The sequence below is a fragment of the Balaenoptera ricei genome, chromosome 15, assembly GCF_028023285.1.
Source record: "Balaenoptera ricei isolate mBalRic1 chromosome 15, mBalRic1.hap2, whole genome shotgun sequence".
NCBI classification, from domain to species: Eukaryota; Metazoa; Chordata; class Mammalia; order Artiodactyla; family Balaenopteridae; genus Balaenoptera; species Balaenoptera ricei.
In genome coordinates, this window is record NC_082653.1 from 4,281,790 (window position 1) to 4,423,442 (window position 141,653).

Sequence of the window (141,653 nt, forward strand, 5' to 3'; positions counted from 1 at the left end):
TTTTGGTTTGTTTTCTGGTCTTATTGCATTGTCTAGAAATTCCAGTACAAGGTTGAAAAGCAGTGGTAAGAGAAGACATCCTTCCCCTGTACCTGATCTTTGAGTTTCTCACTATTAAGTGTGGGGTTTTTAAGATATTCTTTATAAGGTTGAGGAAATTTCCCTCTATTCCTAGCTTACTAAGTTTTTTATCATGAATGGGTATTGGATTTTGACAAATGCTTTTTCTGCATCTGATCATGTGATTTTTCTTTTTTAGCCTGTTGATGTGGTGGATCACACTAGTTGATTTTTGAATGATGAGTCGGCCTTCCTTGCATAACTATGGTAAATCCCACTGGGTCATGGTGTATAATTTTTTTTATACGTCATTGGATTTGATGTGCTAATATTTTATTACGCACAGAGTCCTAACCACTGGACCGCCAGGGAATTCCAGTGTTGAAGATTTTTGTATCTATGTTCATGAGAGATACTGGTCTGTAGTTTTCTCAGAATATCTTCATCTGGTTTCGGTATTAGGGTAATGCTGGCCTCATAGAATGAGTTAGGAAGATTCCCCCTGCTTCTATCCTCTGAAGAGATTGTAGAGAATCAGTATAATTTCTTCCTTAGAGGTTTAGTACAATTTATCAGTGAACCCCTCTCAGGCTCTTGTTTTCTGTTTTGGAAGGTTATTAATTATTGATTCAATTTCTTTAATATAGATAGGCTCATTCAGATCATCTATTCTTGTGTGAGTTTTAGTAGATTGTATCTTTCAAGGAATTGGTCCATTTCATCGTTATCAAATAGCTAATACTATTCCTTTATTATCATTTTAATGTCTATAGAATCTCTAGTGAAGTCCTTGTCGACTTAATGGATCTTTTCATAGAACCAGCATTGGTGTCATGATTTTCTCTATTGATTTCCTGTTTTCAATTTCATTTATTTCTGCTCAAATTCTTAATTATTTTCTTCTGCTCACTTTAATTTCCTTTTCTTTTTCTATTTTCCTAATGTGGAAACTAAGATGATTGATTTTAGATCTTTCCTCTTTTCTAATATATGCATTCAATGCTGCAAACTTCCCTCTGAGCTCTGTTTTGTTACATCCCACAAACATTGACAAATTGTGTTTTCATTTTCACGTATTTAAAAATATTTCAAATTTTCTATTGAGATTTCTTCTTAGTCCCATGTGTTATTTAGAAGTGTGTTGTTTAATCACTGAGATTTTCCAGTTGGCTTTCTGTTATTGATTTCTAGTTTAATTTCATTAGGTTCTGAATGTCTTATTGTATGATTTCTATTCTCTTCAATTTGTGAAGGTGTTTTTTATGGCCCAGAATGTGGTCTATATTAGTGAATGTTCCATGTGAATTTGAGAAGAATCTACTGTTGTTGGATGCTGTAGTCTATGGATGTCAATTATATCCAGTTGATTGATGGTGTTGTTAAGTTTAACTGTGTCCTTTCTGATTTTCTGCTGGCTGGATCTGTCTATTTCTGATAAAGGGGTATTGAAGTCTCTTACTACGATAGTGGATTTATCTGTTTCTCTTTGCAATTCTATTAGTTTTTTCCTCACATTGTTTGATGTTCTGTTGTTAGGTGCATGTATTGATACATTGAGGAAGTTATGTCTTCTCGGAGAATTGGCCCCTTTATCATTATGTAATGCCCTTTATCCCTGGTAGCCTTCCTTACTTTAAGTCTGCTCTGTCTGAAATTAATATAGCTACTCCTGCTTTCTTTTGATTAGTGTTAGCATGGTATATTTTCCTCCATCCATTTATAGTTGACCCTTGAACAACTTGGGGGTAGGGAGCTGACCCTCTGTGCAGTCAAAATCCATGTACAACTTTATAGCTGGCTCTCCATATCCATGAATTCAACCAGCCCTGGATCATGTAGTACTGTAGTACATACTTAGTGAAAGAAATCTGCATATAAGTGGACCCATGCAGATCAAACCCATGTTGTTCAAGGGTCAACTGTACTTTTAATCTATATGTGTCTTTATATTTAAAGAGGGTCTCTTGTAGACAACATATACCTTGGTCTTTTTTCTTTTTTTTAATCCACTCTGACAATCTCTGTTTTTTAATTGATGCATTTAGACTATTGATATTCAAAGTGATTATTGATATAGTTGGATTAATACCTACTATATTCCTTAATGTATTCTATTTGTTACCCTTGTTCTTTTTTCCTATTTTTGTCTCTCTTTCTGTCCTTTGTTAATTCAATCAAGTATTTAAATAATTCCATTTTCTCTTTTTTCTTAGCATATCAATTGTACTTTTTTTTTCACTATTTTTGGTAGTTGTCCTAGAGTTTGCAATATACAGTTACAACCAGTCCAAATTCATTTTCAAATAACATACCATTTCACAGGTAGTGTGAATACCTTATAATAAGAAACTATTCATAATATCTTCCTCCTATCCCTTGTATTACTGCTATCATTCATTTCATTTATACATAATCACACATAAGCATATTTATATACATATACATTAGCATACATAATCAAATATATTGTTGCTATTATTATTTTGAACAAAGTATTATCTGTTAGATATATTAAGAACATGAAAAATAGAAGGTTTTATTTTCTCTTCACTATTTCTACTTCAGTGCTCTTCCTTACTTTAATCTGTTTCTGACCTACTTTATTTTCCTTCTCTCTAAAGAACTTCTTTTAACATTTCTTGCAAGGCTGGTCTACAGGCAACAAATTTCCTTACTTTTTGTTTTTCTGAGAAGATCTTTATTTCTCCTTAATTTTTGAAGGATAACTTCCCAGGATAAAGAATTGTTGGTTGGTGGGGTTTTTTTTCTCTTAACACTTTAAATATTTCATTTCACTCTCTTCTTGCTTGCGTGCTTTCTGAGGAGAAGTCGAGTATAATTCTTACCATTGTTCCTCTATAAGTAAGGTGGGGCTTTTTCTCCTTCTGGCTTTTTTCAGGATTTTTTTATTCATCTTTGATTTTCTGTAGTTTGAAAATGATATACCTTGGTGTAGGGGTTTTTTTTTTTGTCGGGGGTTGCGGGGAGGGTGGTTGGCATTCATCCTAATTGGTGTTCTGATCTTCCTGGATGAGTGGTTTGCATCTGACATTAATTGGGGAATTTCTTGAAATTATTGTTTCAAATATTTCTCTGTTCTTTTCTATCTTCTCCTCACGGTCTTCCCATTACATATGTTACACCTTTTGTAGTTGTCCCACAATCCTTGGATATTCTGGATTGTTTGTTTGTTTTTTAGTCTCTGTCCTCTTTGCTTTTCAGTTTTTAAGGATTCTATTGGTATATTCCACAGCTCAGAGATTCTTTCCTCAACCATGTCCAGTCTTCCAAGAAGTCCATCATCAAAGGCATTGTCCATTTCTGTTACAGCTTTTTTTTTTTTCTTTCCTGCAATCTCTAGCCTTTCTTTTCGGTTCTTAGTATTTCCATCTTTCTGCTTACATTGCCCATCTGTTCTTGCATGCCATCAACTTTATCCATTAGCACTCTGAGTGTATTTTCTTGGTTTTTTCTTTTTCTTAATTGTTTTACATTCCTGGTCTGATAATTCCAACATCCCTGCCATGTCTGGTTCTGACCCTTGCTCTGTCTCTTCCGATTGTTGTTTTTGCCGTTTGGTGTGCCTCGTAGTTTTTTTCTTGATAGGCAGACATGGTGTACTGGGTAAAAAGAACGGCTGTAAATAGCCCTTTGGTAACGTGGTGGTGAGGAGTGTGGGGAGGGTCGGGTCCTATAGCCTGTGATCAAGTCTCCATCTTTCGTGAGCCTGTGTCTCTAGACCGAGAACTTCATCAGTGTTTCTCCGTTTTTCTTCTCCACGCTTAGGTGAGACAGAATGGCTGAATGGGCTACAGTTGGGTGTTTCCCTTCCCCATGTGTTGGTTACTTCTTTTCCCTGAGAGCAGGCCTTGCTAAGGAGAACGGATTGCCCTGAGTATTTAAAATGGTTCCAGTGGTTCCTTTCCCCCTCTCCTTCCTGGAAGCCTGAGGGGACTTTTCTCAGATATTTACTAGGGGAACCTGGCTGAGCACCTGCTGGTAAATCTCACGATATTTGGGGCCCCTCTTGTCCACACCGAGCCTCCAGCAGTCTGTCAATTACACTTCAGGTTTTCCTACCTGGCGCTGGTCCCCAAGGGGCTGGTAAGTAATGAGTCCCTGCATCTGCTGGTTGGTCCCTCCAGTCTTGAGGCAGCGGTTTGCCCTGTGTCCTCCTCCGTCTTAGGGGTCCAAGAAGAGTTGTTGATTTTTTTTCAATCTGTTCAGCTTTTTACTGGTTAGGATGGAGCGATTACTTCTAAGTTCCTTACATAGGGACTCAGAAACCGGAAGAGGTCTGCACAATGCCCTCTTTCACGTAAATTCTTAGAAGTGGAGATGCTGAGTCAAAATGTATGCCTCAGTTGCCCCAACCCACCATGATTTCCCTCCTTCTCTAGCTTAACTTTCATGCTCCATCACGCTTAATCATTCTTTTGCTAAAGCCCTGATTCCTTTGCCCTGTTATCTTTTTATCATGTGTGCTTTCAGAACCCCAATCCTGGGTGAATCTAACTCTGTATCATGCCTACACCTGGGTAGCTAAGTCCTGCAGAGAAAAAAAGCACACGACAGGGTAACCCAATTCCCTCGAAATTCCTAATCACCGGCATCAACCGAACCATCTGTCCTCACGTCCTACTGCTTCCTCTGGGTCATCACATTCTCCCCCTTTCTGCCAAGATGTTTCAGACTTTCTGTTCTCTCCCCAAACCTCTGACTTCACCCCTCCCCACTCACCTCCCCCTACAGAGAAATAGAGTGGCTGTCACACAAGTGTCCCACCACGTTCCCACCACTAAGGGTATATCCTTGTGAGCACCTGGTCCTCTCCCCTAAGCATCCCCTTCCTACGCCTGATAACAAAGAAGTGGTCCCTCCTCACAGGTGGGCTAACCCTCCACCTGTGCTTAGAACCCTCTCTCCTCTGCAGCATCAGGAGCCTTACCCTACGGACCTGTCCGTTTTTTTTTTTTTTTTTAACATCTTTATTGGAGTATAATTGCTTTACAATGGTGTGTTAGTTTCTGCTGTATAACAAAGTGAATCAGCTATACATATACATATATCCCCATATCCCCTCCCTCTTGCGTCTCCCTCCCACCCTCCCTATCCCACCCCTCTGGGTGGTTACAAAGCACGGAGCTGATCTCCCTGTGCTATGCGGCTGCTTCCCACTAGCTATCTATTTTACATTTGGTAGTGTGTATATGTCCATGCCACTCTCTCACTTCGTCCCAGCTTACCCTTCCCCCTCCCCGTGTCCTCAAGTCCATTCTCTACGTCTGCGTCTTTATTCCTGTCCTGCCCCTAGGTTCTTCAGAACCTTTTTGTCTTTTTTAGATTCCATATATATGTGTTAGCATATGGTATTTGTTTTTCTCTTTCTGACTGACTTCACTCTGTATGACAGTCTCTACAGACCTGTCCTCTTTCATCTGAATATTCAAGTCTCCTTCTCACATGGATATTTCTTTCCCCTCAATGCTTAAACACACTCAGATTGCTTCCATCTTAAAGAAGCAAAACAAAGACCAACTTCCCTTGACCTACCTTCCTTGGGTCACCCCCCGCCCCCCAATTTCCTTCTCTCCTTCGCAGACAAACACTTTGTAAGGATTACCAAGTGTCCCAGTTACTATGGCTACATAACAAATGACCCCCAAACTTAGTGACATTTATTATTGGTTTCTTTGGGTCAGGACTTCAGATAGAGCACAGTGGGGATAGCTTGGTTCTGTTCCACAATGTCTGAGCTTTGGCTGGTTATCCCAAAACCTGGGGCTGGCGTCACGTGAAGGCTTGTTTACTCACGTGAGGAGGTGGGCAATTGCTATCAGCTGGGATCAAAGTGGTCTCTTCATGGACTACTTTGGGCTTCTTCCCAGCGTGGCAGCTGGATTCCAAGGATGAATGTATTGAACAGAACCAGAGGTTGTTAAATTCACAGAGACAGAAAGTAGAATGGTGGTTGCCAGGGGCTAGGGAGGGGGGACAGTCGGGGGTTAGTGTTTAATGTGGACAGAGTTTCAGTTTTGCAAGTTGAAAACAGTTCTGGAGATGAGTTGCACCATGATGTGAATGGACTTAACCCTACCGAACTGTACATTTTAAAACGCTTTAACTGGTACATTTTATGTTACACAGCTGGAGAGAGAGAGAGAGAAAGAGAGAGAATAAACGTGAACCAGGGAAGCTGTATCCTTCCGTATCCTTTTTATGATGCAGCCTCACAAACTGCATGCCATCAAACCCCCTGTTCTCTGTTGGTGAAAGAAGTCACAGGTGCCCCCAGATTCCCGGGTTTGGGGATAGAGTCCACATCTGGATGTGCAGAGGCAAGGTTCTAGAAGAGCATGTGAAGCCAGCATCACTCCTGTGGGCGTTTGTGGGAAGCTCCGCCCTCCATGTTAACCATCACAGCCTCCACGGCCTCAGCGCGCACAAATCCCTCTTCTCTCTCGTCTGGCTTCTGCTTTTTATCTACTCTTGTGAAAGTCACCAGTGACTTCCATGTCAATACATCAAATAGGTTTTTTGCTTTATTTTCTTGTGAGGTATGAAAATGTTCAAATATATTCAAAAGTAGGGAGAAGAGTATCATGAACCGCCATCCTCCAACTTCAATTATCAGTATTTACGAATCAGTCATTTGGTAGAAAATCTCATCTCACTATCCCTCCCCCGCAGCAGCGCTGGACAGAGGTGACGTCTCCCTTCCCTTGAGACATTGGCTCCCTTGGCTTCTTGGCACAAACACCTCCTGGTGCCCCTTCCCTTTCCAGACCTTTCTTCCTCAGTCTATTTCTTGATTATCGTCCTCTCTGAAACTCCAAAGGTGAGGGCACGCCAGCACCTACTCTTGGCTTTCTTCTCCATCACCTGGTCTCACTCATGCCCTTAGCGTCAATCACCACCCACGTGCAGGTGACTCCTGGGGCAGAGACCACCAGTTGACACCAACGTCCATCCTCTCTTTCTTAGGAGCCCTGGCTTCTAGCTGGACGCCAGGCTGCCAAGCTAAAGCCACATATCTCCCAGCCTCTCTCTCTACTTTTAATTTTTTTTAAATTTTATTGAAGTATAGTTGATTTTCAATGTTGTGTTAAATTCTGCTGTACAGAAAAGTGATTTAGTTATACATATATATTCTTTTTCTTTTTTTAAAATAAATTTATTTATTTTTGGCTGCGTTGGGTCTTCGTTGCTGCGCGTGGGCTTTCTCTAGTTGCGGCGAGCGGGGGCTACTCTTCGTTGCAGTGGGTGGGCTTCTCCTTGCAGTGGTTTCTCTTGTTGCGGAGCACGGGCTTTAGGTGCACGGGCTTCAGTAGTTCTGGCTCGCGGGCTCTAGAGCGCAGGCTCAGCAGTTGTGGCGCACGGGCTCAGTTGCTCCGCGGCATGTGGGATCTTCCCAGACTACGGCTCGAACCTGTGTCCCCTGCATTGGCAGGCGGATTCTTAGCCACTGCGCCACCAGGGAAGTCCCAACTTAAGTTTTTATCTAATAAAATCCTGCACTTGTTACACTTATTCTTAGGTATTTTACAATTTTTCTTGCTGTTGTGACTGGTGTCTTTTTTCCAGTTTTCCTTTGCAAGAGGTTATTGTTAGTATATATGCTGTAGTCTCTGAGTGTATTTATTCTGTACCGAGTCTATCAAGTGGTTTTAGGGTGGGTCTAATTGTTGCAAGAAATGGAGACTCCCTCAAAGTAATCAAAGTGTGGGGTGTGTGTGTGTGTGTGTGTGTGTGTGTGTGTGTGTGTGTCGGGCGTCGGGGAAATTGAGTGGTGGCCGAGGGGAATCCAGGTAGGGAGACGAGGCCGACCGCAGAGGCAGGGGACCTGGGAGGCGGGTGAGAACCCAGAAGCTGCTCGCTCGCCCTTTCTGCTGGAGGTCCTCTGCTCTCTCCTCACGGCTCCTGTGCTTACCCACTTATCAGCTCCGTTCTCCCAGCTCGGACATCTGGCTCCTCCAACGTGCTCCTGGTTACGATTTCGGCTCCAAAGTGGTCCAGCTGCCCCTACCTGGGTCCCCTGTAGTGCTTCCTCTGCAGCACCCATCACCCGGTGGCTGCTTCAGTGTGGTTCTTTCCTCACATCCCTGAGGGAGGAAATCTGATGGCATCACCTCCCCTTTCTGTGCCCTGCAGGTGCCCTGCGTCTCCACGTGTTCCTCCCTCCTTCAGTCCCCTGTAGCTGGGAGAATGGGGCCATTTGGAATTTTAAAATCACACACAGACACACACGGACACGCTCATGGAGCTTCTGGCCGTCAGCAGAACCATTTCTGTTTCTTTCAAGGCGCGGAGGGGGCAGAGCAGGCAAAGCTTCCCACAGCCAATGGAGAGCTCAGCCGGTTCCAGAGAGGGTGGAGAGGCAAGGTTAAGAGCAGGGATTCTGGGGACCTCCCTGGCGGTCCAGTGGTTAGGACTGGGAGCTTCCTCTGCAGGGGGCACGGGTTCGATCCCTGGTCGGGGAACTAAGATCCTGCACGCCGTGCAGAGGGGCCAGAAATAAAAGAGCAGGGATTCTGGAACCAGAGTGGGATGGGAGCTCCAGGAGCCTCATAACCTCAGCCAAGCGACACCTCCCTGTGCCTGTTTCATTCTCCATAGATGGTGGGATTAAAACATAATGTAATCTAGTATAATGTAATTTAGTTGCATGTAATTTAATCTGTGATATTATACCCCATTATACACGTGTAATTATGATATAAAATATATAGATATGTAGTAATGTAACATATCAATACATATTAATCTATATCATAAAATATAGTGTGGTATAATAAATTATATATAACATAATATATCACCTTATACATGTGTAATTATAATGTGAAAAGTTATATCAGTATGTAGTAATACAAAAATATAACCATTACTAATAATCTGTAATAAAATAAAATTTATGGTATACAATATAAATTATAATTTAATATATAATAATATATAATATGTAAAATTCACCTATAGGTGTGATTATAATGTAAACTATATTATATAAATATATCTAGTAATATATTGTTAATAATCTAAGTATCTTATGACACAAATAGGATTTAAAGCCTCTTACAATTGTTAAAAGTATTGAAGTATTTTGACAAGGCCTAGCCCATAATCAGCACTCGGTAAGTATAAAATTTTATGGTTATAGTTGTATAGTTTATGAGTAGCAAAGTACTAAACAGTGCCTGGCCCATGGTGACTACTCCATTGATGCTAGCTTTTACTGGTATATAGTAGGTGAGTATTAAATCAGTGCCGAGTGCTTGTGTTAATTTTATATTATACTACACTTAGTAAGTTTTCTTTGAGATTTTCTTAAGCTGTACAATCATGTCATCCACACATAATGACAATATTACCTTCTACTTTCTTGTGTTTTTAATTCCATTTATTATTATTATTTTGTCTAATTGTACTAGAAGTGCAACCTTTCAGAGCAAAATTAAATAACAGTGATGAGAGTAGATTGTTTTGTTGTTCCTGGCTTCACGAATGTTAAGAGTAGGGCTTCCCTGGTGGCGCAGTGGTTGAGAATCTGCCTGCCAATGCAGGGGACACGGGTTCGAGCCCTGGTCTGGGAAGATCCCACATGCCGCGGAGCAACTAGGCCCGTGAGCCACAACTGCTGAGCCTGCGCGTCTGGAGCCTGTGCTCCGCAACAAGAGAGGCCACGATAGTGAGAGGCCCGCACACCGCGATGAAGAGTGGCCCCCGCTCACCGCAACTAGAGAAAGCCCTCGCACAGAAACGAAGACCCAACACAGCCAAAAATAAATAAATAAATAAATAAATAAAATTAAGAACCAATTGCCTAAAGGCTTAAAAAAAAAAAAAGAATGTTAAGAGTATTGCCAGCTGTTGGATCCATTCTCACAAACAATGATATTAAGGAAGTGTCCTTTTATTACTAGTCTGCCAAAGCCTTAAAAAACAAACAAACAAACAAAAAAAGCAACCAGGAAGGGACCCAATGCTCTCAAATGCCTTTTCAGTCCCCAACGAGCTACTGAAGGTGTCTTCTCTTTTGACCTGTTAAATGGGAATCATATTGACGGATTTTGTTATACTCATCTTTGCATTCTGTCCCTAAACCCATCTTGCTATGGTCTGAATCCTGTTTGCTATGATTCAATTCATCTCTCACTTTGTAAAGTACATCAAGCATCAGGATCAGGAGGCAAAGGATCAGTATCATTTTGGAGAAGAACCAAACGAGCCAGAACCAAGTCCAACATGACAACATTCCTCTAAATCCTATCAACCGGTGGATCCAGCTTTGACAAACCCAAAGCAAAATCTGTCGTAATTGCTTATTTTGAGGACAAGGGCAGAGACTAACTCTCAAGACTCATTTGAATTTAAACTCTTACAGTGAAGGTTAGAGTTTCAGAAGACACACTAAATTGTACCTGGAAAAGCTCTTGATCAGATGTGAGTATGAGTTAATTCTATGTCCGAATTTAAAACTCCTAATTGGAAAAAAAAAAAGTGACATCAGTTAAATTTTTATTTGCGGTACATAGGTGTAAAACAAATCCTTTTTTATAGAGAAAGAAATAGAAGACTGTTTTACTTTGTTTCGGTGTTTTTGTTTGTTTAATTTTATTGGAGTATAGTTGATTTACAATGTTGTGTTAGTTTCAAGTGTACAGCAAAGTGATTCAGTTATACATAGATATATATTCATTCTTTTTCAGATTCTTTACCCATTTAGGTTATTGCAGAATATTGAGTAGAGTTCCCTGTGCTATACAGTAGGTCCTTGTTGGTTATCTATTTTATATATAATAGTGTGTGTATGTTAATCCCAAGCTCCTAATTTATGTCTCCCCACCCGCCGCCCACGTTTCCCCTTTGGTAAGCACAGGTAAGACAGTTTTACTTTGAGCACACTACAGGTTTCATTGAGGGTTGAACCTTCATTGATTGAACTTGTTGCAGGCATACAGCAGGGACCTCATGGTGTCTCAGCTACTATTACTACTTAATAAAAGTAAAAGCCTTAAGACAAATGATAAGCTACTATTATGACTTCAATTAATCGCTGAAACTGTTATAAGAATATTTGAACCTCTATATGAAGATAATGGAAATGTTTATAGTTGTGGATAGAAGCAATTACGGAATTCTTTATGGGGTAATTTGTCAACTGATTGTACGATGAGCTATAATTTTATGGGTAAAGGTTTAATGCTTTGTTATCATGTGCTGTCGCTTTGAATTTAACCTGGATTACCTGCTGATTTTTAGATTTTCCAGTTAGTAATTAAGGAAAGGCCTCTTCACTTTTGTGAAATGTATTCATTTCTTCACTGGATTCTGGTTCCTAGAGACGAATAAGAATTATTCTAGCTGTTTCCGTGACAATAATTCTCTTTTTCTGAGAAGGCGAGAAAATTTGAATTTTTCCTTAAAACCAGTCTGATTTCTCCCTCACCTTTTTACCGTTTTTTCTTTAGGAGCCCCTATTTTTCTGATCTACAGCTTTTTAGTGGCCAATCTATTTGCAATCTGATACTAAAAAAGGTTTTGGTTTGAAATTAAGAGAAAAAATGTAGAATCAAATCACATGAATGAAACTACATAAAGGGTTCATCAAACCTAAGGAATCTAAGACATTACAATCTGGAGAGCCATCAGAAAAATTTTGTCTTTGTGGACTCTGCCACCAAAGGCTACTTGATAATTGGGAAAGAAAGAAAGCGGGAGAAATATTGAATAACTAAAGATTTACTAAATGCAATGGGATTTATAATGGGTCTTGAGATGTTTGCTAAGCACTAATAAATCATAAAACCCCAAGAACATAATTTAGAATGCCCCCACTGATCAGTTACTACGATATCCCCAGTTTGCCAGTCTATAAAATTCTAAAGCAAATGCCAGATGATCAGGGAATAAATGGTGAGCATACACAAAAGCATTCTTAACCTTTGCTTCGGGGGCTGTTCGGTAATCCCAACCCTGTGTGTGGTTTTCCATTCCTCAAAGACCTTGTTCCCTGAAACCCAACTCAATAGAGACTGTCTTTCCTTCGAGGTACCCCGACCTTGGGGAACAAGGTCACAGTACATTTTTTCTTTAGCTATTTCTCTCCTCTTGGAAAAAGAGCAGAACCAATTCTTGTTACTGGTCCATGGATCCTCATTTCTAGCAGCTGATCTCACTTATTCTCAGACTTGAACTTCATCTCTGAAGCAGCAAAGGGGAGGAACGGTATTGGTAGGTGGGGTCAGGGAGGTCCTACACTCACCTTCCTATTATTGGAGGAGCCATATTGATGAGCTCGTCAATTTCAAGAGAAAATTGACGCAAACGCCCTCCTGTCTCTCCAGGTGTTTCATCCTCAAACTCATGACTTTGTGCCAGGTGCTCTTCTGGGCTCTGTGGTGGAGGCCATTGACTCCAGATTCTGATATGTGAGTCTTTCCATCTTTCACTCTCTTCCTAGCCCCACCCCCAAGTCCGACCTCCTCTCGGCCAGAATCTCAGCTCTTCGTGTGTATTTCTGTAGAACCTCACTTAGGAAAGGAAGGAATCTGGGATGCAAGGCCATAGACCACCTACATAGTAAGTCCCCAAAGACCCTCATTACAAAAGCACATTTGTGTCTCAAAATGTGTGCTTGAAAGACATGGAGGGCACTCAGCCTTCCTTGGGGTTGTGCCCAGTGGCTCGAGCTCCTTCCTCAGACCCTCATACTCTTCTTACCCTTCAGGTCTCGGTTCCAGTGTCACCTCCTCCAAGAAGCCTTCCCTGACCACATCTTTCTAAGCAACTCCACCACCGCATCACATCATGTCACTTTACATAGACCTTGTGACCCTCTGACTCACCTCGATTATTTATTAGGTTACCATTACTGTCTCAGTCTCTAGAATGACAGAGCTTTCCCACTCTGTTCACTGCTGTCATTCTGGTGCCTAGCACAGCGTTTGGGGGATAGTAAGTGTTCAGTAAATATCTGCTGAGTGGATAAAATAGTCTGTGCTGTGACAAAGAGAGAAAATTACTCTCAACAGATTTATGCAGAGAAACTACCAGAACACCATGGCGATAAAAAACGAACCCAGAAATTTATATTAACAATCCTCCTGCCCCGGTCCCATTGAGCCCCATGTCAACGAAATCCCCATTTTGGAAATGCACTTTGCCTCTCGGTAGAGAAGTACTCCATGGGAACAGGGGCCAAGCTGCCTGGTCGCCATCAGCAGGTCCAGCACTGGTCTACTGGAGGCATTGGGTGAATCAGTGATGGGGAAAGGGTTTCCTAGATGGCGGATTGGCTATCATTCAGCAACATCACTGAGTTTATTTCCAGTCCAACAATTTTGGGTGTTTTTTTGAATCAAGAGTCTTGGGTCAGAGTTTAAAATCACAGGCTCTAGAGTCCCATTATCTGGATTTGAATCCCAGCTCTGCCACTTATGGCTGTGTGATTGTAGACCAAGGAAATTGTTCAGCTTTCTACTCCTTGAGTTCCTGTAAAGCACAGATAATAGTAGCCCATCGAGTTATTCCTTGTAAAGCACTAAACCGGGTCAAGCAGGTAGTAGGCACTCAACATTGTAGCTCTTCCTTTTGTCATTAATTTACTTTGGCATGTCTCTCGTGGACCACTGATGTGATTACATCTAATTCTTTTTTTTTAAAAATTATTTATTTATATATTTGGCTGTATCGGGTTTTAGTTGTGGCATACGATCTTTCATTGTGGCGTGGGCTTAATTGTCCCACGGGCGTGTGGGATCTTAGTTCCCGGACCAGGGATTGAACCTGCATCCCCTGCATTGGAAGGCAGATTCTTAACCACTGGACCACCAGGGAAGCCCCTACATGTAATTCTTGTTCATCATTATTTGCAATGGCCACTCATAACACTAGAAGTTTTTAAAAATTTAATCTTGAGATTTAGGATTTTTTTTTCCTTGTTTTAAAATTTTTCTTACAAAATTAGCATATTCAAAATTAGATGGGTATCATGTACAGCGTGGTGACTATAGTTAATAAGACAGTATTGTCTATTTGAAAGTTGCTAAGAGAGCAGATCTTAAAAGTTCTCATCGCAAGAAAAAAAAATTGTAACTGTGTGGCAATGGATGTTAACTTATTGTGGTAATCATTTTGTAATATATACATGAATCAAATCATTATGTTGTACACCTAAAGCGAATACAATGTTATATGTCAATTACATCTCCATTTAAAAAATTAGGGTAGTATAATGAACCCCCATGGACCCATCCTCCGGGTTCAACCAGTATCAACTCACAGCCAATCTTGTTTCACCTCTGCCCCCTATCAATGATGTCCTGGATCTGGCTTGCTCTGCCTGCCAAGACCTGATTTTCTTCCCAATTCCATGTTCAGTGACACACTGCTGGGAGTTTGCAACCAACTGTGATGGGGGTATTTACATCATGGAAATTGGCAAATACTACAAATCAAGCCTTCTTTCTCTCTCCCACCTCCGGGCTGGAGAGCCTGTTGTTAAGGAATTACCAGACTACCCACTGCTCCCACTCCTACCCCACTGGATTCTTTTGGAACATCATATTATTTTGTTTCAGTGGGTACACCTAAAATATTAGAATTCCTTAAAAATTATCACTATAATTCCCCTGTCACATACTAAAAAATTAACACCAATTTTAAAAATATTGTCAAATACCCATTGTTCAGATTTTCCTGATAATTTCATTTTTTTATTTTTTATTTTTTTCATAATTTTAAAAAGTAGTTGGGCTTCCCTGGTGGCGCAGTGGTTGAGAGTCTGCCTGCCAATGCAGGGGACACGGGTTCGAGCCCTGGTCTGGGAGGATCCCACATGCCGCGGAGCGGCTGGGCCCGTGAGCCACAACTACTGAGCCTGCGCGTCTGGAGCCTGTGCTCCGCAACAAGAGAGGCCGCGATAGTGAGAGGCCCGCGCACCGCGATGAGGAGTGGCCCCCGCTTGCCGCAACTAGAGAAAGCCCTCGCACAGAAACGAAGACCCAACACAGCCATAAATTAATTAATTAATTAATTAAAAAAATAATCTGTTAAAAAAAAAAAGTAGTTGGTTTGTTCAAATAAGAATTCCAAATAGGTCTATACTATGGGATGCAATCAGCAAAATCTAAACTATGGAAAACTGTAGAGGACAATAACCCTTTTCCTTCAACAACTAAATTGTAATAAGTGTTGTAAAAGAAAAAAAAAATGGAAGAGAGGGAGAAACCTACAAATTAAACAAGATTTAAGAGTCATATAGGGACTTCCCTGGTGGCGCAGTGGTTAAGAATCCGCCTGCCAATGCAGGGGACACGGGTTTGAGCCCTGGTCCGGGAAGATCCCACATGCCGCAGAGCAACTAAGCCTGTATGCCACAACTACTGAAGCCTGTGCGCCTGGAGCCCGTGCTTCGCAACAGGAGAGGCCACCGCAATGAGAATCCCGCGCACCGCAACAAAGAGTAGCCCCCGCTCACCACAACTAAAGAAAGCCCACACGCAGCAATGAAGACCCAGTGCAGCCAAAAATAAATAAATAAATATTTAAAAAAAAAAAAAAGAGTCATATAAACCAAATACAAGGGACTTCCCTGGTGGTCCAGTGGCTAGGATTCTGTGCTCCCAGTGCAGGGGGCCCAGGTTCGATCCTTGGTCAGGGAACTAGATCCCACATGCCGCAACTAAGACCCAGTGCAGCCAAATTTAATTAATTAATTAATTAATTAAAACACAAACAAACAACACAAATACAACATGTGGGCCATATCCAAGCAGTAGTTTTCTATGCTTTCTCCTAAAAACTTTGTTTTACCTTTCACATGCTAACTGATTTTCCCCCATCTTTATTGAGGTATAATTGACAATGGAAAATGTATATATTTAAGTTGTACAGCTTGATGTTTTGATATATCACCACATTACGCTCATTAACACATCCATCACTTCACATAGATAGCATTTTCTTTTTCTTTTTTTTTTCTTTGTAGTGAGAACACTTAAGATCTACTCTCCTAGCAAATTTCAAGCATACAATACAGTATTAACAAAAGTCACATTGTGTACATCAGATCCCCAGGACTTATTCATTTGCGTAACTGAAACTTTACCTCCTGAACAACAACAGTCCAGCCCCCTCACCACCCCCTGCCCCCCCCATCACCCCAGCCCCTGGTAACCACCATCCTAACTCTCTGCTTCTATGAGTTTGACTCTGTTAGATTCCACATATAAGGGACATCACACAATACTTGTCTTTCTGTGTCTGGCTTATTTCACTTAGCATAATGTCATCCATGTTCATTCATATTATTGTAAATGACAGGATTTACTTCATTTTTAAGGCTGAATAATATTCCATTGTATATACAGTATTTTCTTTATGTATTTGTCCATAGACAGATTTAGGCAGTTTGCATATCTTGGCAATTGTGACTAATGCTGCAATAAACAGGAGAGGAGGGATACTCAAGATACTGATTGCATTTCCTTTGGCAGATACCCAGAAGTAGGATTGCCAGATCATATGGTATCTCTATATTTAATTTTTTGAAGAACCTCCAGACTGTTTTCCATAACAGCTGCACTGACTTACATCCCACCAATAATGGACAAGGGTTCCCTATTCTCCACATCCTCACCAACACTTATATTTTGCCTTTTTGATAATAGCCATTATAACAGGTGTGAGGCAATATCTCATTGTAGTTTTGATTTGCATTGCCCTGATGATTAATGATAGAGTGCCTTTTTATATACCTGTTGGCCATTTGTATGTCTTCTTTTGAGAAATATCTATTCATGTCCTTTGCCTGTTTTATAATCAGGTTTTTTACATTTTTTGCTCTTGAGTTGTGTGAGTTCCTTACATATTTTGGATATTAACCCCTTATCAGATATATGGTTTGCACATATATTCTCCTATTCCGTACATTGCCTTTTCACTCTGTTGATTGTTTCCGTTGCTGTGCTGAAGCTTTTTGGTTTAATGCAATCCTACTTGTCTATTTTTACTTTTGTTGCCTGTGCTTTCAGTGTCATATCCAAAAAATCATCACCCAGACCAATGTCAAAAAGCTTTTTTCCTATGTTTTCTTATTTTAGCTTTATGACTTCAGGTCTTTATTTAATCCATTTTGAGTTGATATTTTTTCTTTTTTTTTTTAACCATTCTTTAAAAATTGAAGTATAGGGGCTTCCCTGGTGGCACAGTGGTTAAGAATCTGCCTGCCAATGCAGGAGACACGGGTTCAAACCCTGGTCCGGGAAGATCCCACATGCCGCAGAGCAACTAAGCCTGTGCACCACAACTACTGAGCCTGTGCTCTAGAGCCCGTGAGCCACAACTACTGAGCCCACGTGCCACAACTCCTGGAGCCCGTGAACTGCAACGAAGAGTAGCCCCTGCTCCCGCAACTAGAGAAAGCCCACGTGCAGCAAGGAGGACCCAACGCAACCAAAAATAAATAAATAAATAAATTTATTTAAAAAAAAATTGAAGTATAGGGGGCTTCCCTGGTGACTCAGTGGTTAAGAATCCGCCTGCCAGGGGCTTCCCTGGTGGCGCAGTGGTTGAGAATCTGCCTGCCAATGCAGGGGACACGGGTTCGAGCCCTGGTCTGGGAAGATCCCACATGCCGCGGAGCAACTAGGCCCGTGAGCCACAATTACTGAGCCTGCGCGTCTGGAGCCTGTGCTCCACAACAAGAGAGGCCACAATAATGAAAGGCCCGTGCACCGTGATGAAGAGTGGCCCCCACTTGCCGCAACTAGAGAAAGCCCTCGCACAGAAACGAAGACCCAACATGGCCATAAATAAATAAATAAATAAATAAAAATTGTATAACTTTAAAAAAAAAAAAAAAAGAATCCGCCTGTCATTGCAGGGGACACGGGTTCGAGCCCTGGTCCGGGAAGATCCCACATGCTGTGGAGCAACTAAGCCCATGCACCACAACTACTGAGCCTGTGCTCTAGAGCCCACGAGCCACAACTACTGGAGCCTGTGTGCGTAGAGCCGGTGCTCTGCAGCAAGAGAAGCCACCACAATGAGAAGCCCACACACTGTGACGAAGAGTAGCCCCCGCTCGCTGCAACTAGAGAAAGCCTGCGCACAGCAACGGAGACCCAACGCAGCCAAAAATAAATAAATAAAATTAATTTATTAAAAAAAAATTTAAGTATAGTTAATTTGCAATGTGTTAGTTTCAGGTGTACGGCGAAGTGATTCATTCTTCTGCTTGTGGATATCCAGTTTTCCGTATACCATTTAATCAAGAGACTATCCTTTCCTCATTGGTAATCTTGTCAAAAGTCAGTTGACCATAGATGTGTGGATTTATTTCTGGGCTCTCTATTCTGTTCCATTTTTCCTTATGTCCATTTTTATGCCAGTACCATACTGTTTTGATTACTCTAGCTTTGTAATGTACTTTTAAATAAGGAAGTGTGTTGCCCCCAGCTTTGTTGTTCTTGTTCAAGATTGTTTTGGCTATTTGGGATCTTTTGTTGTTCCTCGCTAATTTTAGGAATTTTTTTCTATTTCTGTAAGCAGTGCCTTTGGGATTTTGATAGAGATTGCATGGAATCTATCGATCATTTTGGGTAGAATAGACATTTTAACAATATTCTTCCAATCCATGAACATAGGATGTCTTTCCATTCACCTATGTTTTCTTTAATTTCTTTCATCAGTGTTTTATCATTTTTAGTGCACCAGTCTTTCACCTCTTTGGTTAAGTTTATTTCTAAGTATTTTATTCTTTTTCTTGCTTTTGTGATGGAACTGTTTTCTCAACTTCCTTTTAGGATAATTTGTTTTTTGTATAGAATTGTGACTCATTTTTGTAAGTTGATTTTTTTTATCCTGCAACTTTACTGAATTCATTTACTAGTTCTAACAGTATTTTTGGTTGTTGTTGAGCCTTGAGAGTTTTCTACATATATGATCATGTCGTCTGCAAAGAGAACTAATTTTACTTCTTCCTTTCCAATTTAGATGCCTTTTATTTCTTTTTCTTGTCTAATTGCTCTAGCTACAACTTCTAGTACTATGCTGAACAAAACAGATGAGAGTGGGCATGTTTGCTTTGTACTGAATCTTAGAGGAAAAGCTTTCAGTTTTTCCCCATTGATTATTGTGTTAGAAGTAGGCTTTTCATATGTGGCCTTATTGTGTTAAGTTTCTTCTACACTGATTTTGTTGAGATTTTTTATCATGAATGGATGTTAAACTTTGTCAAATGTTTTTCTGCATTGATTGAGATGATCATGTGATTTTAACCTTTCATTCTGTTAATATGGTGTATCACATTGATTGATTTGCACATGTATAACTATCTTTGCATCCCAGGGATAAATCCCACTGGTTCATGGTATATGAACTTTTTAATGTGTTATTAAATTTGGTTTGTTAGTATTTTATTGAGGATTTTTGCATCTATGTTCATCAGGGATATTGGCCTGTAGCTTTCTTTTCTTATCTTTGTCTGGCTTTGGTATTAGGGTGATGCCTACCTCATAAAATGAGTTTGGAAGTGCTCCCTCTTCTATTATTTTGGAAGAGTTTAATAAGAATTGGTATAAATTCTTCTATGAATGTTTGGTAGAATTCACCCAAGAAGCCATCTGGTCCTGGGCTTTTCTTTGTTGGGAAGGATTTGCTTACTAATTCAATCTCCTTATTTGTTATTAGTCTGTTCAGGATTTCTGTTTCTTCTTAAGTTTTGGCAGGTTGTATGTTTCTAGGATTTATCTATTTTATCTAGGTTATCCAGTTTGTTGGCATATAATTGTTCATAATAATCCCTTATGATCTTTTTTTATTTCTGAGGCATCTGTCATAATGGCTCCTCTTTCATTTCTGATTTGTAAAATTTGAGTCTTCTCTCTTTTTTTCTGCCAGTCCAGCTAAGGGTTTGTTGGTTTTGTTTATATTTTCATAAAACCAACTCCTGGTTTTTTTCCTATTGTTTTTCTATTCTCTATTTGATTTACTTCTGCTCTAATCTTTATTATCACCTTCCTTTCACTAGCTTTCGGCTTAGTTCTTCTTTTTCTAGTTTTTTGAGATGTAAAGTTATGTTGTTTATTTGAGGTCTTTCCTCTTTTTTAATGTAGGAGTTTATCACTGTAAACATCCCTCTTAGTGCTGCTTTTGCTGCATCCCATAAGTTTTGGCATGTTATAGTTTCAATTTTGTTTATCTCAAAATACTTTTTTAAAATAAATTTATTTATTTATTTATGTATTTATTTTTGTCTGAGTTGGGTCTTTGTTGCTGCGTGCGGGCTTTCTCTAGTTGCAGCAAGTGGGGGCTACTCTTCGTTGTGATGTGCGGGTTTCTCATTGCGGTGGCTTCTCTTGTTGCGGAGCACGGACTCTAGGCATATGGGCTTCAGTAGTTGTGGCTCGTGGGCTCTAGAGCGCAGGCTCAGTAGTTGTGGCGCACAGGCTTAGTTGCTCTGCGGCATGTGGGATCTTCCCGGACCAGGGCTCAAACCCGTGTCCCCTGCATTGGCAGGCGGATTCTTAACCACTGTGCCACCAGGGAAGCCCTCAAAATACTTTTAAAATTTCCTTTTTTAAAAATTTCCTCTTTGACCTAATAATCGTTCAAGAATGTGTTATTTACTTGCCACATTTGTGAATTTTCTCATTTTCTTAGTGTTTTGATTTCTAGTTTCATTCCATGTTAGATGGGAAAGATACTTGGCATGATTTTGATCTTCTTAAATTTGTTAAGATTTGTTTTGTGACCTAACACATGATTTATCCTAGAGAATATTTCATGTGCATTTGAGAATAAGGTTTATTCAGTAGTATATATCTGTTAGGTCTTTGTGTCTATGTGGTCTATTGTGTTGTTCAAGTCAGCTGTTGGATAGAACATCCAGAAAGAAAATCAGTTATTAAAAGGCTATGGATTTTTGTATGTTGATCTTATAAACCTATTTCTTACTAAATTCTCATTTTTTAGTAATTGTTTTTCTGTGAATTTTTTTGGGGGGGGACTTATGGTATTTAATTATATCATTTGCAATAAAGAATAGTTTTACTTCTTTCTTTCCAACTCTCAGACCTCTGATTGCTTTCTTTTGTCTAATTGAATTGGCTTATATTTTCGATAAAATGATAAATATAGTACGGCAATGTGAGGCATCCTTGTCTGTTTTGATTCTTGTTCCTGACATTGGTGGAAAAGCTTTTAGATATTCCTCATTAAGTAAAATGTTGTGTTTTGTAGAAAAATATATTTTATATATGTATCATACATATATAATTTATATGTATATAACATTTATATAATATATGCTACATAGACTCATATTAAGGGAGCATCCATTAATCACTATTTTATTGGATTTTAAAAAATATAAATGGGTGTTAAAATTTGGCAAATATTACTATTTTGCCAATATTGAACCAGGCTTGAATTCATAGAATAAATCTTACCTAGGCATGATGTTTTATTTTTTTAAACTAATATTGGATTCTGCTTGCTTGTATTTTACGATTTTATGATTGATATTCATAAATGAGATTGGTTTGTAATTTTATTTTTGGATGCAATGTTTGGCACGTTTCAGAGTCAGTGTTATACTTCATAAAAATACTTTTGAAAGTTTCCTTTCATTATATGCTGGAATAATTTTAAGTAGTATTGGAATTATTTGACCTTTAAAGGTTTAGTAGAATTCCCCTATAGAATTACAAGGGTCTGGTGCCTTTTTCCTTTTCCTCATTATAAAAAAAAAAAAATTTTCCTTCCTCCCCTCCATCCTAAAATTATTTTTCAGTATATATACTGAAAAAAAAAAATCAAATCATAGGTGTACAGTTCAGCGAATTTTCTCAAATAGAGTATATTTGTTTAATCAGCATTTAGATCAAGAAGCAGACCCTGGTGCCCCATAAGCCTCCTTCATGTTTCCTTCCACTCACTAGGTTCCCACAACAAGAGGCTGAAGCCCTTTTGTCATGGTGCTCTCTAGGCTCTGTATTTTTTTTCCCCTCCTATGTTAAGCGGTCTGCTTAGATTTTTTTGTCTCCAGTCAGTTTTGATAAACAGTATTTTTCTGGACAATTATCTATTTCATCCAAGCTTTCAAACTGATTTATATATAATTATGCAAATTAGTCCTTTATGATTTGAATGTTTTTACCTGCTATATTCCCTAATCCTTAAAAACTACAGGTTCTGGGTGTATCTTTCTAAAGTTCCATCATGGTCCATGCGACAAAAAATTATAAATCTGTGTGTGTGTGTGTAATTGAACGCATACTTTTCTGTCTTATCTAGCTAGCTAGCTATTTATCTCGCCATCTAACTATTTATCTTGCTATCCTGGTATCTATGTGTATTTCACATGGTAGAGAGAACAAAGGGCATCTACAAAGCATTTGCATTCCTGATGAGAGAATTGATTGGGCTGTCCTTTTCTTCTCCTTTCTGCCTTAGGCTAAGACATGATACCATTTTGCAACCACAGGAGAGAAGCCAAGAGAATTGTGGAGGCATAGGCTCTGGCATTGATGAGCTGCTGAGATAACACCAGGAAACACCTACCTCCAGAATTCTTGGTAAGGAAGAGGTATAAGCCTCTGTTTGTGCCGCTCCAAGTCAGGGTTCCATTATTTGCAGCTGAATACATTCCTAACTGATATAGAAAGTAAGATAGGTGAAACCAGACAGTTTTTAGGCGAAACCGGACAGTTTTAGTTGTTCATAGTATGTAAGTGTTTATATACAGAAAAATTATTGTAGAGACACCAAATTCCCCAACTCTAAGTTAGGAACCTGAGTAGCAATTACACAAATTAAGTGCATATTGCATGGCCTTTTTAGTGTAACCATTGTTAAAAGCATAATTTGCATAAATTATTCATAGTGTTTTAGATGTATTTTACCTTTTTCATTTTTGTGCAATGGGATACAGATTGGTTACATCTTGTACAGATGATAGGGTATATCCTCCTAGGGTTTCAAAATGATTAAATGAGATAATCCATATAAAGGGCCTAGGACAGTGCCTGGCACATGGTAAAGTGCTCCATAAATGTTAATTATAATGTTTTAATAAGTAATATTGATTAAAGAATAGTGATGTTTGCTACTCATACTTAGATGACTAGCTCCTTGTCATCCTTTGCATTCCCATAAGAAAAGTCACCTCCTCCGAGAAGCCCTCCCTGGCTATTCTATCTCAAGTGGAATTCCTCCCCAAATAGCTGCCATTCCCCATCACCCCCATCCTGTTTATTAGCCCAGAGACCTTTTCATCATTTGTAATTCTCTTAGTTATTTATTTCGTAAATGCATGTCTCCCCTGATAGAACTTACCCATGAGAGCAGAAATCCCAGTGGCTGGCATAGGTTCTGTACTCTCTATATATTTGTTGAGTAAAAAGATCACCAAAAATGTCCAAGAAACCATTATCATGAGAGAATACCATTTGACATAGAAAGGCTGTTCTGAGGTGGCCATTTCTTTGGGGATAATTTTGCCTACATTTAAATAAAAGTGAAGGTGGGTAAAATTTCTGCCCAATTCTAGACCCTCCTCAAACTAAACCCTCAGGGGGCTTAGTGGTTTATTATTATTATTATTTTTTAATCTCAAAAAGATCAGAGAATAGTTATTTTTAATATTTGGCCTCTACAGCTTTATAAAGTGGAGCACAAATTGTTACTTTTAGAAAAATATGTTGTTTTGCATTTGAGTAGGGATGTAAAATTCAGCTAACAATTAAAAAACTAATGGTTTATTGTAATCAAATATTTAGATGAAATTCTTCATGATTTTTTGGAATTCTGAAGATCCTAGAATTTAGATTTTAAAATAGCCCTCTAAGAGTTACGTTTGGTACCAAGTCAAAGGGAAAACGAAAATGAAATTGTTTTAGTAGAAGGGATAAATCCCAAGGAGGAGAAGGGACCCTGAATCACATCTGAGTGACTGAAGGTGGCCCCATGGCAAACCTCTGAACTGGGGGTAAGGCAGGAGTGTGTCCAGTGCCATTCTCTGAGGGACGAGGACGTCCCTCTCCCCCCCCAACCCCACCATCACCACCGGATATGGAATCAATGGAGACATGCAGGATTTCCCCTTGGGGTCATGGGTCCTGGGCTCCTGGCAACTGGCATCCAGGAAAACAACAGGAGACCTTCTCTTTTTTTCTGTATCTTTTAGAACTACAGGATATTGTAGTAGCCAAGCAGTGGGCTTTGGCTACCTGAGTTTGAAGCCCATTTTCCCTGCTTAACTCTTGGGGCAAGTTACTTTGGCCTCTCTAGGCCTAGTAAAATGGCAGTAATAGCTGAACCTGTCTCATTGGGCAGTGATTTAATTGGCACATAGTAGGGGGTGGATAACCGTGACTTTTATTACCCTCTTTCTGGACGTCATCACAAAGTCTCTGCCAGTTTTGACCAGCAAGGGCCGGGGATTCTGGGATATCATTTTCTATGTATAAATGTTCTATAGCCTGAGAATTTGTTTCCTAATTGTGATGGCTATGTGGCTAGCGCTATGGCAATCTTATGTGGATTATTCAGAGAAGAAGGCTCTAGAATTTCTGTGTGGGCGGGGCATACAGGCGGCCATCTTGGAAGAGGGGCTTTGGGACTTTATTCTCCGCCAGCACTTTACTTGGACGGTTGCTTGTATGGTGGGCTGGTCTTGTACTTGTTGCCTAGGTTTTAGTTAATTGTGTTTATTTGGAGTACTTTGGACGATTATGGAAATTTGGGGACTGGTCTTCTGGCTATATTTGCATAGCAAGCACTCGTGTAGATTATATGTTAATTTCGGGGGGTTTGAGGGTCGTTTTGTAATGAAATCTACCTAGTAAGCCAACAATTTTTATGTGGAATGAATGTTACATAGGAAGCTTTGGGAAGGTTTATGGACATGGGGTATTTGCTACTTTTTCTGCCCTCCGTGGGGCATGCTTTGCTCACCTCTGGTATACTCTGCTTGAAGATTAATTGGCTGGGATTAATTTGACCTAGAAAATGGAACAGGAAGTAGGTTTTTGGCCTGAATTACAGAATCAACTTGATTACTGTCCTATTTGGCCAGTTTCAGAGGGTGCAATGATTGATGCTGGGGGCAAACTGGTCTCTCCCTCCCACCCCTCCAGGAAGCCACACCATGGGTGACCACGAACTTAAGGGATGAGCCTGGGGGGGTGAAGGACTAGGGAGCCCAAGTGGACCTCAGGTCTAAGCCATAACCCACCAAGGATTCAGAGTTTGATGTGGGGCCCATGAGTGCTGGTGGCCACCCCCTCCCCCAACAGTGGTGGAAGATTGTTTTATTTGTATTTCACTTCATTATGAGTGAGGTTGCATGGTTTCCCCAATGTTAATTAGTTATTTGTACCTTTTTAAAAAAGTAAAATTGCTTGTTCATGTACCCTGCCCATTTTTGCGAGGTGCTTGCTTATTAATTCTTCAGACCTCTTTGCTTATTAGGGAAACTAACCCTTTGTTACAGATTTTTACCTAGTCTCCACCCCCACTCCATTCATATTTGATATTAATTTTTGTACGGTCATCCCCCACCCCTCTTTATGATTTTTTTAAATCTTAGGTCATGCTTAGAGAGGTCTTCTATAGACCAAGATTTTAATTATAAAAGTTGCCATTTTTAAAGTAACTTTTTGTACTTAAAGATATGTTTGACCCACGTTGAGTTCCTTTGTGTATGGAACAAGGTAGGGATAATTAGTTATTTGTACCTTTTTAAAAAGTAGAATTGCTGGTTTATGTACCTTGCCCATTTTTGTGATGGGCTTGCTTATTAATTCTTAAGAGCTCTTTGCTTATTAGGGAAATTAACCCTTTGTTACAGGTTTTTACCCAGCCTCCACTCCCACCCCCATTCATATTTGATTTTAATTTTCATACAGTCCTCCCCCACCCCAGCCCCCTTATGTTTCTTAAATCTTAGGTCATGCTTAGAGAGGCCTTCTATGAACCAAGATTTTCATTGTAAAAAATGACCTTTTTTGAAGTAACTTTTTGTATTTAAACATATGTGTTTGACCCACACTAAGTTCATTTGTGTATGGAATGAGGTGTAGGGATCCAGTTTAATTTTTTCCCCAAATCGCTACACCATTTCTTTCTGATTATTTGATAGCTTTGTACCAGCTTTATTCCTCCTCACCCCCCACCTCCCACCTTTACTGAGATATAATTGACAAAATTTTAAGATATTTAAAGTGTAAAATGTGATGATTTAATATACATTGTACACCATTTCTTGAATAACTCCACTTTTCCTGATTGTAAACGGCATTCCTAAATTCCTCCCACCCAACTGAGTCCCTGTCTTAATGCAAGACAGACAGCCGAAATTCAAACACCTATTTGGGGAGACTAGGTAAGCAGGCACACTGTGAGACAATATATAAGGGTATAAGTTGGTAGACTCTTTGGATAGGGCAGCAGTGATCTAAGTATAGAACTTTTTTTTTTTTAATTAATTAATTAATCTATGGCTGTGTTGGGTCTTCGTTTCTGTGCGAGGGCTTTCTCTAGTTGTGGCAAGCGGGGGCCACTCTTCATCGCGGTGCACGGGCCTCTCACTATCGCGGCCTCTCTTGTTGCGGAGCACAGGCTCCAGACGCGCAGGCTCAGTAATTGTGGCTCACGGGCCCAGTTGCTCCGCGGCATGTGGGATCTTCCCAGACCAGGGCTCGAACCCGTGTCCCCTGCATTGGCAGGCAGATTCTCAACCACTGCGCCACCAGGGAAGCCCTAGAACTTTTTTGATGGGGCTTAGTGGCTTTCTATGGGGCATGGTTTTGAGGGGAGGACAGGATGGACATTTTGTATTGTCTGCAAATTGTTTTCAGAAACCCAAGATTAGGTCAACAAAAACATTTTACTGGCAATATTTTATACCCACTTATAACCTTGGGGCCTTGTCACCTCAACACGGGGGCCTCCCAACTTTTGATGCAGTCAAAATCCTGAACAATGGGTGTCTGCTTGAAACCACAAATAATTCACTGGAGTCACATCCTTTGCTCACATTTAATTTTTATTTTGATTTTTTTTAATGCTGCACAACACAATATTTATTTCATTTGTTTCATTTATGTCATTTATTCTTTTATTTCTTTATTTCTGTTTGCTGCTGTTATTTTACTTACTTAAAGAGAGAGGGAACGTTTGTGGCCTTTTTTTCCTTTATCTTTTTCTGTAGGCCGCCTTAAGCTTTCTAAATTTGGAATATTTAAGCAAGCTGAAGGGTAAAGGGGGTTTCGCAAAATCACTTGAGGGAAAGGAAAGGTTGCTTTGTTAATCATGCCCTATGGTGGGTGATCAACTGCGTGTACAATTACGTTTCACTTTTAATTAATTGTGCTTAAGGCCTTAATTAAATTTGGAAGTTCCCTTCTTAGAGCAGCTCATACTGACGGAGGTGCATGCGCTGGATGATGTCACGGCAGTCGTTGAACACACGGCGAATGTTCTCTGTGTCCACAGCGCAGGTGAAGTGAGGGTAGCAATAGTGGCGCCCGTCTCCACTAGCAGTGCTGATTCTCTGTGGGCACAGAAGGAAACTCGGTCAGTGCCGCCTCTCCAGTAACTCCCCCTGTCAGCAGTGGGGTCATCTACCAAGGACTGCCCACCAGTCGCTGATGTTATGTGAAAACAAACCCAAGTTGAGGGGCACAAAGGCTAAGATTCATACCGGCTATTGGTGAAATAACACTGAGGAAGTGGATGGTTTGATCCCCAAATTTAGAATTAAGGAAACTTACACCCCTAAGAATAAGAGAACAAGCAGAGAGAGGGAACTAAAGACAGTCTCTACTCACCAGAAATTCATCTCGAATGAAGTACTTGGCCCGGGTCACGCGTGGGTCCTCTCCGGGCTCGGGAGTCGCTGTAAAGAATATAAATATTTTGTTACTTAAGTGATTAAAATAAGGTTCTTTGGCTCCCCCTACAGATCCCTTATAGTGTGGTGGTGGTTGGGGGAGGGGGGGTTTCCATTCTTAGAGGACGTTCATTTTTAAAATCCAGAACGGAAAATTTTAACATATGCAAGACACCCCATAGGACCAAGGGGCACTAATCAACTGCAGAAGGCCACACATACCATCCTCAGGAGTAGTGTAGCGAGCAAATTCTGGAAAGTAGTCCTCAATCTTCGATTTTCCAGCAAGGACTTTCTCAGCGAGCAGATCTTGCTTGTTGAGGAACAGAATCACAGAGATGGTGCGCAGCCATCTAAGAAAGAGAGACACGGGTTTAATGCCCAGGAAAAGAAAGCATTCTTTCTGCAAGGGGTTTGAGATGCTTGCCCAAGAACTTGCACAGGATTCTTTTCTACTAGCCATGCAAATACAGGGCCTTGAGATCAGTGGGGAGGAGACCAGGGGGTCACCGCACAAACCTGTTGTTCCAGATGCTCTTGAAGAGGTTCAGGGCCTCCTGCAGGCGGTTGGTCTGGTTGTCTTCCCGGATGACCATGTTGTAGCTGCTGCTGGCAACCACAAAGATGATGGCAGTCACATCTTCGGCACAAGAAAGCAAAAGCAGTGCATGTTAGAAGAGAAAATGATCCTCAACGATGAAAAAACCAGAATGTCCTTAAAGAGCAGAGAAGCCCATGGCTTCCGTACCATTGAAGCACTGGATCCATTTGCGGCGTTCATCACGCTGGCCGCCCACGTCAAACATGCTGCAGGAGAGAAATGACACCTGGTCACTCCAAGGGCCAACACTGGTCCACCGTTCTCCCTGCCAGAGGGAACGTCAAGAAATCTCTCTCTCTCTCTTTTTTTCTTTTTTTAAAGGGAACCATTTACTTACTGGAAGTTGACTTTATCCACCTGGAACTTGGTCTCAAAGATTCCAGAAGTCAGGACGCGGCAGCGCAGCAGGTCCTAAAACAAAATCTTAGGTCAAGGGATCTCACCCAAACCAACGAAAACATTATTAATAATTGACAATCTGGAGCAAAAGTCTTGACTAGGTTGGAAAGAGAGTTCCACGTCCTCTGCTTGTGAGACTGTGTGCATACCTGGTCGCTGGGCACATAGTCAGCCTGCTTGATGACGTCAATCTTGTCCAGGAAGCTGGGAGGAAAAGAAAGATGCACAGGGGTGACCACACACTCATGCCACTTTGCCCACTATTCCTGCCTCTCTGCCAAGTCCAGCTAAATGGAAATGATCACCCCACAGTTACCTGGCATTAAGTCAATGGGGACTTTGCTTGTGTTCATGATGGGTCCAAGCTTATGCCTTAGAAAAGGTTAGAGCAAACAGAATTTAAGATAAATGTACCTGGCTGACCAGTAGGTCTAGGAACCAGGAACTAGGGGTGGGCTCTCAGGACCCCTGGCCTACAGGTACAGCACAGGCCAGTGCAGAGCTCTGGTCTTGCTTTAATTTTAAAAGGCTGGTTCTGTGCACGTCAATTAGCTGAGGGCCCAAAATCAGGTCTGTCTGATTTTGTGCCATTTGATAAAGACTGAGTAAAAAATTCAGATTTTCAAATTGTTTGGCTTTGACTAAAACGGCAAGTAGTTTGAAAATTGTACCCTTCCATATCACGCAGTTTTTTTAAAAAAATGAAAAAGATGGCACACTTAAAAGGAACAAGGATTTTTTTTCCCCAAGGGACTAATGAAAATAAGATTGAGTTACTCAGAAAGGGTATCCCTTCCTTCTACTTTTAAGAAGGGGCCCTTTTGGCCCTTACCACAGTGAACAGGAAACAGACACAAAGTTCCCTTCCGTTCTACTTGGTCCATGAAATAGAACAGTCCAGATATTAAACTTTGAGTTTTCAAAAAACCTCAGGGCCATCCAGGTTAGGGGCCCTTATCTGGGCAGGGAGCAGGTACGGTGGAGGGGCGGGGGTTGGTCTCAGGGGCCGTCATTAGTGATGCGAAAGCTTTAGAGGGAAAAGCAGTGTTTTCTATCTCCCGCTCCACAGCCATAACTGTTCCCAAAGTAAAAAGTATCTTACTTGTGTTGCGTGACTAGATACACTGTTAGGAAAAATAACTTCTAAAAGACTGGACTAATTTAATTACTGTGGAAAGTTAATATTAAAACCAGCTTTTTTGGGGGCAGGGGTCTGGATTGTTGTAAAGTGGGCTAATCAGAAAAAAATCACAAAGAGAGAAAAGTCTATTTAAAGAAATTCTATAAGGTTTTCCCCCCCCCCCCCTCCTTCCTTTTTACCAGTTTAAAGTTAGTCTGGCTTAGAGGATATACCGACTTGCCCAATCAGTCTTACATTACAGCACCGGGCCAGAAATAGCTCCCCAGCCGCCCTGGCCTGCAGCACGTTGCCATGGCAACAGAACCACAGTTCTATAAATAGATCATCAGCACCAAATCTTGTGAGAGAGACATCTGGAGTAAGGCCAGCCAAACCCCAGCTCAACAAATAAAAATAGGCACCTTAAGGAACGGGCAAGGTACCAGGAGCTCAACTTTAACATAAAGGCCGGTAAACCAGAAACACGTTGGTCACTGCAAAGGCAGGGCTACTTTAATCATCGGGCTGGGGAAGACATTTTATAAGATTCAAGCTATGTTCTCTTTTTCCCGGAGTTCCCTTGAAACTTTCCATAAATTGTGCAAATGTTGCCATTTTCAGATAAAGTTGCAGGAATAACTGAATTTTGTCTTAAAAAAACAACTTTTAAATGGTGTGGGATTCAAAAAAAAAAAAAAAACTGGCTAAACTGTTAATCAATGAAGTTGTTACACCCTCCCCCCTTCCAGAGCGCTCAAAACTGGGATGGTTAAACCCTCCTAATCTTGTACCTGTACTTCTGACTTGGATCCAAAATACAAAAGGCAAACAATTCCAGGATTTCCATTTGTTTTGCGTTACTATAATTAGCACTTCCAGCTTTAAGCTCAAACTTTTGAGAAAATCAGGGGCTTTGTTGAAGAAGGGGTGGGGGTGGGAGGGTCACAGGGACCGGCCCAGATGGACTGTTTTTCTGCTCCTTGAAAAAATATACAGATTTGCTTGTATATTAAATCACAAAATAGCTACACGTGTGACAACTGAAAATAATCAAATGCATTTCCGATGGGAAAGCAGGGCCAGGGAAAGATAGATTGATAGGTTTCACAGCCCCTAACATCAGCCTGTGTGATGTGTCTGTAACAGGATTCTGGGGAGCTTGCTTTGTGTTTGCTGTTTGAGTGCTGTCACCTCTTCCTCCCTCCTGTTTATTCGAGTGGTTTTCACAATAAGTTCCTCCGGCGTGGGGCTCCTACGTAAGGCGATTTTAGCTTTTTGTGAGCCGGCCGGGGTACCTTGGTCCTGGTTACTTAATATTTTCAATAGCAAAATTGTTTGTGAGTTTCAGTTACTTACATGAGAGAGGCTAAAACATCACAAATCTCTCTTGCCCTTCCCCCGGTCGTAAAAGACAATCCAACTTGAGAAAATGATAACTGAGACCACTTAGTACATTTGTGCAACATCAGCAAACAAACGATATCTTTAAAATATTGTTTATGGCTCCGAACATCACATATTTGCTATATTATGTACGGGATAAGGAAGGTCATAAACTATTTAAAAGGCAACTTTCCAGCTGTGTTATCACATCCACTGGAAGACAGCCCATGAAAGGACAGAGCGAGGACCCCATGGGGGGAGCACCCTTGAATTAAGGCCCAGTGTGAATGAATAAATAAGGATAGGAAATGGAATTCAACACAATACCCGACTCTAGATGAACTAGAAATACTGGACTCCGGCAGCTATGGTAGTCACCTACCTGATAGCAGAAACAGCAAAGCAACTTATCAGTCACCAAGGAGGAGGAGGCATATTTTTGTCCTCACTGTTCCTCTTTGTCAGGTTTTTACATTACAGCAATCAAATAGAATATTTCTACCTGATCCAAAGTGTGAGAGCTGCCCTATCTCCCTAAAATGCTCGGAGGCCAATTCAGTTAATTACTTCAAGCTAGTTCATTATGAATGTCACTTTATTGCAGGTAATTATCATTTTGCTCTAACAGGCATTAATTGTTTGTATAAAAATAATGTCACCGCACTAAAAAGTGCAATTAAGGGCTTTATGAAACAAATGAATCAGACTAGAACTTTCTAACCGCAGGTGGGAATAACTGGCTGCTGGCTCCTATGAAAAGAACTCATTTACAAGTAACTTGGAAAGTGGGAGTCGAGGTTTGTAAGGTTCTCTCCGCGTGCCCGTGTGCGCGGACGTGGAGACGGCGTTACTCACTACTGCGCGCAGTCAATGAGCTGGTACTCGTTGGAGCGCTCGTAGCAGGCACGCACCCCCTCGTCCTCCCACAGAGCCTTGGCGTGCTCGTAGAATTCCTGAAAGTGAACACGAGAGGGAAGGTTTAGACGCGGGAGCTGCTCCAAGTCAGTGAGACCGGAGTTCACTCTGCCACCAACCCTGGGTGTGATTATTCCCAATTTCGGGGCAAACTAAGGAATGGGCGTTCATAAAGACCTTCGGCGTGCTAAACGTATTCAAAAATTGAATCCTGCTGTCCTCTGATTGTGAATTACTGCTCTTGGGTAGTTGTCATCCTATATTTTTGGGAGTGGGGGGAGGGGCCAGAGTAAACTATTGAATAACTTTGTTTCTTCACCCAACGGCTCATCTAGGACGTATAATCTAATTAGGAGGCGCTGCCAATATATGATTCCATGTCGTGGAAACAGGACGTTTTCATTTGTGAAGATGTGGTGGGATCGAAATTTTCCTTCCAGGAAAATTTGAATTTTAGAAAAAAATATTATGGTTGGGAGTCGCTGGCAAATCTGACCTTGTCCGTCAATGCCTGTCAATCAAAAGAGCAAATGACCTGTGCGTGGTTTTAAATTGCAGTAGGTCATGATTCACATTTCATTTGAACAGAAAAACATTTTTAATTGTATCGGGGCAATTCGTCCCTTACAAGGAAAGAGAAGGTTTTTCTGCAATGTGAATGCAGCAAGAAAAGGGTCAAAAGTAGGCAGGAACGTGAAGTTCAGCTAACAGAAGACCCTTAAGCGGTCACCGTCCTGGTGTATTTTTAACGGGCTGCCTTTTTTCTCCTATTAGAAATACAGAATCACGTCTCATGAAAAAGTCTGTGTTTGGCATTATGTGTGCTGTGTTTACTGCTCGACTTTTTTTCCATTTAAAAGAATTTACCTAGCCATACTTACTAATACTGCTTCCTTGCTAGGAGAAGTTTGCAGCCAAACCCATGTAAAATACACAAACACAAATTCCCACGAAAGCCTGACAAAAGGCAACAATAAGTCATTGTTTTTGCTGTAGACAAGTCTTTTCCTTCTGGGCCTTATAAACTTGCCCATCTTTCCATCTTGTTTCCTGTTCCCCTCTTATAAACTATTCTTCCCCCACAAAGGGGTCAAAACATATATGCTTGGGCCACAGGCAATTTTGTGTTCCCTAAAAATAGTTCTTTATGGAGCAGACAAATCTTTGTAAGCAGTGTCCTGCACGCCAGCCAGGGTGCACAGAGGACAGTCCCTGGGTTATGATTTATTTAGGTGAAGGTCTTTTCTTTCTTTTTTTTGAATAATGAGAAAAGACTTCATTTGCCCCAAGACAAGGACTGACTTTAGAAAAACCTTAATAAAGGTTAAATGGCAAATTGTTTAAAATGAGAATATCTTCCGTTTATAAAACTCACAGCTGGCACTTCATTTCTGCATTCCTTGGTATCTTAGGATATTTTCGATTAGCTGGACAATTAGCATTTGTGTGCCATACTTAACAGTTTCGTTTGTCACAAGATGTGTATAAGGGAATAATTAAGGCTGCCACGACTCATGACTTTTTCTCTCATAAAGATTTACAGTCTAATACAGTGAGAATTGTAGTATTGAACTGTGATGTTTACTTGCGGGGACGGGCGAGCCAAGATTGACGAGGGGTGATAGAAATTCGCTCATCCATCTTGACCAAAGCTCTAATGATTATTTTTCCTATCAATATCACAGAAATGGGTTTCAATGGCAGTGCGCCTGTGGGGGGGGCATCCCAGGGGGGGTGTGTGGGGTGGGAAGGGGCGGGGGCTTAGCTTACGGGAGGGAAATCAAAGTCTGGCACGTTCATCACGCTCAGAATGTAGTCCACTCTGAACTGGTTCTCGGGGTTGGCCAGCTCCACGGGGGGCACCAGGTTGCTCATGGCGGCCACGATGGTCTGAAAATGATGGAGCAAAGCGGTCAGGGGGACAGCGCTGTCTGAAAGGGAGGCTAAAAGAACGACAAAAAGGACCGGGCACGTACTTCAATGGCCTCTTTCAGGTTGTTTTTGATGTCCTGCACTTTGGTGGCCTTCTCACTACAGTGGGATTGAAAAGGAAAAAAAAAAATCATATTGCATCATGCTGACTCACAGTGTCGCTTCAATCACGATTTTCCAACTAAAATAGTATTCTGTTCTTGAAGGAGTGGTGGGTTCAGATCTGTGCAGAGGTTGGAGGTTCCTGAATAAAGGTGGTTTCAAATCATAACCTCCCAGACTGTGTCCCGAGGACACGCCCAATTGGGGCAGATTACCAAGTCGGCATCTAGATAAGGATCAAGGCTACTGTACCAGAAGTGGGGGCTGGCTCATCACTATTCAGAGGTGCTTCCATTTTCTTGAGGCCCACACCGCACTCCAGCACTTCCGAAAAGATTCCTATTGGCCCTTGCTAGCATCCCTGCTTTGGGGGTGGGGTTCGGGAGGGGGAAAAGTTCAAGGTGTGGCTCGGGGCTTCCTCAGTCACTGGATTAGCACATGGACAACCAGTGGATGAAATGCAGGTGGTAGTGTTAATTACAGACTTGAGGGCTTTGGGGCCCTGCTTATTTATTTTTGTTTATTTCAGTAGTCACTGTGTGTCTGTCACTGCAGCCAGCAGCAGTGGATGACATTTCTAGTTGATGATGTTAATATAGATTGATCCCTCGATGTGAATAAGGTAAAAATAAGATTCTGCCCCCAGAAGGCTTTATGATCTGGGACTTATTGGGGGGAAGGGGAGGGAGGCGGTGTGGCCCACGTCCCTCGGTTAAGTAGAGGTTAGCGTTTGTTGCTTATTGATTTTAACTTGGGCACCTGGGACGGCCTGTGTGTAGATGTGGAACCATCTACATTCAGGGTCCCTGGGACCACAGGTAAAGACCACGCCCTTTGGCTCTGAGGTGCCCTGATGTTGTTTGTCCCCCGGTGTCTTTCAGACACTGTCCTTCATCACAGGCACAGCCAGGGAACATTCTCGGGTTTGTGTTCTTAGGGGTTAAGGACCTCTTGCTCGGGGTGTAAATCTTGCCACTCTACTGCCCAGGCGTCACCTCTTGGTTTGGGGGGTGGGATGGGGTATTGAACCCACAGCCATGACACATCTACCGCGTATTAGGCCCTGGGATGTGACAGCACCGTCACGAGGAACTAAGGTGCTGTCCTCACAGAGGAGGGAACTGAGGCTGAGGGAGGGAGGGTCTGAGTGACAGAGGCAGGAGGACAGAGGGGGACACAGAGCTTACGTTTTTCTTGCCGGGATTTTTAAAGAAATCTCTTTAAAGAGAGTCCCAATTTTTGACGTATTCACGGGGTTAATTGCCCAAGAGTCGTGGGATGGAGGTAGAAATTAAACCACGTAGCCCCTCAGGGGCAGAACACGACAGGACATTAATGCAGAGGACACGCGGGGTGGGGGGCGGGGGTAACAGCAAAATGCAGCCCAGCGGGGAGGTCAGCATGTGACGTGGGGAGGCGGCTCTCGGGTCGGGGGACGGGGGATGTCACGTGCTCGCCTGCAAGCGCCCCGCCCCCTCGAGAACCTGGCCTTTCCTTCCATTTTATCCTTTCAAAGTAAGTCTCTGCATATTCGTTTGAGGGGTGGGCCCTCGTTTTCTGAATGATCTCATCGCATTTCATCCCTACCCCAGGGTCAAACTAGCCTTTGAGACCCCGCCCCTCTCACACCGGAATCCGGAGCTGGTTTAGAGATGCTGTGCTCATCAGGGGCTGAGGGTGTGGGGCGACAGGTGGTACCAGGAACCCCCTCATGGTCGGGAGAACTCCAGGCACGGATATGAGAGCTGTGTTGCCAACCAGGAGAGTGGGACCCGTGCCCCAAGCCCCCAGACTCTTAACGCAACGACCCTAGGCTTAAAGGGAGACTGTCCCGACCCCGCTGTGGGGCTATTCTGCTTTGTACATTTCTGAAAATTACTAATCGTGTCCAGACTTGGTGCCACAGTCTGAATCAGGTATTTAAGACGTTGGAGTTTTAAAAGGACACGTGTTTGTCCCTAACGTTCACCCAGGAATTCAAATTCAAAACCCCATAGGACAAATCCATTCCCATTCATTAGAAACGAGCTCCATTTCCATGGTACTAAGAGCCTTTAACCTTTGGTTTTATGGTCCCACCAGAGTTAAAATTAGATATGTCCGGGTATTTAATACCCAAATGAACACAAAGCAAGAGAAAAGTTATTTCCAGAAACCTGATTCTTTCATTCAGTTTGATATTTTGGTCTAAGTAGTAGTATGATAATTGGAAAACTTCCAGTCTTAAATACGGATATTTTGAGAACGGGTTCAGTATTCATCTACGTATGTGAATAGGTGTGGGAGTATATCAAGTCTAAAACAGCTAAAATAGAAATCTAAAATCTAATTCGGGCGTGTAATACTAAAACATAAAAATTCCTCCATTGAAGCAGTTACTCTGTAGATGGAGCTATGATTCTGGGGGCTGGCAGGTTTATCATAATTTTTACTATCGCTTAATGAACTTAACGTTGATTGTGACATTCGGAGAAGATTCCTCATATGTCTCTAAACTACTTAACAAAGCCAAATTGTATATTAATTGCTAGAATTCTGATGGACTGAAAAATGGGGGCTGGAAGTACTTTTAGGATATTATAGCTTCTCCTCCCCCCCCCCCCCCCCGCCCCACATATAAAGCAGATCAGGGCTGCTTTCTATGCTAGGTTTGAATTCTAAGAGCTGCCCACCCCACTCCCCCCTTCAGCTAGTATTAGGGGAAGGCTATGTCGTACTAAGTTCTATACCTTTTTTATATTTATGCCTTTCTTTTTTTCCTTTGGTGGGAAAAGACAGAAGACAGACGCAAGATACAGGGAATGCTGAAACATGCAGATAATTTTTATTTATCACATGTTAATACTTATTTCTACTTGTAGAACAGAGTCACAGATAGAAGAGCAGGCTGTTAGTAGGTATTAGAAGGGTTCAGGGGTCTAGCATAGCATCTAGTACACAGTAGGTGGCTCAGTAAGGATGTGTCATAGCTCTCAAATGCCAACTTTTGGTACAGTAAACTGTCAATCACTTTTTATGTAGATGCCTTGGATGGTTGATACACTACATTTTTGTCAATTAGGGATTCCTTTTTTTGTTTTTTTAATTTTTTTATTTTTTTGGTGTTTTTTTTTTTTTTTTGTTATCTTTAGAGGTTAGGTGGTAGGGCCCCCTCCCCCCTCCCCCCTCCCCAACAGAATAGTATTCTTATTAGAAGTTCCTAAGACGGGCAATTCCAGCATGCAAAGTGTGATGGGACATAGCCGGGAAGATGAGAAATTGAAGCCATCATCTAGGGGTAATATTGTCTAAAAAAAACAGATGAACAAACATGTGTCAGTTACTTGGTCCCAACCCCCCAGTATCCTTTGCCCCTCCCCTCCCAGGCCACAGAAGCTATTTCTTTGAGATGCCCTAGGCTAGGTCAGTCGGCTCTGCATGTTCTCAGGAGAAATAGCTGCTCCTCCACTGCAAGCTGAATAAGCAAAGCAGTGCTCAGAGAGGGTTACCTGGCATGCATGTGTGTGCGTGTATGTGGGGGTGTGTGGGTGTGTGTGTGCGCGCGCGCACGCGTGATGGGCAGTGCGGATGCAGGAAGTGAAGAAAAAAATAATTTGATAATGAATGGAAAAAGATGGAGGCCATCACTAATTTCCTGTCCACTAGCTAACGTAAAGTGCCTTGGGTTAAAATAAGTTTGACAATTTTAAAAAGACCAGAGGCTTTTCGAGATCATTCTCAACAATGACCTCCCCTCCTCAACGTGCCGAGCAATTTTTTTTTCCAAAATTAAGGACAGTGCGGCACCACGTATTTTAATAGAGGTAAAAAAAAAAATTTTTTTCCCCCGGAGGTCTGAAATTTTAAAATCAGACCAACCACTGGGTAGATGGAATTTAGTAGTTTTAAAAACAAGTAGCCAGTTTTAAAAGCAAGTAGCCAATTCAAATGGTGAGCTGAGGGGTTGGAAACCATATGGAAAAACAGCAATTCTCGAGAAACCCTAAACTGATCATCTAAAGCTGAAATCTATAGCCTTCCCCCAGCTGGATCTAATTATACTTTAAGGTTGGCCAAAAAAAAAAAAAAAAAAAAAAATGGTTTTGCACTTCACTTGCTCTGAAATGTTAAGAAATCGTGCTGTTTGCAGACGTATACCAAGATGGCTGATGGCCCTTAAATGATTTTGGTTTTCTTCCCGGGTCTCTGTGTCCTCAGTTTCCCAGTATGATCTTCATGTGTGTCAAGTGTGTGTGTTAAAAAGTTTTTCTGTTTTTGAATGTGCCTACCCATCGCTGTTGCTCCTTGCAGCCTGCGGGTCCTCTTCGCCGCCCCTTTTAAAGAGAGATTGAAAGCTCACCTAATCTGCAAGGCACCGCAATTTCACAAAAAACCCCACACAGCCTCTCTACATTCCTAAACAAATGGCCACCATCCTCCCGTTAATTCTTAGGTCGCCTTCCTGGCTAAATTGGAATGTCTACTGAGACTGCAGGCCGTAGAGGGAAGAATTCCACACCTTCGCTGCAGTATTAGCAGAGTCCTCTGGGGACTCCCGTCGGGTACATAAGAGACGGATAATTATTTTCTTGTGCTTTCACTAAATGTACATGCATCAGGGAGCTAAAGCAGTGATTTATCTCACAATTCTTTGGAGAATACAGCAGCACATAAGGCCCCTGATTGTCCCAGACCTCAGTCTTCACCATGTTGCATCTGAACACAGACATGGGTGCTTTTGGCCCATGATTTCCTGCTGCCAATATTAATTTCCTCCCTTTTTGTAGTCGGGAAACTATGTTTTTATTTCTATATAACTGCTCCCCATAAACTGTCATCAATGAAAAGTGTGCCTGGACCGTAAGGCAACAAAAAATAGAAAGAATAAACCCACTACCACCAACCCTCCCCACCCCCCAAAACCCAATCTTCATGAATGGTAGGAATTCCTCCTTGAAGGTGGGACGGGCAAGATGGCTTAAGCTGTCTATGTGGGTTTGTACTTGATTAGCTTATTAGCTCAACCAGTGTTAATGGCACTTTTTAAAAAAAAATGTAAGATAGAGAGTTAGCGTTGAGTTAGGAAAATCCGCATTTGACCTCTGTATTTCTGAAGGTCAGATTAATGACATGTTACTCTGCAGATGTACTCGGCACAGCAGTCTGCGGACAGTTAAGGCAAATGTAATAGCTCAGCCCAGCCCTGACAAAGCGCACATTTACGGAGGAAGGAGGGAGAGACCCTGCACCACACAAAACACCCTTTCGTGGACGGATGTCCCCACTTCACAAGGAATTCCTAGTGGAGAAGGAAACCGCTTTTGTTGCAATACCACAGCGAGGAAAAAGAAAAAAGGAGGCTCAGTTGGACGAGATAAAAATAAGGTTTCTAGACTCACATAAAGAATTCCCCTGTATGTCACTTTCACGGGCTAAATTTAACATCCTCGGAGATTACCTATGGCTTCCTCTACAAAGCAGGCAAACTGGGAATGTCACTTCCTCTTTTGAAAAAAAAGAAAAGAGAAGTTCTGGTTTAAATGCCTCGTCTGCATTACGGACGGGCTCACTTAGGGAGGAGAATCCTTTCCCTAAAAATTAAAAAATTTTAGGGCAATCTGCAGAGTAATAAAACTTTAAGTGAATTATGTCAAGGATGTCCTATCTTCTATTGGACTCGAGCTAAGGTAAACAGTGGCTGCTGCATCCTTTTAAAAAATTCGAGCCATGTCCAGTTTTAATCAAAATATTTATCTAGAGGGTACATGGTCAAATTATTTTTGCTTAACTAGCCTCATGAAGCAGCTCTCCCCAGCAAGTTGCAGGGGGGAAAATTATGCAAGATTTTTCTTTAAATTACAAAATCATAGTAAGAAGCCTATTTCAGGTTTTTTGTTTTAATTGACGGATGGCAACTCCGGTGGCAAGGCTTTAGAAATTAAGAATTGCAGAACTGGTTTGTGACAAGTGTACTGACTTATTTAATTAACAGCATGTATGTGCATATCAGTAACTCATCAGGAGCCATTCATAAAATTAATAGTCCATCCCTCTGAATTTTAAAGCTTAAAAAGCATCCTAAACTGTCCGTTTGTATGAGTGATGTCATCCTTTTCTCCACCCCCCCCCATTATTTGGTCTAAGAAATTCTAGAATTTTCCATAAAGAGCCTGTTTTCCGTAAACTGCCTTCAGCGCAGTTCTTTTACCTCTGAAAGGTGATAAAATTCATCTTTGTCATGTCCCCCCACTCCCAGTAGGCGACAGTAACTTTTTTTTTTTTTTAACTGGTTTGTTTGGGGTGCACAACTGAATTAAACCATGCCCCCTTGACTCAATCTTCCCTTTTGAAACCAAGGGGGAATGCAACTTTCAATTGAATCCATGTTTAAGAAAGGGAATAGGATTGCTAACTAGTAACTGCAAACTAGTGCCTTCAGGTGTTTGTAATCTAGTGAGGTTAACTGCTCTCACCCCCGTGAAAACAGAGGCTGGGTCTGGGGAGACTTGCGCCCCTTATTTACATCCTTCCTGGCAAGTAGAAGGCCATTCCCATCTTTTACATCCCTGATATAGGCACTCTCTCGTTTCATCTTTATTCTCACTGCGGTATTGTCACATTGTCCTATAGCAAAATGCCCTGAAGGACTTTTCGAAGGCAAAAGTACCTCTTGGTCTGGCCGGAAGTGCCCAACTCCCAGCCTTTCCATCATTTAAACGTCTCCTTTTTCTTTTCTTTAGGCAAGACCATCGATTTTTAAAAAGGGAAACAATGATTTACCCATGATAATTCCAAAGGGGGGGGGTGGGGAATGAGGAATTATGAACAAGGGCTGACTCTTCCAACTTTGTTTTATGTGACAATCTCATTGAAACCATGTTTCCCTAGTAGTTTACAACATCCTGCACTGGTGCCTTGCGCTGAAATGTGCTTGGGGGCGGGGGGCGTCTCTGCCATGGTCAGCATCACCAGGCAAAAAGGGTGGCCACGGCCAGCGTCAGCTATGTCGGAGACCCACTGCACCAAAAGCTGCCGCAGACCCGTCACGGGGCCAACACTGGGGCTTTATTATTATTACTGTTTCGTTGCTGCACCAAAGAGTAAAAGGAGGGAGAGGAGAACAACCCCTAAAGAGCTCTTCCCTGGATTTTCTAACATGTAGGCTGAAAAAAATCAAGCAGACGTTGCCCAGCCCCCAAAAGCTACCTAAACTTCCTAAAGGTTAGTATCCAATGTGCTACTCTGCCTGTGCCCTTGCCACAGATTTGACACTTACTCTCCATTAAACCCATTAACATGCAGGATCCTCATTTGCTTCACGATGGTGCTTTTACCAGATTCTCCAGCACCTAGAAAATGAAAGTAAGTCTCAGGTTAAGAGGGAGGCATTTTACACACTTTGGGCAGGGAGGAGAGAGAGAGAGGACTGCCGGTTTCTCCATAGAAGCAACACACAAAAAACAAAGAAGAGACTTGCAATTTTCCTTGACATTTCGACGCAGAGAAAATGAAATAAACATCTAACTTTGTGTGTACCTGCAGTATTTCACCATCAGAACAACAAACAAGAATTAAAGGTTTTGCTTTGTTCAGGTGTTTTGTTTTATTTTTCCTTTTGGTTGCCTTAAAATTTGTGGGGTGGGCAAAGGGGCAAAGAAAGAATGACGCAATTTTGTCATGGGAGAGGGGGGGTCAAGAAAATTACAGTTAAAGCCATGAAACTGGATGTTTGAACTATGAGCGTTCACTGGTAAAAATGTACACATTAATGTATACGGCCACATAATTTACTGCTTGTCAGATGTTTCATGGTTAAAATACCCCAGTATTCACAAACAATGCCCCGGCCCTGCAGGCGCCCCCAGATCACGTACTGACGCAGCAACCGCCTCTTCAACATTTTCTTAAGGCTGCTGCCTTCTCTGCAGGGTTCTAGCCCCCCTGGGCTACTTAAAAATCAACCCCTAAGCCCCATAATATTACATTTTATCCACTTCTCCACACCCCTCCCCCTTTCCCTGCTAACTTTATTTTTCTAAAGATAAACTCTCTCTGGATATGACAACCATGGGAGGGGGACACCATTGATTTGCTGTCAACTTCTCGAGAAACACATTTAAATATTAAATACAAGGCTTGAGAACTACCCTATTAGCATGTTAAAAGGACAGGACTTTAATCAGAAGGGAAAATATTCCTGGGAACTACTGAATTTTCAAAGATTCCAAGCCCTTCCCAACGAACAGAGCTAGAAGGGGAACATGCCCCCATTTTAAATCACCTTTCATTTGTAAAAACATATATTTTATGGAAAAAACACTTCCATCAAGCTAGAAGGAGGATTGATAGTTTCTCATTTTCTGTTTTTGCAAATGGATACTCTAACAACTAACCCTGAGGGGACAATTTTTTGTCCTCCTCAAGCACAAACCTGTTTGATTTTTTAGTCCTCTTTTACACTTTTAATTTTATTAATTGTTTTGTTTTACTGCCCAGAGAGCAAAGCATTCCTCCTTCTCTTGCCTTTTCACAAGGCTGTAATCAATATCTGTAAAAAGTTAAAATCAGTTTCCACAGAAACATTGATTTCAAAGCAAACATTCTATCTTAATGAGCCTAACTCTCATAAATTAAAATATTAAAGCTACGATTAAGAGATTCCATGAAGAGAACACACAGTCTTAATCAGAATCTCCAACACTCTCGTGTTAAAATGTGTTGTGTATCACCTCTCTTTACGGGCACAAACAGGTCCGTGCCTCAGTTTCCCCATTTAGGAAATTAGAGAATTGGACTGAAAAATTACTGCAAGATCTTTTGTGGTACTGTAATTCACTCAGATTTCATATCATTAAATTAAAAAAGAGGATTCTGGGCATCACTACTTTCCCTTTTTTGTGGGGGGGGGGCATCATTTGGTGAGAATCACCATTTAAAGATGCAAAATGTGTGGCACTGCCTTGGGCTGCAGACCCCCATATGCCAGAGCCTTCCATCAATTACGGTAACAGGGCTAGGACACCTGGGAAAGGTTAGCCCAGTGATGCCAGGTATGTTCAGAGCAACAGTCTCAGGTGAAGACTTTGTGATGTCCGTGCAAGGGTGTTAGAAATTTAAGGTACCATTAGCATCACACTTTTTTTAAATTAGTATTCAGATTAGCAGGAGTGTTCCTAGGAAAGATTCTAGACTTTTCTAGGCTTATACTTTGAAATCAAATTACATGCACGTTAATATTCACATAGCATAGTTCCACCTTTAGAAGTTTTTGACAACACCTCAACATACGTACCATTTAATTACTGTAACTGCAAATGCATAAACACACACCAAAGGGACTTATTTTCACTTAATAATTTTCTGCTTTACATAAATCTGGACCCAGGAGAACAAAGACGTGACCCATCCAAAAAAAAAAGCAAAGCAGACGCCACCACAAAGAAAAAACAGCCCTTTACATTTGATTCTTCATAATCAAGCTGTTCTGTTGATATGTGACCATGAACTAGGTCTTAACCTAGCAAATTCACAAATTAACTCAGATAGCCAAATTACTAAGGAAGTGGAAAACTTCCATACTAATTAATGCTTGTGTAATTCTTCTGGTTATTTCAACAATTTCTTTTATGCTTCTTTTGATTTATTTTTCCAAAGCAGCACCTTTAAGACAAAAGGGGAAAAGGCTATCTCCTTAAGAGTTAACACACACACCCCCGCGTTTTTTTTTTTGTTTTTTGTTTTTGGCCAAAGAGGAAAAACCGCAATCAAAAGAGAAAACCCCAAACCAAACAACCAAATGTCACTTGACAAACAACTAATTAATGTAGTCTCATCTCCTTCCACCTGGGAAAAGTCTTTTCCTTAAAGCGTTCTCAATCCCCCCTCCCACCTTGAAAAGGACAAAAAAAACCACGCCATTTCCAGACCAAGAAGCCATTTACAGACAAATGTCATTTTCCAGTTCTGATTTGTGCATGTTTTTTTTTTTTTCTTTCCATTTTTTTCACAAAGCACTCTCAATGTGGCCGACTAACAGGAAAATGTGTGTGTGTGTGTTAATGGTTTGGGGGGGGCGGCAGCTGCTACAGTTAATTCTCTTCTTTGCTTTTCAAAGAGCCTGCATATCTGGAAGGGGAAAAAAGGTCATACTGTAAAATGACGTGTCATTTGGCTTCACTGGGCACTTAGAGTACTAACTCCATTTTTTTTTTTTTTTCGGCCTTATTTTATTCGATTCTCCTCTTCCTTCCACGGCCCGGCCCGGCCCGGGACACGTCTGCTCCGCGCACACAGTGTGTCCTGCCCGCAACGCACCAAGTCGCGCCCAGCGGCCGCCGCGCTCCCTCCTCCGCCCGCCCCCCCCCTCCGGCGCCACGACTCGCCCGCGCCCCCTCCCCCTCGCTGCACCACCTTTACCACTCCGAGCCCTTCCGAGGGGCTGATGTCACCCGCCCCCCCATTCTCCTCGGCCACTTCTCCCGCCGAACCTCCCCTCGACGAGGCCCCCTCCGCCACCGCGGCGCCCCCCCCCCTTCTCCGCCGGCCCCTCTCGCTTTCTCCCCTTCCCTCTCCCAACAAATCACACACCCAACGGAGGCGGGTCCCCCTCCCTCGGCCCGCCACCCCATTTCCTGTCCCCGAAACCCTCTTTTTGTCGCAGTCTCCCGAGCCCTATGGGACTCCCCCTCCCCCTCCCCAACACGCACCCGAACCCCTGGCGTCGTGTAGGCCTCGCGGAAAAAGAGAGAGAAAAGAGCGAGGGGGAGGGCGAGAGAGAGACACAGGGCGAGCGGCCAGGGGAGGGGGACCCGCGCCCGCGTCACTACGGCCCCCCGACCCATTTTGGGCCCCCGCCCGGCCGAATGGCGCCCCGGGGTCCCCCTTCCGGCCTCGCCCCCGGGAGACTGAGCCCGCGGGCGGGCGGCGGGCTCGGGAGCGCGCGCCCGGGGCGGGGGGCGGGCTCGGCGCGCGCGGCCTGCGGGGCGCCCCGAGGGGCCCCCGGGCCGGGCCGGGCCGGGGCCGGCGCCCCCCGCCCCGCCCTTACCCAGCAGCAGCAGGCGGTGCGTGGCCCGGTAGACCTGCTTGTCCTTCTGCAGCTGCTTCTCGATCTTTTTGTTGGCCTCGCGCTGCGCCTTCTCTTCGTTGCGCTGGTCCTCGGTCTTACTGTTTCCGAGGCAGCCCATGGCGGCGGCGGCGGCGGGGCGCGGGGCGCGGCCGGGCTGCGGCGGCGGCGGCGGCGGCGGCGGGGCCGGGCGCGGGCGGCCTCACGCGGGCGGAGAGGGCCGGGGCAGCGCCGGGCGGGCGGGCCGGGCGCGGGCTCGGCTCCTCGGGGAGGAGCGCGCGGGGCGGACTGCGGGCCGCGCGGGGAGGGTGGTGTCGGTCTGACCGAGCCGAGCGCGCGGCTCCCGGCCCCTCGAGCCGAAGCCGAGGGGTCTGATGGCCGCCGCGGACCGAGGCGGACCAGAGCAGGAGCTGCGGGAGCTGCTGCCGCCGCTGCCGCCGCCGCCGCTCTTATTGCCTCGGCCGGGGCCCCGCCGCCGCCCCGACCCAAAGCTCCGCGGCGGGCGGGGGGAGGCGGGGGGAGGAGGAGGCGGCGGCGGCGAGGGGGGTGGAAGGAGGAGGAGGAGGAGGAGGAGGGATGAGGAGCAGCCGCGGCAGCGGCCGCGGCGGCAGGGAGGGCGGGAGCTGGCGGAGGGAGGCGCCCCCCCCCACGAGTACCCGGGGAGGGGGTCCCTCTGCCCGCGCCCGGCCCGGGACGGAACGGGCCTGGGAGACGCCCCCTCGCCCCCCTGGCTCGGGCCCCAAGCGGGGCCGTCCGCGGGGGGGAGAGGGGGCGTCTCCGAGCCGGTGACGACCCCTCGCACGACGCCAACGCTCCACCCCCCGGGCCGCGTCGCCCTGCGGCCCCCGAGGCCGAGCCCCCTCCCCCCTCCCGCGGGCGCCGCCGAGGGGCCGGGGTGGGCGGAAGGGGAGGGAGCGCGAGCCAGAGCCCGGACTTAGGAAATTTTTCGAAAAGAAGAGAGAGACAGAGAGAGCTAAAGAGCAGGGAGTGTGGAAGAAGCGAGGCGAGCACGAACCAAAGGACAGAGCAACCGAAAAGGAAAATGTGTCCAAACACACACACACACAAATACTCAATAAAACTCCACACTACACAGCGATGGTGGTGTCTGGTGGCGGGGGAGGGGACGGGGGTCTGACTAGATGAGCCGCTCGTCGCGCCCCTGGCGCTGGGCGCCATGGCCCGAGCCGAAGGCACCCGAGGTCCCGGAGCGCCCACGGCCTCTGCGCTTGGCCCGGCCGCCCACGAAGGAGAAGAAGGCGCAGCCCAGGAACATTCGGAAGCAGCAGGTCGCCCCGAAAAAGAAGCCGCAGCCGCGGCCCTGCTCCGGGCGCTTCTGCAGCAGGAAGTCGAGCACCCACGCGGGGCTGCGCACGGAGAGGACCAGGAAGGTCAGGAGCGGCAGGTGGGCGCTCAGCGCGCTGATCTTCAGCAGCCCGGACCCCCACACGGCGCCCCTGAAGCCTCGCAAGGCGTCGAACAGGTCGTCCTCGTCCTCGTCGCTCGAGTCCGTGTCCCACTCGATCCAGATCCTACTCGTGGCCCCGGCGCCGGCGCCCACGCCGCCCCCGCCGGCGCCCTCCGCGGCGCCCTCGTCTGCGCCGGCGGCGGCGGCAGCGGCGGCGACCTCCGGGCCTCGGGCCTCCTCCTGGGCTTCTGGCACCTTCTTCTTCTTCTTCTTCTCCTTCTTCTTCTTCTTCTTCTTCTGCATCTTCTCCAACTTCTTCCTCTCCTTCTCCTTCTTCTTCTCTTCGTTTCTTCTCTGCTCCAGTAGCTTCTTCTCGATCTTCCGCCGCTCCTTTTCGGTCAGCAACTTCTCGGAGGGCGCCTCTTGCTCCGGCTTCTTGGGGGGCTTCTCGGTGTCCCCTTTCTTCCGCGACGCGTGCGGCTCGGCCAGCGTTGCAGCCACCGCCGCAGCTTCGGCAGCCACCCCGGCCGCAGCCAGCGCTGTCTTCCTCTCGCTCTCCACCGCCCAAGCTTTGATCTTCATGGCCATCTTCAGCATGGTGGCTCGGCCACCTCGGGGTGCCTGGCTCTCGCCTGGCCCGGGCGCCCTGCTTGCCCCCGGCCTCGGGCTGGCCGGACCCCGTGCGCCCCGTGTCGGGGGAGTCGGCTGCGATCCCCGCTGCGCTGCCCCGGGACCGCGGAGCGCGGCTGCCGGGCTTCGTTCGGGCTGCTGGGCTGGCTGCCTAAGAGTTAGCGCCAAAAAGGGTGAGCAAACGAAAAAGGGGCGAGAACAAACCAAAAAGCACCCAACAACACGATAAATCAAAAAGCAACAAGAAATGTCAAACAACTCAAAAAAGAAAAGTGCAGAGGCGCGATGGCACGAGGTTGCTGTTACCCTCAGGCGCTCCTTGGTTAAGCTCTTGGGCACGCCAATGGAGAAAAGAGAAGAGAGAGAGAATTGGGGGGTGCCCGGGAGGCGCGGGCAGGGCGGCAGTGCTGGGGCACCCCTGCCCCGTCCCGGCCCCGGTGGCTATTTCCCCGCGCCGGGCGACTCGCACTTCCGCGGGAGGCCACGGTGCCCCCGGACTTACATGTGAGTGAGGTGCACTCACACGCAAGGCAGTGCCTGCCTGCCTGCCGGCCGCCCGCCGCCGCCCCGCGCTGGGACAGGGGTTCGCTCCAGCCGCGGCGCCGCAGCCCGGAGCCAGAGAGCCTGCGAGCCAGCGAGCGAGCCGCGCCGGGCCGGCCACCTGACGCAGCCCGCTCCGCGGTGCCGACGCGACTGAGTGTCCCCGCCGGAGAGCAGCGCTCCTAAGCAGCCCGATGACGCCCCAGCCTCTTCAGAGGACGGACCCACCGTGGCGGCCCCTATAAACCGAAGGGGAAGCCGAAAAATCGGCCCGCCGGGGACGCGCCCAAACGGGCCGCCGCGCACCCCGGAGGTGCAGGCCGGTGCGGGGTCCACGCGGGAGTGGGCGCGGGGCGCGGGGGACGCGGCGGCGGGGGCCGAGGGGGCGCCCAAGGCGGTGGGCGCCGGACCCCGCCTCCCAGACCTGCCTCCCAATTTTCGGTGAGTGGTGTAGCCCTGGGCGGCGTGCAAAGTGTGCGACGGCGGCGCTTACCCCTGCTGCGCGCCTCCTTACCTCCAGCTTCCCGGTTAGCGCGCGCGGGGACCGCCACCCACCCCTCCCTCCCGGCGGCGCGTGCCCGGCAGTCGGTCGTCCGATGAGAGGTGTTAACGTGAGCGCGAAAAACGAGCATCGCAAGAGCAAGCAGGCGCCGGCGACTCGAGAGCCGAGCGGTGGTGGCCGGGGCCGCGCGGTCTGCGCCCCCGGAGTCCTCCTGGGCGGGACAGGTGGCGGACCAGGGCGTCCCGGTTATACGAGGCCGGGCCGGGGCGCCGCGGGGGGATGCTCTGGAACAGACGGAAAAGTAGTTTATTGAACACGAATTTGTTTGAGAATTGTTTAAAGACTTTCAAGAGTCCCACCCCAGCCCTGTCCCATATGAGGATAGGGTGAATGAAGAGCAGTGACACCAAGTTCTCAACGACTCGGCCGCGGCTCACTTTTCCTGGGACCTTGGTTGAGCCTCCCGGTTGAGCCCTGCGCGTGTCTGCTTGGGTACAATTCATTCATTCAGTCAATAAAAGTTTGGTCCGTGCGGCCCACCTTGGGCCCAGGTGAGTCAAGAGTAGCCCGGCCGTCAATCTAAGACTTGGCAACTGCCTTTGGTGGGTCACGGCTGCCTGCCGGTCAACGCAAATCCACAAAGTAGTCGTGAACTCTCCCGCCTTTAACTTTCTTTCACTTCGAAACAGTAAAACTTTGGATGTTTGGGGGGATAGAAGGAAAGAGGCTGCCTACTTGTAAATGGAAACACAGCTAACATACCTAGGGGGTGGGGTGATTGTTCGGTTTGGTCAGAGGCCTTGAGTAAATTGTCCAAATAGTGTTGTTTTCTTTGAAAATAGACATTGTTAACCATTCAACGGGACTGCTGCAATCCCCCGCTTCTCCTCCGTTTGCTCAACTCAAAGTAAGAAAAGTTGTGACAGATGAAGATGTCAGCTATTATTGTTCTTGGCCCCATCCAGTACACCTCTACCCTCCTTCTACAAGGCCTCACTTTATGGACCTGAAAGACAGCGGAGGGCAATTCAAAGCCAGCAGAGAACACTTGGAATTAAGAACAGGAAGCGAAATCTTCACGCCAGACCCTCATGATCTACATCTGCTACCTCGCCTGACTGCGGGTCTCAGACTCGCTCGAACTCTGCAGAAAAGTTGCTGTGCTTGCCCTTTCCTCCTCACATCCAAATAAGCCAGGTCTTGAGCACACTCTGGATATGGCCTCTCCTTCTTACACAAAAATACACCTTCTTTCGACAAAAACTCAAAGGAACTACCGTTCGTCTAAACAAAAGCCGATAAAAATACTGACCCTATAGACGGGAATGTTCTCCTAAGCAAATTCGACAGTAAGGCTGTTTGAAAAGATCATGACACAATCATTCACCAACTAGATTAGAAACTACCTAAAGACGGGGCCCAAGTTTTATACCTTTATGTATTAAATAAAAACCTGTTGGTTGAATTTGATTAATCAACTTGATTGTCATTTTTAAAAATTGGTGAAGACTTATAAGGAGGCGGAATAGGCCAGAAATTTTTGTTATGCTCCATTTGTTGCAAAGCATCTTCCTTCCTGCTTCTAATGTGGCAAAGCGCAAATACATTGTATTTAAGAGGAAGAAGGTAAATAGTAACCAATACAACCTCGATACTTATGCCAGTAGCTACACATTACTACAATGAATATAATGAAGGCTCCTTATTTGGAAATCCCTGAGTTGGGTTACCATCTCCCCCCTTTTAGATAAATATCACACCTGAACTTTGAAAGGAGTGAAGCTGTCCCATGTCATATACTGACATATATTCCAGGCAAGGCACAATCGGGACTATTGTCCTAGAATGTATAAAGCAAGGTCAGGCTTCAGTCATTTCAACTTCTAACCCGGCAGGCCATCCTTGAAAAAAAAATTTTTTTAAGTGTAGGTTTCACCTATATTTTATTATGACCAACCACTGATGGACAAATAAAGCATTTACTTTGTAAATAAATGACAGCAGGTGGAATCAAGGGTTTACAGGTAAGCAAAGGCCACTGAGAGCTCTGAAACACAAGCTCGTTTGTGGTCTGTTCAGCTTTCTGTTTTCACCAGACACAAAGTGAAAGATGAGATTTTTACTTAATTGGCGTGGTGAGCTGATACCCGTCTACAGTTTTCGGTCTAGCATTTGACCTACCTGGGCCTTAAACATTTTAATAAAAAAAAAAAAAAAAAGGCTTTCAGGTTTGGAGGTCACCATGCGTGACCTTTTCATATGAATTAGTAATTTATTTTAATAGGTTGTTACCATTTTAAGTGCCCGGTTTATGCTTTGCAAGTGAGCAACCCATTAGCATAATTCTTGGAACAGTCCAGACTCTAGAGTTTTCCAGTGGAAGGGGCCTCTTTTTCGGCTCAGGGAGAGATGGAAGTTGTGGAAATTTCAAGCTCCAGAGAGGGGCAAAGGGCCAGAATGTCCTGGGTGTAAAATGTCTGGTTCAGGTGACTTGCTTCATGCCAAAGCCAGCAAGTTGGGATAATAACACAAACCGTAACCTAAAGCACTAGGGTCACCTCACGATACAACTTGGTAAGACAGATGGGGGTCCCACTGCTATACACAGGGCCGGCCTAGCAAAAGCTCTTTCGAGCAATGCCTATTTTACAACAATGGATGGATTTGCATGTCATGTCGGGGTTTGAATTTTGTGGTCCTGTAAGCTTCGTATTTATGGGTGGATGTGTTCCTTGGCCCTTTTGCATCTTCCTGTCTGAGAAAGAATGCCTCGTCTGCTCTTAAAAGAAACAGACTCGCTATAGCTTAGTATCTTGAAAACATTTTTACACTTAATGATGTAATTCAGTTTTTGGACAAGGGTGTTCTTCTTGGCCTTTCATTAGATGGGGTCACTGTAAGATCCCAGAGAAAATAGAAATGTAATATTATTTTAATAGCCCAGGAAACAATAAATAGGTTTCCACTGAAACAGAAACCTTAGCTGTAAGGTTTTAATAATAGTGCTTAGCACTTCAATGGTGCTTTCTGTCTTTAAAGCACATTTCGCACTTTATTTAAGTGGAATTACTGAAATTGTTGCAGATGAATGTGACTTGAAGCCTGCACCATACCGGTGATGAAGCAGGTATTGTAAAAAGCCTTTTCCTGGTCCCAGTTAATCCCCGGTGAGAAGGTTCTATTACTTAGGACCATAAAGTTCTTAAAAATCTAATGTAGTGATTACCTAGAGCATTTTTGTTTCCCTTGTCATATTCACTAGTTAATAATGGCAACCACAACGTAATCCAAAACTGGCATTCAGAACTAAACATGGTGCTCAAGTTAGTAAAACCTCATTTCAAAAGCCCTGACATTAAGGGACTAACTGCAGGGCTTCCCTGGTGGCACAGTGGTTAAGAATCCGCCTGCCAATGCAAGGGGCACGGGTTCGAGCCCTGGCCCGAGAAGATCCCACATGCCGCGGAGCAACTAAGCCCGCGCGCCACAACTACTGAGCCCGCGCGCCACAACTACTGAGCCCGCGCACCTAGAGCCCGTGCTCCGCAACAAGAGAAGCCACCACAATGAGAAGCCTGCGCACCGCAACAAAGAGCCCCCGCTCGCAGCAACCAGAGAAAGCCCACACACAGCAACAAAGACCCAACGCAGCCAAAAATAAAAATAAATAAATTTATTAAAAAAAAAAAAAGAGACTAACTACAAGGCCATATGAAATCTCCCCATTTAATTTCTATCAACTAATTTTAAAAATAATTTGTTTTTAATTTAGAACATACTCGAATCCAAACAAAATATAGGGGCACATTGGCCAATGTGTTTGGGCCCAATTTCTTGAGCCAGTGGCTTTGAGATTCCAATCAAACATCTACTTAAAACCACAGTTCACAAAATGAGGGCAGTTGGGACTTTTGTGCCTTTTTGGATCTTCCTGGACTTTGATGGGTGGACACCATCGAAGAGGGGGACTTCCTGGTCTCCGTGGATGCCCAGTTCCCAGGACGATTAGTGCCTTTCTCACAACATCCCCAGGAGCCCCAGAGTAAGTGGGAGTGGACTTTTACCAAAGCCACCATCTATTTTAAAAGGGGGAAACAATAAAGTAGAGACTACGTGCATTACAGTGTTCCTTTTAAAAACTTAAACCTAAATAATATGATACATATGGTAGCCTTGAAAAGATTCTAGATGGATAATTTGGATTAGGGGCTTACTGACATCAACCACAGACCAATGGACCCACTTACTGGAGATCCTGGGGGGCGGCAAAAAGATGTAAATTTGTTACCACTCTATAGCAGGAAAGTTATAATTTTCCTAAACTAAAATATCTTTAGCTTCCCTTGGGGGTGGGATTTCATGAGGACTAAGGTAATGGGAAAGCCTGTTGCTTAGAACTTTTAATTTGGCCTTGAGGATGGAAACTCATCCAGGATGGGGAATAATGCAGGGAGGACTAGTTAAAAACAGGTGCAGGTCAGCTAACTTTTGTTTTTATTTACAAGATGCCTTATTTAAGTGACATTTTGATCCAACATCTTACTTAACAAGTACCAACAGGAAAAAACAAAACGAAAAGCAAGTTGGCGCAAGCAAGAGAGTCTCAAAGTCCTAATAAGATCTCTGTAGATAAAAGAGCTCTGATTTTAAAGATTTTAGTGTTTTTTTTTCTTTTCGTTTCATTGCATTCAATTCTTCAAATTTAGCCCCATATAATTAAGAGTTCAGAGCGTTAAACACTCTGGATGAATCAGGTAATAAATTTCCTTTCATTAAATGCTGCTTTGTGTATACATATATACATAGGAAACAACTGCTAAATACAACTTTTACATCTTGGGGTTTCACTTTATTTACCTACCAACCAAGCATCGGTGACTGTTTTCAAACAGGCTTGCCCTTAGTTACTAGCCTCAGTTTGGGACAAGTGAGATTCTGATGGGGCTGTAGGTGTCACCTGCCTTCGTAGCTGAACCCTCCTCTCTAAACCCACTTCCGCCTGCTGTTGGTAAACCCGGAATTAAGCGATTAATGGGACCTAATTAGTCACACGTTTAATTTATCTAAAAATGTAGGTACCTTTTCATCCGCCTGTGTTTGCCCACACACGTTGAAATTGAAAAACGTGTAATTATAGTTTAGCTCCACCTCGTTCCCCGGGTTTTTGTTTTGAGGGCGCACAAATGCTTGGCTCCTGCAGGACGATGGCAGCCTCCTTCCTCCTTTGCACGTGGCTACACATAGGTTCCAGCCAGAGGCTGTACCCTGCACTCCCTCCCTCCCTCAGCACTTTATGGGGGGCTTGGCAGCCTGCACAGACCTCTCTCCCTGACAAGTCAGGAGCCCACTCGACTCAGCGGAGCCCAGATGGCACTGTGGCTTCCTAAGGTCTTTGCCGACCTCTGGAAGTTAGCAGGAGGAGAAAACGATCCAGCCAAAGCATCAGGCATTTGCAATCAGTCTGGGGATCAGATGAAAAGGAGATGCTGTTACGAGCTACAGACCTCAGCTTTACCCACACCCACGTCCCGGGGTCTCTGCCCGCCGCCCAGAAAGGGGGAAGAGGCCTCTGCCCGCTTTCTCCAACATTCCTGTCTCTCAGTCGCTTAAGTCTCTACTACCTTCTCAGATTACGGCTCCTTTTGTGCTAATTACACTGAAAAAATTGAAAGAATGTCGCTGACTTTACAAAGAACACAAAGCAGGCTTGCTTTAAAAACTAAATATAGCCAATTTCTTTCAGAAGGCAGACAACTCAGCTTTCAAATGATTTGTACTATGTGGATTAACTGCAGATGGACAGTTATGAAGACCCAGGTGACAGAAGAGAGGACACATCTAACATGTGTGTTGCTCTGGGGGGCCATTTACATAAAATCCCAAATCTGGTTAATGATGAACTTTCCCCACCCCACCCTCCAGCACTTAATTGTAAATTAAGACTTGCCACAGGGACTTCCCTGGTGGTCCAGTGGTTAGTGCTCCGCGCTGCCACTGCAGGGGGCGCGGGTTCGATCCCTGGTTGGGGAACTAAGATCCCGCATGCCATTCGGTGTGGCCAAAACTTAAAAAAAGAAAAAAAAAAGACGTGTCAATGATGGCAGACTAATATAAGCTACCATGAAAAAGGAAAGGGATGGAATGCCAATGTGTAGAAAGCTATGTACTACGCAGGTAAAAATATAAATGAAAGGAAAAGAAAGTCTGACTTCTCACTCTGGGAGGCTGTGGCTGCCAGAGAATGAGAGGATGCTGGTTTTGCAGCTCCTGTTCGCCATTATATAAGAAATGGTCTTTTAAAAGGAGAACTGGGAAGTGTCTGTTACTGGCCAAGAAAACTATGGATGACACCCCCGCCCTCCCTCTATGAAATCCTCTAAGGGTTAATAGGTGAACAGTAGCAGCTTGGAATGATTTATTTTTCTAAGGAACATTAAATACTGAATTGCTCATGCTGAAATAATGCCACAGCTGTGACCCTTAGGGCTGAATTTTGGACACCGGCACGAGTGACAGGTGTGCTCGATGTATGCCCAGCTTGGCTGAAGTGATGCCTAAATCAAGTCCTCCCCACCCCCGCCCCCGATTAATTGGTGGGGGCTCTGGAGCCAGCCAGGAGAGGGCCTTTTGCCACGGAAGACCATGTGTGCTCAGCCGTCAACAAAAATGCCAGCCTTTGAGGGGGATGGAGGCCCTGCTCCCTGAATAGAAAACAAGAAAATCAAGACAGACCTCAGAAGACAGGGGAAAGAGGAAGTGGGAGCTGAGAGGTCTGGTCAGGATCAGACCCTTCTAGGTTTTAAAGCAAACAGATCTGTCCTATAATTGGCTCTTGGAGGATTTTAGCAAACGAAGCAAGCCCAGGATTCTAGGAAATGTGTCACCAAAATTGGTATTATTAGAGGAAGTGGCACAAAGCTAGAAATACAGAGTCTAATCTGTAACATACTAATTACACCTATTTTTATCCCAGGGTTGCAGTGACCTAACACCAAGAAATAAAAACTCTAGAAAACTAGCCTTTGACGTATTCAAGACATGAACACCTTGAGGGTAGGGGCCACAGGGCAAAGGTTTCACTGAGTCCTTTAATCTGACCTGGGGTTAGAAATCAGCAGTCACGAAGGTAGTCGACTTTCGAGGGAACTTGGCAACAGTGGAGGAGGACCAGTGAGGCTCCAGACCAAACCTTGGGAGCTCTGGTATGAAGTCAGCATGCTGGTAAGAGGGCAACTCTGGAATGTCAAAGTCCGGCCTGAGCAAAATACCTACGGGGTGTCCTGGTCTGCAGAGGGCAGAAAGAAGGCTCTGCTAAGCCAAAAAGGAGCCTAGATGAAAAAGCTTTCCCTGGTCCATCCCACCAGCCACAAAGGCCCTGGGTCCCTATCCTCCAGCAAGATGATGCCAGATGGCTGACGGACAGAGAACCACCTCCAAAAGTTGACAAATCTCCCACTCTGGGGACTGGTTCCAATAAGGATGCGTCTCACTATAATGGTCGAAGGCATCAACCAGCTTAAAGCAGCATTAGGTTTTTTGCTTCCTTATCCTGAAAAGACAAATCTCTACCTTCTGAGTACCAGGATATTTTCATAATTGTACTCTCTGGGAGCTGCTTCAAAAAGCCTAGCTGTGAAAGAATCTTTCAAAGGAAGTTGATATAAAACTTAGTTGGGACCCAAAGACATCTAATCTGCAAGTTAAATGGATATTCCATGTATTCATAACCATTCAAAGCATCCTAATGTCTAGAAAAACCTAACTGACCCCATCCTATCATGATGTTATTATTAACCCGGGCCTCAGGGGGGCGCCCTAGAGCAGGGGAACTTAAAGTCATTCTCAGCCTTAAAAGTGAATTTCTTAAACGGTTTTCTATTAGTTAAATCAGTAATTAGTCTAAATACATCATTTCAGTAATCTGCCATGAGTTAGCTGAATGCAAAATGGGGGGAAAAACTGTGGGCTAACTAGGGTGATCCCCAAGGACACTTAATGTTTTAATCTTAGATATAACATAACTTTATATTTCATTTGCCTTGCACATTCTTAAATGTGTTAAATAGATGTGTATTCCTCAACCTGGCATAACTACATATCCTCTAGATTTACTGAGGGTACAGAAGGCAGACAGGGCAACTCTGTAAAAAAAAAAAAAAAAAAAGAAGAAGAAGAAAACTAAAGAATAGAACTCTACAACAAAAATTTAGTTTCTAAAATGGATGCCAAAGTAGAAAAGATATTGAGAGAAAAATATATGTGTATTTCAGCAAAACTACAAACACACCAAAAAAGGTACCAGCAGCATGAAAACCCCAGGGGAACAAACAAAAAACTCACTCTTATAGTAATTGAACCCTTGCTTTACCTTCCTCCCAACACCTGATAATTCTGTGAAATCACCCAGCTGTCACTCTTTAAGAAACATGACACTGATTTGTCTTTATTAGAATTCAGAGGTCTGCTTAATGGGGCCCCTAATAAATGTAAGTCATCATCACTTCTTGACCTTTTTTCCCCTGAAATTTTCGGTATGTGGTTAAACTGCTGAAAACATATTTTCAAGGTTCTGTGACTGTAACATAAAAATAAAGGATCAAGGCTGGGTGGCTTTGGAGGTCTGAGTACATCTGGGCTCTGCCCTGCCTGCACCCCAGGGGGAAAATAAGGCAGATCGATTAGAAACAGCATCTGGGGGTAATAGCAACGCTCTGCTTTGGGCTGAGCTGCTTGCAAATAGGAATGCTCTGCACAAGACTGAAGTACAGCAGGGGGTGCGCCAAGGAGCCCTTGCCCCTTCCTCTGCCCCTCCTAGCATCCCCCCCTTCCTCCCCCACCTGCCTGGCTATTGAGTGCCTTGAAAGAGCAGGAAAAAAACCTGTAGCCCAGAGAGCCTCAATTAGCTATCCACATGCGAAAGAAAGAAAAAGATTGATGATGGAGTCCTAGTTATGGTGACTTTGAGATAAAAGGATGGGGGGTGGCTTTTTCAAGAAACTGAATCATGACCCTTTTTTTTTTTTTTTTTTCTTCTATAAAAGCAACACTTCTCGTCCTTATTTTTTCACTGGCTGCACTGCGCTGGTGGTACCCTAAAACAAAATGAGGGCAGGTGGCTTCAGCCTTCACCACATCCTAAGATGGCCGCAGGCACCAGACAAATCTTGACCCTGACCGTGATGTTGCCAAGAGCCTAGTCATAGAGATTCCCCTCTGCATGCCTCTCTGTAAAGACCGGTGTCCCCACCTCCCCTCTACCGCAGACTTCAGATGGCCACTGCAGAGAAAGCAAGAGGGTCTAACATCTTATTCGTGTCCTCTCTACTTCCTCATTCCTCAGAGAGCAGAGGAATGGCTTCTAGGTCTGGCTTCTAGGTCTGTTCCCTCCAATTCCTAAAAATAAGTTTCCCTACGGCATTGGGTTGGGGGGATGTCAGGGTAGGTGGTCAGATGAGCTTTTTCTCAAATATTTGACAAACTGGCTGTCTGTGGACAGAACAACCAGATGCTTTTTCATGATTGAACTTTCGACCAAATTGATTGGATGCTTTGGTGTCAAGAAGACAAAAACTCAAGTCAAAAAGATCACCAGAATAGGAAATTTGTGGGCAAAAAAAAAAAAAAAAAAAAAAATACTATAGTAGGAAGCATTACTTTTTCTAGCAACAAAAATCTGAGTTTTCAGGTTGTGCTAAATGACTCAAAATTTGCCAGAGTGAAGAGACGGCAGAGAGAATGGATTTTTTTAAAAGGTTATATTGTTCCTATTTATTTGGCTTCGCTGCTGCCAGAAAGTGGCTTGGAGCCCTCTTTTTTAGCACTCTATAAAATGTAAATGGTCTAAATTAAGAAGCCATCTAATCTCAACCAATATTAATTCTGACATGAAAAATGAGACCAATTCTTCAAACAGGATTATGATCACCACCACCCGACATTAACCGATCACCTCACCCTGTTTCTCAAAGAACGGGATATTTTCCTTTTCCAAAGTGCCTATTTATTTCTAAGAGCGGACCAAAATCCTCACACACTTTCCTTATTCCGACGTTGAAAAGGTACAGCCTCCTAACGTGGGCTGCTTTGACACGCCCCCATCCCCCAACTCAACAAGCTTTTGTATCTTATTTGTCTTTTTTTGTTTTTTTCCTCCGAACTAAAATCCCTCTAAAATATCTAAACACCCCAACGGTCGTAAGTTGGGATGCTGCCCTTGCATCCCTTCTCCTTGCAGACCGAACTGCCGGCTCCTAATATTGTTTTCCAAGCAGAAAAGGGAAAACTGAGAAAAATAAAGATTTTTTTTTTCCTCGTGTTTTCTCCTCAACCGGTCCACTGAAATCAGCAGGATCACGGTTCCTCCGTCTATGCAGCAGGCAGAATCACCGTGCATCCAGATAAAGAATTTGCCTTTTGGCTGGGCTCAGATGGGGACACTGCAGTTGTTCTAGAAAAAGGAGGCATCTCTGCATCCCTGCAGTACCGCCTCGGCATCCCAAGACCACTACCCCCTCCCGTAAGATCTTGCAGATGTTGCATTTGGCTTGTGAATCCTCTTGCTAAGTGCAAGAAATAAAGTGGCTTTACTCGGAGATGTCCATCATTCACCTACCACACAAAGCCCTAAGTCCCTGCTGTTTCATTATCCTCTGCCCGGTAATAATCATCAAAATCAGAAGGGTCTCCAGCAGCATGATGATTCAGTGAGGGGCATAAGGGATCCCGGGAAAATCACGGATTGTTTGGGAGAACTTGCCGCATAGAGAGCCTCCCTGGGGAGAGGGGAGTAAGGCCCCTCGGTGTTTATCGCAAGGCTGCGGGGTGCTCTCCGTGCGCGACATCACTTTTAACAGAGACATCGGGTAATTCAGTTACACAAAAGCAGCGGAGATGAGCAGGGTCAGATCATCCCTCCTGTTCTGTGTAGTTCTGTCCTAGAGGCTCTCCAGCAGCCTGCGCTTGGTGTTTGCAAGGCATGAAAGGGTCCTAAAACGGAGGAGGGGGCTGAAATAAGGCACCTTCTATGCCTTTTTGTTTTCCCCCCTCTGCTCCCTCCATCCCTGGGGACCCGCGGGCAATGTGGATGCACGTGGGTGCTTTCTTCTTCACATTCCCAAGCCCAGGAGCTAAGGCTCTTTTCAGCTGGGAGACACTGCCAGCACGAATCCCAGGGCCACCTTCAGGGGCTGTTAGCAACCCAGTTGGGGGCGGGGGCGGGGGTGGGTGGGAGTTCCTGAGGGCTCAGTGTCTAAGGTCAAGGCAGGGTGGGTGGAAGGGGAAATGGGCCCTTTCCCTGATTCTCGCTTGAGCTGAATGAAACTGATGAACATCTGCTTTCCACCTCTTTTCCCATCGCTAAAACGCCGCCTCTGCCCTCAGAACAGCAGCCCCGGGCCTGCAGGGCTCTCTCTGGCCTCCTCTGCAGCTCCAAGGCCCTGGAATGGCCATTTGAACCAAGCACCTGACTTAAAAAAAAAAACCACCCACCATTTTCAAGAATGAGACATACGGCCACTGCAAACCCCTCAAAGCCGATGGAGCAGGACACAAGCTAGAGCCCCCCCCCCCCCTCCTCCAAGGCTCGGGGTTAAAGTCACAGCTCACCCCACAGAGGGGAAGGGGGAAGCCGGCACCTGGCAGCTGGCTAAGTTCTGTCCTACCGGCCCTTCCTATGCCCGGCTCACCCCTGGCTGCAAACAGCGGGCCTGACCGGCGCAACGGGGACAGGGACCCAGGACCGTGGTGGTGGTGGGGGGGGAGGCGCTTCCCTCCCTCCTTCAGTGTATACATCAGCCCGCGGTGACAGCCCGCTTTGCACTCCACTCGCATCTCTTTCCGAGCCCCCTCCCCTTCCCCCCACCACAAGCCTCCTCGGTAAAAAACCAAAAACCATCTTGTTCTTTCATCATAATTAAAGTGCTGTCAGGGAAAATGGCATGGCTGATTTCTGCCGCAGTTGAAATGACCCTCTGCTTTCCTCTCCTCTCATTTGCTAAAGTGGTCCTTTCTCTGCCTGAAATCAGGCCCTTTGGTGATGGAAATTTTAGCAGGAAGCAGAGAGTTCTAAGCAGAATGATAACCCTGGGAGGGAGGGGAGAGAAATCGGTGTTCTTGGAGCTGGCCCCTCTGCGGCAGCAGCCTAGGTGCCGCAGGGATATCTTCCCGGCTGCCGCATCCCTCTGGCTCCATCCACGCCCGGCTCCCTAATTACCAGACATTGTCAGGGGTCGCAATTTAGCCACATTTGGAGGTCGATTCTCCCCCGTTGACTTATCTAAAGGGCAGGAGGAAGCTGCTTGGAAGGAAGTAAACAGGTTCTGGATCTGGGAAGATAAAATCCAAGCGCCTTCCTCGCTCGGAGGGAAAGCGTGACTGCATATTTAATATCCTCGTCAGCCTGCGTGTTTGTGTTTGAAATAAAGCTATAACTTAGACGCATAATGAAATGCCCTCCTCCTCCCCGCCGAGTGCTACCGAGCCCCTGGGTGACACTCCTGTCACGGCCACTGCAGTGCCCAGGGCTCTCTCTGGAAATGGCATCTCATCTAATTTTGTGAAAACGTCACTCTGTCCTGTTAGCTATCAGAGAACTTTCTAAAAAGGACATTTCAGGTGAGCAATGCAGTAATGTTTAAGGGTGAAAAAAAAAAAAGAAAAAAAGATTAAAAAGAAAAGAACGAAAAGGAACCCAGGGCCCTGAGTACTTTTGAGCTGTGCCTTTGGAATCCATGACATATTATTCCAACTCGTATCATGTGAGGAATTCATAATAGTCATCCCAGCCTTCAACTACTTCGATTTTAAGGAAACATTTCAAAATTAGCTTAATTTCCTTTTCCTAAATATCATGCATCTTGGAAAGGCCCCTTCTGAGTTTCACTGGGGAGCTTAATTGGCAGGCTTCCGGGTTTCTAGAAGGGTATGCTAATATCTGGCAAGTCAAAATGGCAATCCAGGCCTCCCTCAATTGAATCATTAGTTGTTAATGCACCTCTGAGTAACTCCAAGCTCAGGTGTGAAACCAACCCAAGTGTCACTAAAGCACCACTTTTTCCTCGGGCTGCAACGCGGGATGGTGGGGCTGTTTATGTAACACGCCAGCAGCAAGCTTGTTTTTGCTGCTTCATTATTTGCCGGCCTGGCCTCCTGCCTCCTTGCTCCTTTCTCCCCGCAACCCCCGACCTTTTTTTTTTTTTCCCCCCTTTTTAGAGAAAGCAAAGCAGCTGTATAGTACTCAAATCTTTTATTTCCTGACTATTCTGTGTGTCAGAGCAGTGGACGCTGGAGAAAAACATGGGGCTTGTTATTACCGGCCTGAGCCGGAATGAGTCAGGCACCCGAAGCTTCGATCTGGACCTGACTCTGCCATTCGGATGGGGCCCCCCTCCTACCACCCACTAAGCTGTACCTGGAGAGCTGGGGTGGGGGAGAAAGTCCTGGGGTCACGGGGCAGGGGCGAGGGAGCCAGTTGGCTGAATTCACTGCATTGGGGGTGCACAGAGCTGGGCTGGGGAGAACGGGGCTCAGGTGTCAACTGCCCTAACGCCCCCTCCCCTGCCTTCCTCCACCGCCTCCTGTTAGAATTCTATTCCACTATTAAAAATGTGACTCTCAGCTTTCTGGCCTCGGAGAGCTCTTTATTAAAATGCAAACGTCCCTTAAGGGTAGCCCCATAAGCCTCTGCCAGCTAATGGGATTAAGTGAACAGAACACAGCCACCTGCAGGGAGGTAAGGAGGCCTGGGGGCCAACCCCACCTTCTCCAATTTGCCAAAGGCTCATCCCTGAACAGTCGGAAAGCAAAATTCAGCCTTCCCCGTCTCAGATGTCTTTGAAAGGGGACTCTGCAGCCAGAGCCTGAGTCCCAGCAGTGGGATCGTTTGCTCACTGTAATTCTTGGCGCCTTGGTGGCCCCATCTCTTTCCAATCATTTCTCTTAGGATGGACATCGTTTTCAAGGTATCCTAGCAGAGTGGTCCGGATTCAAGAGAGGAGCATCAGGCCAGCAGTGGGGAAGTAATTGCACATAACTAATTCATTTACAGAGGCAGCCACTTGTAATAAAGGACGTTTTCAAAGTGACTTGGCAAACTGATTTTTTCCTGAGCTGGTAAACAAGCTTTGCTTTATGCCCTGAAAATGGGTTTTCACTCACATTGATTTCTTAGTGTGCCTCTCAGGTGAAGAGCATGAAAATGTCACAAACAAGGAGAAGCCCAAACTTAATAATTCTGTAAACCTGAATTTTACTCATGGAATAAAACCAGTCCCCGTCGTCGGGGAGTTCCTTCAGTTCAGTAACCTTCACAGAAGCACTTCCCTCATCGTACAGCTAAGATAAAAATTCTCCATCTACCTATCTACACACACACACATTTTATAAAAATCACATACCATGGTGCTGAGCATTACAGGAGGCCTTTAGATAAAACGACTCTTCCAAGGCTACTGAAGAGATGACTGCAAAGTTTGTGAAAGAAACACTGGAAATTAAATTCTGGAATTAAGAGTGCATTTTTCTTTCCACAATGACCGGGAATTAATTATACTATTGAATATTGCGGATCTCTATTTGCATTAGGAGACAGGCAAAAGAGGCCCAGAGCTCAGGATCTAAGATGGAGGACGGAAGCTAAGATGGAGGGCAGGTCAGGACCTAAGATGGAGGACGGAAGCTAAGATGGAGGGCAGGTCAGGACCTAAGATGGAGGACGGAAGCTAAGATGGAGGACAGAAGCTAAGATGGAGGGCAGCCCAGGGCCTAAGATGGAGGACTGGAGCCAAAATGGAGGGCAGCCCAGAAGCTAAGATGGAGGGCCCAAGCTAAGGTGAAAACACCCCACAGGACTTCTGGCTTCACACTACGAACACTCCCTCACCCCACCCCTCAGAATACAAACCCTAGACACATAAGATTCTAAGGTTCGGTGGAAGAATTTGGGGCTACCCCAAAGAGAATTCTCAGTCCTTGAAGATCCTGGAAGGCACAGGCTCCAGACAGATCAGAAAAGGAAGAGAGATGGGGCCAAGGGCAGTTCTCTCACCACCCCAGGGCCAGGCCTCTGGAGTCCCTTCTGAAAGCAAGCCCGCGCCTCAGCCCTCCCAGTGACCCAGGGCAAGGCCTCCCGGAGAAATGCATCGTTCAGTAGCATCTCCGAGGCCCACACGGCGCCTGCAGAAGGCCCGTGCCCGCTGTTGGCATATAATGGTTCAGCCCCAGACTGGCATGGAAATCTGAACCGTATGCCTGGCCAATATCTACACACGCGTGTTAGTTTTGACCCAAGCAGATCCTTCGGGGTTTTCTGCAATCTCATTATCAGGACTCAACAATAATTTCATGTAACCACTGATTTGCTTTGCTCAACTAGGTTGGAGTCGTGTCGGAAGGCCGCTAAAGTCTGTTTTTTGACAACCTTTCCATCTTTTCTCAGCTGCCATGTCTATTACCCTATTTAATCACCGGGCAGCGACGGTCCACACTTAACTTCCTGGGGCTGTTTCGATTGTGAGACCCTCAAAGGGAGCAGCAATGTCTTATACCTTTATCTTCCCCACGGGGAAGGGCACATATTAGGTGTATATTGACTGAATGAATGAATAAATGAAAATGCCCCAGCGAAGGCCAACTCACCGACCCGGCAAGGATTTCATCCTTCTGGGAGGCTTGGCAGACACATGAGCGGCTACTGCAAGTTAAGAGAGGCTACTAGAAAGGCAAAAAGGAAACAGCCATTTCGACATCCCATTTAACCCCCAAATTAGGAAAGAACTTATCGGTGAGGGAAAATGGGAGCATTTGCACCGAGAACTGGGCAGTATTCCGTGCTCTTTGCCAAGCTGGACACAGTCTACTTATGAGGTAAACCTCAGATCTGCCAATAGTCAGAAACTTGAAAAATTAATTCGTGACAACTGTCTTCATTTGGAACCATGATTTCCCTCGATTAGGCGTGTCACTTTATGCTAAATTCCCATTAATCACTTCCCAACAACTTTTTCTTTCTTTTTTCTGAAGAACAGCCATGACCCCCTTTCCCTCAACGATTCTTAAAGGTCACAGAAGGTCCATTTCATAAGCATATTGGTGGCAAATCCCCTTTCCTGGCTATTAGGACAGCAATTGTTTTTCCCCCTACTGGCCCCTAATCGGCAACTTTGCTGGGTTTCAAAGCAATGCAAATTTAGCTCCAATCAATTAGTAACACATTTCTAACTTTTGGGGGCTTGGGAAAAGTGTGAACTTTTCCTGGTGGAGGGAAGTTAAACCTTGAGAACAAACCAAATCCTGGTCAACCTAGCAAACCTCTTCTGCCTCAGTGGGCTGTGCCATTTTTTTTTTTTTTTAAGTCCCGAACTTGGGAGAATGGAGCCCTACTACAACAAATTAGGACAAGACTTTGTTTTTTTTTTTTTTTTTTTTTTTTTCACTTGAGCTAATGAATAAAGCACAGGACACAGAGGCAGCTGACGGAATATTTTCCCCACTAATGCCAGGAAGCTGAAATCTGCTCTCGTGTTGTACTTTTTTTTTTTTTATAGCCTGAGAGATTTGCATCTGGGTGTGATGGGCACTTGGGGGCCCCCCAGCACAAAGCAATCAATCTTGTCTCCTGCTGCAGAATCCCCCTCCCCCTTCCTCACTGAATAGAACTGTCTCCCCTCTCTAATGAACATACCCAGGAGAATAAAACTTGTTTTTCAAAAGTGTGGGGAAGGAAGAAAGGAAGGAAGGGAGGAAGGAAGGAAAAAAAAAGCACACAATGCCTATACTGGGTCTGGCCGGAGCCAAGTTCTTGAGGACACTAACCTATAAACTTCCAAGGATTTCCTCAACGTCTGAGATGTATACGTAATATACAGGGTGTTTGCTTTCAGCCTTAAGATTTGCTTTGCTTTGTTTTGAGTAATTATCAAAGAACTCATAAAGATTGGCCTTTTTTTTTTTTTTTTTAAGGTCAAAAAGGCCCAACGGGTGCCAGATTTCTTAAAATCAAACCACTCAGTGGGGTAAGGCTGGTGAAAACACACGGAAAGTTAGGTCATGCTAGAAGGGGGCTTATTACTAATTAAAAAAAAAAAAAAATTGAGCTATCATTTTAGGGTCAGGAGAGGAACATTCGGGAAAGTGAAAAAGGGCCGACTGTGGGAGAGAGGGCAGTGGTCAGAGCTCGGGGACAGTGGCGAAGGGAGGCGGGGGCCTTGGTCCTGGCACTCTCCACCAGCCCTCAGGTCCCTGTGGGCTCAGTGGGCTCCTGGGACCCACATGGGGCCCATGGGGCAGAGGGACAGGGAGGGGGCGATGCACCCCCCGCCAGACTCCCGGGCCTGCCTCCCCAGTCCTCCGGTCAAGGGCAGCCTGGCCCCTCCGCTGTGCAGGCCCTGGCAGCTCTCCATCCTCTGCCTGGGGCAACTTCCATTCCTTGCACCCCACGCCTCCTCCTCCTCCCTTCCAGACTCTAAGTTCCTAGAGGGCAGGGACCACGTCTAGTGTCTAGAGCTAAGTTTAGCAAAGGCACTTTTTCTTTCCTTCTCTTTCTCTCTCTCCCCCTTCTTCCCTCCTCTTGCTCTCCCTTTCAAACTTTGCATTTCATCTCTGTGTTTCTGTAGCTCTTTCCTTCCTTTTGTACCTTCTTTCTCTCTCTTTCAACAATAAAGAACTGGCTTGGGGGGAGCTGGTTTTTAACTTTGGAGTAGTTCACAAAAGTTCGGGGGAGGAAACACAAAAAAAGGAATTCAGATTCCTTCCCCCCCCCCCCCCATCCCACCCCAGGGAAAGCGCTGAGCAAGTAAAAGAACCGTGAAAAGACACAATGAGAATGTGGGAAAAGCTCTCAGGAAGTCAGTGTGTGTTGGCTGGGGGGTGAGCGAAAGGTGAAGTTGTTTGCACACCACGATTAGTACCCTCTTTAGAAACATCCATACGTCTGGGTAAAGAACAGGAGGAGATAAGGAGATATAAAATCCTGACAGGATAAGGGCGGGACGGGGGGGATTTCCTGTAATATTATAATGTCATTTTAACAATAAGTACGACTTCTGGAAGAAAAAGGGAAAGGGGTCAGGGAAAGTATGGGGTGTGGATTCCCAGTCCTGTGGGCAGCGAAAGTGCGCGGTTTGGCCCCGTGGGGGAGACCCTGCGTTCTAAGAGGGCATGGCCCCCTAGAAGGTAAAGATGTGCGTGCTGTCCGGGGGCGGGGGGGGCGGGGAGAAACTGGCAAAGAAACCCATCAAATGAACAGACCAAAGCCCCCTGTTCCCCCAAAGCACAGAATGGCAGGATTGGTGTTAAAACTAAACTCCCAGGGACCCAGCACAGGATGAGACCGCAGCCTGAGATATCCCCTGAAACCTGGGGCTTTTTTCCGTAGGGCTTTCCTACATTTCATCTAGAAAATTCTAAGTGATCCCACTTCCTGCGGGCATCCCAGCCATTCTGAGCTCTCTGCTGACCTCTGGTGGGGGAGGAGCTCTACTGGCCCAGAAAAGGTGTTAGAAACTGGGCAGCGCACCTGCCCTCCTTTCCCAGGGACCCCAGCATCCAGAGGAACCCCCTTCCCCGGTGGGGGGGGGGCTTTGTTAACCTGCCTCGTCCAAGGTTCAGGGCTATAGGTTGGAAGGTGTGAGGAGGAAAAAGGTCAGAAAAGCTTTAAAGGAGCCCCAGGTGATTAGGAGCTTAAGAGAAGCATGTCGGAATAAAGTTTGTTGACTTAAAGAAGAGGATTTTACTAGCAGGGCGGGGGAAGCTTTTGCCCGAAGTTAATATATTTTATTCAGTCCCTTTGATTTTGTTCAACTATAAAAGAGGGAGGGGAGAGAGCGTATCTAAGAACAGTATATGGAGGGTAAGTTTCGTTGGAAAGGAATAAACTCCCATGCCGGGACTTGGTAGGTCCTGGCATGGTAAGTTCACGTGGCCCTTCTCAAATAGATGACCTCATGATTCTACAGCTGCTGCAGGGAGGGGAGGGGAGGTGGGGGGAAGAAATGGCAAGGATGCCTGTTCTCTTCGAACCAAGGAACTTGGCCCCAGATGCCATCAGATCTCACCTCCCCTCCACTGGAAACTTGGCCTAAACAAGACAGAAGTGACCTTCCCCCAAGTCCAGGGTTGGGCCTGAGATGGAGGGTGCGGGTCCCAGCCTTAGATGGAGAAGACTCTTAGTAAGAATGCCCCTGAGTGCTCAGCGGGTTTGCAGCCCTGAGAGGTAGAGAAGGGCTGTAAAGGGGAGAAAATTAAAACTAGCTCTGAAATCTCAGAGACCCTCAAAAACCCAATGATGCTCCCATGAATGAAAAAACCATAAGGATTTACCCTCAGCCAGTGTCTTCTCTATAAGACAGCACCGAGCATTCACCCCAAAGTCTACTCCCGCATTTCCCTGCCTCTTCCCATATTGTCTCAAATGCTAACTCCTCCAGGAAGGCTCCCTGGGTTTCCCTGATGGAAAAAAGAACCTCTACCCACCTCTGAATTTCTTTTCTAGCCCTTGACTGGGGTGAGAAAGAATGTCCCACTCTCCTCTGCATCCTGCAGAGATTCTCCCAGGGATGGGTTCCAAGAAATTATTAATTATGTACCAAAGGGCAAAAGATAGGCCTAAAATTTCCTGTGCAAGCTGCCATTTTGAAAAGGATACTTTAAGAAAGAGAGAGAGAGAGTGTGTGGTGGGGCAGGGGGGTGGTTTGGCATACCAGTTCTACTGAAACTTTTAATAAGAGAATTAAAGAAGTTTCAAAGTGAGAAGGACATCCCTCTCATTTTTCAGATGAGAAAAACTGGGACCCAGAAGATAAAGCAATTTGCCCAAGGTCTCAGAAACTGGTTCCCAGAAGACCCAGGGCACACACACGGCCTAGGAATTTAGAGGTCATTGTGATAGTGTGTGTTCCTGCACTGGCTAGGGTCTAATAGAGCCACTAGTTAAAAGGGACAGGATTGGGACTTCCCTGGTGGTGCAATGGATAAGACTCTGCACTCCCAATGCAGGGGGCCTGGGTTGGATCCTTGGTCAGGGAACTAGATCCCACATGCATGCTGCAACTAAGAGTTCTTGTGCCACAGCTAAGGAGCTGGCGAGCCGCAACTAAGGAGCCCACCTGCTGCAACTAAGACCTGGTGCAACCAAATAAATAAAAATAAATAAATAAATAAATAAATAAATAAATATTAAAAAAATAAATAAGAGGGACAGGGTTTGACCTCAGATATCAATTGTTCAACTGGAACACCTTTAAAACTATCCCTGGGCCTTGGGGGCGGGAGCTGTGTCCCTGGGAGAGAGGATTAGGGGAGGGGCCGTGGAATTCTGCCTTAGGCACCAGGCACACGGTGAATTTTGAAAAGCCAGGCTCTCAACAGTAAAAGCCGAGCGCCATCTGCCAGCCAGTTCTGAGCAGCTTTGCTTTATTTTATTGTCTCTACTTCTCAGCCCTAAATAGTTGGTGTTCTCGTCTCTTTCCCTTAAAAAAAAAAAAAAAAAAAGGTATTTCTTGCTCAGAAACCCCCTTAAAATAAGAATCTTATTTTTTTAAAAAAATCTCAAAAGAGAGAGAAAAAAGGGAAAGCAAGGAAAAAATGAGGGAATCTCTTAAGATGATTTCTGCTCCCCCGTTTCTGAGCTGTGTGGACCTCTGGGGAGAATGGGACAGGGCACCCCGCTTTCTCCATCGAAGGCAGCCCTGGTGGTCTGTCTCCTGACCCTTTCTTCCTGGCAGAATGAAAGATCAGTGCCCAGCTTGGAGCCTGCCTTAATATCGGAAGTCAGACCCTATCTCTGGGGAATCAAGGTTCTAGGGCCAGAAAGAAAGAGAGAAGTGAGGCCTCTGCCGTCTGGCAACTTTAAGTCTCAGGATAAGATGTCTGCAAGGGTTTTGGATTTGTCCCTTGGGTCATTACCTCTTTCTACATAAAGGTGAACACAGAGAGATTCCCCCCTGGCTTTCTCTTGGACGGCCCGCCAAATTTAAGTCCCTATCCTGACATGGCAGAATCATCACGACAAGGAGACTTGTCGGTACTTTCAAGAGTCAAACTTTGGCCTTTTCTGGATGTCACCTGGCAAATTCATGGAATCCTTGAATAGAGCAGTGGAATCAACCAAGGTTCCGGAAATGAGAGCCCGCTAGCATTTACCCAGTGTGCTCTTTCCACGATCCTGGGCCCCTCTGCCCGCCCCCTCTACAATCAAGGCAACGTGGGGAGACAGCAAAGGATGATCATCACAAGCTCACCCCATCCCAAACCGCTCAAGGATAAAGATTTCCTGATAGCGCTCCGGAATGACCGGATCCCATCAGGAAAAGGCCCAAAGACTTCCATTTGGAAAGGGGAACCCTCCATCAAGTGTCCATCTTAAAATCAGCCCTGGCCATTTGTTTGCAAAACAAAATGATCTAATACGCTGCCCTTTTAGCAGCTAAAAAGGAAGAAATGAAATCACCTAAGTGCTGAATTATAAATAGCTATTATTTTCTGGCAATCCAACTTTAAAAAATTTTCCCCTAACGTCTGGCATTTGTTTTTGGGTTCTGCCTGGAGCCTTCTAAGCATTTCCTTGGAAAGATGCTGCACTTGGTCCCAGGCAAAAAGTCAAAATCAACATTCAAAAAACATGCCTTGGGTAGTTTCGAGGATTCTGCAATAAGAAGATCTTAGTTAGGGGGCACTTCACTTAACTAAACTTGGAACCTATAAAAAAAATGATATTTTAAATTTAACATGTCCAATATATAATTTATCAAACTACCAATCAGTTTCCACCCTTTACCCTAAAGTGATCTTAACAGTAAAAGCAAAAGTCCAAGTTCATATAGGTGTCTGGAGTGGAGAGTGGGTTTTTTGTTTTCTGTTTTTCCTTCTAGACTTTGCAATTAACTTAAAGGCCACAAATTCCAAATTCTCTAAGGAAAAAGAAAAAAAAAACTTTTTTAAAAAAAGTTAAATCTCTGATGAATCTGTAATAACTGTATTGGAAGATCAGAAGGGGGCAAAAATATAAGTGTTTTAGGCTCAAAATATAATAAAGAAGCGATAAAGTCTCCTTCCATAAGGGATACTTGGGGGAGAGACTCATTAGGTGTAAGCTGGGGGCCTAGACCACTATTTGAAAGTAAAATGATTTATTCAACTATACTTCAGTAAAAAAAAAAAATTTGTAAAAAATAAAATTAAAAAATGATTTATTCCTGTTGTGATTATTCCAAGATATTGGTTATAGAATCTGCCCTAGGATGGGGTGGGGGGGAGGCAGCGTGCATCTACCATCTTATCAAAAACCAAGTGCAACTCTCTTGATCAGGAAATGTCCCTGGGTTCTTATTCCTGTTGGCACAAGTATGTTTTATTCCTAAAAGATCTTATTTTACCTTCCTCAGTACAGTCATTCAGAGGCATTCCTTCCACTGCCCCCTATCCCACCCCTACAGCTTCCTGCCTTGAAATATCAGTTGCTAAAGGTGAGGGGGCACCTCCATTCAGTGGGCTGGTTCCCTGTGGTCGTGGGACTCAGGTGACCCAGTTAACAGGGCCCATGCCCATGGCAGGTGTGTACGCACTGCCAATCACAGGCTCCATTTGCGTTTTGTGGGACACACGCAAGGTGGGTCCCCAGCCATCCCAGAGCTGATATGTGACCAGCAGCCATCTGAGTACCAGGCCTTATTATCTTGGCCACCCTTCTCCACGATGCACAGTGAATTAATTTACGCACATCAGACGGGGAGAATTCCCTGCCTGCTGCAGACAAAGGCCCCTAAAGAACCCCTAAGTGGTAGATGTGATCATTTAAGGGTTAAAGTCTATGTAAGCCCCGATTTATCCTGGCCCATTGATTAGCTATGGGACTGACTTGGTTAATCAGAGTCTTAGACCGATTCATAATTTCCACCCTTTTCTATTCTATTTAGGGTCAGCTGGTGACTTTTTAGGTCACCTTCTTTTCAGAGATTTTTGGAAATTAGTTCTACCCCGGAATGTAGGATCACCAACATTTCTGACTGGTTATTAGTAACATAACATAGCATAAACATTTCTGACTGGTTATTAGTAACTGAAGTCAACAGCCTTTTCTCTGAAGATGATTTTTTATTTTTAAGGTGTTCAAGTTCTGACCTGTATGATCTCTACCTTCCCCAGGATTTGATGTTGATAATGTTAGGGCACTGGTTCTCAACTGGGGATGATTTCTGCCCCCCCCACCCCCACCCCAGGGGATACTTGGCAATGACTACAGGAAGTTTTGGTTGTCACGCTGTATATATGGTGCTGCTTGGTGGTGTAGGCTGTGTGTGTGTGTGTGTGTGTGTGTGTTACTGGCGTCTAGTGGGTAGAGGTCAGAGAGGCTGCTACACACCCTACATTGCACAGGATGGTCCCCATGGCAACGGAACGCCTATGGAAGACCCCTTTGTTAGACAGAGCCCCCTGAAAATGCCAAAATCCCAGCACAGAGCCAGCAGGGAGAAGTCAGAGCTTAAACATAAAAGGCTAGGTCTGAGTAAAGCTCTGGGGCCTGTTAAATCCAGGCTTTGTCCTGGGGTGGGGTGGGAGGGTGCAGTTGGAGTGGGACCCTCCTCTGCCTCTGCTGGCTCTCCCCTTCCCCTCTCATTTTCACTATAGATGTGACACCTTTCTTCTGCCTGTACCGTCTCACCATCTAGTGGCCACCTGAAATATCAACTCACCTTCACCATCTCTGTGCCATTCTAGATGCAGTCATTAAAAAATTCATATTGGGGGGGGGCAGTGGGTGGAAGGACCCCGAACGACGTATATGATTTTATTAATAAGTTAATTAAGCATCTTGTAGGCCTAACAGACCTATATAGAGAACAGCGATAAGGAATTAAGATGAACTTTCTATGATTTCAGCAGCCCACAAAGGCCAAAAACCTTAGGAGTTACCTTATATAACCACAGAGAAGCAAGTAGCATCTACTTAAAAGGGGGTGTCCAAGTGGCCCCAGCAATTTAAGTAGCTATATACTTCCTAAGTAACATGGCCTATTCTCCACAGATTGGTTTTTCTTTTTCAAAGGTAACAATCAGCTACTTTTACAGCTAAAGAAACAGGCCTAGGCATGTGGTCCCCAAGGTCAGCAGGGTGCTGGGATGGACACTAGCTGAGGTGTAGGACCTTGTTCCTATTTCCTTGGGCTGAGCCCTGGCAAGCAGCCCTTCTTGGCCCTGGACTCTATCACAATGCCTGATTTTAGTTTGTGTGCCTCATCATACGAATTATTCTTTCTTTGCAAAAATCCCACAGCTGCAAACTTACCTGAATGGAGGTTCCCTATAAAAAAAAATCTCCAAGGTCATTTGCAAATTAGCAATCAGTTTGAGGCAAGGCAAAACTGTTCAAATAGGAAAGAGGAGAGAGGTACTCTGGTCTTCGGATTGAGGCGGAGAGTCAAGAGCTGGAGAAATCGAGTTCTTTTTCCCTTAGAAGAATCGACGCTCCGTGTTGACACAGAGCTCGTGAAAGCTTGACTGTGGCACTCCTTCAGAAGTGGGTACGAGAGATTTTCCTTCCCATTATCAACTCATTAAAGGAAGTTTAAGGTACGTACTCTGTCCCACACACCAAGTATGTGTGACAACTTCAGAAACATTGACTGACTCATAATAAATTCGGGATCCGATAACAATTTCTACCTTTATACCTCTCTCCTCGCCCCAAATTGAATCATTAAGAAACATTTAGTAAGATCTAATGTTCAAGTTCTGTGGGCAGAACTCCAGGAGTCGAAATGCTCGGGAATTCTCCTGAGGTTTAACAAATTACTCTGCAATGCAACGTGGGATTTTCCTTCTAAGTAAGGACGGCAGAGGCGCACGCCCTTGATTTTCATTGCTCTGTCACAGATCAGTTACCTAACATCCTTCTCTATTACAGCCCCCAGTTGCTGTCTGGGTAAAACTACGCCAGTAATTCTGATTGGAGGGGGCTACACCTCTCAAGTGTTTGCTGTCTGTCAGAGACCAGAGCATCCCATATCTCAACTGAGCATGTGATGATCAACAATCAGGAAAATTCAAACATGGTTTTTTTTGTGTGTATGTTGTTCCCTACCTTGTTCTTGGAGGTCTCCTCATCTTCCATTCCCAGTGGCTGGCCTTCGTCACGATCTGGCTGTCGGGAAGGAAAACTAGAGACAATCTTTTTTTTTTTTTTTTTTTTTGCATGTGTAATATGCACAGAGCAATCTGTGCTCAGGACCCCGGGCTCAACCATAGTATCCGGTTGGTTTATAGATGGGGGCTAATAAAAAGAGGGGGAGGTGGCAGAGGGGGCTGTGGGCTCCGAGAGGGGGGTAGGCGGCACTTTCTCATGACAGGTAAAAAAATAAGTTCCCGCCTCATCCTGTTGCGCATCTACCAGTGACTCCACACGATCATAAATTTGGCAAAGTGTCGTCAGTCTACGGCTTGGGTTGACCCTTATTTATAAAACGTGTACAAAGAGTGTACTCTGAAACGTCGAGACAGAAAGACAGGATGGGTGCCTGGGACTTTTAGAACTTTAGGTCTCATAGGGGAATACAGAAAACAAAAAAACCAACAACCAGGGACTTCCCTGGTGGTCCAGTGGTTAAGACTCCATGCTTCCAATGCAAGGGGCATGGGTTCGATCCCTGGTCGGGGAACTAAGATCCCATATACCACACGGTATGGCCAAGAAAATATTAAAAACAAACAGAAGACACCAAAAAAAAACCCCTCACCTGGACCAGGGAGAGAAAAGTCCACGAAGAAAAGTAAATTTCTAAAAATAATGGCTACCATTTATCAGACACTTACATGTGCCAGGCCCTGGGTTAAAGGCTTCTCTCAATTTCTAGTATCTGGCCCCCATTTTAGAGGAATTAAGGAAAAGGACACATCTTCCTCTGATTCTTCTGCAAACACCCCTCCCCTCCCTTGGCCTACTCCAATGGCCAGTTTGTATCTGGGGCTTCCCACTAGCCTTCCTCAGTTTTATAAAGGCCACTTTGACTTGCTGACTCTTTAGCAGAATCCCAAAGAGAGAGACTCAGGCCCATATTTCTCTCACTCCCTGAAGAGATGAGGCTCTTATGCCCAGGGTGACCACAGGCCAGAACAGGAATCTGATGGGACAAAGACCCTTTCAGTCTAATTCAATGAAATCTGTTGAGGTTGGTGTTAACAGGGCCAGAGTCTGAGTTCCTCTTACTGGGGTGGCCACCAGAGCTGGAGAGGGTTAATTAGACTGACTTGACTAACTGTTTTAATTGCTGGTGGGAACCCTGTCACAGCAACTGGCCCTGCCCTTTCTGTTTTGAAAATTGCTACACTTGCAGAGGAATCCGATTTTGAAATGGACAACTGGCATGGTAATTTCACATTCCATTAGAAACCCCAGGAGGCACAAGGTGGGTTGGGAAGAACCCCGCCTTTGCCACAGGTTAAAGAAACCAAGAAGTGTAGAGACCAGTTTTCATTTGCTATTTCCATGCCTCCTAAAAAGTCACTTAATGGAGAGGGATTTGGAGGGCCACGGTTTTGCTGGGGGTGAAGGGTATATTTTATTTGGTGGGGAAATTGACTCTAAAAAGAAGACACATGGTTGGGATGGAGAACTTCAAATCTAGTCAATTAGGTTACCTTCTCTAAAAAAGTTTTTTTTTTTTTGCTTAATACCAACCTTCCCCCATAAAAGTCAAAGGTGATTTCCAAGATTATGTACTGACACTCACTAAGAAGGAATTAGCCCCGACTGAAAGGAAGGAATACTTTTAAAAAATAATCACTATGAAGAATATTGAGCAAGAGTTATTTTAATAGGGTCATTAGATCCAGGCCAGGAGATTCTAAACAGTCTATTACCCTCAAACACTAATAATGGAGGGGCTATGCATAAAAGCAACTGTATTTTTAAATGATGATGATAATGATTTTTTAGTGGAAACCTAAGTAAAGAAAAAAGCTTTAGACCTTGCTAAAGAACACTTCTGGGGGATTTAAAAAAGACTTTAAAGAAAACCTGCATTTAAAAAAAGAAGTCCAACAAACAAACAAAGACTGCAGTGTTGGCAGATGAATTACAGCAAATGTGGAAACAAAATATCACCACAGCAGTGACAGGTATCCCAGCAATGAGGAGGCTCACATTTCACGTACACTCAATGGACATTTATAACCAAGGATCTGTCTGGTTCTGGCTATAATTCAGGAAGCAGAAGACTGCGGGACACCTGTCATCTGACAAGGGATTTTAAGAGCACATAGCGCACTTAACAATAATCATGCCTCACGCTGAAATGACGGTTTATAGCTTATTACCGCATTTTGGGGGTAAGCACTGAATTAGAAACTTCTGATTCCTTCACTTACCTTGCAGTCTTTGAGCAAAAGTCCCTGACATTTAATCTCTGAGCTTTTGGTTTACTTGCCTATGAAATGGGGTCCCATCACATTTTTACTGCCCAAGGCTGTTGCAAAGGACAAATGTGACTGGATGAAAGGCTTTTAAAACTACAGTAAAAAAAAAAGTGCTATCATTATGTGTAATCATTACTCTTACAGCTTACTAACAATTCTGAAGGCAGTGAGGCTATCCCTCTCAAGCTGGGGGTGGGGAGAGTAAGGGGGTGGGAGGAATGTACAAAAAGGTGACAAACCCCACTTTTTTTTTGCTTAATACCAGTTTTCCATGGTTATGTAACGTAGGTGAATGATAAAAATTAACATAGCTGTATAGAAAGGCATTTTTTTTTTTTTGAGAAAAATCTATGGAAATTGGATTTTAAAAGGCAAGGAAGAGATTTTTGGCCTGGTAAGCCATGCCCTTCCCACTGCACCAAACAGCTCAGTGGAGGCATTTTGAATACGGAAAAATCTCTGAATTAAAAATAAATAAATAAATAAATAAGCAAAGCAAAGAAAAAGGGCACTCCAGCAGGATGAGATGGGTGGCTCACTGTTGCACCTGGTGGCATAAATAAATTATCATACAATTAATTGAGATTCACTGTATAAATAAAGTGTCATGGCAGAATAGCCATTATTATATATAGCATTTGCCTGTACAATTTTAATAAATTCAGCAGCTACTAAGAAATTCTAGTCTAGCAGTCCCTTCAATTCTTAACAAAAATGAGGGAATCACCCAAATTAGGTTTCCAAAACATGTCTAAGCCACCAAAATTATTCAGAAAGGCAACAGAAACATGGAAATAAGTCTATTATTGGCTAGTGTTGAGTAAGAAAAAGGCTTCAACTTTTTAGCTATTCTAGAATTTCAGTCATGTTACTGATTGTCTATCTATTTATCTATTTCTAACTATTTATCTACCTTTTTCCTTTTTAAGATTCCCTGTAATGTGGTTAAGCTGTCTGGGCAATAAAAATGGAGAGGGTATATACACAGAAACACACACAGTTTTAAAGCAACAGATGAATCTGTATGTCACCAATTATCAAAGGATGGTCATCTGATCTGCATTTTCAGTGGTCAGCGTATACGGATGTCTTGTTTTATATGTTAGGATTTAAATGTTAGTGAAAAGCCTTGTCCTAAATGGAAGTGGGTCTTCATCCTGCCTCCTCTCCCCTTCCGCAATCAGTAATTCAGACCCAGCGGGGTGCCTCTCTTGTCACTTTGGCAAAATGAAACCTTGTCAGATTGCAGCCTGGCTCAACAAGCCGCACTGCCACAGCAGGCAATCTGGCTTTCTGAATTCAGGTTCATGCTAGACAGGGCCCACGTTTCGCTGGACTACACTGCATGCGAACGTGCTTGACCTGGGTGCAGGGCCAGGATGATGGCAGGGTGACCCCAGCTAATTTCCTTTACTTAAGGTGAATTTTCCCCCCCTGCATATAAAACATGGGTAAGCAAGGGAAACTTCTAATATTCTTAAGGCTCAGCCCCAGACACGGACTGTTTGCTACAGAGTCGATGCGTGCATAATCTATGGTTTAAGGCTCCAGTCCCGATTTAAGTGGATGGTGCTCCCCACCCCCATCCCAAAGCCCCAGAATAGGGGATTCAGGGCATGGAGCAAAGGAGAATTTAGTGAAGATCTGCTTGAAAGCTTCATTTCACAAATGAGGCAACTGAGGCCCCGGCATATGAGGGGCACTGGCCAATTAGGGGTCAAGTGCACACCGTCACTTGGCTCTCCTGTCTGCCCCCAATTATGGCCGCCTCCCCCATCACAGGTTTGCTACCCAGAGCTATGCTTGGGATATTGAAATGGGGCTCTTGTGGCAAAATCAGTTGTCTGCAGGAAAACAGCACGTTGTCGTTTGAGGCGCTGTGCCTTCCACGCAGTTGAGGCATCTGAAATGTTAAAACTGTCTCCCTCCTGTATGTTTTTGGGGAAATGATGTTGTCCATATTTCCCTGGGTGGGCATAAATAGAATGACCATCACATTTAAAACTGTGATGCGTAAGAGGCACATATCACAACAGCAACCAGTGATGCCCATAAGGTCATTAATAGACACCATCACACGTTATAAAATATTTAGCAAACAAACGTAGCACCGCCTGAAAAGTTGTGATCTTGAAATCCCTTGAGAGGTCTTAGAGAATAAATAAAGAAATTAAGATTGTGGAGTTTCACATCTGAAATTTTCACTTAAGCCCCACATTCAGACCTTTGCTAATTGCTGCTTTGATTAGCTGTGGCACAAGAGTCAAGCCCCAGGTTTGAGCTGAGTCTAGGGGAGGGGGAAGAGGGAAGGGGGAGGGGGGAATTGGGCGGGGCCAGGGAGGGACTTGGAGATACGGGAGAGGGTCTCGCTGTGGGGGGAGGAGGGAGGTCCTGGAGAGGGGAGAGGACCCTGAAAGCTGGCATAGGTGAAGGGAGGAGGAGGGGGAAGGCCAGGGCCACCAAAGGTACCCTTTCAATGGGATTATGAACATCTTTTTAATGTTTCTGTATCCCAAGCCCATATGCAGAGGATCTTACCTTTGAGCCTCTTTGCCCCCAGCTAAAGCTGCTTGAAAAAATTCACATGCAAACATTTACATGTCTCACAGTTTTATCACATTTTGTCCACACACTTAAAATACACTGGAAGCATTTTTTTTAAAGTTTTATTTTAATTGCATTTCAAACACAAGATGGGCATTCCACTCCCAACGCATAACCCCTCTCTCTTTAAACCAAGCCCCTCCTACTGTATTCTGTAAAAGGGTAAGTGATTGGCTTACCTCAGGCTCTTCCCTAGGAAGAAAAATGATTTCATATTTTTTAAACATGGCCACGCCCCCTCCAACCCCCCCCCCACCCCCTTCCCCCCCCCAGAACCAGCCCCGTTTGGTTTGGGATGTGGGACTCGCCTACAGCGGGTTAAGTGGGGGGGTTTTCTCCCCCTCCTCCCTCCATCCCCCGCCAGGTGGGCAGAGTGTGTGCAGAACACCGAATTTCTGCGCGCAGCCCCGGACGCCCCAGATACCTGAGTGTCTGGTTTTTCAACCGTAAAGGCGGGAGGGTTGGGCGAACGAATGAGAAGTGAGGAAACGCTTAGCGCAAAGGGAGAAAAGAGAGAAAGACAGACAGAAAACAGGTTACGGAGGCCGGCCGGAGGCAGCCCCCTCCCCGCGCCCCGCCAGCAGCCCGACATCCTGCCCGGCTTCTCCCGCTACCTTCTCGGGCGCTCTTGCGCCGCCCGCTGCACAGCGCCAGCGCACAGGTACCACCCGAGTGTGCGAACACGGAAAGTTTTTGCCCGCGCAATGGCGCAAAACACAAGACAGCCCGGTCCCCGGTACAAGTACACAGTCGGCGGGTAATCTGGGGGTGCCAGGGGCGGGAATGGGAGAACGCTTGAGCATATCATGCACAGGCGGACACAATATGGACACCAACACACACCAACAACAAGCCGTCTTAGTCCAAGCAGCCGTGCCAGGCGAGGCGGGGACGCACCTTCCCCAGTGACCCCAACCCACCAACGGCCCCAGCCAGCCTAGCCTGAGCGACCCCGGAGCCCTCCCCTGCAGTTCCTGGCTCACCTGAAGCCCCCGCCTTTCTTGCCGTCCCCCACCCCACGACTCGGCGACGTCTTACGGTCGCTGGCGCTGGTTTGTCCAGCTGGAAACGACCCTCAGTGTTGTACGGCACCACTTTTCTCCCTAAAGGGCATACACTTCGCCACCCAAGCCCACCCGAGACCCCTCCCGCTCCCGGGGCCAAGTTAGGGCCCCTAGCTGGAACTTTCTGGCAGGCTCTTCCCGCCTTTGCCCAGACCCCCTCCTCCCGCCGCCGGGCCCCAGGCCCCACCGGGCAGCCCTGCCGCCCGCTCCCGGGGCCCCCGGGCGGCCCTGCTCCCCGCGGGCAGAGTCCGCCGCATTACCTAGAAGCAGCAGGCGGTGCGTACACATGTAGTCCATCTTCTCGTCCTGGAGCTGCCTGTCGATGAGCTTGCCGCGTTTCTTCTCGGCGCGCTTCTGGGCGCGCTTCTCCATGCTTTCCTTGCGGGTCTGTCTGCGCTTCTCCGCCAGGGCAACCTTCTTGACCTTGGGGCTGAGGGAGCCTCTGGCCTGGGGGCTCTCGGATCGGCAGAAGCAGCCTCCGAAGGCCTGAACGAGGAAGTTGCGGAGCAAGTTGCGCCGGCTCTTTCGGCGGCGGCGGTTTCGCCTGGACCGAAACCAGCGGCGCCATCCGAAGGTCCCGTCGTCGGATTCGTCTCCGCTGTCGCTGCTGGCCGACATGTCGTCGTCGTCGTCGCCGCGGTAGCAGCTGCGCTCAGACCTGCCCCGCCAGGCATACGCGCGCGGAGGCCGCGGAGGAGGCGGATCGGCAGCCTGGATCTCGGGGCTGGGGGGTCTGAGGAAACTGATCTTGGGTCGCGCTCCAGAGGCTGGGGTTGCCCAGGCGGCGGGAGCGGTCCGGGCGACAGGGGTGGCCCGGGCGACAGGGGCGGCCCGGGCGACAGGAGCGGCCCGGGCGACAGGAGCTGCCCGGGCGGCAGGAGCATCAGGGGCGGCACGGGCTGCCCCGGCGGCTGGAGCGTCAGGCGCTGCTCCGGCGGCAGGGGCTCCGTCTCCGGGATCGGGGACTTTGCCTCTCTCCGCGGCAGCGGTGGCTGAGCCTCCTTCCATCTCGGCTGCTTCTCCCTCAACTGGGGGTCTCTCTCCCTCTGCTTGCTCTCTCTTAACTGGGGCTCGGGAGACCTCGATGGGCGGGCCGTCAAGCGCGATTGGGGGGCTGTCCACGTTGACGGGAGCGTCGTCGACCCCAACGGGGGCGCTGCCAATCTCGCGCGGGGGTCCGGAGATCTCCATCGGGGGGCTGTCGCCCGCGAAGTGTGGAGGAGGTCTGACAGCCTCTCGAGATGGGCTGCCGATGATGCCTGGGACCCAGAGGGGGGGCTCGTTCGCGGCGGGAGCGAGGAGGACCGCACTCGGGGCCGCGACTGCCGCGATCTGGTTGCCGCCAAGGCCGTCGATTTGTGGGATAGCTCGGGGGAGCCCAGGGGGTGGGCTGTCGTCCCCAAAGGCTGCTCCATCAAACTCAAATGGCATGTCCTCCTCAGGGGGAGGGCTGCATCCTCCTCTGAAGCCTGCGTTTGCAGGTCTGAGGGCTCGGGGCTCCTCGGGAGGAGCCCTGAAGACCCCCGCACCTGGGCCTCCTGGAGCGAGGTCTGAGACCTGCAAGAGAGGTTGGTTGCAGCCTCCCTGGGCAGGCTGCTCAAACTCAAAGGGCATAGCTTCTTCGGGAGGAGGGCTGTAGCTTCCCAGGCTTGGCCTGGCCTCACCGAAGGCTCCGGGCTCCACGATCGGTGGGCTGAAGGCTTCAAGGCCTGCATGGGCCCCAGTGGTGTCTCCAGGGTGCTCCAGGGTAGGCCAGAAGCCTCCCAAGCTGGACTGCTCGACCTCGAAGGGCATGGCTTCTTCAGGAGGTGGGCTGTAGCCTCCATGGGCTCCGGCTTCCTTGATGGCCTGGCTGAGGCCCTGGAACTTGGGCCTGGAGACTTCTGGGGGTCCACAGGCCTCACCTTCAATCTCGACGGGGACGGGCTCGCTGTGAGGCGGTGGGGTCTCCATCTCTTCGGCTGCGCCAGGCCCAGCACCGGGGGCAGCTGCCCCTGGGGCCTCCAAAGGTGGTTGCTCGGGCTGTTCCCCGAGTTCAAGGGGGATATTGCGTTGTCCTGACATATTATTGCCGTCGAGGCAGTTGCGCACGCCCATAACACGGTGGCGGCTTCTTAAAATAAACTTGGGGCCCCGTAAGACGGAGCACCCGACCGAACTAGGGTGAAAAAAATATTTTCCAAAAAATAAAAATAAAAAATCAAAGTACCAGCTGGAAAGTTCTCCAACCTCACTTTCTAACCCTAGTGAGGTCTAGGGGTTCAGGACCTCAAACCCCAGACCATGGCAGAAGCAAGTCTATTGTTGCTGGTTGAGTCTTGGCTCCTTTCTGGCCACTTTTTATCCCCTCAGGCTGCCCCTGGCCCCCCCTTTGGCCTGCCTCGTCCCCTCCTCTCTCTTTCTCTCAGCTCCAGGCCAGCCCCGCCTGCTTGGATCAGAGGAGCGCGCCGATTCGGTCCGAAAATCGCTCGTAGTGCTCTTTCTCTGCCACCAGGGGACTCCAGCCCCGGCCGAGGTGGCTCCGGGAGCCGGCTCCGGCAGCCGGGAGCCCCGGACTTTGGGTAAGGGGGCTGATGAGCGCAGGCCACGCAGGGACGTTTTGGCTCCTTCCAGTCCTCTCCCTGACTGATTTGGAGTCTTTCTCCTCTCTTCTCCCCTGGCCAGAGAGAGAGCTCTCCTGCGTTGCGGGACACGTGATGCAAGACGTGGGCCCCGGGCTGCTTGAGCGCAGGAGCTGAAACCCTCCCTCCCAGACCCAACAGACTCTCCTCGAGGGGAGGGGGGGACTGCAGGAGTGTTTCATAACCCCAAATTACCCCTGAACCCCTGAGCCCCAGCCCCCAGCAGCCTCGGATCCTAAGCTCCGAGTCTGGAGCGCAAGGCTTTGGGCGCGTGGGAAGGGGGTGCAGGCGCGCGCGGGGAAGCGACAGGTGGTCGTGAGCCCACCGGCGGAGCAGGCAGGAGGCGAGGGGCAAGGGGTGCCGAGTGTGAGCACGCAATTTGTTTTTAAAATGTGTTGGGGTACTTCCCATCGCTTCTGCAGTTTTTGTTTGCCGGTTGCCGAGGCTGGCTCCTATAAAGCACCTCTATGTCCCCCATCCCCACCACACTCTGGGGTCTCAGCAGTGGCCTGCGGTGGCGCAGGCAGGGTTCCTCCCCGTTTATGGGGACTATGATAAATACAGGGGAATAAGAGGGTCTCGGGCATCTACCACCGAGACTCTCTAAGCGGTAGCTGCCGCGGCACGGAACGGGGGGGCATGGGACGCACACAGGGACCCCACAGACTGTAGGCCCCAGAGTTCCGGGGCCCTACTGTGCGGGGGGAAGGGCTAAATGGAATTTCAGTTGAAATTTATGGCCGGTTTAGGGTGGTCTCAGAGACTGAAAAACCCCATGCGCACCAAATCCAAAAAGACACACCGTGCCGCGCGGGCAGCTGCGGCCGCGGTGCGCTGCTCCCCGCCTCGGGCAGCGGCTGCGGGGTCGGTCAGTCTGCTCCTCTAGCCCCTCTCTAGCCCTCTTCCAGCCCCCTTCCAGTACTTCTGCTCTCGCTGTGGGTCTCCCAGAGCAGCTGCTTTACTTTTCCAGTGCTTGAGCCCGCTGAGGAGGCACACAAGTCCGGCCACGAACCCGGCAGTCGCCCGGCTGCATTCCCGTCGCCGTAGCGCGTGGTGGGCTCCGAGCCGGCGGGGATCAATGCCCACACCACCTGGGTGGGCTCGCGCGTGCATGCACACTGATCTGGGTGTGGGGTCGGCGAAATCTGGCTTTGAGCCCCGGGAAAAATTTGCTGTTTGCGGTTCGCGTAAGACCCAGGACTCGGGCATCGTATCTGTCTCGCCAGTGGGTGACAGGGACCTGTGAGCCACTTTTCGGTGGAAGGCAGCTGGGCAAGAGTCAGGTGGTCGCCTGGCCTTAGGGCGGGGGGAGGGGCGGCGGGATGCGGCAAGCGGGGCGCATCGCCGGGATCGCATCGCCTGGATCGCTGTATCTGCCAGCCGCAGTCGAGCGAACCACGTACGCACGCACGCTCCAACCTCGTGAAACCTAACGCAACCCTCTTCAAACGAGGGGGTCACAGCCAGAGCGCCTCACTGCCCCCGCACGCGGCCGCGCTGCGAGGAGGAAAGCTGACCAAGTTGGACCCCGGGTAACGTGTGGAGCCTCCCCAAGGGCGTCTCCTCTCAGCTCTTCGGGTCTACACACTTCCAAGTGCCAACACTGAACTTTGGTTCAAACTTTGGACAACTATCCCCACGCGTAACAGCTCAACCTTTTGGGCATCCACTGAATGGGCCAACTGGGTCGCAACAGTCAACTCGCTCCCCTCCGACCCCAGCGCTGGGTCGGCCATTGGGCTGGGGTCACGCCAATCAAGCCTGCCTGGCGAATGAGCGGGGGGCGCCGGACCGGAAACCGGATATGAGTGGGAGGTCCAATAGGGGGCGCCGCGTTGGAACGCCCTAAGAGGTTATGCGGCCGGGGTGGTTAGAAGCGGATTGGTGGGCGGGCGTATGGCGGCCAGGCCTGGACCGCCACGAGGCCGGGTGGCGCCGTGGGGTCGCTCTTCCTGGCGCCCCAAGTCACCAAGGCTGAAAGGGGAGGTGAGGGCTCTCAGGGACCAACCCTTGTTCTCGCTGATGGCGGTGGGCGAGCCCACCTAACAGGGATCCGCCGCCGGGGTGAGGCGAGGAGCAGGGTTTCCAGGCCCTGGAGGTAGAGGGCCCAGACCCTGAGGAGAGGGGCTCACTGCCCCGCTGCAGAGGAGCGGCCCCAGATGGATAAGGAGTTGAGGTCGCGGGGGTGCTGAGCTCTGCCGAAGTGGAAGGTTAGTAGACGTCGCGGTGTGGAGCCTCAGGGAGGCCACGATGGGGGCCCCCGGAGGGACGGTTTGCGCTCGCCAGGCCTCGCGCGCCGCCCACGTCAGCAAGGAATGGGCACAGGGTCTCTGTTCTACACCCTCATGAGCCGGTAGCATCCTGGTTGTTCGCCAGGAGAGCACAGGCATTGGCGGGATACAGACTGGGCAGACAGCGGGCCTCCCTCGCAGAGGCTGAGCAACGTAAAAACGAAAGAAAACACCTGCAACTGGGGGGACCTTGCTGGGGAAAATGGAGTTTCAGGTGGGCCTCTATGGAGGGATAGATGTCTAGGCTGTGAACAGAAGGGGGGGGATGGGAGACGCTGGCCTACCACGAACAAAGATCCAACAGTGGGAAACGTGGCACATGGCTGGGTAAAGAGAACAGGCCACCTCGCCGGGTCCGGGAGGAGCAGTGGGAGAGAGAGGCAGGAAAAACTGGGTAGGATTTCTCAGGGCAAGCAGTTTTGAGGCTCTTTTGGTAGGAAATGGAAGAGATACTGAATTTTTTTTTTTTTTGTCCCGCAAGTGAGGATTTGAGCCTAGTTTTAGGACAGGTTTGAGGCAGTGCGGAGGATGGTCCTGTTGAAGAGAACAAAGGAGGCTGTGTCTGGTCATGACCTTTAAGGGAGAGAGAACCACACACAGGGAAGGAAGCAGGAGGGCTGGAGGGAGGGACTCAAGAGGGATCCCAGAGGACCCTCTGGCGACCTCTGTGCGACGCACAAAGGGTGGGGGAGTCAAGTCTGGCGCCTGGATGATGGGACACCTGTGGGATCGGGACGTTGTGGAGGATCTGGAGAGAAGCTGGCATGGTGGTGGAGCCAGTCTGGTTTTAGACATGGCAGAGGGGAAGGAAGGATGTACAGTCTGGGTGGAGATCTTCTTCAGCTTATTATTTAGGAGGAGGGGACGGAAGTTTAGAAGGAAGGTAAAGACCCCGAATTCAAAGGGACAGTTATCCTTCTTAGAATATGAAATGACTAGATCAGATAAAACCTTCAAGGGGAGAACTATGTTTGGTGATAGAAGCTCAAACACCTGGAGCACTGGAGAAGAAAAGGGGGGGCATTACAGGAGAGAGCAGTGAGGCTAGGACGGGATGGGTGGGAGTACGCCGGAGGGAAGAGTGTAAGAATTGGTCAACAGATCTCATCTCGATGGTGGTTTCTTAACCTCCGCACTGGTGACCTCTGGGGCCAGGTAATTCTTCGCTGTGGTGACTGTCCTGGGCGCTGAAGGACGCCTAGCAGTGTCCCTGGCCTCTACCTACTAGACGTAGCATCCCCTTAGTTGCAGCAACCAAAAATTCTCTAAATTTTGTCAAACGTCCCCTGAGAGGCAAAATCGCCCCCAGTTGAAACTGCCCCACTGCTGTGGGCTGCGAAAGGACCCTTAGACTTGAGTAGGAACTTTAACAGTTAAAGTTGGAGCAAGGAGAAAAAATTCCAGCATTTAACTCCAGTGTTCCCCTTTTTGTCCACTCTTATTTTTCTCTAGTGACTGGCTACCAGAACCTGAAAACCCCAAATCACTTGGATGAGTGGGGATCAGAGCTGCAACTCCACCACAGATCAGCAGTGGGACCTGAGAGACTGCGGCAATGTGGCCGATGTTTGAAAGGCAGCTGGGTAGCCTGGCCACAGGGACCCGAGGAACGGGTATGGTAAGAGCTGGGGGTGATCAGCTGGTGGGCTGACTGGGGGCCACACTGATTGGTGGGACTGTCTGGTGAGCCCATTCAGGGCTGGCGATCTTGTTGGCTAAGACAGAAATGTGGCCTTGACCTGGATGGAGATGGCCAGAGGGCACAGTTTTTAGGATCTGCCATTGTAATTTTATAATCGCAAAGTACCTGGGGCATAGATTTCCAATTCTGGATGGATTTCTGTCGGGGAAGAGGTAAATCTTTTCTAGGAAAGAGCAGGAAGGGGGAAGAGAGTTAGTTAATGGGTTCACGCAGCCCAGGAAGAGGAAGGCTGTTTAGGCTAGTCAGGGTGCCTGAAGGAAGGCTGAGCTGGGGTGAAGCTGCGGGCCAGGGTCTGGACCCTCCCCGACAGGGAGTGTGCGAGGGGCTGCAGTGAGATGAGGTGCCCGTGAGAGGAGGAGAGGATTGGCTCTCAGTATCTAGGTGAAGGGTTCTTGAAAATTATGTATTCTCAGCTACTTGAAAAGGATAGCTTTTCTCCACTTGATGCATTAAAGAAAGGATGAGAAAATTACTCATGTTTCAGTTAAATGCTGCACTTCTAAGGAAAGTCAGTCTGTTCAGACCAGACGGCCCAGGTGCCACAGGTAGCAATCGGCTGGCTTTTTGTAAAGAGGTAACCCCAAATGGAAAGACGGTATTTCTTCACTGTTGACCTGAAAGGCACCAGTGCCACCTGCAGGGATGTGGCCCCCTTCCTTGGTGGCTCCACACGACTCCCTGGGCCTCCCCAACTCCATCCTGCGCTATAGCGACGCCTCCGTGGCAGCACACGACATCATCAGTGAACGATCGTCAGTGTACTTGCGTTCAGGGACTCTTACGCATTGCCCAAGGCACGAGGCCCATCCAGATTTTAAGTAGCTGCCTGTCAGCTTTCTTTTTTAGTTCATCCCTATATTCAAGAAAGAGAAAGCAAAGTGGAAGAGGGTCCCTTGAGAGGGAGGCAGGGTAGGCAAGAGAGAAGAGAGCAGAAACCAGGAAAAACTGATCTCCGGCGGTGGCGTTTCCTCCTAGCAGGGGGCTGGGTGGGGGGCACTTTGCAGAAGAGCCTTCTCTGCAGCCCCTCGAGTCATTAGTTGTCAGTGGGTCACTGTCAAATGAGGAGAAGGAGAATCTCTCCACCAGTTGTGAGGAAAAGGCAAAAGCAGAAAGGGGAGGACGAAGGGAAGCGAATCCAGGCAGCGATTATGTTCCTCAGCCTCCCGGTGACAAATGTTTTCTGAGTGCTGACTGAGTAGCAATAAGGCTTTGCAGCTGTTCGATTAATGACTGTTCAGTTGGGACTCGCTGCGCCCGTCCTTCTGCCTTTCAGCGTCTCCTCTGCCAGCCATGGCCGGTGGAGGCAGCAGCAGCCTACTGCTGTCTGCAGAAGGGTCTGCGTGACCGGGCTGTTTCAGGCAAATGCTAAGTGCAAGGAGAATGCCTCAAATGGATGGGGGTTAGGAGCAGATGCAGGGATGATGGTACAAGACAGTGGCAGCCAGATGTATGAGAAGACTTGATCTGCTCAGATTAAAAAGCTCCAGGCTGGAGCCCCAGGGGCCAAGGGTTCCCACCATGAATTCAGACTCCTTATAGTTCAGCTCACTAGCTGTACTCAGCAGCCCTCATCTTGGACCGGCCACCCGGGTCTGCAGCCAGACCGGCAGGCATCTGACCCCCTGCACGTGTAGGGTGGGTCCAGACATTCTCCAGTCACCTGGACGAAGCTGTGGACTCCAGGCTGGCTGGTGATGCAGCAGAGAATTTCAGGGGGAGAAGTGGTGGTTCCAGTGCCACCCCGGGAAGGGGACTGAGAGAGAGGGGGCAAAAGTGGGGGGCTGGAATGGCGGGAGGGAATCCCGGAAGAGAAATTTGGCTTTAGTGGAAGCTCTGTTTGAAATTTCGGTAATTCATGGTGGAAATTCCAGGCACCCCGGGTGATTCTTGGCAACGTGATTTGAATTTAAGGGGAATGGTATATTTCACCTTCGCGCACAACCTCAATTACCCAGAGCGAAGTTTCCTAATGAAATCTAACTGAGACGGCAACATAAGCCAGGGCACTCAGAAGCTGGCTCTCGCGTCGGGGAGGAGAAACTTGTCTTCTTCAGTGGGGGCGGGGTGGGGGAGACTTTGGCCCTGCACCCCTCACACCCCTCAAGTTTGAGATTCGGGGACTCTTCCTGAACCAGAATCCAAGACTTAGGATTTGAGCCATATAAAGCAAGATTTCCTAGGCTGTGAATCTTTCCATTTAGTTGAAGCAGCTGAGGTATATGTATGACAACTCTACTGCACCTATGAAATCGAAATTTCTGGGCCAGGCCTGGAAGAGACTCTCGGAGGGACAGGGACGTTAAGGGTGACTAATCTGAGACCCCCATTAGCGGCCGTCCCCTGACATCCTTGGCTGTGAAAAATGCTCTTCCTAATGCTAAGCTGACGTTGCATTTGAAGACTGCCACGGAGTCGCCCCTAAACCTTTTTCTCCCCCAATCTCTTGCTTCAGCCTGTTCTTCCTAGCCCTCACATGTACAGGCTTTGTGACCCCCATCTCCAAACCTCATCTTTTCCTTGTCAGGTGTCTTGTCTCCCTCTTTCCTTTTTCCTGTGATCCCCCCAAACCTTTTCCTTTTGTCGTCCTCACATCGACCCCCCCATTACAGCCACCACCTGCCCTCTGTCCATGAAGCCTCCTCTAGCTATGGCCTTTCTGACAGCTGTGCCCCCCCCAGCTAATTGGCCACGCGCTCAGCCTAAACTAAGCCCGCAGAATAAAAACAGGCCGTGTCCACGCGTGAAGCTGGGGGGGCTGCCTCCCCGGTTCTGCCCTGGAATAGGGCGTTGGGGGGCAGCTCCATGGCGCCCGCTCCTGTCAGGTGTCCTGCCTCAACTGGCTGAGCGCTGTCAGCAGGTGATGGTGGCCCTGCGCTGCACGCTCCTGGCCTTGGGAGAACGAAGTCACTCGGCTGTTTACGCTGGCTTCTCTGCCACGTGAACTAACTAGGCACTAGCATCAGTATCGGTACCAGGGGGCTTGGGGAAAAAACACGAGATGGAAAAAAGAGAAAACAAACATCAGTAAACTTCACCTTACATAGAGCCTTTTAATATGTAGCTCCCCAAAAGTTTAAAATACAAAACAAAAACGGGATGTTAAATCACTTAATTTGACATAAACCAGTTTTTTAAACATTTGCTTTCTTTATCTCATGCATTTGCAACAGAGGCAAGATTGGTTTGGGGGGAGTGCAAAAAAACCCTTAGCTATTACCAGATCCCGCAGTACAGAAACATAGACGGTATATCTCTATATCGGTGGTGTCCACATTTCATGGGCTAGGACTGTTTAAGAAAAAGATGTCTGAAGAAGCTCCTGGGAGGGAGTGATAGAGAAAAAAGATACAAAGGTTGAGAAAACTGGTTTGTCCTAACTAGCTGCAGCCTCTGGGCCATTTTTTCAGGTCTCACCTAATCAGGGCACTTGAAAGTGTTACCAAAGAATATATTCAACCCTTATGGTCAGTTAAGCAGCGGGGCTGTTAAGTTCGCTCTCCCAAAGCGGCCAGCATCTCCAGGCTGCAGTGCTCCCTGCCCCGACCCTGAAAAGCTTGTCTTCCGACCCTGAGATCAGGGAGAGCAGGTGGGAAAACGAGCACACCTAAGGCAAACACTAAGTATCTGCTCCTGAGGAGGCCATTTTTCCCCCCTGGTTAGTAACAGGACACAGTAGAATTCTGAATTCTCTAACCTGCCTGCTTGCTTGCTTATTTACTTACTTATTTATCATTTATTTCTAACTGGCCTCAAAACCATTTTTGCCCCCAATTCAAAACCAGATTTGGGAAAATCAAATTAGATCAACACAAAACGGATTTCTTCACAACTGGTGCTTTTATTCTATCAACGTTTAACGTTGGGGGGGCTCCTTTAGCATTAAAATCATTGGTATGAGTCAAATTGGGCAACTCCGGGCTTCTTAATCAACCTCCAAGTGTTGGGAGCAGAAAGGGATGCTAGGACCATCTCTTCAGCTACTTCATTTTCCACGTGAAGAAACTGAGGCCAGAGGCCACTGGGTCTGACCCGAGGCTGCTGGGCAGGGCCAGGGTGAGGAGAGCCTGAGGTCTTAGATCCTGCTGCCCAGTTCTGGGGCATCAGGATTTAGAAAATAGCATCATTAATGTCAAACCCGCAGAGCAGGACGAGGAATTCCATCCCTCATTCTGGAACATGGGGATTAAAGATGTAATATGAGAATCTCATTCCCCCTTTGCTGGACAATTTTTAAGAGAAGGGCAGCACTTGAGCTGGCATATGACATCACTCTGGAAGCTTAATTTGATTCTAGTGATTTGCTGTTATAGGTCACCTTTCTGTTAAAGAGACATACTTTCCCAAACACCAAGGTTTCTGCTCAGTTTCCTCTCGATAGTCTCCCTTTACATGAAGAGCAGTAATAATACAGACAAATTAAGTAAAATCCATGCAGGTTATTTAAAACAAACAAACAAAAAAACAAACCTTCTAACCAACACTGAAGTTTCAGCTTTCTTTCTCATTAAACCCTCTATCACAGCTGCTAAAAATGAGGGCTGAAGGGTAAAGGGCTGATAGCAATTCCAGGGGGAAAAAGTTTCTAGTGCGTTAAAGAAACATCATCTTAAAACAATTCCAAACTTTAAAATTCCCAATTCCTGAATTCTGGTAAACAGATTAAAAGTCTTGTTTGCCAAACCTTAGAAGTAAACCTACACCAGATTGTGGACACCACACAGTATTTGAACACTGCTGCATGACTTTCCGACTCAAAAAGTTCAGTTCAAAGAGCACCTTTGTCCAAGAAAAAGCACATTTCTATTAAGCAAATGATTAATGTCGCAAAATTAAAAATCCTGAATATCAGAGCATACAATTTAAGTAGCTTTACTTAACTAGCTTTAACCCTCCTTCCCCTCCTCTTCCTCTTTCTCTCCAATCGAAACCTTATAACTGGCTGGTAATTCACCCCTGTGGTCAACTCTAAGGTCTGCTTTTTTTGAGACAGTTTCCTAAGTTGCAAGGGCAAGTAAGCCCATTCAAATGCTAACACCCCAGTTGAGCAGGGCGAGACAAAGGGCTAGTTGGGAGACTAGTGAGTTGGGAATGCTTGGAAAACTTGCCAGAAATGCCTCTAGAAAAGAGAGGCAGCTAAACACCAGTGCCTTAGGTAGAAAGAGGGTTTTTTTGAAGCGTCTCTGTAGCAAAACCCCCTCTCCGTGGGGGTGAGTCCTGGTCATAGGGGCTTGGTATGCTCCTCAGTTGTTTTGGATGTGCCTAATGACTCTTCCACCCTGGAATCAGGATGGAAGGAGGGGGGGTGGGGGAGGGGAACTGAGTGGGGGAGGGTTGGGTGGGTAACAGGTTTTCACAATCAGGTAGTTTATGGAGGAGCGTCTGAAAGATGGCAAACTGTGTGTTCCTAGATGCCCCCCCCCTCCCGGCCCCGCAACAACTAACCTGGTATATTGGTTACAGTTAAGAAAGCCAGCCTCTCCATATGCACGCTTCAGGTTAAAAAAGAGCCCAAGACTGGGGGGGCAGGTGTGGGCTAGGCACTGACGACTTTTTAAAAAAAAACTTGTATATTCACCCTGCAACAAGGCGATATGCTAATTTCTCTAATGAAAACCCCAGCTCTGCAGGAAAACGGGTCTCCCCCAACTCCCCAGCCTGCGAGGGCAGCCCTCACACTGAAAAGCACACCAAAAAAGCCAACCGCACCCCGGCTGATTTTGCCTATTCACCAGAGACATTTTACTGGGTGAACTCAGGCTGCTAAGACGTTAACAGAGAAAAAACAGAACACTTAATGCCACGGAAAGGAACACAGAACCGCTGTTTTTACACTAAGTAGAAATGTCAGCTTTGGGTAGCCCCATTTCACTTAGGCAGTTTCACGCTTTCAAGCCAAAGCCAGGGCACACCGGACCCTTCTACAAGTCTTCGGCAGCCTCCAGACTTCTGGACCTTTCCCCGCTGCCCAGGGAAGCCCCCTTCCCGGTATTTACTAGTGAAGACCAGAACAGCATCCAACAGCCATTAGTCAGCGCCGCAGCCCAGCATAACTAAGTTCTGGGGCTCCGCGACGCCTTTCCCAGGGAAGAGACCTGGAAGGAAGACCCTTTAACGTGTGTTCCTTCTGGCCGCAACCTTATCTTAGGAGTCTAAGAACCTGACCCGTCTTTTCAAGTCTCAAAACGTTTCACTTCTCCCCCCCCCCAAATCATTCTCATCAGAACAGCTCAAACCAACGCCAGACGAGACGCGCGCGCACCAAGATACGGCCAATTTCCAAATCGGGTGAGGTTTTGTAAATACATTTCACTAACCAGTCTTTTCCCCCAGGATTGGTGAGAAAGGCACACTTTCCGCACCGAAGATGCGTTACCGGATTGCGGCCGTTTTTGTGCTCCGACACCAGGGCAGCTTCGCCTCCAGGTTACAGATTCCAAACTTAGCTCCACCCCAGCTGAAAATGGCCGGTGCACGCAGCCTCCCCTCCCCTCCCCTCCCCTCCTCGAGGCTGCCGTAGCCGCCGGCCCCTGCCCCCTCTCGACCGATCGCCCAAGGACTTGCGTCGGATCCAACACCTTTCCCCAGCTCGGCGGGTGCCGCGCTCTTTGGGGACGCGTTGTAGGGTTCCCTGGTGATAGGCGCGACTCCCTCTCCAGCTTGTTCCTTGTTCCGCTTTACCTTTCCGCTCGTGACCACCTCGCTGACCTCTTAGCCCCTCTCTTACATCCCCAGGCCCTTGCGCAAACAGCCCGGGACCTCTCCAGACAAGCTGCACCCAGCCCCACCACCAGACTAGCTGCGCCAAAAGGCTAGCGATGCCCCGACGTGACCAAGCCCACGCCACCAACCCTGGTAGCCCGTTGGGCACCTCCCAAGACTCCCGTACCTCCTCTGCCTGCCCTCCAAGCACCGGTGACTCGTGGGGAACCGCCGGCCGGCTCTTAGAGGTCGGCTCTGGGGCATGCGGGCAGGTGCGCACGCTCTTTGCTGCGGTCTCCGGCCCCACGAGCGCCCGGAGACGGGCGGTGGCGGCCAGGACCGGCGCGCAGCCGTGGGGGGCACTGGCGCCGAGGTCCGGCGGCTCCAAATTGACAGCGACGGGACCTGAGCTCTAGGCTCCGAGCGTCTTAAGCGGCGCGCTCGCGCGTGCGCGCGCGACTTTCCCCAGGAGCCGGCAGTCTCCGGAGTTGTCGCCCAATCCCAGCCTGGTTAGTATTTGCACATTGCAACAGTGTCGCTACAGCCGGGCGGCTCTGCTTTCTGAAAGTTGGCGCGAGCACCTCCGAACCACGTTTCTGGCACCCGCCAAGGCCAACTGGTTTGAGACTACTTACTCTAGGAGGGAAAAAAGCACGTAAAGCAAGTGACTTACCCGTGCCTTCTGGGTGTGCAGCTCGAAACCTGGGGCGCTCTCGGAATTCAGTCGTGCATCCTGGACACCAGCTCGGAGACCTCAGGCTGTCTCCAGAGGGGCGCGAGGAGCGCCCCGCCGCCCCTCCATCCAACAAGCCTTTGGCCACCCGGGCGCCCGCCAGCGCCCTGGGGGAGATTCGCGGAGCTCTTCCCAGCTCGCCCTGCGCCCCCGCCTCCAGGGCTAGCTAGCTGAGCCCGCTCTCTTCCCGCCTTCCTTCTAACCTGCCTTTGCTTCTCCCTCCCTTCCTCCCGCCGCTCCTGCACCGACCCCAGACTCCCCAGTTTAGCGGTGGGCCACCAACCTGGGTCAAAGAAAACAAGGAGAATCTGGGGCGCGTCCTCCATTAGTGACGCCGAATGGGGATGGGTCCCCTTTTGGAAGGAGACTCCGGAGATGGGTCGCGGCGGGTGGGCTTCTTCGGCTTGCAGCGGCGCCGCCGCTGCTTCTCCTCCTCCTCTGGCTGCTCGGACTCCTCGGGGTCCCTCGGATCCTTGTCCTCGGGCTCGGGCTCCTCCCCTTGTCTGGGGCTCTCAGACTCCCGAGTGCTGGGCTGCGCGCGACTCGGGGAGGCGTCGGGGCTCTGCAACCTCAGGGCGTTGAGACGCTCAGTGAGAGACTGGTCGAAGGTGCGGCGCTTGGGCACCACGGGGCCGCGCTCGTCCTCGGGCTCGGTCTCAGGCTCAGTGGCGGGGGCGGTCTCAGGCTCGGTCTCGAGGTCGGTCTCCGACTCGATTTCAGACTCGGTCTCGGTCTCGGATTCGTAGTCGAACTCTTCCTCGTACTCCAGGCACTCGGGGAGGGAGAGCTCGCGGTCTGCCTCCTCGTGCTCGTGGTCGGATTCGGGGGGCTCGGGGAATACCTGGGCGGCGGAGCGGTGGTGGGCGTTAAGGAAGCTCCGGCGCTGGGCAGCCGCGCGCTGCTGGGCGCGGGCGCTGGAGGTGGCAAGGGCACGAAGGAGCGCGATGGAGCAGGAGAGCCAGAGGAGTGCGGTGGCTGCCCGGCGGCCTAGGGGTGGGCACAGATCGTTGTAACTGTGGCGAGCTCGGCGCCCTTGCTGAGCTCGGGACCTGCGATCCATCCTCACGCACACGCGGCGAATCCGACCCACCCTCTGGCTCTGCAGAGAGCAGCTCCGAAGAGCATCGGCTGCTAGAGCCGAAAAAGGTGCTCCTCGCGAGGTTAAGAAGCTGGGTGCGGAGGTCCCAGCCCCACCTCTGCGCGAGGAGAAAAAGGGAAGCACCTACCTTCTTGACCACTCAACTTTCTAAAGCTCCGCGCCTCTATTTGCCTCTCTGGGCAAAAAGAAGGGATGGGAAAAGGGGAGGAAAGGGCTGTCTCCTCCCAGGCTCCTCTCTCTAAGTCTTAGACTCTGCAGCCTAAGACTCGGGAGAGGTGCCTCCGCTGGTCCTCTCGCCTGGGAGAGGAAAGAGGAGACTGAGGCGAAGACAAACGGGGCGGAGAGGTTCTGCAAAGTTGCGCGCCCGGACTTCTGCCGGGCATGTGCAGTAGGGAGGTGGGGGCGGCTCCGCGCGAGTTGCGCAGTGGCGCCGAGCCCGAGGCGTAGACCCTAATGGGCCGGCAGGTGGCAGGAGGGAACCTTGTTTGAAAGGATTTGGGCGATGGGAGCGGCTGGGGGCCTGGCGGGTGCCAAGGAGCGAGGGAGCAAGCTAGCTACAGGTTAGAGTGCTTGCGCAGCTGGGCATGGGTTCTCCACGGGGTCCGTACCGCTCCCCAGCTTCTCCAGGGTTATCGATAAGTTGAACAAAGCCCGAAGCAGCTAAAAACCAGACCGCAAAATTGCGGATATTCCGGAGGAATGAGCATCTGTACGTCAGTATTAACGGTGCGGTTCCGGGCATTTTCCAGGGGCTCAATAGTCTGAGCATGGTAACCTCAGGCAATCATTAATCATGAGATCACCTTTGGCAGACCTGGTACAGTGACTGTAATCTGAGCAGTTTCCAATCCCCCCAACCACCAATGCGGTCTCAAGAGACTAATTAGTTACCTGATGGATAGATGAGCATCTTCCCTAAGAAGGACCCCCCCACAGACAGACGGAGTGATGGTTTACACGTCCCCAAGCCTGTTGGTGGACCACCCTGAGCTCTAGCTGAGAACATGTGCCGAAAGTCTAATAAGCTGGAACCACTAGTTAATATCTGTGCTGATATTCAGTAGATGCAGCCAATTCTCTGCCCCTGGGGGGCGCTGCAGGGCGATCAGCTATCAAGGAAACCGCTGGGTACCACTCAAAGCTCTTTTCATAAATAGGTTTTCAACCAAGTGAGTTCATTCAACAAGTGAGTTCATTCAACAAATATTGAGTGCCTAGCACATGCCAAGCTCTGTTCTAGGTGCTGAAGATAGAGTAGGAAGAAGAAAAGGAAAGAGAAGAAAATCTTACATTAAGGAAAGGATACTTAGGATTAATCTGCTGTTACTAAGAGCATTAAATCACTCAGGACTCCCTCCTTACCCACCAACATTGTTTAACCCGGCGTGCATTCTAGTGAGAAAATTATTGGATCAACCAGAGCATTAGGGCTAAGGGACAGCTAGACACCCTAGGTCATGTCGTTGAACCCCAAAGGAAATGAGTCCATCTCTTTCTCAGCCCTGGAAAATCAAATGAGCTCCGTGTCCTCCTGGAGGGGGATCCCTGGAGTGGTCGTTGCTCAGGCAGGATGGAACTTCGGAAGCTCTGGGGTTCCAGCTGTAACCTGACCGCTGCTTCTGGGTTGTGCATGCCCTCCCCGTTAAAATACGGAGCATCGCTTTTGCCCTTGTGACAGGCCCACCGGTGGTATAACTCAGAGCAAAACCATCTTCCTAGAATCTGTGGAGGCAACAACAAGGCTTTACAGGTGGGACAGGTGGTTTTTCTTGTCTTTGAATCAACATGGGGGAAACTTGAAGAGTCCATGAGGTAATTCTGCCTTCCCTTCTGAGGTGGTCCACCAGGTGTCCCCTCCTGGCACTGCTTGCTGGTGCCTGAAGTGTCCTGCACCCACAGCTGTTCCTCGGTGTGGCGTGACTCCCCCTTGTCCCTCGCGCACCATGCCTGCCTTAGAGCTGTTGAGCCCAGAGTGAAGACCTTAGTGAGATCCTAGCAACCGTTTTGACATGTGGAGGTTTTGTTTCTGCATCTTCGCTGGGGATGGTCTTGAATGCTCCTGCCCTGTCTTCTTGGCTGTGTCTATCTTGCATCTTGTTTTCTTCGAGTTAGTTCGTAGCATTAAAATACTGATTGGTCTAATAAAGTGGGATTGATTGCAAACCTCGTAAAAGGACAGATGTCTGCGTTCTCGTTGTGCTCTCCTCCTTACCACTTTGCAGAGCGACTGAAAGGGTTTTATTTATCACAGGTGACTGGATGGCTCCAGTCATCATGTGGATGGTATTAGGGGACACGGGACAGGGCCCTTTGGAGCTGCAGATCTCAAATCCTGGTCTCTCAGCCCCAACCTGAGACATTTCCAAAGGCTCTGCTCACACTGACCCACCCGCTTTCTTTCTTCAATCAGCGCGGCCCCCCTGACAGTGAGTGGAACATAAAGACATCATTCAAGTGGTTCTCCGGGCACATTGGGAAAAAATCAGGAATATGTGGGTGCTGCTGAATGCCCTTTCAATGGAGACAAATGCCAGCTGTCAGCAATGAGGTGGATTATGATTCTTTAGTGTACATAAGAAAGTACTTCGTTGTGCAAAAGGAGTGCTTTCTGCCTATAATGGAGCTGGCAGCCCGGAGCCGATCCACTAATATAGATACACCGAGATTGCCTGCATTATTAAAAAATGTGCATTACATAATACGTATTTTTGGACTAGATTCTGCATTACTAATGCACTTTCTTCGCAAGATGCATTTTAATCAGCAAATGAACATTTAACAAAGCACTGCATTTAGAGCCCCAGTCATGTATAGTTACAGATACATTTCTGGCGTACATTCGACTCGGGCTCTGGGAGCAGGAGGGCCTCGCTGAAATACTCTTCCATCTCGCGCTTAGTGCCGAGGCTGAGCAAACGGCTCTGTGCAGAGAGCGCTCTTTAAAACGCATTACATGCATGACTTTAAAAGTGCTTGCTGCAGAGTGAATTTCTAAAAGGAGCAAGTGGGTGATGAATGGCCTCGGGTTGTTACCAGGCGAAGGAACGAGGGACTCTGTCTGTCTGCGGTGAATAAAATGTGGACGTATATCACCGGCGGGGCTCTGCCAGAGGGAGGCTCCTGAACCCATTGGACGGGAAAGCGCAGCTCCCAGTTCATTACGATCAGGTTCTTATTTGGATGAATCGTGAAGAATATTGTCTTCAGCCCCTTAAAGGATTGTCCTGTGGAAAAGGCATTAAGATGTATTTTATGTAGCTCGGGAGGGCAAAATTAGAACCTATGGGAGGCAGTTTCAACAGGCAGATTTAAGCTCAGCCCAGGGAAGGATATTCCAACAATTAGGGCCCTGAAATGGAACGGCTGTCAGGAGATGGTTGGCTCTTTGTCAGAAGCGGCGTTAAATCAAAGGACAGATGACCACATATTAGAGATGTTTTCCCTGGGACTCCTGAGCCAGGTGGAATTAGAACTCCACGCTCACCGAGTTCTTTTCAAGTCAGATTCTGGTTCCATGAAAGGGATCTGGAGGCCCTGGGAGAGGGGCTCGGGGGCTCTATTGATGGACATGCTCTTCCGACTCGGCTTCTATTTTAGAAGCATTTGAAAGTGCAAGTGGCTCAGCAGCAGGAAGGAATGTCTGGGTGGCAGTTTCAGGACACGAGCAAACAGGTGTCAGTGATGGAGCCTCGGCCAGTGGTGGACCTTTTGTGACCAGGGTAGGGCTCTGTGACTCTCCTCTCCGCAGCTCATTTGCTGAAGCAAAGAAATCTGTCTCTGTCTATTAATTGTATCGGGCCTCTTTGCCTCCCCTCCCTGAGCTGTCTCGGAAATTAAAAGTGAAGTTGGCTATTTAGCAATCACACGTTGAGTCACTTCTGTGACCAAGACACTCTTCCAGGCATCATGGGGAGACGGAGGTGATTGAGAAGTGACCAGCCCCTGTCATCTGACAACATGCATATCAATGTGAAATGCCCCCAACTATTAAAGAGTGGATTGCCAACAGGTGCCACATTCTAAATCCTCGCCAGATAGATACACCAGGGAGGGAAGCTGCCTGCCCGTGGTTACAATCAGGGAGAGTTCATCTGGTGGTTTTCTGAAAGAGGTGGGCTTTTACCTCGTCTGACTGTGAGGTTTTCTTTTCTTTTTTTCCGAAGCCCGTTAGAGGAGTGCTTTCAAGCCACCTGTTCCCGCACGCCTACTGTGTGCGAAGCCCTGTTCTGGTCACTCTAGGGGAGACAGATGACTCACGTGAATTCTCCAAAGGCTCGCCAGGCCATTGTCATGGGTCCCCTCGGCACCAACACATTTTCCAAGATGAGACACGAAAGTTTGGTTCTGCTTCGCCAGGCGAGTGGGTACAATCACTCTTGAACACATTTTTTTGGACAATCATTGATAAGGACTATTTTTAGAGATGGCGAGCTTTTCAAACTTTCCTTTGGGTAGAAATGAACTCAGGGAGTATGACGTGCTCCCCACCACTGACTGTGGCAATCAGCCAGAAAGGCTCGAGCCCACTGGGAATTTGGCATCGCCTTGCTGCCCGCTCCCCCAAAGAGGTCTGGGTACAGTACAAGAGCATTTGGCTCGCTTTTCTGGGGCACCACGTCGCTGTCACTCAGACGGCGCTGGTATCTGTCGGCTCTCACCAGTAGAAAGGGCGACAAGCCCGGGCTCCTGATTTTGTGATTTTGGGGGTGTGCCATCTAGAGCCAGAAGCAAACAATAGGGGGAAATCATCATCTATTTGACATGGCTGGCTTCTGTCCAGGCCTTTGTTGGGATTACAATGTTCTGTTTGTGCCCTTCGTTTTTAAAGGGAGATAGGATCAGAAGTGAGCTGTGTCCCTGTGCAGAGCTGCTGGGTCGTCCTCTCAGGAATGGCCCTTCTTTTCTCTTGGCTTTGTGTGCTGTCGAGGTAATCCTACCAATGCTACATCCACCTGCCTGCCTACCTACCTACTCCTGTCATGGGAGGAGCAATTTCTAGGCTCCTAATCCAACAGGAAGTGTCTGGAAGGCCCCTCCCCCAGGCAGAATGTAAGCTTGGGTGGGCAGGTCCTCCTGGGGCGTGGTGCCTCCCTTCCTCTGCTTTGGCTCTGGCTCTCAGCTTTCATGTGATGTGGTCCCTGGTTCACACTGGACTCTGGCCCTCTGCCTGGCTCTGTCCTGGAGAAATGGCGACTGGATTCTGTCACCTGCCCTGCCCCAGCCTGCCTGGTGCTCTCCTGTGGCCAGCGCTGCCCGTGGCCCAGGTGGCGCTGGTGTCCGCTGTGTCCTCTGCCCTGCCCAGCTGCCCCTCCTGAGGCTAGTGGGCGGTGGCTGAAAACACTGCTGATCGCAGAGGACCACTCACTCAGCTGTCAGGACCGTCCTGCGGCGCGTGGTTTAGCTTTCGTCCAGTCTCCCACCTGGTCCCCCGGCCACTGGCACTGACAGAGAGCCTCAAGGTTGTTTTTCTGTCCTGTGCTGAGGGTCTGACTCACCCCTTCAGGCTTGGTGGGGGAGCGAGGCAGCAGCGGGGCCGAGGGAGAGAGTCTCGCTGGTGTCCTGGTTCAGGATGGCACTCAGAGCTGTCCTTTCAGCCCAAGCTCTTCAAGACATGATTAGACCAATTTTACATATCTAGTCATTGAGGCCTCGGTAGATTGGGACTATTTCTATATGTGCAAAGTGAAGTGGAGAATTGAGGCAATTATCTTCAGGCAAATGATGCTGGGCTCTGTAATCAGCCCGTCCTCATAACTGGGGGAATCAGCCTCATTCACCGTGGCGGTGCTTTGAGTTGAAGAGGGTTCTAAGGTATTTGTTACGTGCTCTCGGCTTTGTCTTTCCCCGTGGCAGTCGGGGAAGGGCCATCCTGCCCGCACAGGTGTGAGGGTCTGTGGCACCCCGAGGCTGTGGGACCTGTCAGCCAGGCAGGGGTCAGGGAATGCTCTGGATCAGCTCCCTGTCGGCAGGTCCACGGCCAGGTGTGGTCCAGGTGACCGACCTCTGCTTCCTGCTTCTGGTGGAGGCCTACCCCCCGCTTCTTCCCTTGTGCATGAGGGTCCTGAGATGTTGGGGCAGATGATGGACAAGGTCACCTCCAGTGCCAGGATAATACAGGTCCCAGCAGGGCCCACAGTTAGACATGAACCACCCAAGGTAAAGAAGATGTCAGAAAACTAGAAGAAAAAAGAACAGGTCTTCTCAGATCAGAAATGAAAACTCATTATTGTCTGGTGATGATGACTTCTGGACCCTCCCACCTTCATCCTTTTTTTTTGGCTAAAAATCATTGTAAATTGGGAGTTTTTCCCTTTACTGGTCTAGAAATTCCTTCCTAAAAGAGCCGTTACTTCCCTCCCACCTCTTCACTCCTGAGGGAAGAAGGAAGAGCAAGACTTTTGTTTTTCCAGATCGCTGAGGTCTGATTGATTTGCGGCAAGTGAGGACTTCAGGCCTAACTGCCCTTGAGAAACATCCGTGTAGTTAGGAAGCCGAGAACAGCAAGAGGGCCCTGTGGGGCCTGCTGGGTGCTGGGCCGGTGGGCCGCAGCCCCTGACTAAGGAGCCCAGAAGGTTCCCTGGCACCTCCGCCACCCCACCCTCACACTCACAACTAGAGAACAAGATGAATCTAAGGAATTTCAAATCGTGTTTTGGACAGCCTCGGAGGTGGGAGCTTGAGATGGCCCTAAGAATTCAAAACACAGGAATTCAAAACACACAGGAATACGAAACACACAGGAATATGAAAGGTTTTTCTAGATTGTCAGGAAATCTTCATCTTTGTCACTTTGAAGTTTTCTGATGTTGCTTAATTAGTTTAAAAAAAACAAACAAACTCCGAAACTTCCTGTTCCAAATTGAGATGGGAAAGTTTTGAAAAACATCAGTCTGTCCTCAAGACTACAGTGGCATAGTGCGGCTTATGTATCTTTTATTGGTAGCGAGTTTACTTCTGCCGTGTTTGTTAAGCTGTGGCATCATTCCCCAGTGGTTTAGTTGGTTTACAGCCTTAATGATCATCGTTTCATGCTATATTTTAAGATCTGCTGGGGCAAGAATCTTCTTACTGCGTATTAATCTCAGACTCCTCTGATGGTTTTGTCCATTTATTTTTCTATAGAATTTAAGATTCGGGACTTCCCTCGTGGTCCAGTGGTTAAGAATCTGCCTTCCCATGCAGGGGACGCAGGTTCGATCCCCGCGTCCATGTGGGAACTAAGATCCCACACGCCGCAGGGGAACTAAGCCCGCGCGCCACAACGAAGACCCAGCACAGCCAAAAAAAAAAGAAAAAAGAATTTAAGAATCATTCTTGTCAAGTTCCATAATGACCCTGGTGATGCCTTGACTCGAATTTCATTTAATCTATAAGTTAGGAAATAGCATCATTTTTTTCTGTGTTTAGCCTTCAGCCGGAAGTATGGTCTCTCTCTTCGTTTGAGTTTCTATTTCTCCCATTAAGGATTTGTGTTTTCTTTATATAATTCTGATGTATATATGTAGAGTTTGTTATGTGAATATATATCATATATTTCCCAAGTATTTGATATGTTTATTGCTACTGTGAACGGACTCTCTTTTATCATTATATTCAGGCTGTTTATTTTGTGTTTATAGGAATGGTGTTGAGTTTTGTGCATTTTTCTCCTATTCTGCTACCTTTAGAATTGGTTGGCTTATGAGGCAACCAGGAGCCTGCTCGAGCAAACGCTCAGAGGAGGTTGCTGCAGGAGGATATTGTAGAAGGCAATCCCGCACAAGGGAGAGAGTTGAGCTAAGTCGGTGGTTGCCAAATGCCAATGCGCAGTGAAGTGAGAAAAATAAAGATGATGTAGTGGGGGTTTCATCAGGTTAAATTTATTCAGGGAAGGGACTGTCCTTGAGATGGAGGCTGCATAAGCATCCTACCTTTTGGTATTTCAGTGTCATTTCTTTTTGAATGACAATGGATAGTAATATGGGGTTTTTTGTTTTAAGATTTTGTTTTTAAATTTGGTATTTATTTAGTTTTTTACATGACTTTACTTAGCATATTGAAAAAAAAGAAAAACTGGGTGGCAACTCAGGTTGGCATTCCATATTTATTTGGAAATTTTAGCTTCATCTGAAATCTCAAAATCAGGAGCTTCCAACTCATGTCCTTTCCGACTCCACAGTTTTGTGATATTTGGTAATTCTGGGCTTTTTTAAAATTTAAAATAATTTTTTGTTTATTCTTTTGTCTTCTAGTTAGCCATATCATTTAGTTAAATTGGTGTTTTTATTTCTTCTTTCATCTTTTTCTGGTTTCTTCACCCTTCCTTTGTGTGTCGCCATGTTCTCTGAAAGTATGTGAGAGACAAGAATCTTTGCTCCTTTTCTAAATGAGATGGGTGCAAAGGGGCATCTCCTTGTGTTTCTTTCTTTAAAGGGATTTTGTCTTAATGTCTTTTCTCTGATAGTATTTAGGTGGGTTTTAAAAGGAAACAAGATGGTATCCAATGAGAGGAACTCAACAGAGGGAGTTGGGATGAGAAGCAAGAATCCAGATTTGGGACCAGCTGGGCTGAATATACACCTTGCCTCCTTCTGCTTCATAGATAACCAGTGGCATTACCTGTCTGGTCTTCTGCCTCCACAGTTGCAAAATAAGATCCTTCTAGGGTCCAAAGAAACCTGCCTTCCAGGGTTGTGGAGGTGATCAAATGAGGAAAGAAATAGGAAGTGCTTAGTAGTGGTTGATAGCAAGCAAACTGGTACTGAGCTGCTGAAATGAGAGTTCAGTCAGTGGTAGGGTAGCTGTCACTGACGGTGGTGGTAAAGGTCAAGAAGCAGGAAAGTGATGGTAAGGATTGGGAGGAGCCCAGCGAGGCAGAAAGGACCTAACGGAAAGTGGGAGAGACCAGTCATGTTGGGTCTTGTCTCTTAGTGCCCTCTTATATATCACATCTTCTTTATCCATTCACCTGTCATTGGACACTTAGGTTGCTTCCATGACCTGACTATTGTAAATAGCACTGCAGTGAACATAGGGGTGCAGGTATCTTTTCAAATTATAGTTTTGTCTGGATGTATGCCCAGGAGTGGGATGGCTGGGTCATATGGTAGCTCTATTTTTAGTTTTTTAAGGAACCTCCATACTGTTCTTCATAGTGGCTGCACCAACTTACATTCCCACCAACAGTGTAGGAGGGTTGCCTTTTCTCCACACCCTCTCCAGCATTTGTTATTTGTAGACTTTTTAATGATGGCCATTCTGACTGGTGTGAGGTGATACCTCATTGTAGTTTTGATTTGCGTTTCTCTAATAGATACTCGGTATCTTTTCATGTGCCTGTTGGCCATCTGTATGTCTTCTTTGGAGAAATGTCTATTTAGGTCTTTTGCCCATTTTTTGATTGGGTTGTTTGTTTTTTTGATAGTAAGCTGTATGAGCTCTTTGTGGCTTCTCGATGGAAGGTCTTAGAAGCCATAGTTTGATCTACAGAAATGCACTGAGTACCCACTATGGGCCATACTCTGTATTAGGCACCGGGATATGAAGGTGAGCTCTCTCCGACCCTGTCTCTCCACTCAGAGCTGGGGATCTGGAAACAATGAATCACCACGTGAAGGAGGTTCTCATTACAACCCGACTCGAGCTAAGGGCACTGGAAAAGAAACGTGCTTTTTTTTTTTTTCAGAGTATACGGCGGAGGAAGCTGCCCTCGATCTGGGCACGTCAGGGAATACTTTCCTGAGAAAATGATGTGTGCACACTTGAGCTGTGAACTGAAGGATGAACGTGGGGTGGGGGTCGGGCGTACAGCTCCAAGGTCAGGAATAGCGTGTTCACGAGCCCTCTAGTGGAAAGGATGGCGTGTTAGGGGAACCAGCCGAAGGTCAGCAGAACTGGGGCACAGAGTGAGCTGGGTCTGGAGGGTGGGCAGGGGCTGCCACGAGGGGCCTCGTTGGCCTGGCAGGACGAAATGCGGTCTTTATCGTGTCTTGAACAGGGAAGCCTCTGTCCTGATGGGCAGGAGGTGCCGTCATCAAGTTGTCGGTTTCAAAAGTCTCTCTGGCCGCGGGGTAGGGGGATGGAATTTGAGGGGCAGAGAGATGGTGGCGGCTGGGAGCACGGCTTTGAGAGCTATTTAGGAGGTTGACCAACAAGGCCTGGCAGCAGCATGGATGTGGGGCATTGGCTGGGTGAAGGATGACACCTGGCGGAACTGGCCCAAGTCAGTGCCTTTCCCTGGGCTCGAGGGGACGGGGGACCTTGAGTTCTGATGGGGTGAGTGGGGTGAGAGGCGGCCATTCTAACTAACCTGTGGGGTTAGGGTCTTTTTTTTTTTTTTTTTTTGGCCATGCCGCGAAACATGCGGGCTCTTAGTCCCTGACCAGCGATCAGACCAGTGCCCCCCGCAGTGGAAGCGCTGAATCCTAACCACTGGACCGCCAGGGAAGTCCCTAACCTGTGGAGTTAGAAGTGCCTTTGGACCACGTGTGAGGAAGAGTCGACTAGGCAGAAAGAGGTCATGGGTCTGGAGCTCGACGGAAGGGCAGCCGTGGGAGCGGAAGGAATCTGGCGTTAAGGGGAGCACCAGGGAGGGGCACCCCGATGGAGGACAGAAGCTGTCCCCGAGCTGGAAGGGACCTGGGATACCAAATCTTAGCTCCTTGGCTGTGCAGGTGAGGAAACAGGCTCAGAGGTGGGTGGGACCTGCCAGCTAGTGGCAAAGCCGTCTCTCAGACGGGATCTTTTGTGGTCCAGGTTCAGTGCCTGGTTCGCTGTGCCAACCGGGGCCTTCACGGAGACACGGAATGCGAGCCAAGGGCTCGGATGTCAGCCCCCTGATTCCAGATCTATTTTTTGTCAGCATCCAAATGGACAGTTCACAGCTTCACATTCTTTTCTTGATCACTTTAGAACTGACATTCTGCCGGCTCCTTATTAAAGAAAGAGCAAAGCAAGAGTTGGCTACAAGTGTTTGGAAGCTAGAAATAGAACTATACCATGCCCTTAGTAATCAAGCCTGGCAAAGTCCACACGGCAGCCAGGAGAAGGACTTGGGCGTGGTTAAAGCGAAGATTGTTTGGCGACACTCTCTTTTTCTGCCGGTTATTCAAATATCCAGCCAACTCCATAAGTACCAGTTATTACCTAAAGCTCGTCCCTCAAATATGGGAATTAGGTACAAGAAAGGCAAGTTAATCTTCCTCAAGACCCTTTCTCAGGATGTCTACTCCATGAAACCCGTGGTATATTAGCAGCTTCTCCCAGCCATTACTTTAAAAGATTTAATGTTTAATTACATGTGGAACATATGAATTAGATACATTACATAAGAAGTTAAAAATACTAACTAGAGCTAAGGCTAAAGGCTGCCATAGTGACCCTCCACCAGCCACGGGCTCCATAACCCACCTCTCGAATCCCCCTGAGGTTACCGGCCAGTTTCCACAGAAAAATGGCTTTTTAAAAAAAACACAAGCAGCGTCTATGCCACTTTGTGGCTTTTCACTTGGCCCTGTATCTTAGAGACCCTTCTGCACTGGTTTCCGAAAGCTGCCTGGATTGTCACCCGTTGTCTCTGGTCTGAATAGAAGATACTGACAGTCACCTCCCTGTTGACGTGCGCTTGGTCCCTGTTGGAAGAGCGTTGCCCCCGTCCCGGCACCTGCTCCGTGTGCGCGTTCACAGGGGTTTCCCTCGGGTCCATCTCAAGCGGTGGGACTGCTGGGTCCCAGGTAGACATGGGGCTCTGGCTCAGCCGCCCTTCAGTACGAGGCCGCCAGTTCGTCCCCACCAGCGGTGCATCTGTCCCCACTCTCAACACCACCCCGTTCCTCTGACCCAGAGAACCCGGACCTCCCTGGGTTGGGAGTGAGGGCTCGGGGCTGGGCCTCTGGGGCTGTGACCTTGGCTTCATCATTCTTGTCTCGAACCAGTCAAGAAAAAACCTTGAACTTCAGTGAAGTTCGTTTCAGAGATCTGCCACGAAGACAAGGGGTGGGAAACCCCACTGAAAGATCTGAGAAGAGAGAGGCCGGGTGTGCTGGGGTCGGGGCCACTTTTAGTTCTTCCTGAAGGTAACTGAGCTCCTTTAGAAACAGCACCATTCACAGCACTACCTCGGGGTGGAGAGCTCCGCCGCGCTGGCTTGTTTTGAACCTGAGCGGGAGACCTCCTCTCCTAATTCCGGATCTAGACAGTTTAAGTTGGGAATGGCCACGATTTAAAGAATGCCCTCCAGCCTTTGAAATCGAGGTCTCTGTCCTTCCCCTGCTTCCCACCCTACTCACTGCAGACGTAGACAAGTTAGTCATGGTGCATGACTAGGGTGACCTAATCATTTGTCAGCCAACCGGGACATGTTTGAGTGTGCAAGGCAGTGCTAGCTGCGGGGGGATACTGGGATGACAGGTAAGGCAGGACTTCCCTGGCAAACTGGGCTGTATGGGCACCTGGCTTTTCCTTAATAATAATAATACTGTTACTAATAATGTGACACTACAAATAAATAAACAAATGAGGTAATACAGTGAACAATAATATAATTATTTTTAACATGTTTAAAAGAGTCAGTTCCCATTTCAAGTATTTTTAAAATAAACTTGTGTGTGTGATGAGAGCAAGGTCTGCCGTTGAGAGCACCTGTTAAGTTGGGTGAACTGCCTACACGAAGAGTGACATTTGTTCATCTGTGTTTCTTTCTGAGGTCATTGTGGAAACTTGGGGAAAAGAACAAACTCAGGAGAGGAGAAACAGGAGCTTCTCCAGGGGTTCCTTGGGGTTCCTGACCGAGAGCTGAGCCCAGCGACCCCCCTTGTTGGGGCTTCCTTTGGCAGCAGCTGCAGTGGGTAGGGGGGTGGGCCCTGGGCTGGCAGAGCCGTGGAAACGCCCCGAAGCACAGGGGCTCGAGCAGAGAAGGCTCAGTCCAGGCTGGGGTGGCTGGCCTGCTCTGTGGAATGGCCATTTTTAGGCAGAGAACATAGTCAAAACTTTCTGAGCTCAACAGTACCTTAGAAGTTAGAAAAAATTTTACAACAGTCTCTTAGAAACATCGAGATCATCTGTGCTCAGAGTTCACCTATTTCTGTTCTGCCTTCACGAGTTCTGCCGTATCCCCAGCCTCTAAGCACGTAATAGTTTTCTTTAAACCGACTTGCTTTCTTCACGTAAATGAGTTTGGTTTTAAAGGAAAATTATACCAGCGTCACTTAGCTTCTGGCTGAGTTGTTTTTTTTTTTTTTTTTTTTAAATTTTTGGCTGTGTTGGGTCTTCGTTTCTGTGCGAGGGCTTTCTCCAGCTGTGGCGAGCGGGGGCCACTCTTCATCGCGGTGCGCGGGCCTCTCACTGTCGCGGCCTCTCCCGTTGCGGAGCACAAGCTCCAGACACTCAGGCTCAGTAATTGTGGCTCACGGGCCCAGTTGCTCCGCGGCATGTGGGATCCTCCCAGACCAGGGCTCGAACCCGTGTCCCCTGCATTGGCAGGCTGATTCTCAACCACTGCGCCACCAGGGAAGCCCCTGGCTGAGTATTTTTTAAATACACGCCGAGATCAGCGAGTAGCTCTTAAAACGGACCGCCCCTCTGTTGCCTCGTGCCCCTCACAATCGCCTCGGCCGCCGCCTGGATCTAGTCCAGCGCCCTCTTCTCCGAGACACATACTCACGTGGACCCCAGGGAGGCTGTGAAGACAGGTGGTCTTCCTGTCTCCCTCGCCAGTGACTTTTTGCCATCAAAGGGGACAAATTAGAGTTGACCCCAGGATGGAGCAAGGCCGCTCCTAGCGGAGGCGTGGTGGGAAGGATTCTGGTTCCAGCCAGCTGCACCCTGTGGAGTTTCAACAGGACCGAATGGCTCGGGGTGGATTTTCTTTCCATGACATTTGCCTTCTAATAATAAATCGACAGATGTAGTTGTCTTGCTCTGCCTTTACCGTGACATTTGCCGTCACTTCGCATGTTTTTGTTTGCAGACGCAGCCAAGAAACATGCTTCTCCGGGAGGGTTCACCCTGTGCCCTTGGCCTCGGCCGAGCCGCGTCGCAAGCAGCGGCCACTCAGGCTCGGGCCCCTCTTCCTTCCCACCGGGCGTCTCGCAGGGCCGCCCTCTCCCCTCAGAGCTGCGGCCTCTCCTCTCCTTCGGGGCTTTTCCGGGAATTCCGTGGGGCAGTGGGGTCTTTCCTTCCATCGTGCTCTCTGTTCTTGACTGGCTGCCAGAAAATGCCAGAAAAGAGCCCGTGCCTCAAAGTCCATATTCAGACGTGGTAGGATCCGCGTTTCATAAAGTTCAAAAGCAAGCAGTATATGCATGAGGAAGCCGAAATGATGTTCACGATAAGCACACGATAAACCCCAGCTGACATCTTTGTTGCCTCTGCGGAGAAGGTGGGCAGGGGAGCAGGGGGTTCTAGTCGATAGGTGACCGACTGTGCTTCCTTGGGTCGGCTGGAGGGTTACAGGGCTCATTGTAGGATTTTTAAACACTAAATTTAAAAGGTCTGCATCGGTGGAAGGGACATCTGACACCAGTCCAGGGCATGCGGGGAGTGGACCCGTCGTGCCGTGGACCGCCAGGGGCTGCTCGCTTCTCTGCTGTGTGTACAGGCTCACCGGCGCCCGGAGAGTTCCGGTGCACACTAGGCCCTCAGCAAACTTTTGCTGAATATTGTTTTCACGTGTATATTTGTAAAGTTGCAATGGGAATTTCCAAGCGCCCCGAGGCAGCGATGAGGCAGGCGGAGCTGAGGCCCAGGGCCCCAGCACAGCTGCGTGGCCATAAGCCCCGGCGCCCTGCTTCCCTCGTCACCCCCAGCCTTTTCTCCAGCGGCCTTTAAAGCATCTAAATCCCAGAAATCATCTCATTGCACCCATTCTTCCTGAGTTCTTTTGGGGTCTGTTGAAGCCGCCCTCCTCCTCCGCCCCTGGGGAGAGCGTGTCAGGGTCACGGGCCCTGCTTTCCCTGCCTCTTCCCCACGAGGCGTTTAATCACCGCACAGACCGAGGGGACCCTCGCCAGGGGAGGGGACCCTTAACTCCTGTGAGCCCCAGGAGGCTCCTAAAGCCACCACCCATCGTTTGGGTTCCGGCCCCCCGACTACTCAGTGGAGATGTCCCCAGTTCCCAAAGCAAAGTTGGACACATTTCCAGTGACCAGGCAGGTTGCAGCCATGGTCTTTCTAAAAGAATGCCCGTTTGGAACATACGGGCCCCAAATCAGTGTGATGTCAGTTGTCACCGTCTGTGTGGAAAGATTTTGCCATGGCCAGCTGCCGGTCCCCTTTGTGCTATATTAATACCAGGGCCACGGGGCCCATCGGGGTCGGAAGCCAGGGAGAGAGGGACAGCTGTGGCAGACATCACACCACGCTCCCGGCATGTGCTCCGTGTCACGGGCACACAGATGGCTCAGAGGCCCCCAGCCCGCGCCTGTCTTCTCCTTGTAGGGTCGGGAATGGGCTCGAGCTGGCAATACACTTGATGCAGGAGCCAAGCGAAGAGTGGCGGGATGGGGACGGAGGGCTCGGCCGACCCCGTGTTCCGGGTCAGCTGACACGTTTACTGGAAGCGGAGGCATGTGCTGGCCGAGTGAGGCCCCGGTATTCAAACAGCTGGGGGTATTGGGTTCTATATGCCAAGGCTGGACAGATATTTTTAAATGTCCCAGGACAAATGGAAGCCCAGTCGGCAGCAGGGTAGAGGGGCAGGGGGATTTGGAGGACACCACTTCGCCATAGCTAGATTTGGTCGGGAGAGCTGGGCAGGATTAGCGTCTGGGAAGAAGCCCAGCATGTGAAGAGGGAGCAGGAGGGTCATGGAGTGAGTGGTAGGCCCTGGCGGGCGGAGGAGGGGCAGGTGAGGGCTCGGAGCAGGTGCCGGGGGCAGGGGACGTGCCCAGGACGGGTCTGGAGGTGGGAGGTTGGCAGGACTGAGCTCCCCGCTCAGAGGGACGGGATGAGGATGCAGCCTGTGGTCCAGGCCCCTGGTTTTGGGGGTCAGACAGACCGGAGCGCCAGGCTCAGTGCCCTGCCCGTCCACCCCACGCCCCTGGGCCACGGCTCATCTGCCCGGGCGCTTCCTCCCTCCCCCGGAAGGCCCGGGGCTCTGGGGGACCAAGCCGCCAAGCGTCGCTGCTGCTGTCAGCAGCAGAACCTCGTCGGTGCACAGCCGCCCCCCGCCCCGAGTGGAGGTGGAAGCCGCCCCCAGGCCTGAGCCCACCCAGGGACGGGTTGTGTCTCCACCGCGCAGATGTGTTTAGGTCCGACTTCTGATAGCCGCCAGTGCTTTGATAGTAGGCGATCTGACCAGAAGCTTTGGAGATTTGACTTCTCTTGGCCTAAGGGAGCGTCTGGGTGTCTGGGGCCCGCCATCCACAGGCCCCCGAAGCTGAGGGCTGGGCGCCCCCTGTCGGCGAGCCGCACACACGCCACCGCGCCGTCACCTGGCTCCGTCACTCAAGGCCAAGCAGGGCCTGGCCTCTGTAGGCATTTGCACTTGTCCTCCGGCAGTAAAGTGGAGCTATTATTATCTCAGAAGGAACGAGGGCCATCAGAATTAGCCTCTGAGCTGCTGGCCGGGGCCTCCTTGACTTTGCCGTGACATTGGGCTGGGAGACCTGGGCTCATGGATGAGCCCTGAGTGGCCCAGCCTGGAGAGGAGCGGGCGAAGGAAGGGGGCAGCGAGCCCCTCGCCAGGCCTCGGCCAGGCCCATGGGGCCAACGAGGCGGCCCAGTTTTCTCCCCATGGCCGCTTCGTAGCCTGAACAGACACTCAACAGGGTCAGGGCAGTTACTGCGGCTACACTGGCATTTGTGTGTCTCTGGGCCTCTCGGCTGTGGCCAGGCGGGGGCTCAGGAAGGTGTGAGGAGGCCAGGGCAGGGCCGAAACCTGGGTGTGGCTCCTGGACACAGGGGAAGGAGAAGCGGAGGGGGCCGGGCTGGGGGTGGGGTTCTCTTGGGGCCCCTGGGGCCCTTGGCTGGCGGCGGGCAGCCCTTGAGTTAATTCCTATTCCTATGCAGAATTTCCTCCTTGTCCTCTGCACTTCAGACTTCTCTGTTGCTTGTCCAGGCCCCTGGGAAGGAGCCGTGGCAGCCATGACTGCGGCTCGGCCTTCAGGGCCACCTACGCGGAGGCTTAGTAGGAGGTCCCTCCTCTCTCGTTTCTCCTGTGGGAGAAGCGCTGGGTTGGCTGTCAGCACACGGCCTGCCCCACGCTCGGTCTTGGCGTGGAGAAGCCCTACTCCTGATTTGTTTGTTCCTCTTCGTTTGATGTGTCTCGTGGTGCCTGCCCTCTCCCAGACACGAGGAGAATACATTCATTCACTTAGTCTTTACAGTAACCTTACGGGGAAGCGGAGGCACAGAGAGGTCAAGTAACTTGCCCGAGGCCGTACAGCTGGAAAATGGGGGAGCCTAGATTGGAAGTCAGGTGGGGGGTCGGGCTCCAGAGCTCACTCTCCAAACCGCTGCCTTCGAATGCTGCTCAGGGCATGAGGGGGCCCCAGGGAGGGGTCTGAGATGGAGCTTGGACTGAGTCAGGAGCCTGCTGGGTCGCAAGCTGGGGAGAGGCCCTGGCATGGGCAGAGCTGGCCGTGGGCCGTAGGGACAGCAGAGTCCAGCTTGGCTGCAGGAGGCGGTGGGGGGGGGGCGGGCAGGGTGGGAGAGGAGGGCAGCGGGCTGAGGGGTCTAAGCCGTGGTCTGAACCCACGCCTCCTAAAGTCCCCCTGCTGTGACTTCCCTGGTGGCGCAGCGGTTAAGAATCCGCCTTCCAACGCAGGGGACGTGGGTTCGATCCCTGGTCCAGGAGAATCCCACATGCTGCAGGGCAACTAAGCCTGCACGCCGCAACTGCTGAGCCCGCACGCCACAAATAGAGAAGCCCGCGCACTGCAACTAGAGAGCCCTGCGTGCCTCAATGAAGACCCAGGGCAGCCAAAAGGAAAAAACAAAGCCTCCCTGCTACCGCGGAGGAGATGGTCGGAGGCAGGAGGGAGCAGCGGGGGACCAGTCAGTCCAGATGAGGCCTGGCCGGAGCCACCAGTGGGCGGGGAGAGTGTCTGAGATGATCTGGGGGGCTCACAGCACGGCCGGTGGGCGCGTGAGAGGGGTCAGAGGTGACTTGGGGTGGCTGGGGTCTGCTTCCCAGTCTCAGGGAGGCTTTTCCTCTGAGTCCTTGTTATTGACAGTGTAGAAGAGGGTCCCCGGTACTTCTGGACCCTTCCTCAGCCCTTTGGGGCTCAGCCTGTCCTCGGAGCTGGTTCCTTCTGGCCTGGAGCCCACGTGGTGGGGAGGTTGTCCCCACTGGGGAGATGGCCGAGACTGGCGACACCAGTGTGCACGGTGACCCAGCCTCTGGCAACGCCTCCCTCCCACCGGACCCCTTCTGAAGGGGCCACCCGTCTTCATCCTCTTGCCAGGGTGTTACAGGTTTTCTGGGGTTTTTTGGACCCGTGAGGAAAGTGATCCTGGGGAGAGGATCAGTGCTGGGGGCCGCTTCTCCAGCCCCCTGACGGGAACAGCAGGCTGGGGGGGCTGGGCAGGTGCCTCGTGCTGTGGGTCCACTGTGAAGGGGTCTCTGGGACACCCCCAGGCTCCCACTGGAGCCCCACCCGGCGTCCTACTCTCTTTGGGTGATTGACCTTCCCGGGGGCCCGAGCCTTGGCACGAAGTGCCCCAGGCCCCCGCCACCAGGTGGCGCAGCTGCAGTAACCAAGCTGGCCGCGCCCCTTTCTCAGGAGACTCCAGGGGTAGGGGCTCCTGCGGCTCCCCACACCCTGGACACCTCTTGGACCTGCTCTTGGACCTGGCTGTGTGCTCACAGGTAAGTGACACGACCCGTGTGCCTTTCCCCGTCCGTACCATGGTTGGGTGCAGGGCCCATGGGTTCCACCAGCTCTGTCATTCCATCCTGAGCGCCACACGGTAGGGCCCCCCACCCCCGTTCCTGCTCCACAGAAACAGCAGGAGCTCGCGGCTCCGACTCCTTCCTCCGGCCAACCGGACGGGCTTCAGAGAAGCTCCTCTAAGCCTGGCTAGGGCCCCGAAGGAGTCAACTCCAGGCAGGGGATTTGTCTAAGATCACAGAAAAGGCCTGGGGGATCTCGACTCAACCCATTTCATTAACAACCTGCTCCCCTTCATCTGAAAAGGGGCCCCATTTTCAAAACCATGACCGCTTCTCCCTAAATCAGTAGCAGACGACAGCCTAAAGATCGTCCGTAGATATACGTTGCCCAGAGGGCTGTTTGGGCCATTAGAAGAAGGACGCCAAGTCGACGGTCCGTCCGAGTGTGTCCTTGGGGTGTTGTGGGGTGTGCGTGGGGGTTGCCTACATCCTGTTAACCCTCTGCCCCCTTCTCTCTCTCTCTACCCCAAGCCTTTCTGCTCTCGAGCGTCCTTGGAGCCGTCAGCAGCGGTGTCCCCCCCTCTGAAGCCCCAGCACTGCTCTGTCGGTACCACTGAACCTCCATGATGCCACCTCCTTGATTTGAAACCTTCATGCTTCAGCCCCTCCTTGATGAGAGTCTAACCTCGCCCTCTGAAGGAAAGGTTTGCTAAGAAAACAGAATTTTATGCACAGTCTCGGGAGGTGAGGCGTGGTCTCCACCCTCCACCAGAACCTGCCTGTTCTTAAGGGTTTCCATGTTGCATGATCTGCAGATTAGAGTTGGGTCACGTCTAGCTTTGAATAAAGGCCCAGCAAGTTGCCTCTTAGAAATACCTCTTCGCAGCTGACCTTAGGTTCACCGTGGGGCTTCTTTAAGATGCTCTGATTAATTCATGGTGGCCACCCCACGGCCCATAGCCACCTGAGACAAGAGGATTTACTGTACCAGTTTACTGCCAGGCCGTATCAGCTGATAAGCAGGAAACTCTAGACCATCTGTTTAAAAATAAAAATAAAATAAAAAACAGCAGCGCAGCCCTAGAGCAAACACTTTGTACTGCTGCATAGTAAACGAGCCTGTTGGATGTAGTGACCTTGGCTGAGGTAGCCACGGGCTCGTCCCCCAGTCCCTGCTCGTCCGGGGCGCCGGGCTACTCAGATCTGTGGCCGTCCAGCCCCCAAGCAGCACCCTGGAGGGCAGAGCTCCCCGCCCCACGGAGCCCCGGGCATCACTCGCGTCCTGGCTGCACCCAGGCTCCCCCCTCCAGCTCTGGCCACATTTGCGGGTCTCTAACTCTCTTCAGGCCACAGCGACTGTCCCCAGGCAGGATGTCCAGCCCCATCAGCCGAGAGCCCCCACGGTCAGTCGCGTGGACCTGTCGTGGAGGCCGGCCTATGGGGCGGGACACAGGACCGGGGGCCGAGGAGGGAGGGCTTCCTGGGGCCGCGAAGGACGGGCCTTTTGCGTGGCTTTGCGGTGAGCTGCCAGCCCCGTTTTAATCTGCAGCTTTTGTTCGGTACTGGGCGGGGTCTCCGTCGCCGTGGCGCTGGCTGGGCGGGGGAGGCGTCATCACGGCTCTCCCCGGGTCCCCACGCAGGACGACATCTTCGGCGCGGCCCGCCACTCAAATCAAGGCGGCGACAGAGCCTCCCGAGAGAAGCCTTCAGAAGTGAAATGTCGAGGCTGCCGTCATGCGTGAGACGGTGGCAGAGCCGCGATCCACTTCTCTTCCTTTCCAGGGGGCCCTGAGCCTGCTGCCGAGCCCACGTTCAAAGGCTGTTTCTTCAAAGTAAACGGTGCTGCCTTCGAACTGGGAGGGGAAGCGGGCAGTTGGGAGGCAGCTTTCCACGTGCGTGTTTGAACGGGTGGGGCGTGGTCTTTGGTTCATGATCGTGTGAGAACTTGGGCTGCGGACAGGGAGGTCCAAGTCCGTCTGGGCCCCGCGTTGGCAGGGCTGGGAGGGGGCATCAGGCACAGCCCTGTGGGAAGTGACCGTGAAGGACCCTTCCGGAGGGCCCCCCCCAATCCTGTTGTGCTTGGTTCAGAGGGTTGGGCGGAGGCTTTCCTGAAGGCTCTGAGGAGTGCTGCACCCACAGGCTGTGTGCTCAGGCGGCAGGACGTGGGGAGTCGGACGAGGGAAAGGCTGGCCCGGCCATGTCGTCTGCCTGCTCCCCCCATGGAGGCCCCAGCGCGGTCAGCCGCCCCGTGGTGGCCAGTGGGCATCGAGATGAGAGCCCGCCTGCTGTTCTCTGCTCCGGGCCTCTGGTGTCCCCCCACCGCCTGGAATGCAAGCCGCGCCAACCTTGGCCTTGAGCACCTGCAGCTCCCCAGAGGCCCCCGACGCTCTTCAGCCCGCAGCTGCCTGCAGGCCTGCACCCGGCCTGTTCCTCCCCTCCTGGGGGTCTTGCTCGCTCTCACCCTGGCTGCCCACCTGGCCTGGCCAGTCCTCCCCACCCTTGGGAAGCCCCCTGACCGTCCAGCCCGCACTGGGAGTCACAGCGCCTCTCGTCTCAGTCCCTTTGCTGGACACTTATTTGCTGCCCACGCCTTCTACTTCTTCTAGACTGAACCCCAAGGTGACAGCCAGATCGGCCACGCGGACTGTCACGCTCTCCAGCTTCTGTCTCCACGCGTGGCGCAAAGTAGGTGCCTAATAAATTTGTGTGGAACGAGTAGGTGGGTCTCTTTGTCTTTGTTCTTTCTCCACCGAGCTCAGCTCCGCACGTGTAGCCTGTGTACGTGCACTTGTCCCTATCGGCCCTTCCCAGTGTGCCCCTAACTCATGGTCGTTACTTTGGGGGTCCCGCGGGAAGCCTAAACCCCACCTATGCCACCCCGGACCACGTCGGGTCAGTTTCACTGCCATTTTTCTTGGTACAGTTTGCTCCTTTCCTTCATGGCATTCAGCACAGCAGGGAATCGTATGCTTATCTCCTTAATGCCCGTCTTGCCCACCACACTAAACCCCAGAGAGCACACGTAGAGCCAGACAGGCTTTCAGGTGATTGCTGGATGGGTGGGTGGATGGATGGGCAGAACAAAAAGATTCAGACACTTGAGGGTGTGGAAAAGGCAACCGAACTTGAAGAATGTGTCACAAGTGCCATTTGCAGCAACATGGATGGACCTAGTGAAGTAAGTTAGACGGAGAAAGATAAATATTATATATCACTTATATGTGGAATCTAAAAAAATAGCACAATCAACTTATTTACAAATCAGAAACAGACTCACAGACATAGAAAACGAATTTATGGGGGAAAAGGGGCCAGACGGATAAATTAGGAGTTTGGGATTAACAAATACACACGACTGTATATAAAATAGATAACAAGGACCTACTGTAGAGCACAGGGAACTATATTCAGTATCTTGTAATAACCTGTAATGGAAAAGAAGCTGAAGCTGTACACTTGAAGCTAGCACAATACTGTAAATTAACTATAGTTAAATTTAAAAAATTAAAAAATCAAAGGATTAGAATATCATAGATGAGAAAGTATAACGCATCACTTCTATTAAATTTATGTATTATTTCATGAGAAGAAAAGAAAGCAGGTTACGACTTTAATGGGGGCCCCTCAAGTGTTCCTTCCCACTTGTATCTTTCTGCCTGGAGGCTTCTCCACCTTCAGCACCACGGACATTTGGGGCTGCATCACCCTCTGCTGTGGAGGCTGTCCTGGGCACTGTGGGATGTGGGGCAGCACCCCTGGCCTCCACCCACGAGATGCCGCCCTCACCACCTGTAACAATCAAAAACGTCTGCAGACACTGCCCAGTGTCCTCCTGGGGGAAATTCATGCCTAGTTGAGAACTACTGGTGCAAAAGTAGCTTAAACAAATTTTACCTTGACCTGCTTGGCAGGGAGAAAAGGAAAAAAAAAAAAAGGAGATTTAGCACATCACCTCTTGCCCTCTTTAAACTTGACCTAGACTCTTAATGCACCAGGGCAGCTGAGTTGTAAAGAAGATGCCCTTCAAGGGTCCTGATGATTGAGGATGTTTAGCTCGATGTAGAGACTGATGGATGGATGAAGAAATGGTCCTCGAGCAGTGTGTCTACAGGGGCTAGTGTGTCTACACGGGCCAGTGTGTCTACACGGGCGAGTGTACATACGTAAGTTTCCCAGCTCTATCCAGGGCTCTGAGAAGCAATGACACCCAGTAGCAACAATCACACCCCACGCTCAGATTTTGGTTTCTAATACCACTTTCCAGTACAAGGAACCAGTCTCCTTGCAAAAAGAGCTTAGTCCTGGGCTGGGACGAGGACTGCAGGATGAGCCTGGAGCCCCAGACTAGGACCATCTGACTAACCAAGTCATAGTACTGGGTCATAACCCACTGTGTAAAATCTATGTCCACGAGACCACATGGATATCATAACTCCAAAGAATTCATATAGATGCCCCTTCAAGGAGGGGCAAATAACTCCTCAACCCTGAAGTCTGGGCGGCACGCGAGGACTCGCTTCCAGAGTCCAGTGTAGAAAGGAGGGAGAGGGAATGTCACAGCCTAGAGCCACATCCCCCGTCAGTGGTGGAGCCTTTCTGAGAGCGTGGACCTGAAGGGACATGATGAGAAGGCCTTCGCATCCGTGGGCTTCCCCCAAACCCATGACCCAGACGTCAGGGGCATCCTACAAAATACCTGCCAGCACTCCTCAAAATGGTCATCGAAAACTAGGAAAATGTGAGAAACTCTCAGCCAAGAGGAGCCTAAGGGGTCATAACAGCAGAGTGTCATGTGGGGTCCCCCAGGGGATTCCGGAACAGAAAAGGGGCATCAGAGAAAAACTAGTGAGACCAGAATAACGGGGGGAGTTCAGGTAATAATAATGTATCAGTATTGGCTCATTAGTTGTGATGAATTACCATGGCACGTGACAGTGGCAGAACGAGGTGCTGGGCACACAGAAACTGCTGCCTGGCAACTTCTCTGTAAATCTAAAGCTTCTAAAATACAAAGTTTACTTAAAATATAAGTGTACAGGGCGTTCCCTGGTGGCCTAGTGGTTAGGATTCCGGGCTTTCACTGCTGTGGCCCAGGTTCAGTCTCTGGTCGGGGAACTAAGATCCTGCAAACCGTGCGGTGCGGCAAAGTCAAATAAAATAAGATAAAACCATAATGGAAAAGAATATGAAAAAGGACATATATATATATAAAAAACTGAATTGCCTTGCCATACAGAAGAAATTAACATGATGCTGTAAATCAACTATACTTCAATAAAAAAAAAAGAAATACAGAGAGGAATGGATAAAGAAGATGTGGTATATATATATACAGAATGGAATACTACTCAGAAAAAGAACGAAATAATGCCGTTTGCAGCAACATGGATGGACCTAGAGATGATCATACTAAGTGAAGTAAGCCAGACAAAGACAAATATCATATGATATCACTCATATGTGGAATCTAATTTTTAAAAAATGATACAACTGAACTTATTTATGAAACAGAAACGGACTTATAGATATGGAAAACAAACTTATGGTTACCAAAGGGGAAATGGGATTGGGGGGAGGGATAAATCAGGAGCTTGGCATTAACATACATACACTACTATACATAAGATAGGCAACCAACAAGGACCTACTGTATAGCACAGGAAACTCTACTCAATATTCTGTGATAACCTATATGAGAAAAGAATCTGCAAAAGAATGAATATATGTGTATAAATAACTGAATCACTTTGCTGTACGCCCGAAACTAACACAATATTGTAAATCAACTATACTCCAATAAAATTAAAAAAAGAAAAAGAAAAAGGCACTCCAAAATGGTAAAAAAAAAAGCAATACAGAAATAAAATTAGGAGGTGACACCATAAAAAAATATACAGGTGTATACATATGGAAACGGTTTGGGCCCAGCCTCATGAGAAACAGTAACAAAGGACCGGGCCTTCCTGGACGGAGCTGGGCGCTGCCGAGAGAACCACTGCGGGGCCCTCGAGTTGCGCTTCGTCCCAGCCCCGCGCAGTGAGGCTCCTGATGCCGCATCCCCGCGTCGCACTATTGTGTGCGTATTCACAGGGCTTGGGGCCCTCTTCTGCCAGAAGGCGGGGCTGTGCTCTGCTCTGCCCACTGGGTCTCCCAAGTCCCAGGTGTGCTGGCACCCAGCAGGTGCACAGCCGACGTCCAGGTGGAAGAGGTGAGGGAGACAGCCCCTTATGAGGGGATGTCTGGGGGCAGGAAAGAGGAGGTCGGTGAACAGGAGGTGCCTGGGGCTTCGGCACCAAAGAGAGGCGGTGGGCAAGTGCGGGCGTGGGCGCTAGGTCTGAGTTTAAGGCACAGGACAGGTGTGGCGGGGTGTTGCTCCCTGGAAGCTACCACATGCCCCGGCCGTGCGCACCAGGACATCCTGGGGGAAAGGCCGCGGTCTCCTCGGGCCGGAACCACTAGGTCCAGGGCCTCCGTGGCCGGTTGCCTGGCAGAGTGTGCCCTGCGGCCCTGAGGCTGTGTCGCGCCAGCCTTCCTAGCAGCTGGCAGTGGTTTCCACAAGGTGAGGAAAACTCAGAGCTCACTCTCGGAGAAGGAGATCCAGGGAGGCCCCGTCTGCCCCAAATATCGCCACCACCCCCCCCCACCCCCCGGCCGACATTCTTCCCTTTCTCAAAAAGGCAGGATGTTCTCGTCATCCGAGGTGGCTTGGGACTGATGCCATCCTCTCAAGAAGAGGACGTGCCCGTGTCCTGGGCACTCGCACCCGCCTGCGAACGGGAGCCATCTGGGGCCTGTTCCTTCACATCTCACTGTGATGTCTGGGCCTGCGGTCCAGGCCCGGAGCTGGGAGGAAGGATGCAGCCTCCTGCCGAGTGGAGGGGCTGGGATGGGGCAGCCAGGGATCTGTGGAGGGCAGGTGGGTGGGAGCAAGGGCGCCCCTCAACTTTCCTGAGGACCAGCTCCCTCTGGGAAGAAGCCTGAAAGGCCAGGGGAAGAAGAAGAGCAGGGGGTGCCCAGTGCCATCACCAGCTCTCCGGGGCCAGTCACTACCCACCTCTCCCTGCAGACAGTGTGAAAAGACATAAGTGCACCTACTGCAAGCCAGGCCCTGCCGTGGGCCCCAGGGACACAGGGGAGGACAAGCTAGACACGGGCCTGTCCTCATGGAGCATAGAGCCCATGCCTGACACAGACCCTGGCCATGGGAATAGCAGGGTCTTGGCCAGGAAAAGCAGGGAGGGCTTCTTGGAGAAGGTGGCATGTACGTGGGATGAGAAGCCAGATGACTAGGTAGAAGGGAAGTGTGCCCGGGGGGGAGGGGGCAGCGAATGGGAAGGCCTTGACCTTGCAGAGCTCCTCCAAGCCCCACTCCCAGCCTGGATTTGACTGAGGGGTCAGGGAAGAAAGAGCCATTGAAGTGTTTCAGGCCAGTGACAGTCCATTTGCATTTTGGAAAGTTCCTTCGAGGATGCCATCTGAGGCCAGAGGGGAAGTGGGGACACAAGTGCAGGGAGAGGCTGTTGGAGCCGCCCCTTGAGAGGTGGACGCACTGGGCCGGGGAGGAGAGGGAGGAGGGCAGAGCGCCGGGCGCAGGTGGCCCTGGTCGCCGGGGGCTGTGCAGAGGGGTCACCAAGGACGCAGCAGGGATGGGCGAGGCCGGGGAAGGGGTGCTTTGGGGCCAGACACCCCGTGAGTTCGGTGTCTCTCTCTGCTCTTCGAGTCCCCATCTGTAAAATAAGGGAGCTGGCTGGGCTACTGGCCAAATCCCCTCCGAGCCCAGGAGCCCCGAGATGCTGCAGATGTGGGACTGTGGTCACCGGGAGGGGCTCGGACCCCCTACCCCTACCCCACCCTCCAAACTTCGGGAACCGTGACGGCAGCGCCGTCCCTCCTTTGATTAAACCTCCAGCCATCCTCACCCGCAGCCCACGTCCACAGCCGCCGGGTGCCCTTTGTGCATGGGTGACTCACCAGAATTAATGTTCATTTGATTTTTACTATAAATGATGCCTCACATAACTTCTCCATTACTGGCGGGGACGGCTTCCCGGGAAGGCTGGCAGCTCCGTGCTCTCCCGTGCCGGAAAGCGCTGAGTCACGGCTTCACCCACGTGCTGCCTGGAGGTGGCCGGGCCCTCACAGGTGGCTTCATGGATGCGGCTCCCGGTCACTCACGGGAGAGCAGGGGGCATCCGAGAGAGCTTATGTTCATGTCCCACCTGAATATGGAAGAGTGAGATGTGGAAGGTAAAAAAGAAAATCTCTCTCTCAAAGATGGGAGGGTCCCCTTCCCTCCTTCCCTCCCTCCTTCCTTGCAACTTTATTTATTGACAGTGCCTGGCGTTGTGTGAAATGCTGGTAGTGGGAGAGTGAACAAAACTAGACAGGGCCCCAGCCCCCTGGGTGCTTGTGGCCGAACGGGAGACAGACATTAATTGGCTAATCACAGCAGCACCTGCCAAACCAACCGCTGCAAATGAGGGGGTGCCCCAGGCTGGTCCCCCCACGCCCCTGCCTCGAGAACGGGATGCGGGGCTGAGAGCCGAGGACGGGGAGGCTCGGCCAGGTGGAGGGGTGTGCCAGCAGGTGCAAAGGCCCCGTGGGGCAGGGTGGGGGGCGCCCAAGGAAGGCCGGGCTAGCTGGCGGAGCAGTGGGCAGGGCTAAGAGCTCAGGGCTCGCGGGCCCTGAAAAGGACGGCGCTTAGGGTCCTGAGAGGGAGGGGATGCGCTGATGCTATAAGGAGGGGGTGGGACATAATCAGATCTGTCTCCGGGATCATTTCATGGACGAGGAACCATAGGCCAGAGCGAGCAGAGACCACTGGGGGCCGAGAAGGGAGGGTCCCGAATGGGCCAGTGGACCTAGAGGCCTGACGTCCCGTCCAACAGGAGACTGCAGGCCTCTTCTTCTTCATCAGCATGGAAACCATACGCTTCTCGGTAAAAATCCAACAAACCCGGGATGGTGACTCATCTACCCCAATTCCCCCGGCAGTGGAATAAACCAATTTGCTTAAACCTCCACTGATCTAGTACATTTGTCTTTTTTTTTTTTTTTAAATCTGAAGCTCAAAAGAAACCAAAGTTTACACGAAAAGAAAAAAACCTAGCACACTAGATTGAAGCAGACGTGTGCTTATCTGTTTTCCGAAAGAATTGAATTAAAAAACAAAGCCCACAAACAGAACCTCACGACGCCATCTGCGCCAGGCCCCTCGCAGCTCCCCTCGCCTTGGTGCCTGGACTAAATCAGGCCGCAGCCCGCCTCTCCTGCCTGGGCAGGGGCCAGCCTCCTTCCAGTCCTGGGGTCCCTGCGGCAGGAAGCACAGGGCGAGGCATACGCGGGCCAAACCTGGCAGCACAGTCTTTGGATGGGCCCCGTGGGATCATTCCTGACACAGACGTCCCATCGCTGTTCCAGCCTGCAGACCGGAAACTGAGGCGCAGAGAAGTCAAGTAATTTCCTAGAGCTCTTACCTTGTAAATACCAGAGCTGGGCTTTGATGCCTAGTTCTGACGCTAAAGCCAAAGGACACAGAAGTCATAAGCCTCACCCGTCTCTCTTTCCAGACACTGGGTGTATACACAACAGTCGGTACAGGATTCAGTGGTTCTCAACTCAGGGCAGTTTTGCTCCCCTCCCCCCGCTGCCCCCCACCCCCCGCCCGGGACATTTGGCAATGTCGAGGGACATTTTTGGTTGTCACAGCTCAGGGGTGGGGAGATCCCGTTAGCATCTGGTGGCCAGGGATACTGCTAAACATCCTACAAATGCCTAGGACGCCCTACAGCAGAGAATTATCCAGCCCAGAACATCAACAGCACCCAGGTCGGGAAACCCTGATGTGGGTAAAACGGTGTGGGTAAAATATATGCATATGCTCAGGCGCAGAGAAAGGGCTGGAAAGATAAGCACCAAAACGTCTACAATTTGTTTCTCTCTTGGTGAACAGGTTTGGGTAATTTTTTATTTTTCTTCCTGATGTTTTTGGTACTGTTTGAATTTTGTAAGGAACAAGGTGCGTGTATCATTTTAATAATCTGAAAAGAACAGCTGTTTTCATTTTGTAAAAAGCAAAAAAAGGATCCAGGACTTATCGATTCTGATCTGGTTCCCTCACTAACTAGCTGTCAGGAACAGCTCTCTGGAAAATAAGTCTATCTGGAAAGTGAGAAGAACAATCCTTCTTGCGTGATATTGTAGGAATATAAAGTAACATTGTCCTGGAAAGAGGCTCTCCGAGCTCAGAGGAGAAAAACCGTTGAGAACACTGAGATATTGCTTTCCCCATGTATTTCCCCTCTGAGGTGATGTGTACATTTTTGCAGCATAGAAATTTAGGAGGCTGGTATTCAGTGAGGGTCGTCTACGTGCCAGGGACTGGGAAACAGAGCGGGGTCCACGTGCTCTTATTCTCAGGGTGGGCGGGATGGGTCCTCCCACCTTTCCAAGATAGCATTCAGCTCCCAGATCGCTTTGATTTCATCTCAAGGCCGGGCTAGGGCTGGGTTTCTCCACCAGGGCACTGTTGACATTTGGGGGAGGTGGGGGGAGCAGGGACACGGTAGGGTGTCTTGCAGTCTCCCCAACCTCCACCCACAAGATGCTAATAGCACCCCTCCTCCCCCAAATCGTGATAACCCGAAATGTCTCTAGTCAAGGCCAAATGGTCTGGCGGGGGAGTGCCAAGATCACGTTGGTGCAGAGCCACTGGCCGGGCATGCCTGGTGTTTTAAAGAGAGGACCTCAAAGCAATGGTACAGGCTCCTGAGTCAGGACGCTCGTCTGCTGCATTTCTGAGTCACTGCCCCTGTTTTCCATCTTCAAAAGTCTTCCCTTTGTGGCTCTCCAACCTGAGACACAGCCCCTCACCCAGGCAGGGACCCGTGGTGGTCCGGGAGCCCCCGAGTCCTTTGGACAAGTCCCACCAGGAGGTGGTGAGGTCTGGGGCTCCGGTTTCCCTACAAATAATGACAGTCAGACAGGCTGTGCTCCAGCTGAGTGACCACAGAGCAAACCCGCTGGCCGTGCACAAAGCCCCCTGCTAATTGGGAGAGGGCCAGGACATGTGCCACTGAGGCCACTTGGTATGCCAGCACCTACATTAGAATCAAGAGATGAAGTTTAACCTAAGATAAAACCAGTTTGGAAATTCAATATCTCACCTCCCTTCCTGTCTTTTTAAAAATCCATAATTCATAGAGAACCCAGTCAGGGGGTGGGCAGCTCAAATTGAATTATCTTTTTTTTTTTTCCTAAGACCGAGGCTAGGAGAAAGATTTTCTTGAAATGGAGAAAATAAAAAGCAACTCTTGGAAGCTCATGTCCTCTGGTCTTGACCTCCTCAGCCCAGGTCTCCATCCCATGGGGATGGGAACATTACAAACACCTGCGAAGCAGCATTCTGAAACACATGCTAATTGCACTGCCCGGAATTTGTTCTGCCGCTGTCCTCGCTCGGCCTGGCAGTGATGAATATACAAGTTTATCCATTGCGGAGCGGTTGGTAATAGCAACAGACTGGAAACCACATAGATACCCGCCATAGAGGACCAGTCAAATAACCCCATTCCTTCCCTGCAATGGCATTACCACGTCGTGCTAAAAACAGACCAGGAGATTCATTGTATAGTGAGAGGAGATGCGTCATCGTCATCGCATTGTTGAAGCACGGTGGGGAACAGTGTTTATAGCGTGCTACCATCTGTGTTTATAAAAAAAGGAAAAAATACACACGTATGCGTTGGCTTGTATATACCTAGTGTGTATATACTAGGGAATCGTGCTGGCTGGGTCCCAGGAGGGGAAGGGGGAGACGTGGCGGGGGGGGGGGGGGGGGAAGACCCTGCACACCCTTTTCTATGTTTTGATTTTTTGAACCAGAAATAAGTGCTCAGAAATTAATCTATAAAATTAAGTTTCCTTTAACAAGAAAAAAACAACCACACACCCGTGCTAATTTGTTCTGAAAAACGCCTCAGGCAGAGGGGATGATGAATTTCTATGAAACCAACTCCAGCGTATCCCCTTGGGCAAAGCCGGGCACCTCTCTGGATCTTGGAATGTTTCATTTTGCTGTTGTTTTCCGAGACTCTTTGCTTTGCTAATATGCTGTGATCTTTCGGTGTCTCCAAATTACAGCGTGCTGACAACAGCCTCCAGTCGTGGGCCACAACTTACTCTAGAACCCTTGCCTCTGAACCTCCTTCCTCTAAGCAAGGTGGCTGCTGATACGGGGTGCGTTATTATGCTGATAAGCGTGGACTTGTTTTTATGGATATTTCCTATGGGTGGCAAGTGATATGGATTTTTCCATTCACTATGGGACTGTAAAAGTTCCCTTTCAAATAATTTATTTAAGTAATGCAAGAGCAAAGCAATATTAAGTAAATAATAGCCCAGCTAAGCCTGCAGCTACACACAAACCACAGAGCTGGGCCACTGGGGGCTGAAACTGGGGACACACAACTCTGCACAACATCACCCATTCTTCCCCTGCAAATCTACTTGACTTTCGATGACCTGGCCTCTTGGACTCTCTCACTCAATATGACCAAGAAAAGAGGAAAAAAGAGGCATTTGCAGTGAGCTTTCGGTGACCGTGCCGAGAAGCAAATCCAGGTGCCCTGTAATCAGGCAGGTGGGTGGGGAGTCTCCCCAAAGTGCCCCGTGCTCTTTGGCTGGGTCTGCCCACCTCTGTTCAGAGACGATAACCCTCGCTTTCTATTCCATTTTAGAATGTATTTTCCGTTCTGTTCTAGAACATATTGTCCATTCTCTGATGTCACTCTTGCCTTAAGTGCCACAAATCCTCAGCTGATAAGGGAAGCCTAATGAACTCCAGCATTTGGCTGGATCGACACTTGCCTGCAACGCATTCTCAGAGAGACTGCAGACATGGGTCCTGGGATAAAGAGACTGCCAGAGGTGGGTCCTGGGATAAAGCTCCCCTCAGAAGATCTAACAACTGGATAACACGTGAGATGGCAATATTGTTTTACAAGATACTTAAATGCAAGTGAGGCTAAATCACACCGCGGAATCTCAGGGAGGGTTCCAGTGGAGAAGGGCTTGTCCTGATTAGGGCAAAGGGCATTCCAGCAGGGTGGGCAAAGGGCATTCCAGCAGGGCGGGCCAAGGGCACCAAGAGGAGTCACTGCTACACAAAGGCAGCACCTCTCAGGCCCCCAGCCCTCCCATCTGCCTTCGGAATACCCAAAGTGCTCGCTCATTGGCATCTGGTTACAGCCTGGTCTCCCGTGCATGAACTCGTGGTCATCTCCCCATTGGTTGGTTATTTTCTTCTAGAAATCCTAGTTACTCTTTCTGCCCAACTTTGATTTAGACTTGAGCTTGGGAAAGGCAGGTTCTTGGGGAGCTAGAGTTTCTGGCTGGTTTGTGGAGAAGTTTCTGGAAGGTCTTTTTGAGGTTTTAAAATGGTGCTGGAGGCCAGTAGGCACAGACAGACATGAGGAGACTTTGTGTCGGGGGCCTCCAGCTCTCCCGTTGTCAGCTGCGAATAAACCCAGCTGGGTGCCATGGCTGAGCGCAGACTGCAGATGTGCGCGCCCTCCCACTGGATCTAACGAGGGAGGTGCTAGTATGATCCTCATTCACAGACAGGCAAACAGAGGCTCGGAGAAGGTGGGCAGCTTGCCCTTGGCCACACAGACCCAGAACATGGGGACGGGACTCAAATCCAGGTCTGAGTCCAGAGGCGGGAGCCACCTTGAGAGGCAGGATGAGGGAGCGGTGCCGGGCCAGCCAGGGTTCTCCTGAGTCGGGACCCAAGGACGGCCAAGGCCAGGGGGCCAGGGAGGTCAGGGCTGGCCTTCGTGGTTCAAAGACCACCAAATACTGGCAACTGCACATGTCGTCACCAAATAGATGGGTTTCCTCGGTTCCCTGCTGAAGTCCAGTCACTAGAACAGTGCCTGCCACAAAGTAGGTGCTCAATAAATGCTGGTGAGTGAGTGTATACAGTTGGCCATTTCAGAGCCCCGGAGGGAGAACCCTCCAGACTCTGAAGGTGCTCTGGCTGCACCTCGGGGTTGGGGAGCAACTGCTTCCCCCGTTCCTATGGGATCTCTCCCACGCACGTTCCCAGGCCCAGGAATACGGTGAGTCTCAGCCCAGCGCGATGCTCAGTTCACGGGGGCCTTTCGGGCATCAGGGGAGGTGTCTGGGGGAGGGTGTGCAGGTCGCACGGGGCCAGCTTCGTCCCAACGCGATGTGCAGGGCAGACTGGGGCCGACTGCCAGCACTGCACGGTCGGGGGAGTGGGCGTGGGGTGGAGGGCGGGCAGGCAGGGCCGCGGACCCAGGTGGCCGTGTGTGCCAAGAGATGACCATTATATGCCCCAGGGTCTAATGAAGGTTGCAGGTGAGTGTGAATGGAACTAATGAAAATATAATTACCCAAGCCAGGAAGCCGCCCGGGCCCTGGAGGCTGCGACTTCGGTGCTAATGGAAATGGGGCCACTCTCGGACTTTCCTGAGCTTGAAGCTTCTGGTTCCCGAAAGTTCTCGGGTAGGGGAGAGGAGAGAGAGGCCGGTGGGGGGATCCATCTCAGCCTGTCTCAGAACCAGGCCTCTCCTTCACTCAGAAGTCGGGCCAAGTGGGGGGCAGAGGGGAGAAGGCAGAAGGATCGATTCTTTCCACTGACCAAGCACTTCGGATCACGGTGATCTCCAGCCCTTCCCAAACTCCCCTCCTCTGGTTTAAGACAGGGGCTCGCTCAGGGAAGGTGCCCAAAAGAGAACAGGCAGGAGGCCCTGCAGAGACAAGGGCGTCGGCCGGGCGGCCCGCAGGCCCTGGCCTCAGATGTGACATCCCGGCTCCTCTTCCGAGCCCTGCTTACCTGTTCTCAGGTAAGATGGCTCGATGGCTACTGAAGGAGGAAGGGACATCCCACCAAGCCGACATCTGCCACCCCGAGCTTTCAATAGCTCCAGCCGCCTCGGTGGTCCTCAACCTGTTGTTTCTTGCAACCTGGCCATCCATTTCGGTAAATCTGCTGGGGGAGATAAGGCTGACCTTGACACACGAGGGGGCCTAGCCTGGGCATTCCACCGCCATGTGCCGCCAGCCCCCCTCCGCATTTCCTGGAAGCCAGGACAATGACGGCAGACACAACCCAGGGTGGTCAGGGACCCCCGGAGCCGCACAGGCTGCAAACTCAGCCCCTACTCCCCATTTCTTGGGGATCCAAATTGCAACTGAGTTTGTGCTGTGAGAGGGGAAAATCCATCTTCCCAGCCTTCAGCCTGGGGTCTACAGCTCACCCTTGGCAGGCAGCAGATAAGCGAACTTGGCCTAAGTGAGCATTTTCTTCTCACTGTGTGTGTAGGGGGGGAGTGGACCTTTAGAAATACAGCTTCCCAGGCCCCATCCCAGACCTGCCGGTTCTGAGTCTCCAAGGGTGGAGTCCAGGGCCCGGGTTCTGATTAGCCTCTCCCCACCTCCCGCAAAACCAGCCTTGGAGACCCTGGCCTAAGGATAATTCCAAAATAGATTCTTCATTCAAGAGGATTCGGGAGAGAGTTGGGGTTGAGTTGTGAGCAACCGACTTGCTTTGCATGAGGGGGGAGGCCCAGAGACGTTTTCCACCACCTTGAGACTTGTTCCCTGAAGAACTTGAGGCTGTAATTATACATGCAAAGTGAAGCTAAAATTTCAGAGAAGTACCTGGAGAATTCAAGTCAGAAGAAGCACGTTCGTCTGAAATACCTAGATAATTAAAGAAAAAAATATATTCATTGCATAAATCGCTCATTAATTCACTCCTCCGTGGGGACACACAGCTTAAAAGCCGGCGCTTTGATTAATCCAAGCTACATTAAATCCTCAAGATGCTTTTCTTTTCTTTTCTTTTTTTCCTTCCCTCTGCCTAGATCTTCATATTCCCTTCCTCTAAAAAAAAAAAAAGATTCCTTTCCTCCCTGTGCCCAGATCTTCCCGTCCCTTCCTCTTTATTCATAAATAAAGTTGTCCCTCTGCAAAAATGCATTTCAGACTTGGCTTGACAGAATAAGCCCTGTAGTTGGGAGCGACAATTTGGGTGCTCTTTTTTCTTTTTTAAGTACACATTTTGAAATCAGATGCATTCTTTCCAGTTCACTGGAAATGCTAATTTCTTTTCCATCACATTTCAAAGTTACATTGTGTGTGGAGCGAATCACAGCCAGCACAATAGCACTTCTGAAAGACTGGGGGGGGGGGGGTGGGGAACGTGGTCCCAATCAGTGGGAGAGCCAGAGAAATGGTTAATTTCAAAGGTAGGCAACTGATTGGGCGAGAAGAATCTATAGAAGTATTTATTTCCTTTAAAAAAAAAAAGAAAGAAAGAAAGAAAAAAACCCGAGAATTCAAAAACCACTTGGAAAGAACAAGCATCTAATCCTGACAGGTTGATTTTCAAGATCCTCTTAATGAAATTTCAGCACATCTGTTCCCCGCTCACTCCCCTGTTTGTCTCCATTTCCACTGTGGGGCTCCTAGGGCACCTTAGACCCAGCTCACTTTTCCTTCTCCTTCAGCTGTTTTTTCCAGGTACAATGGCTTCTCAGTGGTCTACCTGGCGTTTCTGCTTCTGAGCTCGCTGCTCTGCTCACCTTCGGCCAGTTCCATGAGAGGTAGGCCACCTTCACCACCCCGCAAGGCACGCAGGTGGGTCGGGGGATGGGGAGTGGTGAACAAAATCACACGCCAAACTTGTAGATTCCACCGTCCAGCCTTTAGAAAAATAGCCTTTTTATGTGTTTTGGCTCCAGGCAGAGAGTTTCCTCAGTATTCTCCTAGGGATCGATGTCAAACAATTTTCGATGCCTCGTTTTACAAAGCTGGCGGAGGAGCACAGAAGCATTCCATGTGAGAAAGTCCTTCGGAGGCAGTAGGAGAGATGGATAAATATGGAATATTCTCAGAGGGTCTAGGGATACTCCTTTCCAGTAAATTAACACACGGGAAGATTGTTTCTACTCTTCACTTAAGGCACTGATCCCCAGATTTGGGATTTTATAGACTAGTAAAAAAAAAAAAATTAGAGGGGAGATTGCCACTTTTTATTTCATCAAGAAAGGCCATTAAGAAGCAGCCACCTTCTAAGGCCACTTCTCATAAAAGGAAGAGCGTTTGGACTCCCTAAGGGCGACACGAACAAGAAGGGCTGAATCTCAGGCCTGATTAAATAATGTGTTCCCTCGACCAGTATTTGCCGGGAGCTTCCCAGGGCAAACCAGGTCCCGCTGCCTGCAAAGACCACCCTTTGAACTGAGGACATCCAGCCTGGTGAAAAGCTCACACTCTGTCCCCGTTGGACTCACGTCCCCGAAGAGCGGGACCAGCCTCGTGAGAGGCCTTGATGTGCTCGCCAGCACTTTGCCAGCCAGTTTGCGGCCCCGCCCTGCCACAGGGAGGTCACGCACGTGTCTCTAGACGGTGATGTGCACAGACACACATCCAATATGGTCCCACCCTGGGGTCCGACGTGGCCCGGCTGGACACAGACCGGCTGTGAGTCCTGCCAGCAAACAGAGCAAAGGAGCAAATAGCTCAAGGAGAGGGGGTGATAGGGACCAGAAGAGACGGCTCACTTCATTTCTCCTCCTAAACATCCCAGTGGAGCCACCACTCGCTTGGGGACGCATCTCCAGTGACCCAGCTAGAGGTGAGGGCAGGGCCTGGCCTCAGAAAGAGAGCTAGCCTGGGCCTTCCCAGGCCGCATGGCCCCCTGACCATCTATTTCCCCCCCGCCTCTCCCAGGAAGCACCGAGCACTTCCTGCGAGCCGTGTAGGGCACCAGCATCCTCTTCCTCCTGCTGCAGGGGGCCCTGCAGGTCGCCTTTCTCTCTGGACCACCCGATGGTAAAGACCACCTTCACGTTCACCCTCTGGCAGCTGGGATACAGGGAGCCCCGAGGCTGCGGACCCAGGTGTGATTTAACCATTAGAGAAAGACCGCGCTGAAACCAGCCCGTATTCTTTCCATGACAACCGTCTCCCTAAAAACACCTCCCTGGCACCTTCTGAAGACTTCACGCTTCATGGGGGCACCATGCACCGCCCTCTCCATTCAGGGAGCACCCGGGCTGCAGCAGGACCTGGAGGGCGCGGGGCATGAAGGAGGGAACCAGCTGGGGGCTCTAGACCTGGGGTTGGCAAACCACGGCCCCAGGGCCACGTCCCGCCTGCCAGCCAAGAACGGTTTTTATATTTTTAAATGGTTGGGCAGGGATGGGGAGACATCAAAAGAAGGAGAACATTTTTCTTGACTGACGGAAATTATTTATGGGAACTGAAATTTGAATTTCCCGTAAAGTTTTATTGGTGTGCGGCCACGCCCATTGGTATACACGTACGGTCTATGGCTGCTTTTGTTGAAGATATTTACTATCTGGTGCTTTGTAGAAGAAGTTTCCTGAGCCCCGGTCTAAACCCATGGATGGATTTGCAGAGGGTTCCGTGAATTCCCTGGAATTGTTTGCAAAGTAGGGCCTGGACATTTTTTCAGAGGAAGGCCTAGGGTTTTCATCACGTTCTCATAGGGCCCAGGTCCCCAAAACGCAGGGCTGCCAGAGTTAGTAAATGTAAACACAGGAGACCCAGTTACATCAGAATTTCAGATAAACAAGAAATACTTTTTTACATGAGGATGTCCCAAATATTTCCTGGGACAGACTCGTACTAAGAAATTATCCATTGTTCATCTGAAATTCCAGTGTGATTTGGGGGGGCTGTGTGTGTCGGCACCCCACCAGGAAGAGTAAGGGGACCCACCCCTAAGCATCCCCTCCTCACGGCCCCCCACCCCCAGGCTGACTCCTCCTTCTCGCCTCTTTCCTCCCACCCGCCCACCCCCAGCCCCCGTGTTTCCTGAGTCATGTGTTTCTCTAGTCCAAGCATGAAGCTACATTTATTTCCTCTGAATTGATTTTTATATATTTTTATGGCATAAGCTCCGTTCTGATTACAACAGAAATCTGTGCTTATCGTAAAAAAATTAAACCCTGGATGAAATGGATAAAAAAGGAAGGGAAGGCATCCATGATCTGGCCACGGGGTACCGCCCGCCTCCCTCGAGCTGTGCGGGGTGGACCCTCCGTGTTTCCGCCATGCGAGGTCACTACGTGCATCTGCTCTGTCATCAGTACATCGGATTTACCTCATTCTTTTTAACTGCCGCGTACGCGCAATTGATGGCCTCACCATCCTGTAAGTAATGACCCGCGGATGAACCTGGTGTAACCCATTCCCGTATCGCTGCATCTCGGAACCGCTCACTCTGATTATATGAATTAAGGAAATCTAGTACTGCTTTAACTTCTCCTTTCGATCAAAGTAATGCATGTACATAATTTAAAAGCCAAAGAGTTCCATACACTCCTGAGGGAAAAGACAGTCCCTTGTCCCACCCTGGAATCCCTAACCTGCTCTTTTAGCCACTTCTTCCCACATTTCTAAAGAACAGGCTTCAGGGGCTATTTCTGACTTGCCTATCTGAGACATCACCCACGGGGATGACGCTGGGCTCCTGGGAACACACCCCTTTTCCCCGGGGCGGGGTCCCCGCCCTCCTTGTCCTCAGGACTCAGACTTGAGGCACCCCTGCCTGCCCCCGACTTCAGGCCCCTCCCGCCTCACCCTACTGGGGCCCTTTCTGGACCTTGGTGATGCCTGACTCTGTGCTTGGGCAGGGATGAGGGCACGATGTTCCCCTACCTGCCGGGGGCACCAGGAGGAAACGTGGACAAGGCCGTCCCCACCCTCCTGCCAAGAGCCGGGGTCTCCAAGTGTCCTGGGTCTGCCAGGGGAAGACCAGCCCTGCCCTTGGCCATCCAGCATGCCCACAGCCCTGAGAGCGCCTCGGTGGCCAGAGCCTGAGCTACTGCATCTTCTGCAGGTGACGTTTGGGAGGAGGCCCTCCAGCATCTTGGGGTCGTCAGGCGAGGGGGACCTGGGAATGCGGGTGAGCAGCAAAGCGAGGCCTGGTCCTTCCCCAGATAACCTGACCCTGGGGAGGAAGCGGGCCCCACATCCAGGAAAAATAACCAAGGCCCAAAGAGATCAGGAAGGGGCCTGGGGGTCAGCGGGTGACCACCACAGTACCCGCTCGACCCCATCCACACGCCACGTACCTGAAATAATCCACATAAATGCACCGTCTAATCTCACAACAGCCCTGGAAGTGAGGAGAAGGGGGGCGGGGGGGCAGATAACTCGCCGGCCACACAGTTTATACACAGTGGAGCTGGGGGTTCAACACGTAGTGGACCCCAGCAGCCCCACTCTTCACCACGTTCCCAGTCGTTCACTCTGGTTGGTACCAAGCAGTGTCACAGCAATGTTGCCAATTACGGTGTTGATAACGCTAATGTGTCTGTGTAATTCTCACCACACCCACAGCATGCAGATTCTGTTACATCCCCGTTTTGCAGATGAGGAAATTGAGGCCCAGGGAGGTTAGGAGGTGAGGGGAAGCCTCCTAGGGTGGGGGGGATGGCAGTTGCCCTTCTTGGGAAGGGTGGGGCTGGGGGATGGGAGGGGGCAGGGCACCAGGCTGGACACTCCTCTTCCCCCGCCACTCAGGTTCAGCCAGGTGGATGCGACGGACATCGTGTGCCTCATGGCTCCATACATCTGGATGGCCCCTGTGGGCCTCGTCACCTCCAGGCTGGGCCACGAGCTGTCAGAGTCTCCTGGGACCACAGCACCTTCCCCTTTCGATACCATGGGCCACGCAGAGGACGAGACCAGGGGAGAGGGGGACAGCGTGAAGGTAGGTAGGAGAGGGGATGCCAGGAGGCGGGTGGGACCACGTGCCCCACCAGATGCTGAGTGGCCTTCACGAAAAAGAAATGCCGAGTTCCTCAAAGTTAAAAAGGGTCAACGCCACAGGCCTTCTCAGCACTTCTTACGAGAAAAAGAGAAATGCGGAGTTCCTCAAAGTTAAAAAGGCTCAACCCTGCAGGTCTTGTCAGCACTTCTCAGGGCTGATAGGCACCCTGACCCTCGCAGGAGGATGTTACTCCCAGGCAGCAGCTTTGTTGGCTGACCTCTGTGTCCCCAGCACCTGCACGAAGCCAGGTCTGCACTAGCTGCTCAGTAAATAGCGCTGGAAGTGAGTCTGGAGCTCGAGGCAGGGCACCCACCCCGGGGGCTCTTCGCAGCCGGCAATGCCCACTCTGCCCCGGCATGGCCCTTAGGGCGGCGGCTGGGGAGGGACGCTTTCTGGGCTGCCGAGGCTCCCTCAGCTCCCCACACACCACTGCCTGAAGTTCCCACCATTAGGGATTCATTCTTTCAGCTGAAACACCAGGGCACACACACAGGCGGTTTAAGTGCAGGTGTCCCTGGAAGCACCGGGGAGACTTTTTGGCTCATCTTCCTCAGTTTGGGGTGGAAGCAGAGGCCCAGGAGGATGGTGGATCTGTAAGGTCATGGTACCTCTTTTATTTTAATATTTACTTATTTATTTGGCTGCGCTGGGTCTTAGTCGCGGCACGCGGGATCTTCATTGTGGCATGCGGGGTCTAGTTCCCTGAGCAGGGATCGAACCCGGGCCCCCTGCATTGGGAACATGGAGTCTTAACCACTGCGTCACCAGGGAATTTCCATGGCACCTCTTGAGAGTCCCCAAGGCCACCCTCAGGTTCAGGAATTTACTAGAAGTCCTCCCAGAACTCAGCAAGGCTTTATCCTCACAGTCAGGGTTATCAGCATGAAAGGGCGTGGAGGAAGACGCGAAGGAAGAGTGCGGGTCAAGTGCTGAGATTGGCGTCCCAGTAGCGTGGGCTCTTGCCTGGATCTGGACCTCTCTGTGTGACCGTCAGCGAGTCACTCCCCCTTCTGGGCCCCTCGCACTGCGGATGCTCGTTCCAGACCCTTTCGGGTAGGAGAGCCGCTCACCTGTCAGGCAGGGAAGGACATCAGGATTCTTCCTGGCTTTTCCTTTGACTTCTCCAGGATCATGAGAGTGATTTTGAGGATGACATCCCCCGCTCAAGCTCTGAAGTCAGTGACGAGAAGACCAAGGAGGCCGAGGGGACAAGCAAAGACTTGGTTCAGAAGGTCACTGCCTTCACTTCGGGCTTGAAAGCTGTCCTGGAACCCTTCCCACCCACCGCATGGAAGGTCCTGGTGACCCTTCTCCTGGGCGCAGCAAGTACTGAAAGGTCCCCTTGGCAGGGCCAGTGCTGGGCTGCCCGATGGGGTGGACGGACCCCGGGGAGGCTGGGATGGGGTGGGGGCCCTCAGGGAACGAGGCCACGGCTGCGGAGAGAAAGGGGACGCAGAGGCCCAGCTGAGAACTGGACGGTGGGTTCCCCGGAGCAGAAGAGAGATGGAGAGACAGCGGCCGCTGGCTCAGTGGAACAGGGATGGAGTGACATGGCCCATCAGCTCTTGCTGCTGTTCAGGTGGAAGGGCTCAGGCCACCCCATGGAAGCCCAAGTTTGGGTGTCTACAGGGCCCCCCCTTCTCTCTGGGACATGTGGCGGTCATGACCAGTCCTGCAGGCTGTTTCCAGAGCTGGCTTCTCCGGGGCCGGGTCTCGGAGCACTGGCTGGGACTCCGGGCCGGGGGGTGCTGCCCGTCACGTGGGTGGGGGCTGTCTCCCCAGGGATGGTCTCCCCTTCCGTGACCTCGGCCGTGTTCTCCGGGGCCTTCCTGGGCCTGGGCTCCTGGGGCATGCTGCCGGGCTCTGAGCACCGTGGCCTTCAGCACCCTCTGTGTCTTCACGGCTATCTTCACTGTCGGCCACCTGGGGGGCCTGTACCTCTACCAGCTCCCTTTCTTCCAGGACCTCGTGCCGCCTGACGACATTTACACCAGGTACTGGCCCGATCGTCCCCCTACCATGGATGGTGGAGGGCCTAACCTCCCTGGGGTGGGGGGGGGTTGCTGCTCTTTAGACGGCCAGGGTTGCATTTTCGTGTCCCCCAAAAGGACTGGCTTCGGGCTAGCAAAGCCTTCTTCTACTGGTACCTTCTTGACCGCATGAGGGAGAATGAGGCTAAGAAGTGTCTACCAGCTTCTGCATCCTGAAGGCCGAGGATAGGGCCACGGCCAGCTCGGGAGGAGGCCACACAGGGGCGGGAAATCTAAGGTCTGTGCCCACAATTGCATCCTTCCAGAAAGAGAGAAGCCCCGCCTACCTCCACATTGAGCTACCTGCTGTCGTGTCATTCATTCATTCAACCAGCCTTATCAAGGTCCTATAATATTCCAGGTACTGGCCCGGGTAATATAGGAGCAAACAGGAGAGATGCGGCCTTGCTTAGGTTTCCCACCTATAGACGGGCTTCCAGTGCCCTTCAGAAGGGTCGGTGGCTGACAGCCGAGGGTCAAGCGCTGAGGGCAACAGGCGAGGCAGACGGCTCTCCCCATCCGACGGGGGAGGCAGGTGAGCAGCTGGGCGACGTGACGAGTCCCATCCCACGGCAGGGCAGGGGCAGGGGGCTGTGGGAACCCACAAGGGAAACTCCCGGAGTTGGCGCTGGGGGCACACTGGGGAGGAAAGGCCGTCTAAGCAGGGTTTGCTCCAAGGCAGCCAGGGCCCCATGGCATGCCCTTACTCTATCTCCACCCTCACCCCGAGTCTGGTCATCCACCCCCCCAGGCAAAGGGCTCCTTGGGGTGGAGAAGGCTAAGATGCGGGTGCTGCTCGGAAGGGGTGCCAGACCTGGGGGCGGGGGGGGGGGTGGTGGTCCACGGCAGCACCTGGCGACTTCCCAGTTGGCTCTCTGCGTGCAGGCTGCTGGCGATGAGTGCACTCATCAAGACCAACCACACAGAGTTCTGGAAGTTCCACCTCCCTCCCAGCCTTGACTGGCCAGAGATTGTAAACCCTCTGATTCTGTTGCTGTCCTACTACACACTGGTCCTCCTGCTGCCACAGCGGGCCCCACAGCCTGGGGTAAAGTTGTCCCCAGAGAGCTGGGACCATTTATTCGCCTGCCCACTCCTACAGAGGAAAGCAAGCAGGTGAGCAAATTCTCACTAGAGTGTGAATGACTGATAGTTGCTTACCAGGTTTCTCCTCCCATGGAACTAAACAGACGGGGTGTGACGGTTTAAAGCAGGAGAAGAGAAGATTAAGGAGATGTGATAGATGCCTTAGAATGTTTGAAGGGCTATCATGTGGCCGAGACAACTTGTCTCCACTCAGCTCCAGGGGACAGAAGGAAGGTGGGAGGGTGTAAGTTATAAAGACGCATGTTCCAGTTTAATGCGCAAAAGGACTGCAAAAAATTGTAGCTGCCCATCGATGGAGGCACAGGTCCCTGAGCGAGCCCTGTTACCTTATGACTTGCTCACAGAAATTCTTGGAGGTTTTGCCAGCCCTGATTTACAGAGGGTCAGGAGCCCCAGGGGAGCGTGGAGGGTAGGCTGCTTTAGAAGGAGGCAGGGCCAGGACGGGACGCATGCTCGTCTCCAGAGCATGGCCACTCGGAGCCTGGTCCGTGAGCCTGCAGCACAGCCCTGGCCGGGAGCTCGTCAGGACCCCCGCCATCTGCTGACCAGGGTCTGCGTCTTCACTGGGCCCCGCAGGGCATTGTTCTAGAGCAGTGCCGCCCAGTAGGCAGAACCTTCTATGACGATGGGGGAAATGTTCGCTATCGGCACCATCCAGCCCACCAGCCGCCACCAGCCATGTGTGGCTTTTGAGCACTTGAAACGCACTTCCTGCGACCGGGGAACAGGTGTTTCATTTTACTTAATTAAAATGAAAATGTAAAAACTAACACTTGACTCGGTTATTGGAAAACTTGAAGGTTTGTTTGGAACAACTTGGGTGCGTGGATCTATGTTTTCCACTTTACACTTTATGAAATCTAAATACAGATCAAGTACTTCCGATGAAGATTTAGAATCCAAATTGCAATATGCTGGGAGAGCAAAACACACGCCAGATTGTGAAAACTTGCCACAGCAAAAAGAATGAAAGCTCTCACTCCGTATCGCTTACCTGCTGAAATAACAGTGTTTGGGTGTTTCAAATAAGCACGTGGTTCACCGCCCCACCCCTTTCCCAAGGGCTGAGTGGAGCGGGGATCTGGGGAAAGGGATTCCTACCCAATGGTCTGGAGTCCTCAGAGGCAGGGTTTCCGGGGGCCCAGCCTCAGTTTTGAACATCCGCACCCCACCCCCCGTGGCTGCTTCTTCCCCTGGAGGGAGGGCATCTTAGGTACCCAGCAGTCTCATAGGTGGGATTCGGCAGATAACTGGGGATTTAAAAGCCCTGTTTTCCTCCAGAAGCGGGAAGGGAGGGAGGTGCTCCCCACGAGGTCGCCAAGCAAAGGTAAAGCCCAGGAGCTGCGCTCTGTGCTGTGCACCTCGGGCGGCGAAGAGGAACAGGTAAGACACCCCGAGGGGCACCCGCTACAGCAGCCCCGCGCAGCACCATGGTAACAGTAACAGCTACGATAAGAAGGGAAGTTACGGAGGGTTTCCTCCTGCCCGGTGCCGTTTCATGTGCTTTACATTATCCTTGTCCCTGTTCTATAGACAAGGAAACTGAGGCGGAAGGAGTGTCACCCACTCAGGTTACACCCGTATTAGGTGGTAAAACTGGAATTCAAACCCAGGCAGTGCAACGCCGGAACGTCTGTCCTTTTTTTTTTTTAATTTATTTATTTTTGGCTGTGTTGAGTCTTTGTTGCTGCACATGGGCTTTCTCTAGTTGCGGCGAGCGGGGGCTACTCTTTGTTGTGGTGCACGGGCTTCTCATTGCGGTGGCTTCTCTTGTTGCAGAGCACGGGCTCTAGGCACGCGGGCTCAGTACTTGTGACTCGTGGGCTCTAGAGCGCAGGCTCAGTAGTTGTGGCGCACGGGCTTAGTTGCTTTACGGCATGTGGGATCTTCCCGGACCAGGGCTCAAATCCGTGTCCCCTGCATTGGCAGGCGGATTCTTAAGCACTGCGCCACCAGGGAAGCCCCGGAGCTTCTGTCTTAACTGTAAAAAGGTGCCAAAGTTGAGTTAAACCACCAGGAAAATCGCAAGCTCAGCAAACCAAGATGGCGCCAGTGGGCAGCAGAGGCGGAGGTCCAGGCTTGGCCTGCAGACACCGAGTAGGGAGTGCTGCTGGCTGAGGGGAACCACGCAAGGGGCCAGCCCCTCTGCACGGGGCGAAGCCTGACACCCGTGTGTCATTCGTTGCTTCGCGTGATAGACGTGGGTAGGAATACTGAGGCGGCAGGCGTGGCGACGGCTTCCTGACACAAGGGGGACTGGTCGGCAGGTGCCTCTCATCTGCGGGTGGGGCTCCCAGGAGCAAATAACCTGCCCAAGGTCACCAACCCAGCCTCCCCAGCCCGGATGAGAAGCTGTCCATCTTCAAAGAAGTAGTCTGTGTCAATAACTGCCCACGCCACTCGCTCCAGGGTGATTATACCCCTGTTCACCTTGGCAGGACGAGCCCATCCTTTACCTTGGATCTGTTTCTATGCACAGCCCCATGACAACTCCGAGTGCCCAGGCCCAAAGGAACCCCGGGAACAGATGTGTATCTGCAAACAGCCGGCTGTGTTCCCTGAAGTGAAAGCAAACCTCCCCACTCTGCCCTGTCACTCCTGGACCAAGCGCCTTCCTGAGTTTCTCTTCTCAGGGTCGGGCCTGTCCCTCTGGACTTGGGGACGGGCAGCTCTGTGACAGCATCTGTTTACAGACCCCGAGAGCCCTCTTCCTTCTCTCCCCACCGTGCCTAACCCAGTGCTCCGGGCACAGGGTGTAGTTAATAAAAGATGATCATGGCTCGCCCTGGATTGAATCTTGCAGGTAGCTCCAGGAGGAGGGGAAGCAGAGGAGTGTCGTTAATATACTACAGATGAACTCTAATTTCTTCCTCCACTAAGCCAGGTCAGGTTAAAACTGCCTTAGATCTATCTCATAGCGCTGCCCAGGATGGAGAAGTTCAAACATAGATCTTCTGGATCAATTGAAAAACAAAAAGCAATCACACCTGTTTGTCCATGCCTTGAGGCAGCCTCTCAGAAGTTCCTCTCTGCATAGGAGCCGTGAACCTGAGACCCTGCCCCCCATGCGGGGCCAGGGGACCCCCCCCCCCACTTTGGAAGTGAAATGCTTTCACATTTCATCCAAAAGAAGAACCTGATTGTGTGCTGCTCGGATAAACTGGGAGCTGCGCTTTCCCGTCCAATGGGTTCAGGAGCCTCCCTCTGGCAGAGCCCCGCCGGTGATACATGTGCGCACTTTATTTGACGCAGACAGAGCCCCTGGTTCCTTCTCCTGGTAACAAGCCGAGGCCGTTCATCACCCTCTCGCTCCTTTCTGAAACTCGCCAAGCCGCGGGCCTCTGTCTCTTGAAACTCCTGCACACGGTGCATTTTACAGAGCGCTTTCTGCACAGAGCCGTTTGCCCGGCCTGGGCTGTGCGGGAGGAGAAGGGGGAACGGGGCTTCCGCAAGCACCGGCTGCTCTCTCCCGCCAGCGCTCCGAGGGGAGGCAGGGTGACGGCTCCAGGCCTGACCCCCGGCGGGCGCGGGATTGTGGAGGCTACGGAGACCACAAGGCTGGGCTTCTGTCCTCCAGAACCCACCCCCGAGGCAGGGCGCTAAGGTGTGCGTGTGAATTGCTGGAGAGCAGGCCGAGGAGAAGCAGGGCTGGAACCCTCTCTGGGGAGGGAGGCGCTTCTTGCTGGCTGTGGTCCTGGGAAGACGGGCCTCTCTGGGGCTCCCTGCACCGCCTCAACCAGGGACACCGGGTGGAGAGGAGGAAGAGCTCAGCTTGAAGGGTGGGTTGGGTCTCTATAGGTGGAGGTGATGGGAAGTTCATTCCTGGCTGGGGGAACATCCCGGGTGAAGTCTATATGTTTTGGTGTGAAATAAGTAGTTCTCTGCTTGAGAAGAGCGTGGGCTAAGTAGGGGATGAATGTCCTCAAAGCCCTCAGACCTCACCTGCCCCAAACAGGGCTCTGGGTGTCTCCCTGATCTGGTCTGCTTCCAGAATGTCCTGCCTAGGGGACTGGTATCTCCGTCCATCCAAACTTTGCAAGCAAGTTCTCGCCTTCCCTCAACCCAGTATCGAATGCACCAAAAAGTTGCTTCTGCATTGTCCTAAGTTACTCCAGACTTG

The 141,653-nt window shown here is 49.1% G+C and overlaps 3 protein-coding genes and 1 long non-coding RNA gene across 15 annotated transcripts; 2 read left to right on the plus strand and 2 right to left on the minus strand.

Moving 5' to 3' along the window:
* Window positions 1-27,096: 27,096 nt before the first annotated feature.
* GNAS (GNAS complex locus) lies at window positions 27,097-94,013 on the minus strand. 11 transcript variants are annotated; one of them, XM_059895895.1, is made up of 13 exons: window positions 93,934-94,013; window positions 41,669-41,741; window positions 38,682-38,726; window positions 34,356-34,413; window positions 34,150-34,269; window positions 32,320-32,417; window positions 29,111-29,165; window positions 28,900-28,973; window positions 28,710-28,768; window positions 28,481-28,601; window positions 28,184-28,314; window positions 27,900-27,967; window positions 27,097-27,622 (listed from the first exon to the last, which is right to left on the minus strand). In XM_059895895.1, the coding sequence occupies exons 1-13, from the start codon at window positions 93,974-93,976 to the stop codon at window positions 27,476-27,478; spliced, it is 1,092 nt and encodes a 363-aa protein (XP_059751878.1). In that variant the 5' UTR covers window positions 93,977-94,013; the 3' UTR covers window positions 27,097-27,475. The 11 variants fall into 11 exon arrangements, with proteins under 11 accessions (XP_059751878.1, XP_059751870.1, XP_059751869.1 ...); XM_059895887.1 differs by lacking the exon at window positions 93,934-94,013 and adding an exon at window positions 79,865-81,716 and having other exon boundaries at window positions 34,356-34,410; XM_059895886.1 differs by lacking the exon at window positions 93,934-94,013 and adding an exon at window positions 79,865-81,716.
* Window positions 84,090-114,629, plus strand: LOC132348446 (uncharacterized). Of its 2 annotated transcripts, none has more exons than XR_009497475.1 (3): window positions 84,090-84,435; window positions 85,969-86,134; window positions 114,092-114,629. It is a non-coding gene; the product is annotated as an uncharacterized LOC132348446 (long non-coding RNA). The 2 variants fall into 2 exon arrangements; XR_009497474.1 differs by having other exon boundaries at window positions 85,969-86,129.
* LOC132348444 (neuroendocrine secretory protein 55-like) lies at window positions 93,976-95,065 on the minus strand. Its single transcript, XM_059895902.1, has one exon. The coding sequence runs from the start codon at window positions 94,708-94,710 to the stop codon at window positions 93,976-93,978; it is 735 nt and encodes a 244-aa protein (XP_059751885.1). The 5' UTR covers window positions 94,711-95,065.
* Window positions 114,630-134,266: 19,637 nt separating the features above from the next.
* On the plus strand, window positions 134,267-136,559 carry LOC132349439 (piezo-type mechanosensitive ion channel component 2-like). Its single transcript, XM_059897819.1, has 4 exons — window positions 134,267-134,336; window positions 135,524-135,732; window positions 136,280-136,390; window positions 136,505-136,559. Exons 1-4 carry the CDS (start codon window positions 134,289-134,291, stop codon window positions 136,557-136,559), a joined length of 423 nt encoding a protein of 140 aa, XP_059753802.1. The 5' UTR covers window positions 134,267-134,288.
* The last annotated feature ends 5,094 nt before the right edge of the window (window positions 136,560-141,653 follow it).

Excerpts from the sequence above, each read along its gene's own strand:
- GNAS (XM_059895886.1), bottom strand. The coding sequence starts at position 81,701 with ATGGGCGTGCGCAACTGCCTCGACGGCAATAATATGTCAGGACAACGC. Across the intron at positions 41,742-79,864 it reads GCACCGCCTGCTGCTTCTAG|GTGCTGGAGAATCTGGTAAA; the intron begins GTAATGCGGCGG and ends TTCATTTTCTAG. Across the intron at positions 34,270-34,355 it reads ACCTGAAAGAGGCCATTGAA|ACCATCGTGGCCGCCATGAG; the intron begins GTACGTGCCCGG and ends CATCATTTTCAG.
- LOC132348444 (XM_059895902.1), bottom strand. The coding sequence starts at position 94,710 with ATGGATCGCAGGTCCCGAGCTCAGCAAGGGCGCCGAGCTCGCCACAGT.
- LOC132349439 (XM_059897819.1), top strand. The coding sequence starts at position 134,289 with ATGGGCCACGCAGAGGACGAGACCAGGGGAGAGGGGGACAGCGTGAAG. Across the intron at positions 134,337-135,523 it reads GAGAGGGGGACAGCGTGAAG|GATCATGAGAGTGATTTTGA; the intron begins GTAGGTAGGAGA and ends TGACTTCTCCAG. Across the intron at positions 136,391-136,504 it reads CCTGACGACATTTACACCAG|GACTGGCTTCGGGCTAGCAA; the intron begins GTACTGGCCCGA and ends GTCCCCCAAAAG.